The following is a 132,499-nucleotide window of genomic DNA, read 5'->3' as shown; positions in this document are numbered from 1 at the left end:
GGGGCCCAGCGGAAGAGCCCGTGCATCGCCGCGCAAGTGATCAAGATCTAACCAGGTTCCGCCAACACCTGAAGCCTTCAAGAGAATGAGCTAAAGGACTCTTTCCTTCTCCAGCAACCTGCGGATCCCCAAAGTCTGAGCAACCCAAACATCTGGCATCTCCTTAAGTTTCTTGATGGTGGCTTTCTGGGTCTCTGCAGCTGGATGACATCTCCGTCATTATTCTGGATAATTTTTTTTTTTATCCAAGCCTGTTTCTGATATCAACATATATAAATATATGAATTTGTTGATTTGGGTTAGGTTCAAATCCTGTTTCTAAGCGAGCCCTCTGGAATCCAGATTGCCCCACAAATGAAGTTTTGGCAGATGTTCAATGGGCTGCTTTGATTCTCAAAGGAAGAGAATTCTGGGAGTGGAAGTCCACCCCTCTTAAAGCAAGGGGGATTCTGGGAGTTGAAGTCCACCCATCTTAAGGAGGCTGGCTGGGGAATTCTGGGAGTGGAAGTCCATCCCTCTAAAGCAGGCTGGCTGGGGAATTCTGGGAGTGGAAGTCCACCCATCTTAAAGCAGGCTGGCTGGGGAATTCTGGGAGTTGAATCCACCCATCTTAAAGCAGGCTGGCTGGGGAATTCTGGGAGTTGAAGTCCAATTCCCACCCATCTTAAAGCAGGCTGGCGGGAATTCTGGGGGAAGTCCACCGTCATGGTGGCTGGGATTCTGGGAATGAATTCCATCCTCAAAGACTGCTGGCTGGGAAGTTAAGTCCACCCATCTTAAAACAAGCTGGCTGGGGAATTCTGGGAGTGAAGTCCACCCATCTTAAGCAGGCTGGCTGGGGAATTCTGGGAGTGGAAGTCCACCTATCTTAAAGCATGCTGGCTGGAATTCTGGGAGTGGAAGTCCACCCATCTCAAAGCAGGCTGGCTGGGAATTCTGGGAGTGGAAGTCCACCCATCTTAAAGCAGGCTGGCTGGGAATTCTGGGAGTGGAAGTCCACCCGTCTTAAAGCAGGCTGGCTGGGGAATCCTGGGAGTGGAAGTCCCTTATCTTAAACATGCTGGCTGGGGATTCTGGGAATTGAATTCCATCCCTCTTAAAGACTGCTGGCTGGGGAATTCTGGGAGTTGAAGTCCACCCATCTTAAAACAAGCTGGCTGGGAATTCTGGGAGTGGAAGTCCACCCATCTTAAAGCAGGCTGGCTGGGGAATTCTGGGAGTGGAAGTCCACCTATCTTAAAGCACGCTGGCTGGGGAATTCTGGGAGTTGAGTCCATTTATCTTAAAGCACGCTGGCTGGGAATTCTGGGAGTGGAAGTCCACCCATCTTAAAGCAGGCTGGCTGGGGAATTCTGGGAGTGGAAGTCCACCCATCTTAAAGCAGGCTGGCTGGGGAATTCTGGGAGTGGAAGTCCACTTATCTTAAAGCATGCTGGCTGGGGAATTCTGGGAGTGGAAGTCCAAACATCTTCAGATTTTCAAGATGGAGAAAACCTGCTTTAATCATGGTGCTGCAGTGATTTTCATTACATACATTTCATAAAAGTTTCCAGCCGTCCATTTGATGCAGAAAATCTAATTTCAAAGTACGCTCATAGGAGTAGGGCAAATATTTGGGGTGGGGTTTCCTCCCCCTCACGCCCCACAATTCCAAAAAGTCTAAGCAAGTCGTTGCCTTCAATAGGCAAAAAAAAAAAAAAAATAGCAGAAGGATGCTTGTGGTTAAAAATGAAGTTGGGGATGAGCTGGAATATATATTTCAATTCTTAAAACAGTTTCTCAACCTTCCTGCAATCCGGTCACCCTCAAAATTACCTGACAAAATCCCAATTTTTTGCAAAGAGTGTCATGTCATTTTTAGTAAATAAAATCCCCAGTGTTGAGTTTAGCCATGATTTTTGATCTGATCCGTTTTTAGAAACCCTGGTCAAAATCCAATTTGGTTCCCCCCGCCCCCACTCTTTATGCCTGCAAAGCTGCCTGACTCCAAATCAATTAAATAACAATTAGCAAATTGTTTGAAAGTGAACCTTAAACTTCAGGCCTGCCGGAATCCAAGACCTTTGCAAAATTCAGGGACTGCTTTATAAAATGTGGGCTGCGTGCAAAAGTGGCTTGGTTTCGATCCGGATGAAAACCTTGCTGATTTTCGCTCCTCCACCTCTGACATTTTATAATAAAAAAATTTTTTGGAGCGCAGCCCAGTAATGTTAATAAGAGATCTGGCCCTCAGCCTATCAGATAACGTGCTCCCATTTTCGGCGAGTGTGTTTATTTTCGAGGAAGAAGCATCCACGCAGTGAGAGTTTAATAGAAGCAATTAAAAAGGCGCCTTGGCGTCAGACGCAGGTTTGAAAACTCGGTGAGAAGTTTAATTCTATTTCCTTCCTGTCGTGAATAAATTCTCTCCCTTTTGGCACCTGAGTGCCAGTCCTTGCGTTGCATTTTGCAGCGTTGGGTTGAGTTGGCAACGAAGGTGGGGGTGATGAATTTGGTTTTTAGGTCGGGGTAGAAAAAGACATTTTTCTTTCCTTGGTACAGGTAGTCCTTGACTTACGACGGCAGTTGAGACCAGGATTTCTGCTGCTAAGCGAAGAGGTTGTTAAGTGAGTTGGGCCCAATTTTACGACCTTTTTTTGCCACGGCTGTTCAATGAATCCCTGTGGTTGTAAAGGGATCACCTGTTTATTAAGCAAAAGTAAGAAGGGAGGGAGAGGGCGGGGAGGAAGGAAAAGAAAGGGTGTGGGAGGGAAGGAAGGAAAATGGAGAGAAGGAAAAGACGCAGGGAAAGAAGGAAGAAAGGAAGAGGGAAAGAAGAAAAGGAAGAGAAGAAAAAGACGTAGAGAAAGAAAAGTAAAGAAAGGGAAAGAAGGAAGAAAGGAAGAGGGAAAGAAGAAAGGAAGGGAAAAGACAGAAAAGTAAAGGAAGGGAAAGAAGGAAGGAGGAGGGAAAGAAAAGGAAGAGAAGAAAAAGATTCAGAGAAAGGAAAGGGGAAAAAATGAAGGAAGAGAAGGGAAAGAAAGAAAAACGATGCTGAGAAAGCAAAGGGAAAAGGACGTCAGGAAGAGGGAAAAGGGGAAAGAAAAAGAAGAGAAAGAGGAAAAGGGAGAGAAGGAAAAGATGTAGAGAAAGAAGGAAATGACAAAAGTAAAGGGAAAGAAGAAAGGAAGAGGGAAAAGAAAGGAATAGAAGGAAAAGAGAAAGGGAAGGGAAGGAAGGAAAAGAAGGAAAAGACGCAGAGAAAGCAAAGGGAAAGAAAAGGCAGGAAAAGGGAAAAAAAGGAAGAGATGGGAAAGAAAAGAAGAAAGGAAAAGATACCGCGAAAGAAGAAAAGGGAGGAAAGGAAAAGACACAGAGAAAGAAAAGGAAGGATGAGGGAAAGAAGGAAAAGTAAAGGAAGGGAAAGAGGGAGAGAAGGAAGGAAAAATTGGAAGAGGATCAGGGTTGTGTTCCGGTTTCTGACTTTTCCAAGAAAAATAATCTCATCTCCTCCACTGGACTCCTTATGCCCCGATCCTCTGACGTTTCGTCCTCCCCCACCACCAGCCTTCGGGGCAGGCTGCCTGCTCCTCCCCACCTCTGCACCAAGAGCCAGTTGCCTTCTTTCCATGGCCGCTGCCGCTGCCTCCTGGCCCGAAGGAGCTTCCCGCCCGATGGCCGCCTGTCGAATTCCTTTCCCTCCGAGTCATCCTTCCTCCTTGGGGCCCCGAAGGCGGCTTTGTGCAATACGCGGTTTCCCCATTGCCAAAGCCCCTGCGAGCAACCGGCAACATCTGCCGAAACAGCTGCGTTTTCTCTCGGCCTCGAACTCTCCCGGGTGTGCAAACCGCCCGTAGGGGTAGTCCTGGACTTACGGTAGTTCGTTGAGTGGCCGAAGTTAACGACGGCGCTGAAAAAGTACGACTTGTGACTTATTTTTCCCACGATCGTTGGCAACATATCCCCGCTGTTCTGTGATCCAAAATACAGATCCTTGGCATCTGATTCGTATTTATGATGGGGGTCGGTGTCTCCCAGGGGTCCCGTGATCCCCTTTGGCAACCTTCTGGAGGAGCCCAAGTCAACGGCGAGGCCAGATTCACTTAACAACCGTATGAATTGACCATTGCAATGATTCACTGAACAACCGTAGCAAGAAGCCGTAAAACGGCGCAAAACTCAAGACATTACACCAATGTCTCACTTAGCAACATACATCTTGGGCTTCATTGTGGTTGTACATCGAGGAGTACCTGTATATAGAAGGTCTGGCCAACCTAGGAGAACCTGGGATTTTTTTTAAAAAAGGACATTTGATGGCTGGCCTTGACTATCCAGATTTATGACCACAATTGCGTGCAGGATTTCCAGTGGTCGCTAAGAGAGCCGCCTCTGATTTTACAACTTTGGGGCTTTGATTGTTAAAACGAATCCCTGCAGTTGTTAAGCGAGGCATGTGGTCGCTAAACGGCTTTCCCCCAACCTTGCCAAGGTTACCAAATGCCCGAATTTGGTTCATGAGAAGACGCTGAAATGTTGCGACAATCTTGGGTGTGTGATTGTGGGTCGCTTTTTTCCAGAGCTGTTTCAACTTCGGTCGTTAAATGCATCGGTTGTAAGTCGAGGACGGCCTGTAATCGAAAAAGGGGAAGGAAACACAATTTTCTGGAAACTCCCTGCACGCTGCTGAAAATAATTCATTTCTTAACGGAAGCTTTTCGAAGGGTGAAGCCGCCCCATAGATAAGCTCCTTATCTTGGATCAGGCAAACTCGTGACCGCCGAGTCAGAAATTCAGCATGGAAGGTTGTCCTGCCTTTTAGATTGGGCCCAAACCTGGCTTGTTTGATTAGCTGCCATTCAACCGACAGTGGCAACTCAAAACATGCATTCATTCAGTACAGGGAGTCCTCGACTTACAACCACAATTGGACGCCCGAAATTTCCATTCGGAAAGCGAGACAAGTGAGTTTTGCCCGGTGTTACGACCTTTCTTGCCACCGTCATTAACTGAATCATTGCAGTTAAGTCAGTCACACGGTTGTTAAGTGAATCTGGCTTCCCTAGTTGACTCTAACCGTCACAAAAAGGGACCGTATGACCCCGAGACATGGCAACTGTCATAAATAATGAGTCACTTGCCAAAATGTTCTGAATTTTGCTCACGTGGCCATTGGGGATGCTGCGACGATCGTAAGTGTGAAACGTGGTCATGAGCGTGAAAAAACGATCATGTCACTTTTTTTTAACTTCAAAAGGTCACTAAACGAATTTGTAGGCCGAAGAACCACCTGAATCAAGAGTGAGGATAGTATAGGGCAGGGGTCTCCAAATTCGACAACTTTAAGACTTGTGGACTTCAACTCCCAGAATCCTCCAGCCAGGATGCTTTCAGATGGGTGGACTTCAACTCCCAGAATCCCCCAGCCAGCATGCTTTAAGACTGGTGGACTTCAACTCCCAGAATTCCCCAGCCAGGATGCTTTAAGACTGGTGGACTTCAACTCCCAGAATCCCCCAGCCAGCATGCTTTAAGACTGGTGGACTTCAACTCCCAGAAGTCCCCAGCCAGGATGCTTTAAGACTGGTGGACTTCAACTCCCAGAATTCCCCAGCCAGGATGCTTTAAGACTGGTGGACTTCAACTCCCAGAATCCCCCAGCCAGCATGCTTTAAGACTGGTGGACTTCAACTCCCAGAATTCCCCAGCCAGCATGCTTTAAGACTGGTGGACTTCAACTCCCAGAATTCCCCAGCCAGGATGCTTTAAGACTGGTGGACTTCAACTCCCAGAATTCCCCAGCCAGGATGCTTTAAGACTGGTGGACTTCAACTCCCAGAATCCCCCAGCCAGCAGGCATTCAGATGGGCGGACTTCAACTCCCAGAATCCCCCAGCCAGCAGGCTTTCAGATGGGTGGACTTCAACTCCCAGAATCCCCCAGCCAGCAGGCTTTCAGATGGGTGGACTTCAACTCCCAGAATTCCCCAGCCAGGATGCTTTAAGACTGGTGGACTTCAACTCCCAGAATCCCCCAGCCAGCATGCCGGTAGTCGAAATCCACCCATCTTCAAGTTGCCAAGTTTGAAGAGCCCTGGTATAGACTCCCGTGCTCGAGCAGGGGGTTGGACTAGAAGATCTCCAAGGTCCCTCCCAAACCTTATTCTACGTTCTGTGTTTCTTTTCGGGATAACTGACCCTTCCGTGCACCTCAGAAGATGGAATTTCCAGGGCAAAACCTGGGTGTGAGAGTCTTTCCCGTGACAATACCCAAGGAAAAAAACCAAAGAGACAAACAGGAAGGGAGACACGCATATATTTCCTTTTCCTCTTTGAGAAAATCCACTTTTCCCCCCTGAACTCATTTGCAAGATTCCTGGATTCCCCCCTTCTTTTAGGGCTTCCATCGGTCTTTCCTCCCGTGACCCAGGGACCCTTGGCCAATGCTGCCCCCTCCCCCAGGAAGGGCTCTTTTTCCTGCCCCAAATGCCAAAATCTTGAAGTCATATCGGAGAGGCACGTCAGGAGTCAGCTGGGCCCTAATCTGCAGAGCGAAGCTCAGCCCAGCCTGAATATTTCTCCTCCTTCCTCCACCCTCGCCCAGCCCAGCCCACCCGGGACGCATCCTGGCCCAAGAGGAATTCCAAAATCAGATTTTCCTGGCTTTCCTCAGAAAGCAGGAAATAGATAACAGATCATCAGAGTTGGAAGCAGAGGTTCTGACCAGTTCTGGAGAAACAGTAGCGGAAATTTTGAGTAATTCGGAGAACCGGCCAATACCGCCTCTGACTGGAGATTTTACGGTATCCTTCCCCTGCCACACCCACCAAGCCATGTCCACAGAACCGGTAGTAAAAAAAAAATTTAAATCCCACCACTGGTTGGAAGAGACCTTGTAGGTCATCTAGTCCAACCCCCTGCCCAAGCAGGACACCCTACACCATTCCTAACAGGTGGCAGTCCAGTCTCTTCTTGAAAGCCTCCAAGGATGAAGCTCCCACAACTCTGTTCCATCAGTTGATTGTTCTCACTGTCAGAAAATTCCTCCTTATTTCCAGGTTGAATCTCTCCTTGATTTTTGTATATTTCCATCCATTATTCCTTGTCTGGCTTTGGAAAATAGCTTGACCTCCTTCCTCCTCTCTGTAGCAGCCCTTCAAATATTGGAAGATGCTCTCCTGTCTCCCGTGGTCCTTCTCTTCACTAGACTAGCCAGGCCCGGTTCCTGCAACCATTCTTCATAATGTTTTAGTCTCCAGTCCCCTCATCAACCTGGTTGCTCTTCTCTGCACTTTTTCTAGAGTCTCAACATCTCTCTCTCTCTCTCTCTCTCTCTATCTATCTATCTATCTATCTATCTATCTATCTATCTATCTATCTATCTATCTATCTATCTATCTATCTATCTATCTATCTATCTATCTATCTATCTATCTATCTATCTATCTATCTATCTATCTATCTATCTATCTATCTATCTCTACCATCCATCCCATCTATCTATCTATCTATCTATCTATCTATCTATCTATCTATCTATCTATCTATCTATCTATCTATCTATCTATCTATCTATCTATCTATCTATCTATCTATCTATCTATCCATCTATCCATCCATCCATCCATCTATCTATCTATCTATCTATCTATCTATGGCTTAAATCCTCCAGGTGCGTGCATTAGTGTGTATGGAGGTTTAAAAAAACATTAGTGGTAGCATATGATGATTTTGTTTAGTGACCATTTGAAGTTGCAATAGAAAAAGCGACGGGGCCATTTTACAGACTTACAACATTCCCCCCCCCCCCATGGTCCCAGGATGAAAAGTCTGACACTTGGCACGCATTGATGCAACATCCACCCGGGGGGGGGGGGCAGTCACATGATCAAAATTCAGCCATTTGGCTCATACTTACGATGGTTGCAGTGTCCCCCCTGCAAAAGGGGTTGTGTGATTCCATTTGGGGGCCTTCTGACGTCGGACTCGCTTAAACATTCATTTGGACAATGGCAGCAATTCACTTAACAACCGTGGACAGAAATGTCGTCAAATGGGGCAAAACTCACCAACAGAAACACTGGGTTCAAGGTGGCCATATGTTAGTACTACCTATAATATGGAAGCCATGAGCCATGGCAGGGACGTTTTTTCAGCTTCCCGGTGTAGTCCGCAGCGGGCAGTGAGATCTCCTGGTGGTCTCCTTTCCAAGGCTTGAAATTACGCTCCACCTTTGCACCAAGCTCATCTGCTAACCTAGAATAGGATCCAAAGGGCTTCTTGTCCAGAATTCCTGCTGTAATCTTCAGTCTTCACAATGTTTTTCCTTCCTAAGGGGGCCCAGCTCTGACTTTCTGACATCCTCTCTTTCAATTTTGAGAAGCTTCCTCTAATTTTCTTAATTTGTTCTCATCTCCGGCCTGTCAGAATAATCTGCAAAATCTAGAATTTGGACAGCATTCAAAGAAAGATTAGTTCCTCCCTCTCATGCTCACACACACCCACAAACACACCCACACACAAAACAGCTTCTGCAAATATATCACTTAATCGGGAAGATCAATAAGGAAATCTCTCGGCCGCCATGTTGCAGGCTCCGTGCCAACACAACACACGTTCCCACAAGGTGTTATGCTGCAGAAATCCATCTGAACTATGATGCATACCGTTGTAAAACTTTGGTCACTAAACAAGTTGGGCGTAAGTCGAGGACTACCTGCGCAGGATCCTTCCAAGTGCTTGTATCTTCTTTGTCCTCTAACCAGGGATACAGTTAGTAAAGTTCAGAAGTTTAATTTTCCTCGCTAGGCAGAGTGCAGTTCGGTTGTTAGCTAAACAACCATTGCTATGGGAAAGAAAAATATTGAAATACAAAAAGGGTGTCCAGAAAGGGAAGAACAGGGAGGGGGAAGATCGGCCACACGACAACGGAGGTTGGCCACAAATTGCAACTTGCCAACATATATATATATATTTTCTCTGAATAGGGAATGTTTAGGATTAACACCTCTAAAGAAAGTTTTTCAACTTAGCAACTTCAAACGGGGTGGACTTCAACTCCCAGAATTCCCAGATGGGATATTGAAGTCCATAAAGCATGCTGGCTGGGGGATCCTGGGAGCTGAAGTCCACCCCTCTTAAATCAACCTGGGTAGGGAATTCTGGGAGTGGAAGCCCACCCATCTTAAAGTTGCTGAGGCTGGAAACCACTGCTCTAAATGTTACTTTATGAGGCTAGAAATTCAGATTGCTTTTTATTTGCAGAGTGGGGAAAAAAATGTCATTTGCACGATGCAAAATTGGAAAGTTCCAGGATAGAGAAATCGAAAGTACCAAGCGTTCAACAGCCCCCAAGGATGAATTCCATACAAGGTTTTGCAACACAAGGCATTCTCATTGAATCTCTTCCTCTCTCTTTTTTCTCTCCCACACGTGATTTAGAGATTCCCTGATAGCTGCCTGATTCAATCCACCACTTGCAGTCTGTAATTTTAAAATTCCCCTTTATTGAGGTCAACGGGGTGGGAAAATTGTGGAGGCAAAGCAGAATCAGTTTTCCCAAGAAAAACGCTTCATTTAATTTCAACCAAGCTGGGTCAGAATACAGATAGTCCTTGATTTATTTCATTTAGTGACCCAAAGTTACGACGGCACTGAAAAAAAAGTGAGCTGTGAGCACTTTTTCACACTTTACAACCATTGTAGCATCCCAAAAGTCACGTGATCAAAATTTCAGCTGCTGGACAACTGACTCATATTTACGACGGTTGCAGTCTCCCGGGATCATGTGATCCCCTTTTGCGACCTTCTAACTAGCCAGATTCACTTAGCGACCGTGTTATTAAACTGCAGTGATTCACTTAACAACAGTGGTAAGAAAACCGGGCAAAATTCACTTAAATGTCTCACTGAGCAACATTAATGTTGGGCTCAATGTGGTCATAAGTTGAGGACTGCCCATATGACACCCGTACTGCCCTTGAGATCTCCACACTGTAAAAAATTTTTAGCTGATCCAGCAAAATCATTTCCTCAGAACAGATTTTGAATTTGTTTATTTTCCACTCCATGTCTTTAGGGATTGTTGCCTTTATTTTTATTTATTTTTCCCCCCACTGATTCTTCCAAAGTTGCAAATACCGACACATGGAAATGCGATGGAGGAAAAGGACCTTCCCAAGAATTCTGCCTGGATCCCTTAATTGCATTTTAATGATTACAACAACCTTGTGAGGATTGCCCCCCCCCCAACAGAAATTTAAATGCTAGTTCTCTCAGGCCACCCAAAGCGCAGCTTATTTTATTTTTTATTTTTTATTTGGAAATCTCACACTTTTGAACCTGGCATTTTATTTCTTCCGTAGCATTGAGGGCTTAAATGGATAATAATAGAGTGCCACTTCTCAAAACCACTTGGATGCCTGCACAAACACCTGCAAAAAAAATGGAATTTAAGAGATAAACAAAACATCAGTCCTGAAACTGCACATTTTTCCCAGTGGTTTGATTTTTTTTAACCCTAAAATCCACAGTGGGAACATTTCTTTTTGCAAAGTGGGATCGGTTTTTCAACCTGCCAAGAGTGGGAAGGGCAGTTAATAGAGCTATGGTACTTTTGAAAAGAATCCTGTTCTCTTTTTCTTGGCTCTTTTAGCCAAGAACTGATGTCTTAAGACGGAACATCAAACCATGGTTAAACCAATTTGGTGTTTCAAGGAACGTTAGAATAATAGATCTAAAATCCCTAAACTAGAAGACTTCTAGGTCCCTTCGAGATCTATAATAATAGATCTAAGATCCCCAAGAGTATCTGAATGTTGGCAAGACATTCTAGACAACTATTTGTCCATGATGATATATGGTTGTCTGTCTTGGGCAGGGGGTTGGACTAAAAGACCTCTAGGTTCCTTTGAGCTCTATAATTGTATAATTTTCTTTTCTTTTTTTTTTAAAAAAATCCTTTTAAAAAGCCCTAAACTCTAGAAGACAAACACCCTAGGCTTGGACAAGGACAGTAACTCCACAAGATGGCTAGAAAATGTTAGGCTCAGAGACTTATATACATCAGGGTTAAATCACAAACCATGGTTTATAGTTCAACTATGAAAAAGGTCATCTTTGCATCCTGTGTGCTATGAAACTCTTTTTGGGTTTAGGCACAATGTTCGGTTTGCAAAGTCTGTGTGCAGACGACACGCCCTCACCCTCGAATAAAGCACGACCCAACAACCAACCTTTGACCACGATCGAGCCAAGAAGCCACGATCGAGCCAAAGGTTTCTCGAGAAAAAAGCTTCCCCAAGGTGAAAAGCATCGGCGGGGGAGGGGCTGGGAGGCGGGGCTGGGAGGAGGAGGGGGGCGGTCCGGATTTATCGCAGCCCGCTCGGATTGGCTGGGGCACGCGGAGGGGCGGGGCCTAAGGGGTGGCGAGCGCTGGCCGGCGAGGCTTTTAAGCTTTCTGCTGGGAATTGGTCGTGGGAACGCGGTTGGGTTCGCGTGCTCCGCTTGGCTGGGTAAGTCTTTGCAAGGGAACCAATGCAAAGTTGGCCTGCACGGAAATTCGTGTTTCTTTTCCCCCTCCCCTTGACTTTATTTCTTTATTCTTTTTCTTACTTCCTCTTTCCCCCGCCCTTTGGGAAGGAGAGAAAGCGCTCTGTCCATGCTCAGAGGGGCTCTTGCTTGGCCTCCTCTGTGGGTTGATTCCCCCCTCTGGTTTTCTTTACTGACAGCCCCCAAAAAAAGCGGTTCCGCGGCTCGGATTAGGTCCGATTTGAGGTCGGGGGGGCTGGGAAGGAGAAAAAGCGCTCTGTCCATGCTCAGAAGGGTCTTGCTGGACTACCTCCGCCCCCCGGCAAATCCTGATTCTCCACTTTCGTGAGTTTGGGCGCTCCGGACAACCCTTCCCACGTTCCCGCGGGGCGTAACGTGTGAATGCGGGGGAGGAGGGAAGAAACGCGGGGTTCGTCTCCCGCTTCTTGGGAAGGGAGTGAAACCCGCCTTTTGGCTTCTGGGACGCTTCCAAAAGCGTCGAAGCGGCTCCCCCCCCCCCCCCGCCTTTAATTCAAACAATGTATTGTTGAAGAAACTTCGTGTGTGTGTGTGTGACAAACCTGGGAGCTCCCAGCTCTAACCATGATTCCAAGTTTGCTTGGGCTGTATTTTTTCGGGTTTTTATTTTCTCTCTCTCTCCATTCCTCCTCCCTTGGGCCGGCGGGCTTTCTGTTATGTTGTAATTTTTTTTATTTATTTGCGAGCAGTTTCCGCAAGTTGTTTCTTTCTTTCCAAATAACTTCAAACCTCGGCAAGCGCTCCCCAAAGGCAAACAAACACCCAGAAAACCCAACAACGAGCCCTTCTGAAGCCCAGCCCTCCCTCCCCTCCGACCCAAGCTGGCTTGATCTTGGTTCAACCCTGGCTAATTAATTGGCTTAGCGGAGAAACGATTCAAATCCCTGCCCCGATTGGCCCAGGACCTTATGCGAATAAAATCAAGTTTGCTGGGGGAAAATAGAACCGCTGGGAGTCGGTTTGTGGGGTGGGTTTGAATCCTGGCTTAAGGGGGTGGTGTGAACCCAGCCAACGTTTTGCAAATAGGTGGGGGGGGGGCGTGGCACAAACACCACCTGGGTGTCCTTAATTGGGTCCCACAGCTGTTGACAATCCAAAGTTGGGGTTGTGGATGATGGGCTGCCAGGGTCCCAGTGTTGGTCTTGGCAGGAGAGCTGTCCTTTCCAAAGGAACCCTCCCCCTCAAACCACCCTTCATAGGGCTGTGGGCGCCTGGGCAATTTTGCTCTTTCCGGGGGTAGACTGCTCCTGGACCTGGAGGTTCCATTAAGGGCTTAAAGGGCCATTTGGTTAGGCTTCTCCTGTTTCTCCCCTCCGTTCCCAAATTTGTCAACCTGGCTGGCCTCTTTTGCAAAGCCGGGTGTCTCAGTGGGTGCAAAATTGAAGAGAAAAAAAACTCTTGTGTGTGTGTAGTGTTGTGTGCGTTGTGTGTGCTGATTCAGCCTTGTCCAACCTTTGAAAAACAAACTCCCCTCTTCCAAACCTTGACCATTCTGGAAATGGATAGTTCCAGCATCCATAAAGAAGATCTGAGTGGAGAAAATATTCTAAACTAAACTATTGGGGGGTGGGTTTTTTTTCCTCCTCCCCTTCCCTTTCTTACCTACGGCTTAGCAACCACAACTGAGCTCAACATTTCCTGTGGCTAAGCGAGACATTCGCCCGGTGAGTTTTGCCCCGTTTTACGACCTTTTTCACCCCGCCGTTGTTAAGCGAATCGTTGTGGTTGATCCATTAGTATCCTAGTTGTGAAACGAATCTGTCTTCCCTGTGGACTCGGCTCGTCAGAAGGTTGCAAAAGGGGATCACGTCTCACACACACACACACGGGGCCCTGCCACTGTTGTAAACATGAGTCAGTAGCCAAGGGTCTAAAATTTGCATCCTGGAGATGTTGCAACGGTCCTTAAGCGTGAAAAACAGGTCGTAAGTCTCTTTTTGGGGTGACTTGGAACGGTCACTAAACAAACCGTTGTAAGTCGAGGACTACGCCTGCATTGCACGTTGCCCGAACCACGTTGGATATCAGAAGCGCAGAAAAGTGCTTTGACAACCCCCTTCCTCTCTTCAGCCCCCAAACCAACAGTGAGTGAGGAGCAATTATTATTATTTTTTCTTCTTTTTGGTGCAGGAAAACTCTGGAAAGCTTAACAAATGCGACAGCGTTTTTTTTTGCAGAGAGACGACAATGCTTGTGCCAAAAAAAGCAGCCAAGCAGCCGGCCCCCTAGTTTTTGGAGCCTTGATTGTTTCGCACCCCCTGCTACATTTGGGACATGCAAGCCAATCAGCAACCTGACAGCTCTGGAATTCTCCCCCCACTCCTTTTTTTTTTTTTTTGGAAGAGTGTGTGTGTGTGTGTGTGTATTTGTGTGTGTTTTGCAGATGTTGTAATGCTGAGCCTTACGCAACAAGGGTGGAGTCTCCTTAAAGCAGCCTCTGATCTGTCCAAACACGGCCAAGTCAGTCGTGTAAGACACACACACACACTCATTCTTGCTCTTGCGTGTGAGCGGCTTGACTCACATCCCAAGAACACGACGTCATGCCTAGTGGGAGGGAGGGGAAGAGAGGAGCACCCCTTCCTCGTCTCCCACCCCGCTGTGCCTTCCCCCCAACTCCATGGTTGGCGAAGCCCCCCCCTCTTCCTTTCCTTCCCATTTCATGCAGCGTGCAAAAGTTTTGTGCAAACCTCTCTTTAATCCTTTAAATGTGTCCCCGTCCTGGTTGAAGCTAGCCTGAGCTGCAATTAAGCCAGGCGTGGTGGTGGTGGTGGGGTTAAGTTGGAAGATCTTCTTAAAATGGATACGGAAATGTTGGGTGTGGGATAATTGAGGTTGGTTGTTTTATTTTATTTTTTAATTTTTGTTTTAAGAGCTGGCCTGCTGGTGGATTTGAAGAACAGCTGGGGGTGGATTCCATGCTCCGGACTTTAATAGGGATAAGATCTGAAAAAGGAAATGGGCTGGATTATCCTTACGTAGCTGCAGGGCTGTGAAACGAGGTGGTTTAAAGCCTTAACCAGGTTTAAGTTGGCTGGCATCTTTGCCATGTGGCAAGTGGGGGAGGTTGAGGATATTTTGAGGCAGTTGCCAATTTTGATGCATTTTTGGTGGTTTGGTCCTCGCCAGGAGTTTAGTTCTGCCCCTTGCACAAAATTTTGATTGTGGTTTGTTCACAACCCCGGTTGACGGCTTGGCAATCCAAGCCATTCGTGAATTCCGGCCTTGTCATTTAGAATGCAAACGTAGAAGGAAGTGGCCGAAAACGGGGATTAGAAAGCCTTTTTCGAGCTAAGGAAATATAATTAAAACCACATTTAGTTGTGATCCCGACCATGCACACAATTTGGGGGGGGGGGGAAATGTCAGATACGTAAGGTTTTTATGTTGTGTTACCGGTTTTGCTGCGGAGGTTTGTTTAAGAGACCGTGTTGTGTATATGTTTAGTATAAATAAATGTTTCCTCGTTTAGCTCAGAGGGCTCTATAAATCCGTCAGGATGGGATTAGGTTAAATTGTGGTTTTGTGTATTTGTGGGATGAGGTTTTTAAGAGCATGGCTTTAAAAAAAAAAAGCCACTTCCCACCCCAGGCCAACATCTGGCCCAAAAGTTCGTGATTGAAAGTTTCCTTGAGTGGTTGAAGGTGGTTAACTCAATTGTGCCTGATTTTACAACCTCCCCCGCCCCGAGGTTGCTAAGCAAATCCCTGCAGTTGTTAAGTGAATCAGGTGGCCATTAAGCAAATCCATCCCCCCCTCCCATTGCTTTTCGGAAGCTGGTCAGGAAGCGTAAATATGTGGCAGTTGCCAAGTCGCTGGGTTTTGATCACACGCCGGTCGTAAGTGCAAGGACTGGCTGCGAATCAGTGCCGTTGGAACTTCTAGCGGTCGCTAAACGAATAGGGGTTGTAAAGTAAGGATGGCCATTTGCAAACATCCCTGTGGTTACCGGCCCGGAATTTTTGACATTCCAAAAGCCCATTGGGTAAAACGGATTCCCTTAACAACCACTGCAAAAATGATCCACTTAATGACCGCAATGAACTTAACCATAATTCCAGGCTTCATTACAGCCGTAAGTCGAGGACTGCCTAGAATAGCAATGGAAAAAAACCCATATCTTTGCTCTCATCTGTGAGGTCGTAACCTGGGTCAGATGAGGAAGGCTGAGTTGGTTTTGCAGGGCAGCTGCTGTAAAAACGTTGGGTGTGTCTCTGAATCTCACGGAAACGGCTAGAAAGATTAACCTGGCATGTTGGTGAGGCTGGCAGGCTGCCCGGGGTTGGTTCCAGTTTGGCCCGGATTCTTTCTCGTGCTTCTTTGGAAGCAAAGCGTCTTTTGCTGCTTTAGCAAGAATAAAAAGTTTCTTCCATGGCCTCAAACCCAAGGATTGTAATCTGAATATTGGCTGCAGGGAGAAGTCAGAGAAAAAGGAAGAGAGGGAACAAGGAGAGATGGATGGAAGGAAGGCGATTGGAGAGAGGGAGGAAAGAGCAGAGGGAAGGGAAGGAATAGAAAGATGGATGGGTGGATAAGAGAAGAAGGGAGAGAAGGAAAGAAAGATAAACAGAAGGAAAAATAAAGATTTAAGGGAGAGAAGGAAGATAAAAGGAAGGAAATAATGAAGATGGATGGAAGGAAGGAAGGAAGTGAGAGGAAGGAGAGAAGAAAGGAAGATAAAAGGAAAATAGACGGATAAAAGGGAGAAGGAAGAAAAAATAACAGAAGGAAAAAGATTGAAGGGAGAGAGGGAGAGAAGGAAGGAAATGATAAGATAAAGATGGATAGAAGGTGAGAGGAAGGAAGAGAAGGAAGGAAGGAAGATTAAAGGAAAAAATAAGGAAGGAAGATGGATGACAGGAAGGAAAGGTTGGCTGGGGAATTCTGCAAATTGAAGTCCATCCATCCAAAATATGTGTCAGCCAACCAAACCTGCAGAGGTGACCAGCTGGACCCCAAGCCAAGGTGTTGCCCTTGCCAAATGCCCAAGAAATGCAGCCCTGGGTACCAGCTTCTCCAAAATAGAATAATGAGAGATTCCTCCTTTGGATGTGAGCAACAGATTATAATTTCAGCCATGGATGTTTTCAGACTCGGGTCTTGTTAGGTGAAGAAAAGGAAGCAACAGACATAAAGGAAGGCTTTAATTACATTTAATTAAAAATATTTAATTAAAGAAAGGGTTCAATTAACTATGAAAGCACAGGGGTCACTTTTCTGGGTCAATTACAGCTGGTTTTTGTATGTATCAGCACAAACATAGACACATGTATACTTAATGTGTGTGTGTGTGTGTGTGTATATATAAATAAATAAATAAATATATAAATGAAATGAAAGATATATGTGAAAGAGAAAAAGGCAAAAGAAAAACAGAAACAAAAGTAATAGAAAGAAATAACTTTTGAACTTCTTTACAGCAATTATAACTACAATTATGAGTACTTTGTACTTTATTGTTACAGCAAAACTCTTGTTTCTGAAATCCATCTGGTCGTCAAAGTCATAAGTCCATAAGGACTTTGCAGCAGTCAGCAATAACTAGGTACTTTCCTTTTTCTCCAATCACATGGACCCAATTGAACCATCTCAAAATAGAAAATGGAATTACGGAGTCAGAATCGAACTGCTGGCAGTGGGCAGTTAGTCTGTAATACTGCATTCCAATCACTGAGCAACCACAGCTCTCAGATAGATAGATAAGAGAGAGAGAGAGAGACAGACAGATAGCACTTATATCCCGCTTCACAGTGCTTTTACAGCCCCCTCTACGTGGTGTACAGTCAGCCTCTTGCCCCCAAAAATATGGCTCCTCATTTAACAAACCCAGAAAAAAAAAAAGAAAGCCAAACCGAGGGGGGCAGGGAAAAAACCAACCCCACCAGTGGACAGTTAGCCAGCAATATCGCTTATAACCCCGGGAAAGCAATACAAGGCTCCTACTTCCCCCCCCTTGCCCCCAAACAATCTGGCTCCTCATTTTACCGACCTCAGAAGGACGGAAGGCTGAGTCAACCTGGAGCCTGGTGAGATTCGAACTGCCAAACCTCTGGTCAGCCAGCAGTCAGCAGAAGTCATCTGCAGTACTGCCCTCTAACCACTGCGCCACCACGGCTCTTAGTTGTTAAGTGAATTGCTGCAGTTGTTAAATTGGAACCACTGTTGTTAACTGGATCTGGCATTGACTCTGTCGGTAGGTCGCAAAAGGGGATCACATGACCCCCCCGGGACACTGCAACCATCATAAATGTGAGTCAGTTCCCAAGTTGTCTCCGTTTTGATCACGGGGCTGCTACAACGGTTGTAAGTGTGAAAAAAAAAACAGTCCTTGGGTCACTTTTTCCAGTGCCGTTGTAACTTTGGACGGTCACTAAGTGAAGTGTCGTAAGTCGAGGACTACCTGTTCCTAGCATCCCAAGCAGACTCCTTCCAGGCTCCTTTTCAACCCGCACAACAAGCCTGCAAGGGATGTTGTGAAGGACGGTGGCTGCCCTGGGCCACCCAGGGAGCCTGAGAACTGAGTCAACCTAATGATCATTCCAGGCAAAGGAAAAACCCCGTAATTATCTCGGTTAATGGCTGGGTAGGACTTAATGCAGCTTAAATCAAGCAGGGGGGGATAAAAAGATAGGACTGGACAGGTCAGCTCAGGGTTTCACCGCCGATAATCATTGTTTTTGTGATTGCTCTTGTTTACTTTTAATTCAGAAAGTGAAAAATCCAGGTAGTCTTCAACTGAACGACCATTTCATTACCACCGCCGTTCCGAGTTGCAACGGGGCTGGGGGGAAAAAAAGGTGACTCGGGGCTGTTCCTCGCACTTGTAGCCATTACAGCATCCCAGGGTCGCGTGATTCCCCGTTGGCAACCTTCCCAGCTCTGGCTTCTGTGTGATGTCTCGTTTAATGGCCGTGGCAAAAAAATAAAGATAAAATCGGATGCAGTCGCTAAGATGGCTTCTCTCCTGAAATCAAAGATTACGCAACAGCTGGCTGCGAAGAGCTGGGTTTAAATAAATCCCTTGCTGAGGGATCTGCCCAGCCTTCAAAACGGGATCGTTTGAATTTCATGGGGGTGTTGTTTGTTTTCCCTTCAGTTCCTTGCACGTGGGTGAGACGATGGGACTCAGCTGAAATCCTGCCAGGTTCTCTTTCGTTTTGAACACGAGGACAAGCGTGGTTGATCTGCAGAAGGATCAGAATGGTGCTCAGGTGTTCCTGCTGAGCGTCACACCTGTGGATCCACGAGGCGAAGCTTCTTCAAAGCCTCCCCACCAGAAGGGCAACCTGCGGAAACCCCTCTGCGTTGAGCAGATTTGGGAAAAATTGGTCTTTCCGAGGTGAGTTTTGCCTGCATTTTAATTTTGTCTATTTATATCCCGCCTTTATTGTTTTGGCAAATGAGTCAAGGCGGCAAAACTATGCCAACGCGCCTTCCCTGTGAGGTGAGTTGGTTTCAGAGAGGTTGTCCCAAAGTCAGGCGGATGGTTTTAATGTCTACAGCAGGACTGGAACTCACCGTCGCCTTTGGGGATTGGCCCAAAGTCACACGGATGATTGCAATGTCTAAACTAGAACTCCCAGTCTCCTGGTGACTGGCCTAAGAGGTCACCCAGTTTGCTTTCATGCCTAAGGTGGGACTAGAACTCACCGTCGCCTGGGGATTGGCCCAAAGTCACGCGGATGATTTTAATGTCTAAACTAGAACTCCTAGTCTCCTGGTGACTGGCCTAAGAGGTCACCCAGTCTGCTTTCATGCCTAAGATGGGACTAGAACTCACCGTCTCCTGGTGATTCACCCAAAATCACCCATCTGGCTTTCATGCCTAAGGTGGGGCTAGAACTCACTGTCTCCTGGTTTCTAGCTTGGAGCCTTTAACCAACTCAAACATGACGGGATCCAGTTGGGACAGATACAGCTCGTCTTTGCGTTTCCAACCGCCCACTTGATTAGCTTCTGACGGTCCATCCAGACCTTTGAAATCCTCCGTTTCTTCTGTTCCCCCTTTCTAGTGTTTGGCAAGATGGCCGCCACCAAAGTGCCCATCTACCTGAAGCGAGGGAGCCGCCGAGGCAAAAAGGAGAAACTGCGCGACATTCTCTCTTCCGAGATGATCAGCCCTCCCCTGGGGGATTTCCGGCACACAATCCACATCGGTAGCCAGGGGGAGAACGACATGTTCGGAGACATCTCTTTCCTTCAAGGCAAGTTCCATCTCTTGCCCAGGTCGGAGAAGGTGGATGCCGACGGGAACCGACACTACGTGGTGCCCTTTGAGTTCGCGCGGACTTCGACGATTTCGGGCTATGAGCCGCTCTCGTTGGACATCCCTTCGCCGCTGCTCAAGAACGCCATTTCTCTACCGATCATTGGCGGCCTGCAGGCGCTGACCTTACCTTCCGCCCAGGCCCCGCCCAAGCCACCCCGCCTCCACTTGGATGACAAGGACTATGCTGCTCCGCCGACAGAGGCCCACGCTCACCCTCTGGCCACCAACGGTTGGGCTTCCGAAGCCCTTGAGGACTCCAAGGCCCCTGCCCCTCTGAACGGCTTTGTCGAGGGGGAGAAAAGAGACGAACCCTTAACTCATGCCGGGTCTCTCCTCTCCCTTCACGTAGATCTGGGACCCTCCATTTTGGATGACGTTCTGGGGGTGATGGAGAAGCACCAGACTTTGGATGCGGACGTGCAGGACTCTGGGAGACAGGCGATTCTGACATGAGGATCGTGTCTGCGAAAGGACTCCTAAAAACAAGGCCGTTTGTAGAAGAGGGTTGTTGTTGTTGTTGTTGTTGAGTGGGCTCTGTGAAGTGGAAGCTGAGGATCTGTGTGTACGTCTGAGGAAAGATGCAATTCACGAAGGGTACCCTTCCTTCCAGTCTCTCCCTTAACTAACTTTGATGCTTCGTGCGTCGCAACTCCCAATGTTGACTTTTGCACCCTGGGCACGACAACCTTCTGCTAAGCCGCTTTCTAGCCCTCCTCCAGCATAGGTGTGCTGGAGGAGGAGGAGGAGGCGCGTAAGAGATGCGGTCTGCAGTTCCACCAAACCTGGAAACATGTTCCTTCTTCATCACCGATTTATGAACGGTACCCTTGTTCTCACCTTCCCATTATCTAACTTGGATGCCTCACGCATCACAACGCCTGATGTTGATGCTTGCAAAACAACCTTCGGCTAAACTGCTTTGTTGCCTCCTCTAGCACAACTGCTGGCCTGCTTGGAAGAGGAAGAGAGGAGCATGGGAGATGTAGTCTTTAGTTCCACCCAACCTGGAAACGCGTTCCTTCTTCGTCACTGATACACTACCCAATCCGTGCATCACAAACTCCTAATTATTGACACATCCCTCTTTACCTAAAAGGAAGAAGGAGGACTGGGGAAAAACCAAAAATTGTAGCAGCCAAAAGTTGTGTTGATCGTACTTTTCTTTTGTGCAATGGGGTAGGTGGGAATTAGGTTAATGTTGGCTCAGTCGCCTTGGGTTGTTAATCGGCCTTCGAAACAGCCCTGCGAAAGAGCCGTGTGACGCAAACCAAGAATCCCTCTATGTTGCAATGCAAAAGAAAGTCAGACTCGGGCTAAATTTTGGTGGTTTTTGATAAAAGCGAAGTGTCATATCGCTCCTTGGGGTATGGAAGGCTCGGCTTTCACAATGCACAAAAGCCAAAAAAAAAATGTAGCTTGCACAATTTCTGGCTGTACGGCATCTCAGAATGCCGAACAGATGCTCCAAATTTTCCAAGCGTCCCCTGTGGCTGCCAAATAGTGATTTATTTATTTTTTATTTTCTTGACGGGAAACGTTGCGATCCCTGATAAAGCCACAATCTGCACCATATGTCTGAATTAAATGTAAGTTGAGCCAAGGCAAGTTTTTCAATTCTTTTGCTGAAATTGGGAGGTGATTTTTTTATTTTAAAGAATTGCACATCCCCAAGGTCAGAAAAACACACCACTTCTCCAGGTACGGACGAGATGACACTAAAACCGACTGGTTTTTTTTTTTGTTTTCCATTTATTTTTTCATTTCTTTATTTCCTCCCTTCCCGGAGAGCCTTGTTAAATGGTTTATCCGACATCTGCCTCCGTGTCTAGGATAACCTAGAAAGATTTGTCCAGCGTGTTTTCAAGGGAAGCACAAATAATCCTTCCTTGGACCAACAAAAGGACGCTTTGTCCCTTAGTGGGTGTCTTCGCACTCCTTTTATCCTGTCCATCTGTTGTTGTGAACGCTGTTTTTTTCCGGGAGATCACACATCTCTCTTGCATAAGGCTGCCTGTCCTTGTGAGATGCAGAGAAGGCTGTGTTGTGGGATTTGAAACCCCGTTACCTCGGGCCAAGGAAACTGTGTCTAAAAACTCGAAAATAATTCAGCAGGGCCTTTTAAATCGGACCGGCACGAGATTTATCGTGATTTTGCCTAGGTGCCTAATCCAGGCTTTCAAACATGGCTCAACAATGCAAATTTTGCTCTAAAACCCAGAAACAAAATTCTCATAATTTGGAACGGACAAACTGCTTTGTATCTGTGTTTCAAAGTTTTATTTGGGGGCAAAAAAAAAGGGAGCATTGGTGGTTTTAATGTTCCCAATTAATTTCTGGGCACCTTCTCCTGTTTTTTAGCCCCTGCTGTTGCCCTAGGGCAGCTGGTTTATTGTTCAGCTGGGGAGAAAAAAAATAAGGATAAAAAGCAGAAACCATTGCGTGTTGCCAATCGCATGTCTACAGTTTTCTCTCATTGTTTTCACAAAGTCAGACCTGGTCTCGGAGCATTGTTGGACTTTCTATTCTCACTTTCCCCCCTTTTCGAGTTAGTTTTATTTTTTAAAAATGAACAAAAGGGGAGTTTCGCACATTTGTCCTTTCCTTAAGCCGGGAGCCACGATTTAGCTTCTGCTAGAGTTTGAATTAATTTTGATTTGTTTAATGATGGATGAGCAGCAATTAATGGCAAGTGCCCTGTTTTAATTTGCAATTTGCAATGGCTGAGTTTGCACTACACAGAGCCAAAATCGGCTGCAGTTTAGTGCAGTGGGTGAAGGCAACTTTTTCTTTTCACCTTGCATAAAATAATCTTGGGGCAGAGAGTTCCACCGTTCATTTCTGGCTACCTGCAGAAATTTTTCGCTTGGCTTCCTGATTTTTCTTTCAACCGGCCCTCCCTGAATGACCAAACCAGGCAGTGGTTTTGCAATATTTTGGCTCCAGGCATTTAAGTTTACGCTTTGCATTGGGATGGTTGAATAAAATCCCTTAACCAGGGTTACTATGTGAAGCAAAATCAGCTCTTTTGGCTTAAACTTTTGTTTTTGTCGCCAATCATTTTATACTTTGCCTGCCTGATGCTTTGAGTCTCCTTTCCATATATCTGCAAAAAACCCTTCTAAATAATTAGATTATTTGACCTGCCCAGCTGAGCACTAGCTTCCGGCCCCACCAGGATGGTAAAAGGCCTCCTGGGGGTGGGGAGCTCCCTCACCTGTTGATCGATGAGCACTTTACTGCACCTGGTCACGCCCACCTTGGCAGACATTTTGTGGGAGCACCCACAGGCAAGCTTTTCAAATTATAAGCATGCCTTCTGCCAGTTCTGTTTTGAATAATTTCACTCATTTTAATTTGCACCTTAATCTTCACACCTAACATGCAGACCTGGCCAATTTGCTTCCCAACCACAAGCCAAGCTGGGTGTCGCCATGTCTCTGCCTTTCAAAATACATATATATATATATTTGCAAATCCTAGGAAAATTGTCAGGGCAGCGTTTGGTTGACGGAAAAAAACAACAGGTGTGTTAAGACGCCGAAATGGCCCCAGCAAAGAAACCGTGTCTGCCTCCCAATTTTTCCAAGAAAGAGAAGTTGCTTAAAGGCATTGCTGAGTTGGTTTGCTGAACTGTAAATTCCTCTTTTATAATATTTGCATCAGTTTACAATTTTGCAGGTTGCCGAGTATATGGTGTGCAAACTGGGCATATAAAAAGGGAGGTAATTCTGCAATTACTGTTATCCCTCATTTCTTTAGAGAGAGTCCTTTTTTCTTTTCTGCAACACATGCACAACCCTTCATTTCACGTATTTACACAACACACTAAGCCATCATATCATATTTAAAGGGTGGAAGGGGCCTTGGAAGCCATCTAGTCCAGTTTGTCTCGAAGTTGGCAACTTTCAAGCTGCATGGACTTCAATTACCAGAATTCTCCAGCTGGACTTCATCTCTCAGAGTTCCCCAGCCAGCAGAATTCTGGGAGATGAAGTCCACACATCTGAAAATGTCCAGGTTTAAGCAACACGGATCTAGCCCAACCTCTGGTTAAGGCGCAAGTGTTTGAATTTAGCATAGTCTGTGTGAACCCCAATCGTTGTAGGTTGAAAATCTTGGTTTATGGCATGGTTTTCTTTTCAATAAACAATAGTTAAATTCTGGCTTAGCTTAATGTGTACATATCTAAGTTTAGGTTCAACTTTAGGAATGTTGACTAATAGCTATAAAAAAAATGATAGCTATTGATTTATAAAACAGTTTGCCACCATTTTTAATTTGATTTATATATCCTGCCATTCTACTCCATTAAGCACTAACAGACATTGTAAAAAGTTAATAAAAGCATAAATTAAAATGTGTTAAAAGGAACTGTGCCAATGTTGGGTGTTTTTGTTTTGCAGTGATGATTTTTTGGGGTAGAACAAAGTGATTTTGGGCTGAAGGGCCCAACAGCATCTATTGCTATTCAAGTAGCTTCTTTGGTTTAAATAGAATAAGAATAGAATAGAATAGAATAGAATAGAATAGAATAGAATAGAATAGAATATGGAAGGAATGGAATAGAATAGAATAGAATAAGAGTTGGAAGGGACCTTGGAGGTCATCTAGTCCAACTCCCTGCTTACGCAGGAAACCCTGCACCACTTCAGACAAATGATTATCTAATCTCTTCTTAAAAGTTTCCAGTGTTGGAGCATTCACAGTTTCTGGAGGCAGAAAAATATATCTAAATAATTAAATAAATTTAAAATAAACAAATGAAATAAATTTATGTATAGAAAAATGTTAAAACACATTTTGACCACTCTAATCCTCACTGTTTATTAAGATAAGTGTCCAAATTTCAATCATGTGGCAATGGTTGTAAGCATGAAAAACGGTCATAGATCACTTTTTTCTGCGCCATTGTAACTTTGAACTGTCACTAAGCCGAGGACTACCTATAGATGATTTCATACAAACTTTAGAAACACCTTAGAAACAACATTTTTTCCCCCCAGGGATTTTCTAGGGAAGAAAATAACATCCTTTCAAACCAGCCCCTAATATTTATTTTCCCAAAGACAATGGCTCTTAAAAAAGTCCCTTACAAGCAAACAGAATGAATTATCAACGTAGAAAAAAAAAGGAATTTATTTCCTTTCCCCTCCTCCTCTTCTACGTATGCCAAGAAAGTGTCTTGAAGCAGCTGGTCCACGAAAACATACGATATGCACAGAATTCCTAAAGGATACCAAAGGAATGTTGATTTTAATCCAATGTATGGTCAAAAGGCAATTTCCAGAATTAAATTATGCAGCCTGTTTCCTTTCCCTGCACTTAAAACACAGGAACGTTTTAACTGCATATTTAAAGGGGTAAAAAACCTCTTCTAAATTTTAAAAAATGATGCAAATCTATACAAACCCTTTAGCGATACACGATTTGTTTATAGAGTTTTGGGGAGAAAGAAACAGTCATCTGACCAATAAAACCACCACCGAGGCCAGAATTTTCCCAGGCTCACATGATCCCCTTTTGTGACCATCTGATAAAGTCGATGGAGAAGCCCGATTCACTTAACAACCGGGTTACTGAACTGCAGCGATTCCTTTAACAGCGGTGGCAAAAAAAATGGTTGTAAAATGGGGCACTTATCAGCTGTCTGACTTGGCGAGAATAATTTTGGGCTCCATTTTTTTCTTGCAAAATTTTTTTTATTTTTCATCTTTTACATCTCTTTTAGTGAACAGTGTGATTGCAGGTTTTTACATTTCCATAAAACCGTGACCATAATTACATAGTTATTTCACATATTCAGTTTCTTATCATATTATCATTTTCCATTTTCTATAACTTTTCAAAAATATTCTTATATTTTTTGCTTTTATTTTATCCAATTTTAATTCATATAACTTATTCTATTTTTCTTTAATTATACTCATCTTTATATAATATCTTAAAATTCTTTATTTCTTATTCTATATTCACTATATTCTTATACTTTTATCTGTCATATTTGCCATTTCATCACATATTCTTATTTCATTATTCAATAAATTCCATCTTAATGTTAATAATTCCAAAGATTTCCCCCATAATTACACGTCTTGAGTGCACTACCTTTTTAATCTTACACAACCTTCAATTGACACCCCTTTAACTCATATTAAAAATTACCATAATATAATCATTTTTAATTATCACCTAAATACTACATATCACATATACATTTTGGGTAATTTTGGGCTCCATTGTTGTAAGTTGAGACTACCTGTAATAGGCACTGGGTTGGAAATCAAAAAATGAGCAATGTTAAAATATATTTTTGTTTTTTTGGCTGAAAGTTCAGTGAAATGATTTAGGGTCTCCTGCTTTGGGTAGGGGGTTGGACTAGATCAGTGATCCCCAACCTTTTGACGCCGCTGCCCGGTACCGGCATCAGCTGGGCGCCGCGCCCGGTACCAGCATCAGCTGGGCGCCGCCATCTTTTTGATGAAAAAGTGCTTCCGTGACTCACGGAGCACGTTTTCATCAAAAATGGCGCCAGCTCGTGAGCTTTCCGGTAGAAATGGCTTTCTACCGGAAAAGCTCACCGAAGCGCTAGCGCCCGCCATCTTTTGATGAAACAGTCGTGAGCTTTTCCGGTAGAAATGGCTTTCTACCCGAAAAGCTCACCGAGCGCTGACGCCGCCATCTTTTTGATGAAAACGTGCTTCCGGTGAGCTTTCTACCTGGAAAAGCTCACCGGAAGCACTTTTTCATGAAAAAGATGGCGGCGCCAGCAGCGGCCCGGTAGGAGTTGTTCCGCGGACGGTACCGTCCACGGACCGGTGGTTGGGGACCCTGGACTAGATGACCTACAAGGTCCCTTCCAATTTTGTTCATCTGTTAAAACTGTTAAAGGGTCTCGGAGACCCCCGGGCAGCCTCAAACTGCCCTTTGAGAACTGCTGACATAAATTCACACAGCTCTGCTTACCGTAATTATAGCAGGTCACTGGATTTATTTTGACAATTGCCTGCCACCTTCCGGCTCCAAACGTTCTTTCCAGCTTTAGAGGCGGAAAGTGCCACTTAAAGCAGTAAAAATGCAATTTAATCGCCTCCCTGCCTCCTGCCAAACAGCAACGGGAACAAACAGTTCAAGATGCATGGAAGTGCAATTGTCCTGGGCTAAAAAATCTGCCGGTGAGACCGATTTGGAAAAAAAGGAGGAAATACAGAGGAATTAATTGAATATGGCATTGTGCCACCATCTTGTCTGTCTCTTACAACAGTTCGTTTAGTCACCGAAGTTGCAATAGCACTGAAAAAAGTGCCTTATAGGACCAGTTTTCACACTTACGACCACTGCAGCATCCCTGTCCTGGAATACTGCTATCGTATCGCCCCAATTCTTCTCTTATAGAGTTGGACTACAACTCCCATCACTGCCAGCCATACGTAACTAGCATTGGCCTTGCTGGCGGTAGAAACCTGCGGCTTGCTTAGTGCAAATGGTGGCTACCGTGGCTATCTGTATTTTCTCTTTTAAGACTACTATAACTTTAACCAGTGGTATGTTTGATCCTAATTCTGCAACATAAGTATGTATACATGTATATTTGCATACAGGTAGTCCTTGACCTGCAATCGTTCATTTAGCGACCGTTCAAAGTTACAACGGGATTAAATAAGTGACTTGCAACAAGTCCTCATACTTATGACCATCACAGCATCCCTACAGACACGTGGTTTAAAATTCAGGCGCTTGCGTTTATTACGGTTATAGTGTCCCAGGGTCACTTGTGATCTTCCTAGCCACTTCTGAAAGGTAAAATCAATTGTGGGGGGGGAGGGAAACTGGATTCACTTAACAACTTCATGATTCGCTTAACGACTGCAGTGATTCACTTAGCAACCATGGCAAAAAAAATCATAAAATTGGGTGCAATTCACTCAACAATCTCGTTTAGCAACGGAAATTCTGGTCCCAGTTGTAGTTGTAAGCTCACAATTAAATGTAAGTAATAAATATGTTTGTTTAGAGTTACACCTATTTATAAATATGTATTTGCAAAAGAAAACCATTTGAAATTTCTAGTTATTTTTTTTCTAGGCAGATATATGTAAGGGCAGTAGAGGGCTATTTTTTATTGTTTCTCTAAATACTACAAAATATTAAATCAAAAATTTAATTCTCTATTTCCCCAAAACTTTCCACGCATGCGCCCTCGATTGCGGACGTGCCGCATGCGCAACACAGGTGAATGGAATTTTTATAGACGGCCTCCTTTGCGCCTGCGCATCCTTTGCGCCTGCCATCTCCCACCGCGGGAAGAGCGGTGCTCTTTTTTGCCTCTCTTTCCTGGAGCGTGAGGACGGGTTGGGGCCAGTACGCATGCGCCGTCTTCGAACCTGATCGGGAGGTTTCATGGAGAGCGGTCGCCGGAGTCAGCTCGAACGGGCACTCGGCGCATGCGCCCTCGCGTGCTTTGCGGCCACAGGCGGCAGAAGGGAAGATGGCGGCGGTGGTACAGAATGTGGTGAAGCTGTGAGTGGAACTGTCCCTCTTCCTCCCCCCATTTCCTCCCTTTTGATTGCAATGGTACAACCCGAACCTTAGACGAAGTGCGCGCAGGACGGTTGGTTTGGGGAAGAGTCCATTCCGCCCGCGGGGGTGTTCCTGACGGGATAATGGAAGGAGAGGGGTTAGCTATTGAATCTCTTTTTTTCTCCTCTGCTCATTGCTTAGGACTGAAGTGATATCTTTAAAAAGTGGGTTTAAAAAAGCGGACGGAGTCTGTGTGTATATGTGTGTATGTTTGTGGGGGGTCAAGAAAGCAAGTGTCCCCCACCTTAAAGTTTCAAAAGTGAAGTACGTGAGGTAAAAAAGACCGTCCGGCCACCACAAGATGCCTTTAAGATGGGGAGGAGTTTTTCAAAAGGAGGGGGGGAACCTTTAAAAAAAAACCCAATTATGAAGCTCCGAGGAGGCTCAGGTAAATTCCCCCCACAAAAAAAGGCTTGGATGACATACAGTAGATGGTGAGAGGAACTTGTGGAGGCGAGAAAAAAAATCCCCTTTATTAAATACTTATATAATGCGTTTAAGGAGTAGGTTTCTGAGAGGAAAACTGGGGGGTGCGTGGGAGGAAAAGAGAGAGAAAAAGGGGGAAATTGAGATATTAGGATTTGGGGAGCATGTTCCCCAACCTGTTATGCTGGACCATAACTCCCATCATCCTAAACCTGCCCTTGCTACCTATCTGTCTTCCTGGCAAACTTCACCAGAATAATGGGTGGAAATAATCAAATTTGGGGCCGCTTTTTGGAGAAAATAAACTCCCCCCCCCTCCCCCAAATGGTCAAAATCCTTAATGGAAACTTTTCTAGGCACCCCACAAAATCAGAAAATAAAAAGTTTTCCTGGGTTTCCCCCCCTGTTCTTTAAAGCATCTATAGTTTTAGAGGAAGACAAAGCACAGCCTTTGGAAAAGGGAGAGTCTCTTTGTATGGGTGAAAAGGAAATTTTAAAATAATTATTGGGGTTTTTAGTATAGGTAGTCCTTGACTTACGACCACAAATGGAGCCCATTGCTAAGTGAGACAGATTTTAATTGAATTTTGCCCCCTTTTATGACCTTTCTTGACACAGTCGTTAAGTGAATCACTGCAGTTGGTAATTAGTAACAGTTGTTAAGTGAATCCGGCTTCCCCATTGTCTTTGCTTGTTAGAAGGTTGCAAAAGGGGATCAAATGACTCTGGGACACTGCAACTGTCATAAATATGAATCAGTTTGCCAAGCATCTGAATTTTGACCACGTGACCATGGGGATGCTGCAACGGTTGTTAAGTGTGAAAAATGTTCATAAGTTATTTTTTTCAGGGCTGTTGTAACTTAACAATGGTCACTAAATGAATTGTTGTAAGTCGAGGGCTACCTGTAGTTGCAACTTGTACAGCCACTCAAAATAATGGTGGAAAGAGAGATGAAAGTAGCTGTCTTAAAAATAAAATGGTACAAATTTACAAGCTCATTCTTTCCATTTGAAATATCAGTTTACAGTTGATTTGGGAGAACTTCTTTCCAATGAAAAAGTGTTATGAAGTTGCAGGTTGTGTTGTGTACAGCTTTCTCAATCTCCCACATCCCTCAAATGTTCCTGACTTGATTAGGGAAAGAAAAGAGAATTACATATAATGCATTGATATTCCATCTTCAAAGACCAAATTGGATGATTGGGGTTGCTTGTATACTTTCTGTTATGAGGCAAACTATCATAACATCCCATCCACTGCTTTTTATAGGAGTTTGTTTGGAATGAGAAAGGCAGGATATAGAAAAACTCTTAACCCATGAAACAGAAAGGTAGACTGGAAATATTTGAGAAAAATAAAAACTTACCATAGAAAGATGTGTTGATTCTTTTGAAAGGATGCATTAGGTGCATTTTGGCCTTAGAAAGGAGAGAAACCAAAATTGGCAGAATCCTAGACTTAGTGAAGGTTTGGGCAGAATTGTAAAAACAGTCCTCAGGTATTTCTGAATGTTGTGAAGAATTGCAGTAGATAGAGATGGTTAAACCAGGAGCTTTGTATGTTATCCCAAATTTCTGAACAGAACCATGCTATTTATTGAGGAAATTTGGGTTCTAACTGAGGGAAGGTCATTTTTTGTGTGGTTTTTTTTTCTTTAAGCTGTTTCAGTTGATAACTGATGATCAAGATTGAATATAAAACACTGTAAACCTAGTAGGATTCTGATTTAACTACTTAATTTTCTCTCCCTCTCTTTGGTTTCCTCCCCAGACAGCGAAGTTGTAACGTTACTTTCTTTCAAGCAAGTTGCATTGTTTTCTGTAGCCTCCTTCAGCTTTTTTAGTGTGTGGCAAGGTTTAAACATTGAAATTACTATAATTATGGACTGTTCAATTAGAGAGACCTCATTGCTGCTGCACCACAGATTTTTAAAGAACAAGGGAAAAATGCAAGCTGTGTACTCTTAGATATTTCTGCATTCTTTTCTCTTAGAAGTTTCCATCATAAGCCTCTTTGCTAATGGATTTATTGAATAGAATTGGCCATTTTCTTTCTTCAGTGAATTTACTAGATTGAAAGACAGCTGTAGTATACAATACCAGCTCCACAGGTGTTTTTTTTGTTCTGAAAAAAAAAAAAGCTTAAATCCATGCTTATAATTTGAATTTCAAACCAGCCTCTCCCTATTTAATTATGACAATATCTGCAAAGGACCAGCTGTGTGAATGAAATACAATATTTGCAATCTGTCAAAAGATCTATCCTGCTAGGGGTGATTTCTTGTAATGCTTAGGAAGTGAGATCATCCATCTATAGTTTCCTGGATTAAATGGAGACAGATTCATCATCAGACTAACAATAATGTGATACACTTACAGTCAAGTATGATGAGTGAATCAAGATTTTATAGCTTCAACAATAAATCATGCTTTTAAAAAAATAGCTTTATGTTACGTACAAACTCATTCGGGGCCTCCCAAAGATGTAATTCAGGCAGGGATACACAATCAGAGTCCCTAAAGATGAATGCAGATTCTCCCAAAAGCTGGGGCTGGTTTGTACTTTTCAATGTGGAAGAAAATTACAGAAGGGCTGTGGCCAGCCATATTCAACTGAATTGTAATTATGTCGAAATGAAATCAAAATTTTTTTTTTTGCTGAATTTTACTTCCAACATGTCCCTTTATATTAAAACACCCCCCCCCCCCCAAATGCACATTCTCGTACTGCAGAAAGACATTTCATTAACAGTGTCCTTCCCAATCTTTTGTCCTAGCCTTGGTGAACAATATTACAAGGATGCAATGGAGCAATGCCACAATTACAACGCCCGGCTGTGTGCCGAAAGGAGTGTCCGATTACCATTCCTGGATTCGCAGACTGGGGTGGCGCAGAGTAACTGCTATATTTGGATGGAGAAGCGGCACAGGGGACCAGGTGGGGCATCAGGATGGCATACAAAAACCTGGGCTCTACCTGGGATATCAATTCCGTGATGTCAAGTTCAGGCAGCAGCTTCCCTGCCTCATTCAGCATGAATTAGTGCTGATGTAGATTAAAAATGCTATATTTTTAATGTAATTTATTAAATTTATATTCTGCCCATCTAGCTATCAGGCAACTCTGGGCAGCTTAATGTTTGCTGCAAAGAGAGCTGCCAGAAGTGTTCAGTACTCCAAACAGGAAGAGTTTGCCATAAAGTTTGCCTAACTTTATAAGTTTTTTACACACACACACACACACACACACATATATATATATATATGCTTTCTCCCCAATTTTATATATAAATTGACTAACTAAGCAGACTTTGATTTCCTCTTTTTCTATTGTTGGAAGGTTTGGCGTCTGGCCAGCTCTATTCTTATCCGGCTCGACGCTGGCGGAAAAAACGCCGTTCCCATCCTCCAGAGGATCCAAGTCTTTCTTTCCCTACCATTAAACCAGGTTTGCCTCGTCTGTATTGTATAAAGTTTTTAAATTTCTATCATTACAGATGGAATCATAACAAGAGTTTTCACCTGGCCGAAGTGATCGTTCAGGCGTACATTACAGAATTCGTAATTGTCCAGGCAAATTCCGGGGTAACCTGGACAGGTAGATGGGCTACCTTACACTACCTGAGAACTCTGTAGTTCTAAATCAGCCACAGAAAAGTACCTTTATATCCTGTTACTTGTATACGAATGGACCAACAGGACAGCCAGACGTTTAAAAAATGTCAGGTTGCAAGTAAGAATTCTGTGCAGATCCAACATTACAGGTGACAGAAGAGAGCATGTCATTCTTGTGTTAGGACCTAATAGATTTCTGCATTGGCCTGTGGTGCCTGTCAAACTTTTCTTAGGTCATTTGGCCAAGGTAATGGAAGTTTAGATTGAGAGGTCCTTGGTGCTCTCTGAGCTTGGTGGTTTTCTTGCAGACATTTCATGACCCAACTAGAGAATATCATCAATGCTGGGAGGGAGGGAGAGGAGGAGAGGACTATGGGGTCCTTGGTGCTCTCTGAGCTTGGTTGTTTTCTTCCAGTTGTTTTCATTACCCAAACTAGGTAACATCATGAGCTGCAAGAAAACAGCCAAGCTCAGAGAACACCAAGGACCCTTCATTTCAACCCTAAGTTACCAATATTCTCCTTTATTGGTAGTTTGGATTCTTTGTCTTAATGGCATTAAGACAATGAAATCTCTGTTTTTGGCAGACACTGAGCAGGCCCTAAAGAAAGAAGGCTTAATCTCTCAAGATGGCAGCAGTTTGGAGGCCCTCTTAAGGACAGACCCCCTTGAGAAACGCAGCTTGCCTGACCCTCGTACCGACGAAGACAGCCTCAGCGAGTTCCCCGTTGCCAATAGCCGCACCCGGAAGGTAGTGTAGAGAATGGCAGCCTGTGGTAAAATAAGACATCTTTCCTTTGAAAGATGCTCGTGTATAGAACATATTGTTCTTCTCTTTCTTTCTTTTCCTTCCTTTCTTCCTTCCTTTCCCCCTCTTTCTCTCTTTCTCTCTCTTCCCTTTCTTTTCCTTCCTTCCTCCCCTTCCCCTTCCCGCTTTCTTATCACCACCTAACTCTTACTCTGGCCAGCAAGGAAAATTAAAAGTAAAATTAAGAAGTGTAAAATACAAAGCTGCCAAGAATAAATCATTTGTATTTTATTTATTAACTTTATATGCTACCTATCTCCCTGTCAGGCGACTCTTGTCTCCCAGGCTGAGGGCTGTATAGCAGCCACTCTCTGGCCTCCTCCCCTTGAGAATAGTGACATGGATCTCCTATGGGGAGAGGGACTAGAAATGGGTCACCCCTCCCTTCCTTCCTGGGAGCTGTTGCCTGGGATCCTATAGAGAAACCAGAGCTGGTTTTTAGATTCCTTTCCCCTTGGCTCCTGCCAATCATTAAAATTCAGTGCAAAAAGATATATAGAGATAGAGTCCTTGGACGAGGATTCTCCTACTTACGACCTTGACGTATGACCGCAATTGGGCCCAAAGTTTCTGTCGTTAAGTGAATTTTGCCCCATTTTACGACCCTTTTTCCACGATTGTTAAATGAATCACTGCAGTCGTTCAGTTGTTCTCATGATTGTAAAGTGAATCTGGCTTCCCCGTTAGCTTTACTTGTCAGGTGGTTGCATAAATACGTTGTCAGTTGCCAAGCATCTGAACGTTGATCTCGTGACCATGGGGATGCTGCGACGGGGGTAAGTGTGAAAAACACGTCACAAGTCACTTTTCTCAGTGCTATTACAACTTGAGGTCTACCTGTATTTGAGCCACTAGGTGAATAAGGAAAACCACAGCGTACAAATACGCTGGTTCCATTCATATATTTGAGAGAGAGCACAAAACATTTATTAGATGATTAAAAAAAAAAACCTAGTGGTGCAATGGCAATATCCTGGATCCTATTTACGTCCTATCATTCAGGCTGTACGGGTAGTCCTCGACTTACGATCACAATTGAGCCCAACGTTTTTGTCGTTAAGTGAGATGTTTGTGAAGTGAGTTTTGCCCCATTTTACGAGCTTTCTTGCTTCGGTTCTTAAATGAATCGCTTCAATTGATAAGATAGTAACTTGGCTGTTAAGTGAATGTGGCGTCCCTATTGACTGCGCTTGTCAGAAAGTCGCAAAAGGGGATCATGAAGGGAAAAGATTTGGTTTTCTCCTTTTCCTATACTGACAGCTAAGAGACTTAAGCAAGAAATTGGGAAAAAAATCCACTTTGACATCAATAGGCATTTAATGCTGAAAATAAAAAGTCAAAGGGATAATAAAGATTTCTGGATAATTAAAAGCTTTTGAAAACAGGAAAGGAGAGAGGAAGAATAAAAGGGCAGGATCTGGAAGGGAGGAGACTGCCTGGAATTAAAAAAGAACTTACAGCAAAATCTCAATAAGACTTCCAAAAGATACATTCTAACTGAAATATTGCAACAAAAACCCCAGGAAGAGAAAGTTGAAAAAGAAATAAGATATAACTCGGGACTATCTGGATTACTTGATGATTTCTGGATTCTTGGTTATTGTTTTGAATGACTAAAATCAATCGGGTGGTTGTTTAAAACTTTTTAAAATGGCTCCACTTTTAGAAGAACTGAAAATGGAACTTAAAAAGTACAAAGAAGATGCACAAGAAGGGAGAGGTTCTTTTGGCTTCGTATTTCAGTTTTTAGAAATGGAGATTTGGAATTATGAGAAACAACAAGAAATGCCTGCAGAACAAGAAGATTGCGACAAAGAAGAAGCCATCTTTAATGAACAAGTAATCTTAGATAGGGGGGAAAAAGGAAAGGGGAGAAAGAGAATGGAAAGTTTAAGATTGGGAAAAACAACTCCAAAAAAAAAAAAATAGAGTGAAAAATAAGTATAAAATCAGAAAGCAACAGAAGAGGGAAATGCAGAAGAGAGAATTAGAACTAGAGAGACAAGGGTAAAAAGGGGAGGGAGAAGATGAGAGGGAAGAAAGAAAGGAAAAGAAGTTATAAAGGACAGAAGCAAAATATAGAGAAACAGGGCCTATTTAGAGATAATGGGTGAAAACTTAATGGAAAAAGGGATTCTGCAAAGGTACATAAGATAGTATGGTTATATTAGAAGCAGAAATAATTTTAGAAAATATGAAACAATGTATGATTAAAATGTCTGATAAAATAGCTATCGTAATTCAGTGGAATGCTTGTCAATAAATAAATGTAACAAAAGGTATATTTAATGATTTATAAAACATATGTGAAGAGAAATAAGGGAAAAATTAATTATGGAGATTATATGTGTTTTTAAGGAAGTATGATATTTAATTGAAAAGTGTTAAAGATGTTATGGTTTTAATGATTATTAATGATAGAACTGAACTGGAATGGAATGAGGGTTTATAATTACATATATTTACAATCTTTTTTTTAAAAGAATATAGTGTGTATTATAAGAATGTGCCAAGCAGAATTCAATTGGAAGTTATGTATCATGTATTATATTGAAGGTCATTAACTTAAGGTATATATTGAAGTTTAAATAAGAGTTGAATGGATGTAATTAAAAGATATAAAGGTGTCATACTCCAATTAGTAACTACAGGAGAAAATTTGTTTAATGAGAAAAGATAATATGAAATTGAAACAGAACAGACAAAAGTATAAATATAATAATTTGAATTGAGATGAGATAATCAAAATAAAATTGAGAAAATTAAAAGAGGGGAAAAACTATATAGAAAATGTAAAATAGTATAAGATATGGAATAGAATACAAAAAGGAGCATGAAATTGAGTTTTGTGTCTGTATAAAGAAGTTCAACCCGGGACCATGCTATTTTCAAAAAAGGTGTTTTACTTGTATTTTGTGTGTGAAAACTCAAATAAAACTTTATTAAAAGGGGGGGGGGGAATCATGTGACCCCAGGACACTGCAACCGTCATAAATATGAACCAGTTGTCAAGCCTCTAAACACAAATCACGTGACCATGGGGATGCTGGAAAGGTTGTAACTGAAAAATGGCCACGAGTCGCTTTTTTCAGTGCCGTTGTAACTTTGAACGGTGACTAAACAAACTGTTGTAAGTCTAGGACTACCTGTATCTGCTTTTGGATTCAGAACCTGCATTGAAAATGGTCGCTGATTGAGCAAGGATATTGTTGCTCTTAGCCTTTGTCCTGCAGAGCTGCTTGCAAACTGCACTTGCCTGGTTCTTACAACGAAGCTATCAATGCATTAACGAGAGGAGAGAGGGGTTTCTTATCAGCCAGCCTGTCACAGAACCCAACACCCGCAGAGCTGTGATTTAACGGGAATGTTCCTTTGGATGAGCCAAACGTCCGTTTCTCACAGCTTTGTGCATCCTTTTCTTTTTCTTTCAGCGAATCCTGGAACCCGATGACTTCTTGGATGATCTGGATGATGAAGACTACGAGGAAGACACCCCAAAACGACGAGGCAAAGGAAAGGCCAAGGTAGGGGGTAACATTTCGACTTCTGTGGGCTCACTGAATTTTACATAGGCTTCTGCAATGCGGAGTAAGGAGGGCCTCTGAACATTTTGGGCATAGAATAGAATAGAGTTGGACCCTTGGAGAACCTATGCCATCTCAGACAAGTGACTGTCCAGTCTCTTCTTAAAAACCTTCAGTGGTGAAGCACCCACAACTTCTGGTGGCAAGCTGTTCCACTGCTTAATTGTCCTGACTGTCAGGAAGTTTCTCTTTAATTCTGAGTTTGTTCTCTCCTTGATCAGTTTCCAAAAATTCTTTCTTATCCTGTCCTCTGGTGCTTTGGCAAATAAGTTGACCCCCTCTTCTTTGTGGCAACCCCTCAAATACTGAAATACTACTATCATGTCCCCCCTAGTCCTTCTTTTCTACAGAGTGACCAAACCCAAATCCTGCAGCCATTCTTCATATATTTTAATCTGCCTTTGATCATCTTAGTTACTCTTCTCTGAACTTTTTCCAAAGTCTCGACATCTTTTTTGTAGTATGGTGACCAAAATTGGTTGCAGTATTCCAGATGTGATCTTACTAGGGTTTTAGGAGATACCTGGTGTCCCAAAGATGCTGAGAAGGCAGGTTTTTTGAGTAGAAGCCATTAGCTTGGTGCAGGCGTTACTCTGAGCATATAAAAATCAAATTCTGAGAGTCTTGGTTAATCCAAATTATTGTTACCTGCCATCTGAAAAAATCTTAAAGTGGTTTAGAGAAATAAATAAATACTCATTTTAAGATTGTTACAAACATCTTTCACTGGGTGGCAGCCTTGGTCTACGTATTTTCTTAGTGTGATTAGCAGAACTAACCACCAACATGCAAGTAGTCCTCGCTTAATGCTAATTGGGACTGGCAACTCTGCCCTAAGTAAAGTAAAGTAAAGGAACGGACCACAAATCAGATTCAGTACAATTCAGTGGAATATGGTTCCATCTTGGATTTTACTTTTTCCTCCAAACGCAGAAAGAAAGCATACTCTTCACCCGCCTTCCATTTTTTTAAAATTTCCTTATAGGGTAAAGGAGTTGGGAGCGCTCGGAAAAAACTGGATGCTGCCATTTTGGAAGACAGGGACAAACCTTATGCATGTGACAGTGAGTACAAGCCAGTTTATAGTAAACAGCTTCTCGATTTTACTGGTGTATAAGCCAGGAATAGCTCCTGGTGTTAGGATGGGATTGCGTGCGATTGCTCTGATTGGGGTCTCTTGGGAAGATGTGCCACAGGCTGGCTACTCGTACCTCCTTTTACTTGCCCTCCCCCGTTAATCTTGCTCTGGGCTGAGAGCTGTTTGGGGTGAGCTGAAAATACATCATTTATCACACAACGTGAAGGGGAGTAACAGTTATTTATCCAAGTTCAAAAAAAAATGGCAATTTTGCCTGATGAAGAGTTTTTTTCAGTTTTGCCCGATGAGGCGTTAAGTGAGACACAGAGACATGCTGCAGCATTGGCCACTTCTCTGCTGCCTAAAATTGGCTTCCTTAAGAGAGCATCTGGGAAACAGATTCACTTGGCATTCTGAGTGGGTGGGTGGGGTCTTGGCTGTGCATCCCACCAGTGGGATTCTGGGAAAAGTTCTAACCTATTTCTTCTGGCAGATCCCGGGATTGAATTTCATGCACGCACACACACACACAGCAAAGGGAAGAGAAGCTGTCTTACTCTGGGCTTCTTTTTTGTGTTTGTTGCTAGTCTTTATTTGTATCTTATTGCACCTCACATGCAGACCCCAGAGTTATGATAGACAGTGTCTCCTTTGGCTCCACATTTCACAACTGTTTGATCTTTGGCCTGTTCCCTGCACACCGATTTGCAAAAAGAAAAAGAAAAAAAAATGCCCGTGAAACCTTGGTGATTCATGGAAAAATTGGGAGTGAAAGGCGATTGGCAAGACCTTTCCAAAGGGCAAATCATGAGTTCCTGAGATTTCTTTTCTTTCTCTCTTCCTTTACTCTCCTGTAAGAATTTTATACTGCCCCTCTTAATTTGAAATAACACCGGTGACTTTTTATTTTTCTCTCCTCCTTTTTAATCGCTCTGTATAGCTGACTTGTGTGCATGTTATGTGCGTGACCTTACAGACTGCCTTCACCTTTCTCTCATTCTCTTTCTGTGTTTCAGATAGTTACAAACAAAAGCATACCTCGAAACCTCCTGACCGAGGTATTCCATTCTTTCTGTCTTACTGTTTAATTTCCTCCTGACCTTGTTCTTCTGAAATGTTCGTTTTTAAAAAACTCTTTTCCAACCCCCCACTTTTTTTCCCCCTTTAAAAAACAAACAAACAATCTTGGGTCTTCTCCTGCAGAGTGCCAAAAAATCCCTCCCTTCCGATGATACCTACTTTGGTTTTATGTATGTGACATATTGAGGGGGGTGGATGGGTTTAGGAAACATGCATTTGTGCATGAATTGTGCGTTTGAGAAAGATACAAATTCTTTTGAAGTGTGGTGAATGTTGAATTGAGAATTCGACATTTCCGTCTAGAGGAGGACGGATTTGAGAGAGAGTCAAGCTTTGCAAAGTTGAGGCCAAAGGGGGAAAAAAATGGTTTCTGGGGAATTCTGGGAGTTGAAGTTCACAGGTCTTGAGAAACACTGTGGTGGAGCATAAACTGGCCGTGGCAAACCCCCAACGTCATTCTGACCAGCTGCATTTCCAGATCTGCTCTGCCAGATGTTGGAAGTGGCAAGAGCTTGCATTTACTTTCATCGTTGCTAGAATCTGTAAATCCTGTTTAATATACCAATTATCTTAATTGGCATTGAGAGAGAAGATTGTTGTTTCTTCCAGCCTGCTGGGCCCATGCCCCATGGAATGGGGGGTGGAGTGGGGGAGCACCTGAGTTGGGACTTTGCCTTCTCCAGCTGAGAAGATTTGTTAGCACAGGAACAGGGCAAAAGGTCTTCAGGTTTTGTAAATTCTGTTAATAATAGCCCAAAGCCTGAGTCTTCGGTCTTCATTCCCTTCATTAGGTGACCTCTGAGCTATTTGCTGGACAGTACTTTTCTCTCTCAGCAGCCCAGGTGATCCTAGATAATCTGTTGGATCTCTCGGGGCTCTCAGCAAAAACGGAGGGGCTCAATTCTGGCAGGCTGTTGGGAATACAGGTAGTCCTCAACCTACGACTACAACTGAGCCCAAAATTTATATTGCCGAGTGAGTTTTCCCCCATTTTACGTCTTTTCTCGCCACAGCTGTTAACAGTTAAGTTAATAACCAGTGAATGTGGCTCCCCCATTGACTTTGCTTGTCAGAAGGTCGCCAAAGGGGATCACGTGACCCCAGGACACTGCAACCGCCACAAATACGAACCAGTTACCAAGCGTCCAAATTTTGATCAGGTGACTGTGGGGATTCTGCAAGGGTTGTAAGTGTGAAAAACGGCCGTAAGTCACCTTCTCCAGTGCCGTTGTAACTTCGAACAGTCCCTAAATGAACTGTTGTAGGTCGAGGGCTACCCGTATAACTAGTCCTGCTGATTTTCTCCCCGACAAAGACAGTTCTAAGCCTGAATTGGTTGCTGACTAGTAGCTGCATAGAGCAGGGCCCGCTAGCTCAGGTTCCTTACATAATCAGCTGGATTTACACAATCCGTAAGAGAGCTGTGATTTTTTTTTCTCCTTGGCAAATTAGATTTCCAGTTGCTGGACAAACACACATACCCACACGCACACATTCATGTGTGTGCACACACATCATCCATACCGAAACACCCCCAAGTTGTGAGACCTACATAGCTCAAAGGATTTGGAAAGGATTTGTTCCTTTTTATCCACCACCTCCTTTCCACCAGGAGCTCTGCTGCTTCCTTCTAAATATGGTCTGTTTTCTTGTTTCTGGCCTGAGCTGTCTCCAGATTTAGGACGTATTGTTTGGTGGATTAATTTGAGCCACGGAGAAGGTGATGGATTACTTGTTCTGCTTCCCTGGCCCCTGAATATGTTCCAGGCACATTCTAAAGCTAGTTCTATCAGGTCTTCTTCCTTCCAATATTTTTCAGAGAAAGGCAGTAAGCAATGGGGAAGGTACATTTCTGTCAAGGGAAGAAAAGAGCAGCTAAAATGTAGCCCGGGCCTCTTTTCTGTAGATGGTCTCCAAACTTGGCAAGCCCACTAACACTTGTGGAGTTCAACTCCCAGAATTCCCCAGCCAGCATGGCTGCCTGGGAGTTGTAATCCGCAAGAGTTAAAATTGCCAAATTTGGAGAGCCTTGCTATAGATGGTTGTGGACTCAATGATGTTGCTAACTAACTTGGATGGCCTTGATGGTGGATGCTGAGAGCTGTAATTCAGCACTATGGGGCAGGCATATTCCTAATCTCTTAATCCCAGAATTCCATGTTTCCACTAACACCCACCTTTCCTTTTATAATCAGAGTCAAAGAGTGGTTATGTTTTATGCCATGCTTTTTTCTTACCTGAAGAGTCCATGCTGGGTACAGAAGAGTGGATTTTTTTTTCCTGTTGCTGGCATGGAAATCTCAGTTAACGCTAAAATGCACGTATAGGTTTTGCGAGCTAATTTACTAGGCCGGGCTTAATCTGACAGAAATGATGTAAATTAGAAAGCACAAGGTTGCACAGAAGTACAGGGGGTGGCTTCGTGTTCCAAGCACCACATGAGCCCAAATTTGGCATGAGGAAGAGAACAAAAAATAGAATCTGGGTAAGTTTTTTTTAAAAAACGGTGCAAGTCTTTTAATTATGAGAAGTCTAACAGGGATGTAGGCTTAATTATAATAAAGTGTAGAATAGGGATATTTATGCAAAAAGAACTTACAGGGAAGGCTGGATTTGGGAGGGGAGGTGGCAAAGTCGGGGTCATACCTGGGATTTGGGAGGAACTGCGTAAAAGGTGGAGTCTTGCGTAAACGTGATTTTTTTTTTTCAAGACACGTTATCCTGCACATGTGGAAGGGCAGAAAAACGTCTTTGCTGTCCATTGAATATCCTTAACCTTTGCTTTTTGGACATCAGATAACATCTGTAGAATTTCAGTCCTCTGTTTCATGAAAACCGGAGGATTGAATTTCACCATCCGTTTTGTCTGCATGCACTTTATGGATTGTTTGCCATGCTGGGTTGGGGTATGCGGTGTTGGTCATTCCATTACGGTGACAAATAACTATTGTGCTTGTGGCCCTGAATGAGTTGCCTTGGGATTTCGCCGAGTCCCCTAGAACAAGGTTACAGGCAGAACGTGGGTGTAGCTGAAGGAATCAGGTTCTGCTCTGTGGGAAGAGAGAATACCTCCCACCCTGCGACCAGCTCTGTGCCACTATAGGCACCCCTCCCACTTCTGTGCAAGTAGTCCTCAACTTACAACCATAATTGAGCCTGGAAGTACTGTCCCGCTAAGTCATTGCAGCCGTCATTTGAAGCATCAGGTGACTGGATTCAAAGTTATGATCCTTTGTAACAACAGTCATTAAGCAAATGCAGCAGTCGTTAAGTGAATCAATTTTCCCCAATGGGGTGGAAACCAGAAGAAAACGCTGAAAACCAGCAAAAAATAATAATTCACCATTGCACTTGCGTGACCGCAGGACGCTGCAAAAGTGGGCTGGTTGCCAAGGGCCCAAAATATAATCACGTGACTTCAGGTTGGGGTGTGCAGCTGCCATAACTCCAAAAACAGGTCATAAGTAGCTCTGGGGAGGCCTCTCATAGCTTTGAACCGTCATTAAGTGACCGGTTAGAAATTGAGGACTACCTGTTTGAGGAAGCAGGCAAAGTGCTTCGGGGTGGCTTTTGAGCGAGGACTAGCCCACTGGTGGGTTTTACTGAGGAGGGATGTGGGAGGGGGCTCTTTTACAGCCGGCGTGGCTCTCAGCGGTTTCCTTCTGGCTCTTTCCTGTTCAGTCTGCGGGAAACGCTACAAGAATCGTCCCGGCCTGAGCTACCACTACGCTCACTGTCACCTGGCGGAAGAAGAAGGGGAGGACAAGGAGGACTCTCAGCCCCCCACGCCCGTCTCACAGAGATCAGAGGAGCAGAAAAGTAGGTGGGAGGGAGCTTCTGCCCCTCCCTTTGACTTGTTTTGAGTCGGGGGTGGGGTGAGTCCCAGGGCCAGTTTTCTCTGCTCCCGTTCAGCCTGATCCCTGAGAACCGAAGGCAGAAGAACCTTTGTTTGGCCCTGCTGGTCCCTGCATAATGGAGGTCATGGAACAGTCTTGCTGTCAGGTCGCATTTGTCCACTTTGGCATTCATCGCATCCACTCTCTCCTTCCCCAACTCCTCACTGGGTCTCTTGTTTGGAATCACCTGCGGTGGCCGGAGTCTGAAAGAGCTCCAGCTCTGTTGCCCAACTCCACTGATCAGTGGGAACCTTCACGAGTGAGGGGGAGTTTCTCCCTCGCCCTTCCATTTTCAGAGAAGATCATGGTGCCTGAGGCGCCCCTCCAACAATGAGAATTGACAGGCTACCAATTACCAACCGCGGTTAGAAATGGGCTCTGCTCCAGTGGTTTTGAAACCTAAGTGGTGGCAGGAGGCAACCACACCAAGGTGACCCTCTGAGGTTAGTGGGGGGGTGGGAGAAATAACTTGGCAATGAGTATATGTGTTAGCAAACTTGCTGGGCCCAAGTTATGCTTCTGATCTCTCAGTTTTGCTGCCCAAAGTTTTCTGTGCAGGAATTTACCATTTTGGAGTGTATGTGTGTCTCGGGGTTTTTTAGCTGGGCTGCTAAACAGGACAAGCCTCTGCTGTGCTTTGAAAGACAAACCCCTTCCTCCCCACCCCATAGCCAAGAAGGGTCCCGATGGTTTGGCCCTGCCCAACAATTACTGCGACTTTTGTCTGGGAGACTCGAAGATCAACAAGAAGACAGGGCAACCCGAAGAGCTGGTTTCGTGCTCGGACTGTGGGCGATCAGGTACGCGATCTGATGGGAGCCCTCTCCCCCCCTTGGGTGTACCCCTGAGAGAAGGACTCTTTTGCCTTAGCTGCCCACCTGCCAGGTAGCTCACCCGCCTTTCCTAGGGCAAGGTGGGTACGTCTTAGTGCTGTTTGTCTCCCTCTCTCGCCTCTTTAGGGCACCCATCTTGCTTGCAGTTCACCCCAGTCATGATGGCTGCCGTGAAGACCTACCGCTGGCAGTGTATTGAATGCAAGTGCTGTAACATCTGCGGCACCTCGGAGAACGACGTGAGTGTGCTTTTCCCCTCTCCCGTCCTGCCCCGAAAGGCTGGTCTGCTTCAGATTGGAAAGGCTCTCCTTAGTCCTGCCTTCTTCTTCCTTTTGGGGACAACCCCCTCCCCGCTTCCTCTCCTTCAGGCTTGACCTCTCCCCCTGCCCACCTCTGATCCTGGATCCTTTGAAGCCTGCTTCTTGAGGTGGATCCTCTTAGAAACCAAGATTAGACCTGAGTTTGAATCACAAAACCTGGATTATATCGTTTGCACCCTGTTTCAAAATGTGTGTCCTGAATGGGGGTGGGTGTTCATACAGCCCCCTCTAATTGTTGAGAACTCATTTTTGGTGTTTTTTTTGGTTGTACGTTGAATCATAAATCGAGTGGCTAGATTCACGCTGCATCGTGCTGGGCTGCTAAAAATGAACCCAGCTTAGGATCTTGGGGGAGTGCAGCTGCGTAATTTGCTGCTAGGTGAAGAATTGTGCTGTGAATTTGGCCAGGGTCTAAGTATATCAGTTACTTGGAGCTTTTTGATTGTGGGGTGGGTGGGTGGGTGGGTGGGGACTCAAAACAGGTTCTTCCAAACTCACCTGGCCTGACCATTCTGGGGAGCCTTTCAAATATGGAGTCTTTTGCATGATGGGAAATGTCACATTTTGGGGATTCATAAAAAGAAAGGAGAGTAAAGTCCTCTAGATGTTGTTTTCTCCAGTCCAAAAGGAGGGGGAGTTGAGCAGTATTCTTCATGGTTTCTCCCTCCCCATCTTCTTCAGGACCAGCTGCTGTTCTGTGACGATTGTGACCGTGGTTATCACATGTACTGCCTCACCCCACCTATGTCAGAACCCCCAGAAGGTGAGTTCTATTCCGTTCCCCTTCTTGTGCTCCCCCACCTTTCACCTGGGCAAGGTTTTGGAGTTGTGAAGGGCTGGGCAGCCCAGAATTCTTGGGCAGCCTCCTGCCTTCCTTTTGATCTTGCTTCCTTCCTTTCCCTTGGCTGCCCTGAAATTGGTGGTCCAGCTCATCAGGAAGACCCCAGCATATGGGCCACTACTGTGGCTCATTCCCTTTTTAAAATCAAAATGCGGAAGTTACCTTGCAGGTTAGAAACCTGTTCCATTAAGGGTCTCCGTACCTGTGATGCTCCAAGATGAAATGACCAGCACCCAAATGTTACGTAACAAATAGCATTTTGAAACCTCTAAATCTTGGTTTAGACTCCAACTTACAAGATTTTTGGCCTTCTGTCATGAAACCTCATGAGGCTTCAAGCTGCCCAGGGTCATCCTATTGGAGGAATGGCAGCGTATAGATTAACATAGAATGAAAGCAGGGGAGGGAGTGTTGTGGTTAGCTGGCAGCAGGTGCAGGTGGCTGAGGAGAGCGAGGACTCAGGTGAGGGGCCAGGACCATCAGGGACTGGACTGCTGCCTTCAGAGAATGTGGGGGCTGGCAGCAGTGATGGGGAGGTTCCCGAGGAGCCTGTGCCAAGTGTGCGTGCGTGCAGGATTGATCGTAGGAGAGAGCAGTTACAGCAGCACAGGCGACTCGGGAGTAAGGCTGCAAGGTAATGGCCCCTCCCTCAAGAGGATAAAAGCCAGGTTTGGAAAAGCGTTCTTTGCAGACGGCAAAGCAGCTGAAGCTCTGAAGCTCAACTTGTGGACATCTTCATTTGTGTTTGGAGAATCTCATAAATTAGTTCTTATCTCTTGAGTTTTTGGCATCATTGACAAACAGCTAGGCAAGGCTCTTTCTTGTCGGAGCTAATTAATGGAAAGCAGCCTTCAGGACAGAATTGTTATTAAACCTTAAAAAGTGGGGGCTGCTGCCTTTGTCTGTGTTTGCTATTTGGAAACCCGGTTGGGTCAGAACAGGGAGGGAGGGAGGAATTTTAAAAAGGAAGGAAGGAATTGAAAGGAAGGAAGGAAGGAGTTTAAAAAGGAAGGAAAGAAGGAATTGAAAAAGGGAAGGAAGGAGAAGGAAGTAAGTTCAAAATTAGCATATATGTATGTGCGAATACACACGCATCCCAGGCTGCCATCTTTTTTAAAAATGCCAATCCTTCCTGTATCATGACGAGGCAAAATGGTGGCTTGTTCCCAGAGCAGGAGCTGACTCAGGGGTTTGGGAGGATCCTTTCAGCTCGTGTTGATTTCAAACCGTGCGTTCATTTTTACATCACTTGACAAGGGAACCACGAGTCACCCTCAGGGCCGTGACAGCTCCAGTTAAATTAGAGACGCAGAGGAAAGTCTCTCTCGCTCTGTGTCTCCACTCCAGCTGCAACTCGTCTTAGAGCGAGGAGGTGACTCCCAGAACCACCCTGGCTCCATCGCCTGGGCCCACAGGATGCGAGCCAATGCATCATCCTGTTTAGAAGTTCCTGGAATTAATCTTTGCACCTCCCGTTAAACATTAGTTGGGGGAGGTAACGACCTCTGCCCGAGAATTTGACCTATCGATGCCAACCTGGCAGTAATGATTTGCTCCTCTCCAGAGAGTCCCAAACCAGCTGACGTTGGACCGCTGGCCCCTATTTCCTGACAGTGAGCACAATTAATCCCTGGAAGAGCTTCCCTCTTGGAATTGTGGGCGCTCCATCCCTGGAGATTTTCAAGAAGAGACTGGGTTTGTCTGGGATGGTCCCAGGACTCCTGTCTGGGGTAGCGGGTTGGACTAGAAGACCTCCAAGGTCCCTTCCAGGCCTGGGACTCTATGATTTACCACCCATAAACTTCCCCTCTGATCTGAGAATCCTAAAAGGAATGGGAAGAAGCAAAGAAAGGGACTGAGTCACAGTCAGAGGTCGTCCTTGACTTACAACCGTTCGTTTGGTGCGCCACTCAAAGTAAACAACGGCATTGAAAATTGTGACTTTGTTCACGCGACCGTTGCAACACCCCCCGTGGTCGCATGCGTTATATTTGAACGCTTGACAACTGACTCACATTTATGACGATCACAGTGTCCCGGGGGGTCACGTGCTCCCCTTTTGCGACCTTCTGACGAACAAAAAGTCCATGGGGGGAAGCCAGATTCACTTAAGAACCACGCAACTTAACGCCTGCAGAGATTCATTTAACAACCCTGGCAAGGAAGGGGGCCAAACGGGGCCAAACCTGCTTGACAGGTTTCTTAGCAGAAATTTTGGGCTCAATTACGGCCGTCAGTCAAAGGACATCAGTTCTTGCTATCGATGGCTTGAATAACGAAAATGCTTTTCTTCCCGCAGGGAGCTGGAGCTGCCACCTCTGCCTGGATTTGCTGAAGGAGAAAGCCTCGATCTTCCAGAACCAGAACTCCTCCTGATGGCTTTTCCAGCCTTGGAAGAGAACCTTCGCTTGTCCAGTCTTTCTCTGGGGGCTTTAATCTTCCTCCTGCTGCCGCCTCCCACTTTGGGTCAGTGTCTCCCGTATTGGTTGGATCACACATCCGCACGCACACCACGCAGACACACACTCTCATACACACACACACACACACACACACCGCTGCCTCACTGTCTCTCCTTCTGTCATTCCTCCTGCCTCCTCCCTGGCAGTTGGGGCTTAAAATCCCTTGCCCGTAACTTTCACCTGAGTATTTTGAGACTCTTCTCAATAATAATAATAATAATAATCCAGCATCCATGATGGGCTGAGGAGCTCCCTGAATGCTCCTTCTTTCCTCACTAACAAGGTTTTGGACTGACACCCCAGCTTAAGGGCTCTGTATGAGCGAGACTGGAAGCAAGCAAGAAAGAAAGACAACCTATTGAATGGTTTTTACTAATGTTTTCCATCCGCTTCCCTCTGTTCAGCCCCATTGCAGTGGTCTGGGCATCCCATGACTCCAAATCTTCTAAACTCCACTTGTTCCTTCGTCCCTGTTAGAAACCTTTATCTCACTCCCTAACATGGTTCAAAAGTGGCACCACAGTAGCCTTTGAGAGGATCGTGGGTGGCATGGAAACCCAAATCAAAGGCATCTTCCAGGCTTGGTACAAGCAAGCACGACAGCAAAGTAACTCAGTTTGCCCCATTCAAAACGATCATCTCGGACTTTGCCAAATCGGGGCCATGTCTTGGATGACTTAGGAAAATCTTGCTCGGTTTAGATCCGGGGAAGAGAGCGTATCCATCACTTTCTCCTCTCCATTAACCGAATTCCTAAAGTGTGGGGCTTGGGTACCAATCCCACATGCGTCGGTCCATGGGACGGTGGACTTCAAGATGCTTTCTTCCTTGAGAGGTCCATAGGTGTGTGTCGGTGTGTGTGTGTGAGCATTTAAAGCTCCATCAGGCTTTTTAACGCACTGGTATTTATCTCTCCCTTCATTCGGGGAGTCTGCCGGGATGTATAAGTTGTATGGAAGACTTCGAGGGTGGTTGTTTTCGGAAAAGAAACTCAAGGTTGTCTAGTGTTAGGCAACTTTTGAGTGGATGCTGACCCTAAAGCAAGGGTGCCCAATCTTGGCAATTTTAAGACCTGTGGACTTCAACTCCCAGAATTCTCAGCCAGAAGTCCACAAGTTTTAGCTAGCTGGGGAATTCTGGGAATTGGAAGTCCTTAAGTCTTGGGTGGCTGGGGAACTGTGGGAATTGAAGTCCACAAGTCTTAAACGTTGTCGAGGTTGGACACCCCTCCCCTAAAGCTTTGTACTTACTCAAATAAGCTGCTTTAAAATCTATTTTGAGTCTCCATCACACCAGAGGCAGGGCCTAGAGTGAGCCATGTCCCTTCCACACGCTATTTCTTCCAACTCTACTGCTTCCTAGTCCGATGGGATTCGGGTACTGAACTTCTCTTACAGGAACAAACCCACTTTTTCTTTCAATTTTTCCCCCTCCCTCCTTGGCCCCAATTTGTGGATTTGGTCTTGCTAACACGTGATGCTTTTTTAAAAACAAACAAACAAAAAACCTTGAATCCCTGTTCCTTTTCCTCCCTCCCCTCCAGTGGCAAGGTTTTCTGCAAGATCCCACTTGCAGAAGGAGAGGCCTTTTTCTGGAATAGGGTTTTTGTGTAATATTCTACTTGTAATGTGCCTGATTTTTCTAAGATTGTCTTTAAAACCTACCTCCGACATTCCCTTTCACACGCATCCTTCCGCGTCTTCTCCAAAGGCTTCTCTTCATCCATCTTTGCCGAAAGCGAGGGGAGATTCGGGACTGCCAAAGCAAATGGGATCCTCTCTCTCTCTCTCTCTCTCTCTCTCTCTCTCTCTCTCTCTCTCCCTCCCCCTCCCTCCCTCTCCTCCCTCCCTCCCTCCCTCTCCTCTCTCTCTCTCTCTCTCTCTCCCTCCCTCTCCTCCTCTCTCTCTCTTTCCCTCCCTCCCTTTCTCTCTCTCTCCCTCCCTCTCTCTCTCTCTCTCTTTCTCTCTCTCTCTCTCTCCCTCCCTCCCTCCCTCTTTCTCTCTCTCTCTCTCTCTCTCTCTCCCTCTGGGGTCTACTCCACACACAAGTGCTGGAATTTGTTGGTGCAAGGTTGAACTTCACAGAGGCCTCTGGTGTCTTTCTCCTTGATTCCCCCTACCCTGCTTGGCAGGGAGGGGTCAGCTTTCTTGACTCGGTGCCTCGCTTTCCTTGCTGTGCTTCCAAGATGATGGGCTGTGGGGCCCAGCATGCTGGAGGACACCCGATAGTGGAAACACTAGGAAATGTCCTAGTGGGATACTTTGGGCCCATGGAGAGCCAGTGACCGCTGGAAGCTTTGTTCCAGTCATCTTCACTGCCCACTCAGTCCTTCAAGAGGGCTTGAAACTTGAAGACTAAAAGATATTCCCTTATGGTCTTGGGAACTTAGTAAGTCTCCAAGTTATGTGTAGAGAAGAGAGAACTATTTGTGCACTTACTTGGCTCTGGATTCCCTTTTAGCTGTAGTCTTTTCTTTTCTTTTTTAATCATTCTTTTCTCTCTCCATTACCCCAGGGAGATGTGGGGGCTGGCTGTCAGGCCCTTGCGCACCAAACAAACAAAGAAAGTTGTAGAAATGTTCCCTTGGGGTGGGATGCGGGGATTTACATGTCTTCATCCCACAGGCCAGGTTGTTAGGTCCTCATTCGAAACATCACACCTGTGTCTTAAAAAAAAAAAAAAAAAGCTACCCAAATAAAAAAAACCAAAATGGCTTCTTGGAACCAGTTTTATGGTAGCCTGGCTCTTTGGGCTAGGGGGATAATGTGTGAATCTGTTCAGTGCTGCAACATTGTAGGGTTTTCATGCTCAGGTTAGTTTTGTCGGTTTGCAGGGGGTGGGAGGTAGGACGGGCTGTAATACCTCATTTTTTCTTCTCTCTCTCTCGCTCTCTCGTGACGGCCACAAAATAGTTGTGCAGCTTCGTACCTCCTCTGCACTGTGTCCTGATTCCCTACTAGTAGCTGTTCTCCGTTGAGTTGGTCGCTTGGTTTTTCTCCTTCCTTTCCGAGTAATTGATCTGTGCACCCTCCGATTGCATTGGTTTGGAATTTGGGCTTTCTTTCAAAAAATAAATAAATGTGGAGGCTTTCCATACCCTCCCACTCCATCTTTTATTATTGCAGTAGAAGCTGAAATATATTTTGGCAACCTCTTTCCCCCCCATTTTATTTTAAGGCTGTAATAAGCATTAGCTAATAAATACTGCTTTTATTTACTCCCGTGGTGTCGGTCCAACAATTGGGTGTGGGTTTTAATTCTTTTCTAAGCGGTACGGTTGAGCCACATGGCAGCATTTTTGTCTCTCAAGTGCTGTCTCTTCAAAGCCAGGTTGCCTTTCCTCACAAGGGACTAGACGATTATTGTTTTTTGTCCAGTCTAGGTTTTTAAAGCTGGCCAAACCAGACAGATCCTCCCCAGCCAGGCTGGATCTCGAAGAGGGGATCGGCAAGACAAGCGTAGGGGTGGTAAGAATAATATTTAGGAGATGCATTATTCCAATATTCATTGCAAAATCTTGGGCAGTTTGATATTTTCACTTTTTAAAATGTTACAGGTAATCCTCGACTTACGACCACAATCGAGGTCAAAAATTTCTGTCAAGTGAGACATTTGTTAAGTGAGTTTTGCCCAATTTTATGGCTTTTCTTAACCCGGTTGGTTAAGTGAATCTGGCTTCCCCTTTAACTGCTTGTCATGAGGTCGCAAAAGGTGCTCACAGGACTGGGGTTCGTTCCGAATTCTAAAATCATATTTTACTGTGAATGAGTCCCAACTATGGTTATAAGTCAAGAGAGATGCCAGTATAACTCTGAAATGTCACTACATGAATGGTTGTATGTCGAGGACTACTTGCATATTAACACATCTTAGACCTGGGACTTAGTCCGGTCTTTGGCTTCCAAATATCAGAGAGGCATGACTACAATTTTCATCAATTATTCATTTATTTGGTTGATTTTTTTTTTTTAAATCTGAAAATCCCACTTCCAGCCCAAAGGCAAAAAAAACAAAAACAAAAAACCCAATTAAAGATGTCTAATAAACTTGCAATAATTTCCGATTCCTCGCTTTCCCCATCTTAGCAAATTTCACCATCCAGGGTTCTTCTCCCTTGGTCCAATTTCTGGAGCAAAACTGGTTCTTGGCTCTGAACGGTAAGGGACTGTCGCTCCGGCGTTATTCTGGAATATTGAAAAACAAGCGGAAATCGCAAGCAACGCTTTAAGTTGGATGGACTTCGATTCGGAGAGCCAGTTTGGTCTAACGGCTAAGGCACCATGCTAGAAAGCAGGAGACCATGAGTTCTAATCCTGCCTTGGGCTTGAAAGCTGGCTGGGTGACTTTGGGCCAATCACCCGGAGATTGTGAGTTTTAGTCCCACCTTAGGCATGAAAGCCAAGTGGTTGACGGGGGCCAGCTATGTTGTCCTAGCCCAACCCACCTCACAGGGTGGTGGTGGTTGGGAAAATAGGAGGAAGAAGCTGTGTTGGACGTGTTCGCTGAGTTATCCATAAAAATAATAAAGTGGGATACAAATAAGACATTAAATAACTCCCAGAATTCTCCAACCAGGGATTCTGGGAGTTGAAGTCCAAGTGGTCAAGATTAAGAAACCCTGGTCTCTCCCCATTCCTGGTCTAGCGTCTACTACCCCATTGCACCAGCCTGGCTGAGCGGGCAGAACAGGCCAGAATCAGCCAGTGAGCTTCTGTGGCTCATAGGAGGACTCGAACCTGGACCCCAGTCAAACACCTTCCCCCACCGAGCCCTATCAGCGTTATCACACTCGCTTTTCCGAGCGTGCAAGAAACTCACCTCCCTTCCACTTCATCTATAGTATCAGGAAGCGGCACGTTGAGGGTCTCGGGCAGGAAGACGGCGGCAATGCCAGAGAGGATGGGGGCCGTCCCGTAGATGAGCGACGGAAGATAGGAGCAATGTTCACCCGTCATTTTGATCATGGGCGCCACAATGCCACCCACGCGGGCCAGGGTGCTCCCGAGCCCCATCCCGGTTTGTCTGCAACGGCAAGAAAACCGCCTTTAAAGGACACAAAACCACGAACCGATGAAAGGAGAAATGAATGCCTGAATTCCACTCCTAGCCTGCCTTTTAGGAATGGCGTGTTTTGATCTTGGCTTGCTGTGGGTCTTCCCCTTCTGACTGTCCCAGCATCCCCACGGTTACGTGATCAAAGTTCAGGTACGTGTAGTCCTCGACTTAACCAGAGTTGAGCTCAAATGTTACCTTAAGCAAGACGTTGGTTAAGTTTTGCCCCATTTAATGACCTTTCTTGTCACGTTAACGGAATCACTGCAGTTGTAAAATTAATAACGTGGTTGTGAAGTGAATGTGGCTTCCCCATTGACGTTGCTTGCTAGAAGGTCGCAAAAGGGGATCACGTGACCCCAGGTCATAAGTATGAAGCAGTTGCTAAGCACCTGAATTTTGATCACGTGATTAGGTGCTGCAAAGGTGGTAACTCTGAAAAATGGTCGTAAGTCTCATTTGCAGTGCTGTTGTAACTGAGCGGTCATTAAAAGAAGTGTTGTAAGTCAAGGACTACTACGAACCAGCATGTTATTTATGATGTGTATCATGTCTTGTGATTGTCATTTGAGACTCCCAGGCGGCTTCCAACAACCAAAATCAGCGGGGCAACCCAAATTCACTTAACAACTGCATGATTTACTTTACAGTGGTGGCAAAACAAGGTCATTAAATCAGGCACAACTCCCTTAACTGTCCCGCTGAGCGATGGAAATTCTGGTCCCGACTCCGGTTACAAGTCAAGAACTATCTGTTCTCGTTCCTGGGTCTGGATTCAAATCTCACCTCCTGCCTCAAATTCACATTTTAGAGATTCCTTTTGCTAATTTCCCACTCCTGGTTCTGCACCAGGTGTGTAATAACGTGACCCAAAGAGGATCATTCGACTGTTTGGATCAAGCAACAGCAAGACATCGAAGTGTTGGTGGGGGAAAAAAAAAAACCCTGTTACGAAGTCTTGAAAACCAGACAAGGGTTCAAGCGCCTCGGAGGCATTGGGGCCACATACCTGATCACTGTGGGGTACAGTTCTCCAGTGTACAGGTACAGACAGTTGAAAGAAGATGCGAGACACCCCTTGCCAAGCACGGCCAAAAACGTCCTCAGTGTCCGTAAATCTTCAGTAAAGGGTGAAGAACGGCAGGGGAGGAAAAACAACGGCGGTGAAAACTGGAATGTTCGGACAATCCGTGCTAAAACGAATTCTCTATTGTCAAAATTCATGGGATCCTTTCCTTCCGTTGGAAGGTAGGAGCCACAATAAATCTTTAGGACAGTCATGTCCAACCTTGGCAACTTTCAGATTGGGGGGGGGGGGACTACAACTCCCAGAATTCCCCACCCAGCTAAGACTTGAGAACTTCGATTCCCAGAATTCCCAATAGCTATGCTGGCTGGGGAATTCTGGGGGTTGAAGTCCACGGGCCTTAAAGTTGCCAAAATTCGATAATCTGATTCAAGATAAGCCTTAAATCTAAATTTAACAAAATATCCACCTTGTTGAAGGTGCCTTTTTTTTTAATTTTAGCTTTTGCTAATGCCAGCCAGGTTTTGCAAAAGGGGGCGGAGCTTTAGTGGTTGCCATCTTGACTTACAAGTGCTGTTGTCACTTTGGTCACTACACGAATGGTTGTAAGTCAAGGACTACCAGTACATAAAATGCTTTATAATTGCACTGCTTATACCTGGAAATTCCAGTTCCGCTTTCTGCCATAACCCGAGAACTATCCCTATTCTTTGTTTTTGAGTTGGTGGCATTCAAGTCACATTAATTTTGGGCAGAGTGAGCTAAAGATGGCTTCCCGCGGCACCTGCAACAACTTCAGATGGTTCACCTGAGGGCACCAAGATATTGACCAGAATGGCCAGCCCGGCCAAAATGACGGACGAAGCTTGCGTGGTCCTCCTTCCGATGTAACTCATGCCGATGGCCGAGCCCAGCTTGGCAGGGATATCAATGGTACCAAAGGCCACCTGGATGAGGTAGATGCTGAAGCCGAAATGCTGGAGGTCCATCGCCAGGCCGTAGTAAGCAAAACTGGTTGCAAACCTAAAACCGGGGAAGGAATAGGTCCTCTGGGTCTGCCTGAATCTTGCAGAGGTTGACACTCAACTTTCTAGTCCACATGGTGGCTCTGAGAATGAGATTGTTAGGGAAGGGAGGGTGCCCACGGAAACATACTGTCAGGGTTCCAACAGAAGCCCTAATCAAATCATGAGCCTCGAGCCAAACTTCAAAAGAAATCCAATTATTTATTAGGAGCAACATGTTGGCAGTAATCCTAATGAAGACAGCTTTGCCACAGGTAATTTATGGTGCAACTATGCCCTGTTTCCCCCTTTCCCCCTGGGTGTGTCATAAATCACATTCTCCAACTGGAGCATCTTCATGGCCGGTGTGTCATCAATCACGTTCTCCAACTGAGGACTTTCGTGGGCTCTAGACACCATGCGCCTGCAACTGGATTGGAAACCTGGGAGACGCCTTGGTGAGGTGTGTATGGAATATACTTCTGGGTTGTTTTTTTCTTTTTGATTTCCTTGCTGCTCCTTCAGGGTTCCCCCCGCCCCACCCCACGGCAACTCAAAAGGAGGCCAGTAATGCTTTACGAGTTGACACGTACCACACGCTGGAAATGCAGCAGGAGATCCGGCGTACCGTGGGCGTCCGGGCCAAGGAGGCGAAGGTGTAGGATGACTGGGCCAAAGTCATTTCCTTCTGCATGCTGGATTTCAAGACCTAACACCCAACAACAAAGGGGACAAACGAGTGCCACAAGCGGAGACTCTCTCAAGTTTTGGAGTGTTTTCTCGCAAGGTTCTATCTCATTTGGCCCAACGGAACTGGCATTTTTGGATTTCGTTGGCAGGACCAGCCCCTGTTATCCCCTCCCACAAGGACCTTGGCTCTGGGACCAGATCCGCCAGGAGGAGTTTAGCTGGGATTCTCAAATCGGTGTCAACCCTTGTAGATCCCACCAAAGAGGAATCTTTTGGCTTTCAAAACTGAGGGATCGACTTCAGTAAACAGGCCACTCAGACTAAACCAAGAGTTTTCCAACCTTGGCAACTTTTTAAGACCTGTGGACTTCAACTCCCAGAATTCCCCAGCCAGCATCCCTAAAGATCTTGCTCTCCAAGCAACCATGAGGTCTAGAAACTTGGGTGTCGACAGGGTGGCAGATCCTGAGACTAATTATTCCCTGGTTTTAGGTTTGCAGCCGTTTTTGCTTACTACAACGTGGCCACGAACCCCCAGCATTTTGGGGGATTCTGGGAGTTGAAGTCCACAGGTCTTAAAGTCACCAAGGTTGGGCACCCCTGAACTCAACCGTCATCCCCCAACCTGGTTTCTTTCAAACCGAAGATCAGAAACCTCCCATTTCTAAAAGACTCCGTTCCCACCATCAAATCTGACGAACAAGAGCATCAACCCCACTAACCTCCATTTGATTTTGATCTACCCTTCGTACCTCGGTGCTGAGTTTCTCTCCTTCATCTTTCTTCCCGTTCAGCTGAGCCACTTTCTTCAACACGTCGACCGCCTGGTCTGCCTTGCCGGACAGCACCAGCCACCGGGCCGATTCTGCAAACCACCTGGGTGGAAAAGACCAATCAGGTGACTTCGGAAAGACTAACCTCTTCCACCAGAAACAGCACTCTTAAACTAGATCAGGGGTTCTCAAACCCCGGGCTGTGGCCCAAGCGCACATGTGTTGCCAGCATGCCATGCCTGTGGCCCAGTTCCCCTCTTCCCCTCCACCCCCTGGCTGGGCCACCAAGTCACAAAGTTGGGGACCCCCTGAACCATCCATTCAAAAATGGCACAGAACCAGGAGTGGAAAATGAGCAAAATCAATCTCCAAAATGTGAATTTGAGGCAGGGGATGAGATCTGAACCCAGGACCAGGAATAAGAAGCTATACGGGTAGTTCTCAAAACCGCTCAAAATGGCCACAGAACTGAAAAATGTGATCGGTGACCGTTTTTCACACTTAACGACCACTGCAGCATCCCCATTATCACAGGATCAAAATCCAGGCACTTGGCCACGGATTCCTATTTATGACGGTTGCCGCGGCCCATGATCCCCTTTTCCAACCTTCGGACAAGCCAAGTCAACGGGGAAGCCAGATTCGCTGTACAACCGTGTTGCTAACTTAAGAACCGCAGCGATTCACTTCGCCATCAGGTTTTTAGGAAAGGCCTCCGCGAAGATGCTCCCTGCTCACCACGAGTATATGAAGAAAATGAAGAACGGCATGGAGGCCGTGAATTGCAGCTGGCGCCAATCGGGAAGCGCATAAGCCAGACCAGGAAGGATGATTTGGCCAAAGGTGGCGGAATAACCCACCAGGGTGCCAGCAATGGTACGGATGTTGGTGGGCACCCATTCCAGGACTAATGCAAAGGAAGAAGAAAGCATGGGCATTAATCTTGTTAGCTTTACACCAGGGGTGTCCAACCTTGGCAACTTTAAGCCCGGAGGACTTCAACTCCCAGAATTCCCCAGAGGGGGATCAGGAATTCTGGGAGTTGAAGTCCTCCAGGCTTCTGGGAGTTGACCATGCCGGTGGAGAATTGGGAGTTGCCACCCTGCAAGGTTAGACACCCCAAATGCTTTACAGTTGATCCATGGTTTCTCAAGCATGGTAATTTTAAGAGGGTGGACTTCAACTCCCAGAATTACCCTAACCAGCTAGCAGGCTTCTGGGAGTTGACCATGCATACAGGTGGAGGAATTCTGGGAGTTGGAAATCCACCCCTCTTAAAGCAGGGCTCTCCAACCTTGGCAACTTTTAAGCCTGGAGGACTTCAACTCCCAGAATTCCTGAGCTAACATGACTGGAGGAGGAGGAATTCTGGGAGTTGAAGTCCTGCAGGCTTAAAAGTTGCCAAGGTTGGGGAGACCCCTGTCTTAAAGCATGCTGGCTGGGGGATTCTGGGAGTTGAAGTCCTTTTGAAGGTGCCTGCTTTACCCATCGCAACTGATTTCCATCTTAACTTCCAATCCAATGCTCCTCTCCTCCAACATTAAACCTCTTCTCTGTTCAGACAGTAGCAAGCAATAATACGTTGCTCCATATCATGGGGGTGGAAAAGACTTTTGAAAAGTTATTTCTGAATAACGCAAAGTGGCCAGGGAGTGTTCAACAGCACCACATGGCCTCCTTTTCCCCAACTTCAATTGGCAATGCAAGATGCCATAAGGTTCTGCTTGCATCGTTTTCCTCCCTGTGTCCGAGGGGCCGTGATGTTTCTCTCCCGCTCCCCTCCAATTATTCCTGCATTCTCCGCAAATCATATGACCTGTTTCTTCCCAGTGGGCCTTAATCGAATTAAGGCTCAGGTATGGCAAACCGCAGAGATAAATATTTGGACAGGTCTGCAGCACGCTGAGGACAAAACATTGCTCAGAGAGTCAGGAATGCACAAAAGTGCAAGGCTGCAAAATAACCTCGCTAAATAAAATTTGCTCCCAACAGCAGTCTTGTCAGGCCCAAATCCAACTGGTGGGGCTTTGCAACATCCAGATTTCTTGCACTGGGGGAAAAAAGCTACCCTGTCAGTTCTGAGAATCAAGAACCGGCTGAATGGAGTAGAAAGTGTGTTTAGACTTGCACTGAAATATCACTTCCCTCACTTTACACACACAAAAGGGAGGATTTAGGGCAGTGCTGCTCTCAACCTTGGCAACTATGAGGCATGTGGACTTCCAGCTCCCAGAATTCCACAGTCAGCATGCTTTGAGATCTGTGGACTTCAACTCCCAGCATGCCAGTTGGGAAATTCTGGGAAAATCTGTTTTAAAAGTTAACGTTAAGATACGTGGACTTCAACTCCCAGAATTTCCCAGCCAGCACTCTGGGGAGTTGAAATCTACACATTTCAAAACTTGCTGGCTGGGGAATTCTGGGAGTTGAAGTCCCATGTATGGCTGGCTGGGAAATTCTGGGAACTGGAATCCACCCATCTTAAAAAAAGTGATTGAGAAGCCATAGTTTAAAGAACCGGCTGCAAAGTGGAAGCTTTAAAAGTGGCCTTTAAAACTCTGGAATCCTGTAAATATTTTGTTTTTCCCATCCCTCCCACCTCTCCTCCCCCCTTGAGCTGGTTTTGTTTAACATGTTTAACAAAGATGGAAGGGGCCCTGTAGGTCATCTAGTCCAACCCCCCCCAAGTTTGACCAACTTCCTCCCGTCTTACCTAAAGACATGCAGTTGAGGACAATGCCAGAGAGCGCCATGCCAACCAGGAACCGGAAGGCACAGTAGGCTGCGTAGTTGGGGGCAAAAGCCGTGCACACCCCCGAGACAGCCAGCTGGAGGTAGGACCACGTTATGATCGCTTTGCGGCCGAACCTGCGGCACAGAATTCTGCATCAATCCATGGGAACAATTCTCCATTCTTCAGAGGTTACAGTCATAAATAAGTATATTGATATTATTAGCAGGATTCGTAGCCCTCGGCTGACCACCATTTGTTGAGCGACCATTCAAAGTTAGGATGGCACCGAAAAAAGTGACTTGGGACCTGGTCCTCGCACTTATGACCGTTGTGGCATCCCACAATGTGGTCTTATGATCAAGGCACTGGGCACAATGGGTGTGTGTTTACGATGGTTGCAGTGGCCCAGAGTAACATGGTCACCATTTCTGACCCTCCCAGTAAGCTTCCAACAAGCTACGGCCATGGGGGAAGCCTGAATTTGCTTAACAACCCTGTGATTCGCTTTAATAACTGCAGGGGTTTGCTTAACAAGTGTGGCGGAAAAGCTCATGAAGTTGGGAATGGCTCAGTTAAATAACCACCTTTATTATCGGTGGAAATTCTTGTCCCAATCATGTTAGTCAAGGTCTACCTATACATCCCCTGCCCTTTGTCCAACACAATGAGGATTAGTTTCTTAATTAGAACCTGGAAAGTAGGCCTCCCTTTCCTTTTTTTTCTTTTTTCCTTTCTCTTTTCCTTTCCTTTCCTTTTCTTCTTTCCCTTTTCTCTTTTCCCTTTCTCTTTGTCTTCTTTTTCCCTTTCCCTTTCCCTTACTCCTTCTCTCTCTTTTTTTTGGAGAGGCCACAGGGAGAGGGCTGAGGGGGAAGACTTCCACAAACTTAGAGAGGCAGGATTGGTGGTAGAAGTGGGATATTAATCCATCCCTGTTGCATCCCCCAGTTTCCAGCTATGTTCACCCCAAAGCATGGCTCTGCTTGTGAACACCCACCTGTCTGCTAAGCTCCCGAGTATAAGAGCACCAGCAAGAACTCCTCCCATGTAAATGGACTGGGCCATCTGTCTCCGTGTCTTCCGGTTGCAAACCAGGTCCCACTGGTGGAAGGGAAAAAAGTTAGAGGAGGCTAGAGAGACGGGGGCCCAGAAATGCCTGCGAGAATGCTTCATTTCCTTAGACTCCCAATCACACAACACAGCAGACCCAGAGTCAAAAATCTCCCTTTAGCCACCAAATCTCCCTTGAGTGTTTCTTTGGGCAAGTTTCTCCCTCTCTCCTCCCAACCTCCCTCGCAGGGTTGTTGTTCCAGGGAAAACTGGAAGGAGGGAACTCTTGAGCTCAAGGCAGGATATCAATCGGGGGGGTCTCCAAATTTGGCGACTTGTGGACTTCCACCCCCAGAATTCCCCAGCCAGCTCTGTGGTCATTCTAGATCTGAGGTCTCCAAACTTGTGGACTTCAACTCCCAGAGTCCTTCGGCCTGTTGTAAGTCAAGGACTACGTGTAATTCATTCAGGGCTGAATCTAAGCCCTTTCTGGATTAATCGGTGGAGTCTCTCTCTTCTCTTCTAACCTCATTCCAGGAACTCTGGAAGTCCCCAAGTCTTAAAAGTCACCAAGGTTTTGGAGACCCCCTGATCTAGCACACCAATAAAATCAAGATCGCCTCAGGGGCATTAACTTGTGTGAATGACCGATGTCTTTGATTTGCAGGCAGCCCACGGTCACTTTGGAAAGAGAGACACAGGGGCGTCACATAAATTTAATAAATATATTTCAAACTGGTGTTTTTCCAACAATTGCATGTATCCAAAGTAGAAACCATAGGGGGAAGAACGGCTACAAAAAGATAAAACTTATTTAAACAGTAAGAAGGGGGGGGCAACAAAGATCAGAAGGTAGGAGCGGGAAAACTTCATTGAACAGAATAACAGAAGGGACCTCAGAGGTCATCTAGTCTAACCCCTTACTCAGGCAGCAAACCCTATGCCATTTCAGACAAATGGTTGTCCAGTTTCTTCTTAAAAGCCAGCTATGTTGGAGCAGCCACAAGTTCTGGAGGCAAATCATTCCAGGGCTGAATATTTTATTCAGGGTTAAATCTAAACCTCATCTGGATTAGCTGGTGGAATCTCTCCTCTTCCTCCTTCACATGACCTTCTAACCTCACTCCTTGCATCCTAGTTAACTATGTTAGATGAACTCTACTCCATCTTATTTAGCTGAGGCTGAATGCCTATTAAAAACAGGCTCATTAATATTTTTTTGTAAAAAAAGAACAGGATAGGTAGGTAATACCATTGCTCCCTAGTCAATTGGAGCGATTAGGGGAAAAATTGCATAAAGTCCCTGATTCTTAAAATAAATAAATAGATTCATCTATACATGACAAGATAATTTCAGCTGGAAGTTTTTAAGAAGTGATTGGATGGCCCCTTGTCCAGAATGGTACAGAATCTCTTGCTGGAGCCGGGGTTTTCAACTCTTTCATTCTTTGTTCTGTATACTTAGCACGGAGAAAAAAAATAAGGACATTTCTGCCAGAATCTTGCTTTTTCCAGTCCTAGTCTCAACATGTTGATTTTCTCTTTCCCTGCCCCCACCCCCACAAAAATTGAGGTCACCTCCACCTGTGGAAGCTTCCTTTGCATCCATGGGGGGGTGGGAAACATTTTGGAGACCCCTGGCAACCCATCAACTCTTAAAAGAAGGTTCAAAAAAGCAAACTTATTTTCAAGAATGTAATCTGTCCCCTTCCAAAATTTAGCTACCCACCAAGATGTGTCGCATGGCTGATAGCTCAACGCTTTGGAGCCTGGCTTTTTGCAGGGGTTCAAAATTGGACTTACATAAGCCTTAGCAGAATCCAGATCCAGTCGCCATTCCCTCCCCCTCCCCCCCCTCCACCTCTGCCCTCTCACCTCCATAATGATGGTGTTAGTGAAGATGCTTCGGTCATAAACCCATCCGTCCTTGCACGGTTCGGTCGCAGTGCCTGTGCCGTTGCCCCCAACTTCGGCGCTGGCATTCAGCGGAGGCCACTCAGTGGCCACAAAGCGGAGGCATTTCTCGGGTTGCCCGCTGGCATCTTTGGGAATTCCCCAGAGATCTTCCTCACCAGTTGGCATTTGAGTCCAGTTGGTAGGGGCATCAGTGCCGTTGTACGCTAGCCTGACCCGGCAATGGTGATCGGGTATCCCGGCTGAGAAATTCTGGAGCAGGTTATGGCTGGCTGTTAATAAAATCGGGGTCACCAACAAAGTGACTTGGAGGATCTGGAAGCGGCCCATGCCGCCGATCTGATCCAGGAGCTCAGCGAATGTCATGGCGGAAACGGAGCCTTTTGGAAAGCCAGAATGAGGATTTCCAGTTAGGAATTCACCGGCGTTCCGGGCCAGATTCTCTGGAAATCATGCCAGCCCCATCCAGCCTTTCTCTGGCACTGGAGAAAAAAGCAACAACAACAACAACTTTCCTCTTCTGAATTCAGGCTCAGCATCTTGAAAAAGTTATTCCCAGGCTCGCTTGGCGGCCAGTGAAAACATTGCTGGAGGGGACCAGGCGGGCGGAGGGATTAAAAGCACACCGAGGCCATGGTGGCGACCTGGGGTTGCAAAGTTGGAGCCGGGCACCCCCGGCCAAGGCGGACTTCGTCCTTCCTCTCTTAAAAACCATCTGTGGTGGTGGGAGGTTTTTGAGGATGCTTCGGTGTGAACTGTGATCTTGGGGGTGCTTGCAAAAGATTGTTGCAGGGGGCCCCTGTTTTCTCTCCTGGGGTGGGATTACGCAAGACCTAATCGCTGGGTTCAAGGTCCCAAGGTTTTTGGAAGGATTAGCCGGGGAGGCAAGGAACGGAGCGGAAAATACAGCCATTCATGAAAATGGGAGCAGGACGTGGCGTGTGTGTGTGTGTGTGTGTGTGTGTGTGTGTGTGTGTATGGGGGGGGATAAATATTAGGCAGGAGGGGTGTGAGAACAGAATGAAAAGCTGGCAAGGCTGCCTTGGCTAAGAGAAATGTGATTCCCCCCCCTTTTTTTTGTGGGACTTGTCCTGAATTCACACACTTCCTCGCAAAGAAGGAATCCAAGCAGTTGTCAACAAGCGATGAAGAAGAAAGACAATTTCTTTTCATTAAATTATTTCTCCTGCTCAATGATTCTTGACTCTTGACGAATGTATCTTTTCTTTTATGTACACTGAGAGCATTTGCACCAAGACAAATTCCTGGTGTGTCCAATCACACTTGGCCAATAAAGAATTCTCTTCTCTTCTCTTCTCTTCTCTTCTCTTCTCTTCTCTTCTCTTCTCTTCTCTTCTCTCTCTCCTCTCCTCTCCTCTCCTCTCCTCCTCTCCTCTCCTCTCCTCTCCTCTCCTCTCTCTATTCCTTATTCTAGTCTATTCTTTATTCTAGTTTATTCTAGTCTATTCTTTATTCTAGTTTATTCTAGTCTATTCTTTATTCTAGTTTATTCTATTCTATTCTTATTCTATTCCATATTTTCTATTCTATTCTATTCTATTCCATATTTTCTATTCTATTCTATTCTATTCTATTCCTTAGTCTATTCTATTCTATTCCTTATTCTATTCTATTCTATTCTATTATATTATATTCTATTCAGTGGAGGAGGGGACTATTAAAACTGCAAAAAAAAAAAATTGGGCTGGTTCTAGGGATGGGGTAAAGGGGAAGGAAACTCCCCTTCAGCCCCTGAAAGGAAACAGAGATTTTCAAAATTAGATTTTGGTCGTTAGATATTACAGCTCTTTTTTTTTTGGTGGAGGGGGGGCTGTTTTTTAAGCTGGCTCTTCTTGCTCAAACTGGTTTCTGTAGTTAGTGAACAATTAACAAGTTGCGTGGACAGACAGCCCTGAGTTATCCTGGTTAAACAATTTCCTAAGAAGGCATCATCGGATTCCCCCCCCCCCCCAAGCTTATCTGCCTGATAGGGGCTACAAAGATAATATGCGATATTCTTTATTTGTTGTTGTTTCTTGGGGAAGAGATAGGGTGGGATGGCTGGATTTCACAGCTGTTGGATCAACTCTCCAAGCCAGGAAGTGTTCTGAATCAAATTGGCAAGGCAAGGTCAGTCCTTGAATTGAAGGCAGTTCAATAGAGCCAGTTTGAGGATTTTTTTCCTTGTTGTTGTTGTTATGTGCAACACACACACACACACGCTAACTAGATGGCCAAGAGAAACCAGCAATTAAAATCAGTTTTTGTCTCCTTTGCGGAGCCCTGAATGGGCTGCCTTGAGAACTAAAGTCGAACAAAAGGGAACAATTTCCTGGCAGCAATTACAACAATGAATCAGTGGAACTGCTTACCACCAGAAGTTGTGGGTGATTCATCACTGGAGGTTTTTAAGAAGAGAGTGGACAGCCGTTTGTCTGAAATGGGAGAGGGTCTCCTGCTGAAGCAGGGGGGGTGTACTGGATGACCTCCAAGGTCCCTTCCAACTGTGTTGTTCTGTTAAACCTTTCTTTTTTTTTTGCTGAAAAACTTTAGCTGCATCAGCCGATGAATAAAGCTTCAAGGAAGTTTCATGCTTTGCAAAAAAAATAATCCACTTTTTATTTTCCCCATCATGGCTGGCTGGGGAATTCTGGGAGTTAAAGTCCATATAACTCAAAAGTTGCCAACTTTCAATACATCTCTAGCCTTTTCCCTACCGGCCACAGAGAAAGAAATAGGTGTGATTTGTTGCTTGCAGCCATGTTCTCTCTCCTTGCCACGCCTTGCCACTGAGTCCTACAATGGCTAGACTGACACCTTCTCTCGACATCTTGTTCCCTCCAAGATCGTTTTCTTGGAGGACTGAGTAGAAGAAATGGGGCATTTCTGTTTTTTGGTGTTTCCATGACATGGATGGAAACTGAAGCTCTTTGGAATTAGCCGTCGGGATCAATTACAGTAATGCTTTTTTTAATGGGTTGGACTAGAAGACCTCTGAGGTCCCTTCCAATGCTGTTATTTTGATTTTTCTGTTGAGGAAGAGTAGTTTAAAAGTCTAGTAGATTAAAAGACTGGGATATCTATTTGCAAATCAGAATAACCCAACACATTAACCTCCCCCTTTTTCCACTGACCTCGCTAAATATGGCATGGCAACTCAGTCCTTTATAATTAGTTTATTAGATAATAGGAACAGCTAATTGTTCCTTTTCTAATAGGCCTAGTAAAATTGAATGTAACATATTTGCACACATGGAGTCTTTTCCCCGAGATATCCCTCGATTTGGGTTTTTATTGCAAAGGCTGGCCCATTATTCAGCCTTGCAGATTGTGAACTTTGCACAGGTTGCTATATTTCGGTTAGATAACTACTTCCCAAGTTTTAACTGCCTTTCTTTCTTTCCCCAAAAGTTTTGCTCTGATTTATCTTTCCAAAGGAAACTTGTAAAAAGACTTGAGTTCATACAGTTGGGACTTACAACCTTGACTTAAAACCACCGTTGGGAGCAGAATTTCCACGGTTGAGCAAGGGGCGTTTTTTATGTGAGTTGTGACTGATTTTCCGTTTGTTTTTTTTAAATCATGGTCGTTAAACCAAATCACATCATGCAATTGTTAAGTGAACCTGGCTCCCTTCCCCATTGATTTGGATTGTTAGAGGCCTGCTGGAATGGTCGCAAATGAGGAGCAGCTGTCATAAATACATGTAGATTGCCAAGTACATGAATTTTTTGATCACGTGACTGTGGAGAGGCTGCAAGTCGTAAGTATGAGAAGCAATTGGATGGAAGTCTCTTTTTTTTAGTGTCATTATAAACTTCAAACAGTTGTTTAATGAATGACCGTAGGTCAAGGATTATCTGCACATGTCAATCCAGTAGAATTGGAGGTTGTCATCTCAAGATGTTGTGAGAAACAAACGGTCACTTTAAACTGAATCGTTGTCTATTTTGGGGGCATTGTGTATTACAGAACCCAATCACTTGGGTATTTTCAAATTAAAGGGTTTTTTTCGTTTCAATGTTTAATTTGGATTTATAGGTGCCATTTCCCAGCTAACTATAATTATACTGTCAGTGAGACCCAGTTTAGTCTACTAGTTAAGGCACCAGTCTAGAAACCAGGAGACAGTGAATTCTAGTCCTGCCTTAGGCATGAAAGCCGGCTGGGTAACTTTGGGCAAATCAACAGGAGACGGTGAATTCTAGGCATGGAAACTGAATGAGTGACTTCGGGCCAATCACCAGGAGGCTGGGAGTTCTAGTCCTGCCTTCGGTACAAAAGCCAGTTTGATAATTTAGGGCCAATCACCAGGAGGTGGTGAGTTCTAATCCCGCCTTAGGCATGAAAGCCATCTGGGTGACTTTGGGCCAGTCCCTCTCTCTCTGAGCCTAACCCACCTCACTGGGTTGTTGTTGTTGTGGGGAAAACAGGAGGAGAAAGCTGTGTTGGATATGCTGGCCACTTTGAGTTCTTTGTAAAAACAATGCAGGCAACAAACAAACAAACAAACAAACTTTTCTTTTTCTACTTTCGGCCTCCCCAGCAAGGAAGAGGAACCAATTGATGATATTAAAAATCCGATCAGTTGCAGACAGATTTCAAAACCCATCTCTGGGTTAATCTTGGTTGTTCACCCTTATTTGGAATTTTCTAGTTAGGAAATGCCTCCACTTGGATATGCTGTAAGAAAGCAAGATGATGTTTTGTTGTTTTTAAAAGGAGCTATTACTGAGTTTAATAACATTATCATAATGCATTGGAAATCGTGATGGCTCCTTTGGGGATGTCAGAGCAAGCTTCCGTTTTAACTCCTTCTGTGTTTCGCAGGTTTTCTGGTAGCCTGGGATCTTTTTCTGTCTCTTTGATTTCTGTCATATCCAGCAGAACTGCGCCTGGATGACAAACCTGGTCTTTTCTGCCGTTTTCTCGCTTTTCTCCCTCCGTGTTCCTAAGACAGGACAATTTTAAAAGAGGAAGAAGAATTTAAAGGCGGCGGGGGGGGCAGTTTAAGGCATCCACTTGGCAAAGTAACACAAAATATTGAAAGGTAGTTTGTTGCAGTGGTCAAGACACTAGGCTGGAAACCAGAAGACTGTGAGTTCTAGTGCTGCCTTAGACATAAATACTGACTGGGTGACTTTAGGCCAATCACCAGGAGATGGGGAGTTCTAGTTTAACCTTAGGCATGAAAGCCAGCTGGGTGACTTAGGGCCAATCACCAGGATGTGATGAGTTCTAGTCCCACCTTAGGCAGGGTAGCTTTGGGCCAATCACCAGGAGCCAGGGAGTTCTAGTCCCGCTTTAGGCATGAAAGCCAGCTATGTCAGGGGTCTCCAACCTTGACAACTTTTAAGCCTGGCAGACTTCAACTCCCAGAGTTCCCCAGCCAACTTTGCTGGCTAGGGAATTCTGGGAGTTGAAGTCCACCAGGCTTAAAGTTGCCAAGGTTGGAGACCCCTGAGCTATGTGACTTTGGGCCAATCACCAGGAGATGGCGAGTTAAAGTCTTGCCTTAGGCACAAGGCCAGCTGGGTGACCCTGGGCCAGTCACTTGCTGTCAGCCCTAGGAAGGAGGCGATGGCAAACCACTTTTTGAAAACTCTCACCAAGAAACATTGAACTAAATCAAGGCCCAACGTTGATGGATCCTGGCTTATTAATTCAAAAACGCGCCTTTTGATTCGCTTGATGTCAACTGTCTCCTAAAACAGATCCTTCCCATTTCCCCTCCCCTCCCACCACCCTAATCTAGAAAGAATTTTCAAGAGGCAATTAAGCACCCAACAAACAAGGACCAGCGAGTCCCTATTACAACTGACCTGGTCTCCACGTCTTCTATGGTATCTGGTAGCGGCACATTTAAAGTCTCGGGCAGGAAACAGGCAGCCATCCCAGAGATGATGGGGGCCGTGGCATAGATGACAAGGGGAAGGGATGGAAGATACTCGCCGGTCATCCTCACCAGAGGGGCCACAATCCCTCCGACACGGGCCATGGTGTTTCCAAAGCCCATTCCGGTTTGCCTGATACGCAACAGAGGGAAGGATTCAGTTTTTCTTAGGCTCATCATTCACCCGGGTAGGGGCAACTCAGTTCCCTGGGTGTGGTCGATCTACAACTCCCAATATCCCTTGCACCTGGCCTGGGCACTTGGGAGTTATAGCACACAGTTAGCCCTAGGCTTACAGCCACAATGGAGAGTTGGAAAAATTCGTTGTTAAGCGGTACGGTCGTTAAGCGACCCACACATGACCTTCCTTGCAGCATCCCCATGGTCACATGATTTACGTTCGGACTGCTTGACAACCGACTCGCGCTTATGACGGTTGCGGTGTCCAGGAGTCACCGTGATCACCTTTTGTGAGTTTCGGACAAGCCAAGTTAACGGGAAAGCTCGATTCACTTAACAACCATGTTAGTAATTTAACAGCTGCAGGGATTCACTGAACAGAGTGGCGCAGTGGCCTAGAGGCGGAGCTCTCGCCTCACAATCAGGAGGCTGCGAGTTCAATCCTAGGTAGAGGCAGATATTTCTCCCTCTGGGCACAAGGAGATTATATCTGCCGAACGAAACTCCTCATTGGCAACAGGAAAGGCATCCGGCCATTAAACACTCTGGTAGCTCCATTCATTTGCCCAGACTCCACCCCGCAAGGGATGATGGGGTCATTAAATGAGGATGATGTGTGATTCACTTACCCAATGTGGCAAGAAAAGTTGTGCAAAATGGCGCAAAAACTCCCTTAATAAATGTCTCACTGAACAACATAAATTTTGGGCTCAACGGTGGTCATAAGCGGAGGACTTCCTGTATTCTGAGATTTCCCTCTCTTTAATTCCATGATTATGCTGCAACAAAAGTCATCCTCCCATGTTTTCACAGGCAAATAGACCTTGGTGGGCTGTTTTTAACATTATCCCAGAATATTGCTGAGTGGTACCTGATCACTGTAGGGTAGAGTTCTCCGGTGTATAAGAAGACACAGTTGAAAGATGCGCCTAGACATCCTTTCCCAAAGACAGCAAAGACGGTCCTCAGAATCTGCATATCTAGAGAAGATCAGAAAACCACTGGGTGTTGCTGTGACGTGACTTTGGTTTATTGGCGAAGGTGCCGGATCAGAAACTGGGAGGAGGCGAGTTCTAGTTCAGCACCCTAGTTATATTACTTAGTAGTTATATTACTTTGGAAAGTCCTATGGGTGAATCGGCGCATCCCATACAGCCAGAATATGTCTTCTTGATTTGGACACACATCCAGAAAAATATCATGCTGAATTTTAATCCTAGGTTAGCTGCCCAGAGTTACCGTCGCAACTACTTAACAGTTGAACAATAAACATTGGCTAAAATAAACCAGTGGTTTGAAAGAAATGCAGAATAACATCAGGTGTCCAACCTTGGTAACTTCAAAATTTGTGGATTCTGGGAGTTGAAGTTCACAAGTCTTAAAGTTGCCAAGGTTGGACACCCCTGATATTAACGGCTTTCAGGTTTTGGTTGTGCAAATGCATAAACAGACACTAGATGGCACCAAAACCCAGTTTTTCTCTGTCCCTTAGCTGCCCTCTGCTGGCCTTCAAGGGTGTTGCAAGCTTTCATATTTTTGCCAGAATTATCTTGTGATTTCAGGCTAAGAAGCTGTGTGTGAATCGCGCTGGGATATTTGCCGCAATAATTCCAGGCCATTTGCAGCCTTCAATGTTTGATTGATTCAGAAATAGTGATTAGAACTAAGCGCATATTATCAAAACCTCGCCAGGCAAGTACAGGCCGGCGACTCCTCCGCCTGTCCTACCTTACAGGGTTGTTGTGAAGATAAAACTCAACTGCAACATAATTTTGCTTTGCGGAAATAAAATTATTGGTCGGTCCGTTCCTGGAAACTTACCATGGGACACAAAGATGTTTCCCCCGATGGACAGCCCAGCTAAGATGAGGCTCAACGCCTGAGCGATCCGACGGCCGGAATAGGAGATCACAAGGAAAGCCACCAACTTTGCAGGAATGTCTACCGCACCGAATATCACCTGGATAAGGTAGACGCTGACGCCAAAATTCTGCAGGTCCATCGCCAGACCATAATAGGCAAAGCTGGTGGAGAACCTGGAGCGGCCAATGGATTAATGAAATTAAAATGCCTCTGGTGCTGATTAGTCCTGCTTTAGGCACGAAAGCCGGCTGGGTGACTTTGAACCGAGCACTAGGAGTTTGTGAATTCTAGTCCTGCCTTAGGGTTGAAAGCCAACTGGGTGACTTTGGGCTGAGCCCTAGGAGATTGTGAGTTCTAGTCCTGCCTAGGGATGAAAGCCAACTGATGACTTTGAGTTGAGCCCTAGGAGATTGTAAGTTCTAGTTCTGCCTAGAGATGAAAGCCACTGGGTGACTTTGGGCTGAGCCCTAGGAGATTGTAAGTTCTAGTCCTGCCTAGGGATGAAAGCCAACCGATGACTTTGAACTGAGCCCTAGGAGATTGTGAGTTCTAGTCCTGCCTAGAGATGAAAGCCACTTGATGACTTTGAACTGAGCACTAGGAGATGGTGAGTTCTAGTTGTGCCTTAGGCATGAAAGCCAGCTGGATGACTTTGGGCCAGCTTTTCCAGTCCAACCCACCTCACTGGGTTGTTGTTGTGGGGAAAATATTTCTCCTCTTCTCCTGAAATTGAAGCAAAGAGATCCAGCTTTTGAAATTCCCTGTAGGAAAGGAACTCTGTGAAAATTCTTACAGGCTGTCCTCGACTTACAAACTTTCCATTTATGGACCCCTTCAAAATCACAACAGCGCTGAAAAAAGTAGCTCGCAACCCATTCTCATCCTTATGACCTCGTGGGAATCAAAAAAGTTCGGGTCTTTTGGCAACCAGCACGAATGTACGACGATTGCAGCGTCCTGGAGTCACCGCCATCTGCAACCTTCCCAGCAAGCCCGGGGGAAGCCAGATTCACTTAATGACCATGTAATTCACTTAACAACGGTGGCGATTCACTTAACAACCAGGGCAAAAAAAAAAAAGTAAAATTGGGCTTAACACCTGCCTTGCTTAGCCACAGATATTCTGATCCCAATTGCAGTCCGTAAGTTGAGGACTATCAATATTCACAAAGCAAAGTGAAATTAAAACCTTTGTTTTGCTTTTGCCCTATTTCTCTTTTGGGGGGCATCTTCCTTCCTTCCGCTTGGCTTACCAGACGAAGCAAAGGCACACGGTGATTCGGCGCAGAGATGCCGTGCACACCAAATCAGCCACCGGGAACTTGGCGTTGTTTGAGGAATTATCCGTCTGGAGATTAGCTTTCAAAACCTGGGAAAAAACAGGCCAAAAAAAGAGAAAAGGCTGTTTTGAGCAGGGCAAAGATTCTTTGCCGGAATTTGCAAAGATTAAACAGTCGGTGGGCTAATTTTGATATAGGCTGCCTACTGCCGGGTGCTTGGAACTTCTGGCACGGAGAAAAGTGCAGCATTTCATAGCACAGATGCCTGTGTAACTCCTAATGCAGTGCTTCATCTAATGGGGAATTTCTTTTCTAGAACTGAAATGGAAGGGGGAGGGAAGGGAAGGGGAGGGAAGGGGAGGGGAGGAAAGGAAGGAAAGGAAGGAAGGGGAGGGGAGGAAAGGAAGGAAAGGAAGAAAGGAAGGAAGGGGAGGGGAGGAAAGGAAGGGAAGAAGGGGAGGAAGGAAGGGAAGGGAAGGGGAGGAAAAGGAAGGGAGGGAAGAGAGGAAAGGAAGGGAAGGGAGGAAAGGAAGGGAAGGAAGGAAGGGAAGGGAAGGAAGAGCAGAAGGGAAGGAAGGAAGGGAAGGAAGGGAAGGGAATGAAGGGAAGGGGGAAAGGAAGAGCGGAAAGGAAGGGGAGGAAGGAAGGAAAGGAAGGGAAGGAAGGAAGGGAAGGGAAGGGGAGGAAAAGGAAGGGAGGGAAGGGAGGAAAGGAAGGGAAGGGAGGAAAGGAAGGGAAGGAAGGAAGGGGAGGGGAGGAAAGGAAGGGAAGGAAGGGAAGTGGGGAAAGGAAGAGCGGAAAGGAAGGGGAGGAAGGAAGGAAAGGAAGGGAAGGAAGGAAGGGAAGGGAAGGGGAGGAAAAGGAAGGGAGGGAAGGGAGGAAAGGAAGGGAAGGGGAGGAAAGGAAGGGAGGAAAGGAAGGGAAGGAAGGAAGGGGAGGGGAGGGGAGGAAAAGGAAGGGAGGGAAGGGAGGAAAGGAAGGGAAGGGGAGGAAAGGAAGGGAGGAAAGGAAGGGAAGGAAAGAAGGGGAGGGGAGGAAAGGAAGGGAAGGGGGAAGGAAGAGCGGAAAGGAAGGGGAGGAAGGAAGGGAAGGGAAGGGGAGGAAAAGGAAGGGAGGGAAGGAGGAAAGGAAGGGAAGGGGAGGAAAGGAAGGGAGGAAAGGAAGGGAAGGAAGGAAGGGGAGGGGAGGGAGGAAAAGGAAGGGAGGGAAGGGAGGAAAGGAAGGGAAGGGGAGGAAAGGAAGGGAGGAAAGGAAGGGAAGGAAGGAAGGGGAGGGGAGGGGAGGAAAAGGAAGGGAGGGAAGGGAGGAAAGGAAGGGAAGGGGAGGAAAGGAAGGGAGGAAAGGAAGGGAAGGAAAGAAGGGGAGGGGAGGAAAGGAAGGGAAGGGGGAAGGAAGAGCGGAAAGGAAGGGAAGGAAGGAAGGGAAGGGAAGGGGAGGAAAAGGAAGGGAGGGAAGGGAGGAAAGGAAGGGAAGGGGAGGAAAGGAAGGGAGGAAAGGAAGGGAAGGAAGGAAGGGAGGGGAGGGGAGGAAAAGGAAGGGAGGGAAGGGAGGAAAGGAAGGGAAGGGGAGGAAAGGAAGGGAGGAAAGGAAGGGAAGGAAAGAAGGGGAGGGGAGGAAAGGAAGGGAAGGGGGAAGGAAGAGCGGAAAGGAAGGGGAGGAAGGAAGGAAAAGGAAGGGAGGAAAGAAAGGGAGGGAGGGAGAGACAGACAGACAGACAGTTTGGTCTAGTGGTGAAGGCAACAGGTAGAAACCAGAGAATTCCAGTCCCGTTTTAGGCATGAAAGCCATCTGGGTGACTATGGGCCGGTCCCTCTCTCTCTCTCTCGGCCCAGTCCACTTCACAGGGTTGTTGTTGTGAGGCAAATAACAGAAGGAAGGAGTATTGGATATGTTCATCACCTTGAGTTATTTGTAAAAAAATATTAAAGGTGGAAATTTGAGAATGAGAGGGAAGGAAGGGAGTAAGAATGGGAGGGAAGGGAGTAAAGGAGGGAGAGAGGAAGGGAAGGGAAAAGAAAGGAAAAGAAAGGAAGAAAGGAAAGGGAAGGACCATATGAAGAAAGGGAGGGAAGGAGGAAAAGAGAGGAGGGAGGGAAGAAAGAAGGAAGGAGCAAGGGAGGGGGGAAGAAAAGAGAGAAAGAAGGAAGGAAAGAAGGGAGGGAGGAAGAAAAGTCGATGAATGAAGGAAAGAAAGAAGGGAGGGAGGGAGGGAGGAAGAAAAGACAGAATGAATGAAGGAAAGTAAGAAGGAAGGCAGGGAGGAAGGAAGGAAGGAAAAATGGAAGGAAGGAAGGAAGGAAGGAAGGAAGGAAGGAAGGAAGGAAGGAAGGAAGGAAGGAAGGAAGGAATGGCATTCCCCTCCTGCTTGCCAAGAAAACAACGCAGCCACGTTGCTTTCCGGATTTCATACCTCAAGGCTGAGCTTGTCCTGGCAATCCTTTTTCCCGTTCATCTGAGCAACTTTCTGCAGCTCTTTCAGCGCCTGGTCAAGTTTGCCCACCGTGGCATACCAGCGGGCAGACTCTCTGAACCACCTGCACGAGAGAGAAATGGAAGGGCAGCAGAGACAGATGAGCTCGGCCGAAACAGGCCACAGGTTGGAAGCAGGCATATGGGATGAAGAGAAGCATTGGCATTCAGGTAGTCCTCGACTTACGACCACAGTGCCAATCCCTCTCGCTGAGCGAGGCAGTCGCCACGGGAAATTTTTGTCCCCGTTTTACACCCCTTTCTTGCCACTGTCATTAAGTGAATCACTGCGGCTCTTAAATCAATGACACGGTCGTTAAGTGAATCGGGCTTCCCCATTGACGCGGCTGGTCAGAAGGCTGCCAAGCCGTCATAAACATGAGTCAGTGGCCAGGCGCCTGACGGGGGACACACTGCAGCCAGTATGGAAAACATAAGTCGCTTTTTTTCAGCGCCGTTTCACTTCGAACCGTCTCTAAACGAGTGGTTGTATGTGGAGGACTACGTGCCTATGTGCCTTCGGAGCCCTCTTGGTTCGCCCTCCGCAAACCAGCCCCGGTTTCTCAGGTGGGAAAAATTAATTTCCCACTTTTGCCGTGCAGCGTCTCCGTTTGCAAAGGATGGCAAAGCCACCTACCAGCCGTAGAGGAACATGGCAAAGTAGGGGAGAGACACGGCCAACTGGAGCCAACGCCAATCCCGGATGGCGTACGCCACGCCCGCAAGGATGAACTGTCCAACGCTGTAGCTGTACCCGGTCACCATGCTGACCGTGGCTCGAGAATGCATCGGCGTCCACTCCACAGCTGGAAAAGGAACATGATTTCAGGACAGATGGAGCCTACTTTGGATACCTTAAAGGTCTGAGACCCAACTCTCCGGAGATGGTTCTGACGGTGGGGAAGTTGGAGGCAGATTAGATTGGAGAAAATGGGTCTATATCAGAGTTTCTCAGACTTGGCGACTTTGAGATATGTAGACTTCAACTCCCAAAATTCCCCAGCAATTTCTTGTTGTTTTTTTTTAAGATGGGTGGATTTCAACTCCCAGAATTCCCCAGCCAGCATGATTTAAAATGGGTGGACTTCAACTCCCAGAATTCCCTAGCCAGCATGCTTTAAGAGGGGAGGACTTCAACTCCCAGAATTCCCTAGCCAGCATGCTTTAAGAGGGGAGGACTTCAACTCCCAGAATTCCCTAGCCAGCATGCTTTAAGCTGGATGGATTTCAACTCCCAGAATTCCCCAGCCAGCATGCTTTAAGAGGGGAGGACTTCAACTCCCAGAATTCCCTAGCCAGCATGCTTTAAGCTGGATGGATTTCAACTCCCAGAATTCCCTACAAAGCATGCTTTAAGCTGGATGGATTTCAACTCCCAGAATTCCCCAGCCAGCATGCTTTAAGCTGGATGGACTTCAACTCCCAGAATTCCCCCGCCAGCCTGCTTTAAGAGGGGTGGGCTTCCATTCCCAGAATTCCCTAGCCAGCATGCTTTAAGCTGGATGGACTTCAACTCCCAGAATTCCCCAGCCAGCATGCTTTAAGAGGGGAGGACTTCAACTCCCAGAATTCCCCCGCCATTTTTCAGGAGGCATCAGTGGGAGGGAACTTACACAAAGACACGCAGTTGAGGCCAACTCCGGAAACAGCCATGCCAGTTAGGAAGCGCAAGACACAATAAGCGCTGAAGCTGGGGACGAACGCCGTGCAGGATCCGGACACCGCCATCTGGAAACACGACCAGAGAAGCAAAGCCTTCCGCCCAAATCTACAAGAAGGAAAAATAAATATGTGTGTTTGTGGCATCTCATGCAGGGAGTTTGTGTGTGTGTGTGGCCCGAGGAAGAATAGAAGGGAGACAGATGACCAGAAGAAAGTACAGATAGTCCTCACCTTACGACCATTAATTTAGTGACCATTCAAATGCCATCTCAATGGCGTTGAAAAAAGTGATATAGGACTTGACCTCGTACTTAGGACCAAATGGTCACCTGATCAAAATTTGGATGCTTGGCAACTGACTCATATTTATGTCCTGGGGTCATGTGATCCCCTTTTGAGACCGTCAGACAAGCAAACTCAACGCGGGAAACCAGATTCACTTAACAACCGTGTGACTAATTTAATAATTGCTGTGATTCACTTAACCACGGTGGCGAGAAAGGTCGTAAAATGGAGCAAAACTCACTTAACAACTGTCTTCCTTAGCAATGGAAATTGTAGGCTCTAGGGCGGTCGTCAATCAAGGACTATCTGTGCGGAGTTAGCTCCCTTCAAGACTCAGGATACTTTAAACCCTAATTTTTATTGAAAGTTTAAAAACACAAAGCTAAAACATAAACACGGACTAGGAAAAACATATAAAGGAAAAGTGCAAGAATAGCTGAATATATCTATCTATCTATCTATCTATCTATCTATCTATCTATCTATCTATCTATCTATCTATCATCTATCATCTATCTACCTATCCACCTACATACCTATCTACCCTATTTATCTATCTATCTATCTATCTATCTATCTATCTATCTATCTATCTATCTATCTATCTATCTATCTATCTATCTATCTATCTATCTATCTATCTATCTATCTATCTATCTATCTATCTATCTATCTATCTATCTATCTATCTATCTATCTATCTATCTATCATCTATCTACCTATCCACCTACGTACCTATCTACCCTATCTATCTATCTATCTACTCCATCTACCTACTCTATCTACCTATCTATCTATCTATCTATCTATCTATCTATCTATCTATCTATCTATCTACCTACCTACCTACCTACCTACCTACCTACCTACTCTACCTATCTATCTATCTATCTATCTATCTATCTATCTATCTATCTATCTATCTATCTACTCCATCTACCTACTCCGTCTGTCTGTCTGTCTGTCTGTCTGTCTATCTATCTATCTATCTATCTATCTATCTATCTATCTATCTATCTATCTATCTATCTATCTATCTACCTATCCACCTACGTACCTATCTACCCTATCTATCTATCTATCTATCTATCTATCTACCCTATCTATCTACCTACCCTATTTATCTATCTATCTATCTATCTATCTATCTATCTATCTATCTATCATCTATCATCTATCTACCTATCCACCTACATACCTATCTACCCTATTTATCTATTTATCTATCTATCTATCTATCTATCTATCTATCTATCTATCTATCTATCTATCTATCTATCTATCTATCTACCTATCTATCTATCTATCTATCTATCTACTCTATCTATCTATCTATCTATCTATCTATCTATCATCTATCTATCTATCTATCTATCATCTATCTACCTATCCACCTACGTACCTATCTACCCTATCTATCTATCTATCTACTCCATCTACCTACTCTATCTACCTATCTATCTATCTATCTATCTATCTATCTATCTATCTATCTATCTATCTATCTACCTACCTACCTACCTACCTACCTACCTACCTACCTACTCTATCTATCTATCTATCTATCTATCTATCTATCTATCTATCTATCTATCTATCTATCTACTCCATCTACCTACTCCGTCTGTCTGTCTGTCTGTCTGTCTATCTATCTATCTATCTATCTATCTATCTATCTATCTATCTATCTATCTATCTATCTATCTATCTATCTATCTATCTATCTATCTATCTACCTATCCACCTACGTACCTATCTACCCTATCTATCTATCTATCTATCTATCTATCTATCTATCTATCTATCTATCTATCTATCTATCTATCTATCTATCTATCTATCTATCTACCCTATCTATCTACCTACCCTATTTATCTATCTATCTATCTATCTATCTATCTATCTATCTATCTATCTATCTATCTATCTATCTATCTATCTATCTTATAACTCCCTCATCATTTTGTCCCCAAAACAGGTTTGCTTTAAAAAGTTACTTTCAACAAGAAATCACTGTGGCATTTAGACTGTGAATCAATGTTTGATGGATCTGTTGTGACCTCTACCAACCTTCCAATGATGGTTAAAAGAAGCTGGTTTCTTTTCAAAATGGAAAAAAAATATATCTTCTTCTTACTTGTCAGAGAGGCCCCCGAAGATGATGCCACCCACCAGCACACCGGCCATGTAGATAGACTGAGCCAGCTGCTGGAGGCTCCGGAAATTGCACACCAAGTCCCACTGCAGGGGGATAAGAATATCAGAATCCACAGCGCGGATGGACGTTGACACACACACACACACACACACACACACACACACACACACACGCAACTGACCTGAGAGAGAAGGGCTATAAGGGCCTGTGAAGCTTAGAAGAACATCATTACCAAGACACAAGAACGTAGAAAAGACAGAAGAACAGGCTTGCGGGGGACCTTGGAGGTCATCTAGTCCAACCCCTCATCGAGCAGGCCTCCTTATAAATGAAGTCCTCAACTTAAAACCTTTTTCTGTTTGCTGACTGTTTGAAGTTACCACATTACTGCAAAAAAGTGACTTCTGGCTATTTTGGACATTCCCAACCATTGCAGCATCCCCACCGTCACGGGATCAAAGTTCAAATGCTCGGCAACTGACTCGTATTGATGATGGTTGCAGTGCCCTGGGGGGCGGTGTTCACATGACCACCATTTGCAATCTTCCGGGCAGCAACGTCCACGGAGAAAGCCAGATTCGCTTCCCAACTGGGTTACTAACTTCATAGCGGCAAAGATTCCCTTCACAGCTGTGGTGAGAAAGGGGGTCAAAGGGGGCGAAACTCACTTAACGACTCTCTTGCTCAGCCATGGGAAATGTGGGGCTCAACTGTGGTCGTAAGTCGAGGACTACCTGTATTCTCGGAATCACTGGAAGTTTTCAAAAATAGACCAAATAACCATTTGACTGGGATGGGATTAAGTCTCCTGCTTTGAGCAGGGGGTTGGAATAGAAGACCCCTGAGGTCCCCCCCAGTCCTATGTTCTATGATGCTCAGCACCACACCTGGGAGAGATGGGACTTGGAGTCAGTCTGTCTGTCTGTCTGCCTACCTACCTACCTACCTACCTACCTACCTACCCATCTATCTAGGTACAGATCTATCTATCTATCTATCTATCTATCTATCTATCTATCTATCTATCTATCTATCTATCTATCTATCTATCTATCTATCTATCTAGATACAGATCTATCTACTTACCTACCTACCCATCTATTTAGATACAGATCTATCTAGATACAAATCTATCTATCTATCTAGATATAGATCTATCTACTTACCTACCCATCTATCTAGATACAGATCTATCTATCTAGATACAGATCTATCCATCCATCCATCCATCCATCCATCCATCCATCTATCTTTCTCTCTAGATACAAATCTATCTATCTGTCTATCTAGATACAGATCTATCTACCTACCTACCTACCCATCTATCTAGATACAGATCTATCTATCTAGATAGAGATCTATCTACCTACCTACCCATCTATCTAGATACAGATCTATCTAGATACAGATCCATCCATCCATCCATCCATCCATCCATCCATCCATCCATCCATCCATCCATCCATCCATCCATCCATCCATCCATCCATCCATCTATCTATCTATCTATCTATCTATCTATCTATCTATCTATCTATCTATCTATCTATCTATCTATCTATCCATCTATCTACAGATCTACCTCTCTAGATACAAATCTATCTATCTATCTATCTATCTATCTATCTATCTATCTATCTATCTATCTATCTATCTATCTATCTATCTATCTAGATACAGATCTATCTCTCCAGCCCAGCTGGAGGACCCCAAGAAGGAACCTAGAAATCTTCCACCAGGTCGGTATAAATGAGCATCCTTCTTACCTCGGTTACAATGGTGGATGTGAAGACCGACCCTTCATAGGTCCACCCATCCAGACACGGTTCCTGCTCGGCCTCCGTTGGCTCCCGTCCCGTTGAATTAAACTCCAACAGCTGCCATTGGGGGGTGACAAAACGCCAACACTTTTCTGGCCTCCAGGCCCCATCCTGCGGTACGAACACCCTCAAGAGCGCCTGACAATCTCGATTTCCCGTGGCGTTCCCATTGGCGCACGCCTTGTTCAAGGCGACTCGGCAGTGATGCTCGGGAACCGCAGCGGTAAAATTCTGCAACAGGTTGTGAGCTGCCATCAGGAGCATCGGGAAGCACAACAGGGCCACGTTGAGCCCTTGAAAGCGTCCCATGCCCCCTACTTGATCCAGGAGTTCGGCGAACGCCATGGCGGGCTTTGGTGGTGCGTGGCACGTCGTAGAGGTGCCGAGCTCGGGGGAAATGCCGCACCGATGATGGAGGAGGGACTCTGTTGAAAGCCAAAGTTGGCTTTACCGATGGGGAGATGCCCGTCTTAGCTACTTTGCAGGACTGGAACGAAGACAGAGCGAAGAGAGGACGTGGCGGAGGTTACGCAATGCCAACTGGACTCCTGGCATGCCCATGTGCTCCAGCATTGAAATGCGAACCAGGTCACGGGAGAAAACTCCTCATGGGTCCTGCTGATGGGCAAACAGGATTCAGCAGCTGCCCACTGTGCGTTGTACTTTTGTCATCCTGGGGTGTGTTTTGATTTCACTCCCAATTCTTTCCTGCACCTTTTTAGGAACGAAACGGGGGCAGCTGAGGTGCAGGCATTTGCGTCGTGAGGTTAACTTTGTGGTGGTTTTTTAGGATTGTTTTTGATCAGGGTCAGCTCCCTGCCGAATTAAGCTAGCTTAGCTGCTTTTCTTGGGTTGGGAGGGATGAAAAGAAGGAGAACCAGGAGTTATTTCTTGGGAATGTAGGTAAGATAGCAACGGCGGGGTCAGTCCGGGCCAAGTCGAAGAAAATAAGAATTTTTCTTCTTCTTCTTCTAAGTCGTTGGCATTCAGGGCTCAGAGCCAGCTGCCCAAGAAAGCAAATACACATATTTCTCTCCTTAGGCCCGACATTTCCATTGTTCAGCAAATTCGATGAGTTTTGTCCCATTTTGGCCACAAGTTGTTAAGCAAAATGCAGCTGTTGTTAAGTGAACGATGCGGCCATTAAGCAAATGCAGTGGAGAAGTTTGTGGGTTGTGTTGTAGAAAAACTAACTCTTGACTTCTTCTGGGAAGCAAGCCCTGCCATTAAGCTAGAACATGGCTTATGGGTTGGGCTGAATGTGTTAGGAGAACTCAGTCAATATGGGTTTGCTAGGGATGTAGTCTGGCTTTATTGAATTGTGGGAATCCTCTGTTTGAGGTCTTGGAAAGGCTGAGGATTCAAAAGCGATTGGACTAGATGACCTACAAGGTCCCTTCCAACTCTGCTAATCTGTAATAGGTCCAGAAAGATTCTCCAAACGGAATCTTTGAGGAAAAACAATTGGATTTGGCTAGGAATCAGAAGACTCTGAGTTTTAGTCTCACCTTAGGTATGAAATCCGGCTGGGTGACTTTAGACCAATCACCAGGTGACTGTGAGTTCTAGTCCTACCTCAGGCATGAAAGCCAGCTGGGTGACTTTAGACCAATCACCAGATGACTGTGAGTTCTAGTCCTAACTTAGGCATGAAAGCTAGCTGGGTGATTCTGGGCAAATCACCAGGAGACAGTGAGTTCTAGTCCTGACTGAGGCACAAAAGCCAACTGGATGACTTTTGGCCAATCACTCAATCCAGTCCATGCACATTGCGGGAAAATAGGAAGAGGAAGGAATATTATGTATGTTCATCTCCTTGAGTTATTTACAAAAATGATATAGGTAGGATATGAATGAATGAATGAATGAATGAATGAATGAATGAATGAATGAATGAAGTTTGATATAAACCACTTTGGGGCAGGCTTTGTTTTAAAAGCCCGATCAATTTGAACCTAAGACAATGACAGCCAGTTCAGCCATTCAGTTCCATGCAAAAATGCCACCTTCTGAATCAAAACAACGATTGCAATTGAGCTGACAATTAGAAGTGGCACAGGGGGGCTGATCTCTCCCTCCCCCCATTAAAATGGCTTAACAAGGTCTTGGCAAGCTTAGTTTAACAGAGATTAGAATCAACATTTCCCAAACTATAATTCGCTGTTATATAACTCTCTTGTTTGGGCAGTGAGAGCCAATACTCAGTCTGTGGCCGCCCCAGTTAAAAAGAAAAATCTTTAAAAAAATAATAATAATCTCCCTTGTAACTTGGAATTGTTAAATCGGCTGTTCCTGGAATCGCCACTCACAACAGCAAAGGCAAGGGCAGAACCGCAGATCTGGGAGAGACCTTTGGAGGTCTTCTAGTCCAACCCCTCACTCGAGCAAGGGACTTTATACCATCCTGGTCAAATGGTTGTCCAGTATACTTCTGAAAACCTCCAGTGTTGAAGCACCCACAGTGCCTGGAGGCAAACTGTCCCATGAAGAATTGTTGGAACGTGAACGATGTCCATGAATGATGAATTGTTCTGTCAGGAAATGTCTCCTTAATTCTAGGTTGGCTCTCTCTTGGACAAGTTTCCATCCATTATTTCTCAGGGGCTTTAGAGAGTAAGTCTTACTTCGACAGCCCCTTAGATATTGGAACACTGCTATCATGTCCCCCCTTGCTTCTCCCCTGGATTAGTTTCCATCCATTCTCCTTTCAGGTGCTTTGGAGAATAGACTGACCCCCCCTCTTCTTTGGGGTGGCAGCCCCTCAAATATTGGCAGACTGCTATCATGTCATCCCTAGTCCTTCTTTTCTCTGGACTAGACGTATCAAATTCCTGCAACCATCCCTGATATATTTTAGCCTCCTAATCCTCTTTGTTGCTCATCTCTGCATTTTTTCTAGTGTCTCAACATCTTTTTTTATATTGTGGCGACCCAAACTAGATGCAGTATTCAAAGTGTGGCTGTACTAAGGCTTTGTAAAGCGATATTAAGATCCCATTCACGTGATCTTGATTCTGTCCCTCTGTTTATGCAGCAACCTAGGATTGCACTGGCTTTTTTGGCTGCGGCTGCATACTGTTGGCTCATATCAAGATCCCCCTCACAGTTACAAACTATTAAGCTCATTGGTTGGTTCTCTCTTTAATGATCTTCCACCCATTACTTCTTATCCTGCCGTCCCATGCTATGAAAAACAGGTCAACCCCTTCTTCTCTGAGACGGCCCCTCAAATATTAGAAGACTGCTATCATATCTAGTTTTTCTTTTCATTAACTAGACATACCCAATTCTTGCAACTATTCTTCATATGTTTTAGCCTCCAGTCCCCTAATCATCTTTGTTGCTGCCATGCCCCTGTCAGAATCTGGACTGGAGGAGGAAGATGAACAGCTGACAGGGAGTGGGAGTGTGGTTCCGTTGGCTGTGGAGGAAACTGGGGAAGGGCAAAGTCTGGCTGGGAAGAGCAGGGAGAAGGTAGAACAAGGGAGAGGGAATTCAGAGGAAGACCCAGGCCCACCCTCCTCTTCATCCTAGGGCACGCAGGGAGGAACGGAGAAGGGAGCAATGTGGGTTGCGTGGCTTACAGGGGAAGAAAGGGCCCTGATTCCCTTCATTAGCCACATCTGGGAAGGGAGCTTAAAAGAGATGCATGCCGAGTGTGGTAGCTGCTGGGAGCAAACTGAGTTTATCTTGTGTTGACTTTAGTTATCTGTGTTCCTGGAATCTTCCCAACCGGGTTCATGTCTGGAATTCCTTCTCCTGCCTTGCTGGACCAATTACCTCATTTGCCTTGATTGGACTTATAGTTCCAGTTTTTGTTGACCATGTTTTGGACTTGATTTTCTACAGCCAAAGGCTGTTCCTGGGAGAGTTTTTCTCCAGCCCAGAAGGTAACCAGGACATTGGGGGCAAAGTTGGGGCTAATAAAGGGACTCCTACTGATTATCTGACTCTGTGGCCTTTGTGCCACACCCCTTTGGGTCATCACAGTTGCCCTTCACTGCACTCTTTCTAGAGTCTCAACATATTTTTTACACCATGGCATCCAAAACAAACCAAACAAACAATATCTGGGACCATTTCAAACAGAAGAGGAGAGGCTCAGTTTTTAGCAAAGAATGTGAGAACATCTGGAGTCTTGTACACGTTGAGGATTAGTAAATTTATTAAGGCATCCTGTGCCTGAAATGTCAGTCAATGTTCACAAATACAGACACACAAAATTGTAAACATGGTGCCCGTTGACAGAATATAAGTGCCAAAACAAACCCAAAACCCAGTACAGACTATTGCTTTCCTATATATGCAAAATTCAAAAGCAGAATATAAGTGCGAACTATAAAATAAAATACAGGCTGCGGTTGTTCTGTATATGGAAAGTTCAAAAGTAGGTATCACAAATGCTGGGCCCATTGTTGGCAGGTTCCCTAACTGTGTTTTTGCTGTTCTTTTTTTTTAAATAGACAATGTTTATTATGCTTTTAAAGAGAAGGTTAGCGATTACAAAAGGATATAAAATAAGGAAGAAAAATAGAAAAGAAAGAAAGAGGAAAAGACAAAAGTGTGAAAAGGGGGAAAAAAGGGAAACGAAAAATAGAAAAGAAAAAAGAGAGAGAGAAACCTGAGAGTGCAAGAAAGAAAAACAGAAAAAAAAATCAAAAAGAAAACTGAAACTGCAAAAAAAGGAAAAACAGTAAAAACTACACAGAGAAGAAAGAACTCGAGGAAACTGAAATCGTAAAAAAGGAAGAGAAAAATAGAAGATAAATTAAAAAAGTTATAAATATTCTTCACAGCAGTTCCAATGTTCTCCGTAGCAGTTATAAATACAGTTATAAATGGACCTCTCTAAAGTCACGTCTTGATTTTCTTCTTTCTATAATCTATCCTATCTAATCATCAAAGCCCATAAATCACACATTCATTTATTTTTTCCATTTTTACACAACCCCCCCCCCCACAAAATCCTCCCTAAGAGGTTTCCAGTCATCAATTGTGCATTGTTGATCTAACCCATGCCTTGTTTTTAGGCCAACCCAGTTGATTGGATTCACACAAACCCTGGACCAGGTCAGTTAAAAAACGACCCATCTCCTTCAATGCTCGAAGTGCTAGTTGAACAAACCTTGTTCATCTGCTTCAATTTGGAGATTAACCTGTCCCGTTTGGTCCTTTTACGATTCACTGGATTGTGTGAATCCGTAACCGAGTGTACTCCGTGAACTCAGCCGTTTTGTAATGCTGGCTGGGACACACGGAAAGAGTGAGGGAGGAAGTGACTCTCTTTGTAATAGAAGCGACGTAAACTTGACCAGCAAAATTTGCTCGCCTGGGACAACAACTAGGTTTACATATTATCCTCTTGGATGCGTGTGAACCTGATCCTTGCTGTGCCACAAACCAAGTTATATCATCGGTGAAGTCATATCGCAGCACGTCTGCCCGATTGCTGCATCTGCAGAATCTTCAAATTTTCACCTTTTTATAAAAAAATATATGGATTACAGGTCTCACCTTACAGGCATATAAGACCCGGATATAATTCAAGTCTCGTTTAAATGGAGGGAAAAAAATGATTTAAAAAAAAAAGACTTCCTTTATAATCAGCATAGCCATAGTTTTCTCCTCCGGTGTGCAAATATTGTGTTTCTAAGCCATGTTTGGACTTTCTACAAGGTCATTCACAAGTTTCACGTCCAACCGATCTCATTCGGAGTTTTTTTTCGGATGAGGTCTCGTTGGCAACCCATTTGAGATGTCCCAGAAAAAGAGGATTTAGTTCTGGTGATAGGGAACAGGATGCTAAGATGACGGTGGAAGGCGAGGAGGCTCTGATATTGGCCCCTTAGCGTCCATCTTTGATGTGCTCAGATTTGTCTGAAGTCAGGAGAACCTTCAGTTGAAGTTCGTCTTCTTCATCAGGCTTTGATCTTGAGAAGAAAAGGTTGGAGAGAAATAATTTGTAGAAGGAGAAACCGTCAAAGACGACAGGAGCTAACGCAACGTTCCTCAACCTAGATGATCTACAAGGTCCCTTCCAACTCTGTTCATCTATGTCAAGGGTTCTTCAAACTTGGCAAGTTTAAGACTTGTGGACTTCCAACTCCCAGAATTCCTGAGCTAACATGACTGGAGGAGGAGGAATTCTGGGAGTTCAAGTCCATAAAGCTTAAAGCTGTCAAGTTTGAAGACCCCTGAATGTTATCTAATTCTAACCTTTCCCACTTGAAAATGTGTGGGCTTCAACTCCCAGAATTCCCCCAGCCTGCTATGCGATGTGATGCGATGCTATGCTGGCTCGGAAATTCTGGGAGCTGAAGTCCACACATCTTCAAGTGGCTAAGGTGGAAAAACTCACTATCTTCAACTAGGAAGCAGCTAGGCTGAAGCTTACATTGAAAATCACTGACCGCCTTTGGCTACTGAATTAGATCAATGATATCTCCCTGTTATGGGGCTGAGGACCAATACATCTGGATTGGAGAACACACATCTGGATGGAGAAGATTCCTTAGGTCCCTATTCACCTGCTAGATGTTTCGAGGAAGCCAAACAGGCCCGCCACAAATACAGTAATTCTGTACTAATGTTCCCAGAAATAGATTTAGAGATAGAGGAGCGAAGTAAGGGAAGGAAGGAAGGAAGGAGGGAAGAAATTAAGGGGGGGAAGGAGGAAGGAAGGAAGGAAGGAGAGATTGGGAGGGAGGGAGGACTAAGGAAAGGAAGGAATGGGAGGGAGGAAGAGTTAAGGGAAGGAAGGAAGGAAGGAAGGAAGGAGAGAATGGGAAAGAGGAAGGACTAAGGGAGGGAAGGAAGGAAGGAGAGAATCAGGGAGAGAGGGAAGGACTCTAGGCAGGGATGGTTCACCAATTCCACAGATGTTTTGCTGCTTGAGGGCCCCCCCCCTCCAAAATTCAACACCCCAACGGTTAAAAACCGGCGGCCTTAACATTTTGCAACAGGGAAGACCTGAAAACTCTGGTGTAGATCACAGTGTCCCCTTTCTCTGGTTTCAAAAACAAGGAGAACCTCTCATATCAGCCCCTAAAAAAACATTTTCCATCTCTTTTCCGAGATGGAAAAAGAACCCCCCCACCCCTGCACAGCCTCCATCCCTGATGTGACCACCACCCATTTCCTCTCTCCCCCAAAGGCACCCCCTCCCTACCTGGGGAGCCCCAACCCCTTTCTTTCCCCTACTCCCCCCCAGTTGGAGAAGCGTGTTCGGGACCCACCGTCTTTCAACTTGTTCGATCGTCTCGGGCAACGGCGCGTTCCGTGTCTCTGGGAGGAAGCAGGTGAGGATGCCAGACAGGATGGGGGCCGCGCCGTAGATGATCAGGGGCAGCGGTGGGAAAAAGTCCCCGCTCATCCTCACCAAGGGGGCTGCCATGCTCCCGATCCGAGCCATGGTTCCCCCCAGACCCATTCCAGATTGCCTGTTAAGGAGAAAGGATGCATTAATGGCAATAGCACTTAGACTTCTATACCGCTTCATTGTGCTTTCCATCTCTCTCTAAGCGGTTTACAGAGTCAGTGTAGGTAGGTAGGTAGGTAGGAAGGAAGGAAGGAAGGAAGGAAGGAAGGAAGGAAGGAAGGAAGGAAGGAAGAAAGATAGGGCAATAGCAATAGCACTTAGACTTATATACCGCTTCATTGTGCTTTCCATCCCTCTCTAAGTGGTTTACAGAGTCAGTATAGGAAGGAAGGAAGGAAGGAAGGAAGGAAGGAAGGAAGGAAGGAAGGAAGGAAGGAAGGAAGGAAGGAAGGAAGGAAGGAAGAAAGACAGGGCAATAGCAATAGCACTTACTTATATGCTGCTTCATTGTGCTTTCCATCCTCTCTAAGTGGTTTACAGAGTCAGTATAGGAAGGAAGGAAGGAAGGAAGGAAGGAAGGAAGGAAGGAAGGAAGGAAGGAAGGAAGGAAGGAAGGAAGGAAGGAAGGAAGGAAGGAAGGAAGGAAGATAGGGCAATAGCAATAGCACTTAGACTTATATACTGCTTCATTGTGCTTTCCATCTCTCTCTAAGCAGTTTACAGAGTCAGTGTATGAAGGAAGGAAGGAAGGAAGGAAGGAAGGAAGGAAGGAAGGAAGGAAGGAAGGAAGGAAGGAAGGAAGGAAGGAAGGAAGGAGGGAAGACAGGGCAATAGCAATAGCACTTAGACTTATATACCGCTTCATTGTGCTTTCCACCCCTCTCTAAACGGTTTACAGAGTCAGCCTATTGCCCCCAACAATCTGGGTCCTCATTTTAACCACCTCGGAAGGACGGAAGGCTGAGTCAAACCTTGAGTTAACCTTTGTTCCCCCTTTGAATCAGGGTTAACTTGCTCTTTCCAGCCCCTTTGGGGGGAATCAGGTGCAGCCAGCTCAAAAGAGTGGCCCATCAAAGCTTGCATCCTGCTTTTTGGTCCTTGAAGGCCATCTAGTCCAACCCACCTGCTCAAACAGGAGATTTCAGACAAATGGTTATCCAATCTCTTCTTAAAAAACCTCCAGTGTTGGAGAACCCACAACTTCTGGGGGCAAGCAGTTCCACGGGTTAATCATTCCCACCGTCAGGAAATTCCTCCTTAGTTCCAGGTTGCCTTCTCTCCTTGATATATTCCCATCGCTTGTTTCTTGTCCTGCCTCCTGGGGCTTTGGAAAAAAAGGTTGATGCCGCTGGCTTTACTCACCTGATTATGGTTGGGAAAAGCTCTCCAGAAAAGATGTAGGCACAATTGAAAGAAGCAGCCAAAGATCCCTTGCCAACCACGGCAAAAATCATCCTCAGGGTGCTCAAATCTAAGGAGACAAGAAACTCACAATCAGGCACAGAATTTCTACTTGGGTTTCAGGAAAGAACGATATTTTTTTTTTTTTTTTTGCACGAGAAGAAAGTGAGCTGGTGGGAAAGTGCTTTTTCGAAAATCCCACTAAGTCTACCTCAAAAATGAGAAAATTGGCTTTGGAAATTGTAAATGCCTTCATTTTGATAGCCTCTAGCTTGGAAAATTAGAATAGAATAGAGCTGGAAGGGACCTTGGGAGGTCTTCTAGCCCAGCCCCCTGCTCAACCTATCTCAGACAATAAGTCCAGTCTCTTCTTAAAAACCTCCAGTGCCCACGATTTCTGGTGGCAAGTTGTTCCACTGGTTAATTGTCCTCACTGTCAGGAAATGTATAATTAATTCCAGGTTGCTTCTCTCCTTGATTAGTTTCCATCCATTGTTTCTTGTCCTGCTTTCAGGTGCTTTGGAGAATAATTTGACCCCCTCTTCTTTGTGGCAGCCCCTCAAATACTAGAATACTGCTCTCATGTCACCCCTAATTTCTTCTTTTCTTCAGACTAGCCAAACCCAAAAATCCTGCAACTATTCTTCCTATGTTTTAGTCTCCATCATCTTAGTTGCTCTTCTCTGAACGTTTTTTTCCAAGGTCTCGACATCTTTTTTGCAGTATGGTAACCAAAATTGGTTGTCAGGTATTCCAAGTGTGGTCTTACTACAGTTTTATAAAGCCATACTAATACTTCACCTGATCTTGATTCTATGCCTCTGTTTGTCAAATTCTTTTGAACAACCTGAATTAAATAAGGCTCCTGCCCTTGACTGGTATTTGAATTATTATTGGTGTTAGAACACAGAACATAGAAATAGAGTTGGAAGGGGACCTTGGAGGTCATCTAGTCCAACCCCCAGTCTCTTCTTAAAAGCCTCCAGCGATGAAGTCCCGACAATTTCTGGAGGCAAGTTGTTCCATTGGCTGATTGCACTCAATGTGAGGAATTTTTCTCCCTTAAAATGGGTTGAAATTAACGCAGGTGGTCCTCGACTTACGACCACAACTGAGCCCAGGATTTATGGCGCAAAGTGAGGCGTTTGGTCCCATGTGGTGACTTTTTTTCTCACCGCGTTTGTTAAAGGGAATATCACTGCAGTTGTGACATTAGTCCCCCGGTTATGAAGCCAGTCTGTTTTACTCCTGGTGGTATCCTTACCTTGCGGCACAAAGATGTTGGCTAAGATGCACACGCCAGCCATGATCAGCGAGAGGGCTTGGGAGAACCGTCGGCCCACGTACATGATGGTGATCACCGAGATGAACTTGGAAGGGATGTCGACGACGCCAAACACCAGCTGGGCCAGGTAGATGTTGAAATTGAAATTCTGCAGGTCCATGGCCAGCCCATAATAAGCGAAGCTGGTGGCAAACCTAGAAGGGGAGGAGAGAATTGGAAAACTTGACACCCTCCCCCTCAAAACAGCCATTATTTTTCTTGGGGGTGGGGGGGGGGAAATCTGGATCCCTTTGTCCCTAGGGATCAGAGGATCATAGAGTGGGGAGGGTTCTCAGAGGTCTTCTAGTCCAACCCTTGCTCAAGGCAGGAGACCTTAAACCATCCCAGTCAAATGGCTTTCCGGTCTACTTTTGAAAACCTCCAGTGATAGAGAATCCAAAACTTCTGGAGGCAAGTTGCTCCACTAATTACCGGTAATTGTTCTCCCTGTCAGGGAATTTCTCCTTAATTCTAGGTTGGATCTCTCCTTGATGAGCTTCCATCCGTTGCTTCTTGCCCTGCCCTCAGGTGCTTTGGGGAATAGGTTGACCCCACTCCCCTGTGGGATGGCCCTTCAAATATTGGAAGAGTGCTATCGTGTCATTCCCAGTACTTCTCTTCATTAAACTAGACATCTAATTCAATTCCATGCTTATCTAAGGAAGGTAATTCAACCCTTTGCTAAGCAGGAGATCCGATACCGTTTTGGATAAATGGCAGTCCAGTCTCTTCTTGAAAGCCTCCAGGGATGAAGCTCCCACAACTTCCAAAGGGAACTTCTGTTCCATGGGTTGATTGTTCTCCCTGTTCGGAAATTCCTCCTCATTTCCAGGCTGAATCTCTCCTTGATCAGTTTCCATCCATTCTTCCTTGTCTGGCCTTCGGGGGCTTTAGAAAATAGCTTGACCCCCTTCCTCCTCTCTGGGGCAGCCCCTCAAATATTGGAAGATGCTCTCCTGTCTCCCCTGGTCCTTCTCTTCCCTAGACTAGCCAGGCCCAGTTCCTGCAACCGTTCTTCATAATGTTTTAGTCCCCTAATCATCTTAGTCGTTCTTCTCTGCACTCTTTCTAGAGCCTTAACATATTTTTTATAGTGTGGTGACCAAAACTGGATGCAGTATTCTGGGGCAGCCCCTCAAATATTGGAACACTGCCATCATGTCTCCACTGGTCTTTCTCTTTATTAAATAAACTAGACATATACCCAATTCCAGCAATCCATTCTGTGTATGTTTTAGTCTCCAGTCCTCTAATCATCTTCGTGGTTGTTCCAAACGTGCTTCTCCAACTTGGACTTTGGAAAAACCAAGTCCAGGTTGCCTTTTGAAAAAAAAAAGCTTCTTTGGGATCAACCCTGACCTTGGATGACTGAGAATCTCCATGAACATCTTAGTTGTTCTTCTTTTAGGGACTCAGCCTCTTTTGGGGTACCTTGTGACCAGAGCTGGACGGAGGACTTGCAAAGTAGAATAACCTGGTTTGATGGAAAAGAAACCGCCGTTCTGGGAAAAAAAGCAAGGAGCAGGGAAGAAAAAAAACGACTCTTACCAGAAGAAGCTGACGCCAAAGGAAATTTTACGCATGCCTGGCGTGCGCACCAGGTCGGCCATACTGTGTCTGGATTTGATGGGAGAACCCTCTGCCTGCATGCTGCCTCTCAAAACCTGGGGAGGAGGAGGAGGAGAAGAGAAATCAGTGCAAGGCTTTGTCCACTCCCTGAATGAGTAAAGTAAACTGGGGGAAAAAAATTGGGATTCTTGGAATGAGAACTGGCCAATTGCTCGGAAAGAACTGCTAACGTATCATAACGCTTTGTCCTTTGCTTCTAGAAGATTGGGACCTCCGGGTCGGCTGCTGGGGACAGCAGGGCTCAGAGAGCCCCAACTGGACTTCTCAGAAAGACAAGACAAGCAGCAAGGAAAGCTCCTAATAGCCTTCTGGGCGTCCAGCCAAGAGCATTTCACACCTTGTAAAAGTGTTGCAAGCTAGATAAACAATCCACTCAGCACTTGCAAGGGAGAGCCATTGAGAAAATCAGATCACATAAGCTACTAGCCTCCGAGGGGATTAATTCCCCAATAATAAGAATCACATAACTCACCGGAAACTCCAAGTTCCCTCTCACAGTCACTGCTACTAAGCCTGGCTTCACCCAGTCTTTTATTGAAGTATTCAATTAAATACATGAAATAATAAAGTACTTTTGGGTATATATATCTTTTTTTAGATAATTAGGGCAAAGAAGTGATGCCGAGTTGGCCACACCCACCCAGCCAATCATTAGGGCGGAGAGCCCCTTGCTAAAAAATTTGAAGCCCACCCCTGGAAACCTTCCTCCGAGTTGCAAGACAGCTGATAGAATCATAGAATAAGGAGGCTGGAAGTGACCCTGGAGGTCTTTCAGTCCAACCTCATGCCCAATGGAGGGGTCCTTATACCATCCTGGACAGATTTACAGGTCATCCTTGACCACTCAAAGTTTACTACGGCCCTTTAAAAAGGACTGACGACCGTTTTTCACACTTACAACCCTTGCAATGTCTCTCCCTGGTCATGTGATTAAAATTCAGACGCTGGGCAATGGACTCATATTTACGACGGTTGCAGGGTTCGCATGATCCCCTTTTGCGACCTTCTGACAAGCAAATTCAATGGGGAAGGCAGATTCACTTTAAAACTGTGTGACTAACTTCCCACCCGCAGGGATTCACTTAATACCTGTGGCAAGAACGTCATAAAGTGGGGTAAAACTCACTGAGCAACCGTCTCACTTAGCAGCAGAAATATTGGGCTCCCTTGTGGACATAAGTCAAGGACTAGGTGTATTCCTTCATTCATTCATTTATTAAATTTATTTTCCACCTGTCTTACAGCCAAATGAGGCTCTGGCTGGCTTACAGCATTGAAACATCAAAACCTTAACAGATACATATTTCTAAAAACAAATAAAATGAAGATCACGATCCAAATAAAATCATATTTAAAAGATTGGGGAAGGGGAGAACAGGATGCATGGGGGAAGAAGGTGGGATGGCCTCTTTCGGTTTGCCCAGTTTCAAAAGAAATTCCCAGCCTGGAGGCTGTCAGATTTGAGAGTGCAAAAGCTTTGCACACCAGCCCTGGAAAAAGCAGAATCTATCGCTAAGAGCATCCAGAATCCCCTTTTCACATCTCTGCCCTTCTCGATTCTGCATTGTTGGGCCAGCTCCCACTAAAAAATTCATCACACCCCAGCCTTGGAAAATGAGGAATATCCCAGTTTTTATTGCATTTTGCAAAAAAGAAAAAAAAGGGGGGGGAGCGGGGGTGGATTCCAGGTGGAATAACAGGGCCTCGTACCTCCACACTGAGTTTATTCCCTTCTTCCTTCTTCCCGTTAATCCAGGCAGCTTTTTTCAGCCCCTGCGTTGCCTTCTCGTGGTTCCCCGAAATGGCCAGCCACCGGGCGGATTCGACGAAAAACCTGCAAGTCAAGAAGTTAATTTTGCAGCTCTCGGATAGCCCTGAGACCTAGTGGTTAGAGCTGGGCCTCGGAAAAGGGGATGGGAATTTAAGAGTGAAAGGAGGAATCGGATGGAAGGCAGAGAATTGTGTGTGTGTGTGTGTGTGTGTGTGTATACATACACACAGAGCAGGAGGGAGAAAAAGAGAGAAAGAGAGAGAGAGATGTGGACAGTATAATATACAAGATAAAACATTCAATTTAGATAAAAAACCAGAATTAAACCACCATAATATGGAGGTATAGAATTCGCAATGGAATAGATGTTATAATTCAGTATCTACTGAAGCTAACCATCTCATTATTTACTTCTGGCCTGGCTGTGGTGGGATCCTCCGATAAAATAAAATTTAAAAAATTATAAAACAAGAATAGAATAAAGCAGGAAAAAAAACAAAAACCTCCTGCCCATTCCTAAAAATGAAAACTATTCCAGCGAGGAGAAAATAGAAGGCGTTTTTTGACTCTGCCAACCTAATAGATTTAACCGAGTCGGGAGGGATCTTGTAGGTCATCTAGTCCAACCCCCTCCAAAGCAGCATTTCTGACAAATGGCAGCCCAGTCTCTTCTTGAAAGCTTCCAGGGATGAAGCTCCCACAACTTTCAAAGGCAACTTCTGTTCCATTGAATATAGAATACCAGAGTTGGAAGGGGCCTTGTAGGTCATCTAGTCCAACCCCCTCCAAAGCAGGAGACCCTACACCATTTCTGACAGAATGGCAGTCCAGTCTCTTCTTTGAAAGCTTCCAGTGTCACCTACCAGGAGTAGAGGAAGAAGATGAAGAAAGGGAGGGAGACAGCCAGCTGCAGCCAGCGCCAGTCGCGGATGAGATACGCCACGCCAGCCAGGATGAACTGCCCAGTTGTGTAGCTGTAACCATTGGTCGTGCCAACGATGGCCCGGTATTTGCTGGGAATCCACTCCATGCCTATAAAGAAAAAAGACACAACGTAAAATACTGCAGGGTCGTCCTCGGTTTATGACAACATTTCCGTTGCTAAGCGAGACAGTTGCGATGGGAGCTTTGCCTTCATTTTACGAACATCCTTGCCACAGTTGTTAAGTGCAGTCGTTAAGTTAGTCACATGGTTATTAAGTGAACCGGGCTTCCCCATTGACATTGCTCGTCAGACAATCATTTTGGGCTCAATTGTGGCCATACATTGAGGACTACCTGTAATCCTTATATCCAATACTCTTTCTGTGTGTGTGTGTGTGTGTGTGTGTGTGTGTATACTGATGATGGCAGATGAGATTCTGTTTATGTGTAATGTTAATGTCTTAGTTATTTATATCTATGATATTAAAAGCACAACTATAATGATGTGGGAAAATACCCGAACCAAGCTGAATACCATACATATATATGTATACGTATACCTTTACATATAGTTTAGTTTACCTTTATTTTTTTATTGTCCTTGTACCTCGTACAATGAAATCAAACACCAACTTCAGTGTACATCTTGACCATGAAGACAGCCACACATCCTTCACCCTCCACATTGAATTGAAATCCCCTGATATTGCATTCATATTGCACTATACAGTAAAATTTAATAGAGTTACTGTCCTGGGATAGAAGCTGTTTTTCAGCCTATTTGTCCTTGTTTTTATGATTATCCTGTACCGTCTGCCAGGTGGTAATAGTTCAGAAAAAGTGTTCCCAGGATGAGATGGATCTTTGAGGATGTTTTGAGCTTTCTTAAGGCAGCGGGAGCTATGAAGCTCTTCCAAAGAGGGGAGAGGGCAACCCGTGATCCTCTGGGCAATGACATTCACCCTCTGGAGTGCTGTCCTATCTGCCCCTGTGCAATTGGCAAACCCTACAGAGATGCAGTGAGTTAAGATACTCTCTCTGGTGCAGCGGTAGAAGGTCACCAGCAGTTTTCCATTCAGTTGTTGTTTTCTGAGAAGCCTCAGGTAGTATAATCTCTGCTGGGCCCTATTGACCATATACATACACACACACACACTCACACACACACACACACACATATATTCCCGCCCCCAAAAAAAAAATTGAGGAAGGGAAAAAAGGAAAAGCACATTTTGCAGAACAGAGCAAAGGAATTGGGAGCTTTGACCGGTGGGGAAGAGAGAAACGCTGGAGACTCACAGAGAGAAACTGAATTGAGGGAAATGCCGGACATCGCCATGCCACACAGGAAACGGAGGATGCAATAGATGGTGAAGTTGGGCGCAAAGGCCGTGCCAGCTCCGGCCACCCCCATCTGCAGATAGCACCAAACGATCAGGGATTTCCTGCCAAACCTGTAAGAAACAGACATTATAGTCACGTTTCGAACCGGGTATTTTTGCTTTTACAACCTGAGAAACTAGGGAGGGTCTCCTGTGAGCCTCTCGCCCTGCCTGTTATACAGCTGAGGGCTGTGCTGTCTCTTATCTGACAGGGTCTCTTTGCTCCGTCTCCCAAGGTCTTTCCCCCCATATCCTTGCACACACTCTGAACTCTTTCTCTAGATCTAGATTTTCTCCCCACTCCCTTTACAGCCTGAGAAACTAGGGAGGGTCCCATCCAACCTCTTTTTACATCCATTATGCAGCCGAGGGCTATGCTCTCTCTTATCTGCCTTTCTGCCAAGGTCTTCCCCACATACCATACCCACCATCTCCTTGACTGACTGAGAAACTAGGGAGAGTCTGTTCTGAGCCTCTTGTCCTACCAGTTGAGCGTTATACTGCCTCTTATCTGACCATTCCTGGGCAGTATCTCTTTGCTTCCTCTCCCAAGGTGTTCCCCATATATCGTTGCACAGTCTAATAAGGTTGAACTCTTTCCGTAGATCTCGATTCTCCTCCCCATCCCTTTACAGCCTGAGAAACTAGGGAGGGTCCCTTCTGAACCTCTTGCCCTGTCTGTTACATAGCTGAGACCTATGCTCTCTTTTCTGACCATTACTGGACAGGTCTCTTCACTCCAACTCCCAAGGTCTTCTCACATACCATTACACATACTTGCTCACATTCTTGTCCATAGATCTATATTCTCCCCCCCACTTTACAGCCTGAGAAACTAGGGAGGGTCCCTTCTGAACCTCTTTCTGCATCCATTACGCCCGCTGAGGGCTCAGCTGCCTTTTATCTCACCGTTCCCTTGGCAGCATCTCTCTGCCTGTCTCCCGAGGCCTTCCCCACACACCATTACACCCACTCCTAATCCAAAACTCTAACCCCCTACACCACGCTGCCTCTCACTGCTCACCTGTCCGAGAGATTTCCGATTAGGAGCGATCCAATCAAGACGCCAGCCATGTAAAGAGATTGAGCCATTTGTCTCAGGGACCGAGATTCGCACACTAGATTCCACTGGAAAATAGTTTTGGGAAGAGAGAACCAAAACCATTGAGAATTTTTGCAGATCTCAAGTCCCCCCCTGATCATGCATTGTTGGCTGGGGGATTCTGGGAGTTGAAATTTACCCCTCTTAAAGCATGCTGGATGGGGAATTCTGGGAGTAGAAGTCCACCCCACTTAAAGCATGCTGGCTGGGGGATTCTGGGAGCTGACGCCCACCCATCTTAAAGTTGCTAAACACTACTCTAAGATATTTAAACTTTTCTCATCCCTTTCAAACCAAAAAATGGTTTCTTTCTCACCTCACTGACAATCGTGTTGCTGAACAAGCTCCGGTCGTAAGTCCATCCATCTTCACAGGCTTCGGTGTCAAATACCGTCTCGTTGCTAAGAGTCGCATTCGGGTCCAGGAACCGCCACTGCGGGGCCGTGAAACGCCGGCATTGCTCAGGCCGTCGGTTCGCGTCCATCGGGACGGAGATCCTGAGGAACTGATGGGCTCCCAAATTTCCCATGGTACCATTTCCTTGACGAGTGGCGTTGGACGCGATGCGGATTTGGCAGTGATGCTGCGGGATGCCGGCTGTGAAGTTTTGCAGGAGGTTATGACTGGCCAGCATCATCAGTGGGATGGCTAGGAAGGAAACCATCATCCTTTGGAAGCGGCCCATTCCTCCGACATTGTCCAAAATATCAGCAAACGTCATGGCGTCGCAGAGAGATGAGACGGCGGAGTCGGTTTCTGGAAATTGATAATCTTACAGCTGGCAAAGCAGTGGAGAGCTCCCTGGGGCCAGTCAAATCTGCAATTGGGCAACCTCGATTCTGCAGCTTTTCTGCTGTTTCCCCAACCAGTATCCTTTTGGCCCTATGCTTTGGGGTGAGGCCCATCCGGCTTTATATAAAACTTCAGCCGGGCTAGTTAAAATGTTACTGCGAGGGAAATTTCCTCCGCAGCGGTATGGATAGCCAGAGAGGTTACGAATGGAATAAGAAACTAGTGAACTGGAAAATGAACTTAATATTGCGTCATTGGGCAGAGATAAACAAGATGGCAGAGTGACTTGAGAGCCACTGAAAATTGGCTGTATTTTTCCTCAGAGAAACCCCCCCAATGGGGCAGCTTTCTATATCTCCCCTCCACCAAGAAATGTGCCAGATCTTATTTTGCGGAAGAAACAGGCCGATTTCAGCTCCTTGCGGGGAAATCTAGGTGCTTCTGTGGAAAAGTGGCCATGTCATATAGAGCATTAAAAATCTCAATTTTTTTTAATTTCAACTCTTGTAAAATGAGGTTGGACTATTCGTCCATAACCCATGCCCTCCTAGGGTGTATATGTTCTTTTTGGGGGGCAATTTTTGTTAAACATGATTGTTTAAATAAGTGTTTCTCAAACTTGGTAACTTTAAGATAGGTGGACTTCAGCTCCCAAAATTGCACTCATTTTAAAGCATGCTAGCTAGGGGAATTTTATTTATTTATTTATTTATTTATTTATTTATTTATTTATTTATTTATTTATTTGATTTGCCAATTGTTTACAAGATAATAAATATAAGAGTATACATAGTTGTGAATACATGAAATGGGTACATATATGCAAAATAAAAGAATAGGAGAAACAATAGGACAGGGACGGTAGGCACGTTGGTGCGCTTATGCACGCCCTACAGACCTCTTAGGAAAGGGGTGAGGTCAATAGTAGACAGTCTAAGGTTAAAGTTTTTGGGGTTTGGGGAAGAAACTACAGAGTCAGGTAGAGTATTCCAGACATTGACCACTCTATTGCTGAAGTCGTATTTCCTGCAATCAAGTTTGGTGCGGTTTACTTTGAGTTTGTATCTATTGTGTGCTCTTGTGTTGTTATGGTTGAAGCTGAAGTATTCACTGACAGGTAGGACATTGCAATGTATGATTTTATATGCCATGCTTAAGTCAGACCGAAGACGGCGTAATTCAAGGTTTTCTAGTTCTAGAATTTCAAGTCTGGTGGCATAAGGTATTCTACAGCGAGTAGAGGAGGAGAACTCTTCTTGTGAAATATTTCTGGACTTTCTCAATTGTGCTAATATCAGATACGTAATGTGGATTCTGGGAGTTGAAATCCAGACACCTTAAAACATACTGACTGGGGAATTCTGGGTGTTCCCTGACTCTCCTCTGCTCCCCCCCTCCATTTTTTAATCAATTATATTGCCCACCATGTTGGGGAAAAGATGATCTTTTAATTTCAAAAGTTCTTAGTCAATTTCACCGTTAAGGCCTCTGGTTTAATTTTCCACCTTTGTGCAAGCAACACTTCAGAGTATCATCCGTATAAATTGATTTCACTGCAGATTTGAAACCTGGTAGATTTGGCAATTTTTTTCCAGTGAAGTGAAGCAAAGCAAGGTAATAAAACGAGAGACAGGGAGGGAGAAAATAGATGAGAGAGGGAGGGAGAGTGGGGGAAGGAGAGCAAGTGGGGTGGAAGAGAGGGAATAGGCAGGCAGGCAGGCAGATAGATGTGGATGGATGGATGGATAGCTAGATAAGATAGACAGAATATAGATGATGCAGAGAGAGACAGAGATAAGACAGACAGACAGACAGGATAGACAGGATAGACAGAATATAGATGATGCAGAGAGAGACAGAGATAAGACAGACAGACAGACAGGATAGACAGGATAGACAGAATATAGATGATAGAGAGACAGAGTCTGAGATATGATAGGTAGGTAGTTAGATACTTAGGTAGATAGATAGATAGATAGATAGATAGATAGATAGATAGATAGATAGATAGTAGATAGATAGATAGATAGATAGATAGATAGATAGATAGATAGATAGATAGATAGATAGATACAGATAGACAGATAGAATATAGATGATACAGAGAGAGACAGATCAGATAGACAGATAGACAGACAGACAGGATAGACAGAATATAGATGATAGAGAGACAGAGTCTGAGATAAGATAGGTAGGTAGGTAGATAGATATGATAGACAGATAAATATAGATGATACAGAGAGAGACACAGATAAGATAGATAGGCAGGCAGGCAGGATAAACAGAATATAGATGATAGAGAGATAGAGTCCGAGATAAGATAGGTAGGTAGGTAAGAAGATAGATAAATAGATAGATAGATAAGAGATATGATAGACAGATAGAATATAGATGATACAGAGAGAGAGAGAGATAAGATAGATAGGCAGGCAGGCAGGATAGACAGAATATAGATGATAGAGAGACAGAGATAAGATAGGTAGGTAGGTAGATAAATAGATAGATAAGAGAGATGATAGAGGGATGATAGATAAGCTAGATAATAGAGAAGTAGATAAGATAGATGATAGACAGATGATAGATATAAGATGATAGAAGTAGATGAAAGATATAAATATATAAAATAGATGATAGATGAACATAGATGAGAGAGAGAGAGAGAGAACTGAGAACTGAGAAAGAGATCAGTTGTAAATGTGAGGATCTGTTGTCAGTCACTTTTTTCACTGCCGTTGTAACTTTGAACAATTACTAAATGAATGGTTGTAAGTCGAGAGCGACCTATAACGTGGCTAATCATAATTCTGGACTCTTTTCAGAAAACCTAGCTTCCTGGTGGGAAAGCCCTGGCCTGCTATTCTGACCCTGACTGTCGCACACTTCCCTTCCCACCTCAGCCGCCTTTTGGTTTTCTAACTACTGAAACTGCACGACGTTTTTATAGGCCAAGAGCCCGACCAGCCCAGGGCTGTGGTGGGCTGTGGTGTTTCCAGCTCGACTTGCCCTCCAGTTACAAGCCACCATCCATCCTTCATAGGTGAACCCAGCCCCTAACCTGCTCCGGAGGGCACCTGTGAAAATTTGGGTGGGATCCCAAATTGCCCCAGAATTGGTTGATTATTTGCTTTCTCCGGTCATCGCGTGCAAAGGTCCGGTGCCCTTCTTGGTAAGGTGGCACCGCTGGCAACCGACGGTCGGAAAAGCAGAGCAAGAGGCCCAGGGAGCAGCGGTGACCAAGCGCAGTGAGGCGTCACCCAGCTGGCTTCATCTCAACCGGTCAAGGGGAACGAACGGCAGGCTCTGAGGTTCATCGGTTTAGGACAGGGAGGAAAATTAAGAATCAGCCGTTTCTCCTCCAAATTGGAAGACGCCAGGGAGAAAGCAAGAAACGCCAGGGAGAAAGCAAGAAACGCCAGGGAGAAAGCAAGAAACGCCAGGGAGAAAGCAAGAAATGCCAGGGAGAAAGCAAGAAACGCCAGGGAGAAAGCAAGAAACTCATCCAATGTTAAGGTGGGAAACCAGAGTTATGCAGCTAGTCCTTGACTTACGACCAAATATTGAGCCCAATATTTCTGTTGGCAAGCGAGCCAATTATTAAGTGAGTTTTGCCCCATGTGGCTTAACACCTGCCTCGCCACAGTTGTTAAGCACAGTCTCTGCAGTTTTTAAGTTAAGGAACCTGGTAGTTAAGTGAACCGGGCTCCATCAGAAGGTCGCAGAAGGGGATCACGTGACTCCTGGACACTGCAACCGTCATAAATATGAGTCACTTTTTTCCCAGTGCTGGTGTAATTTTGAATGGCCACTAAATGAACCGTCGTGAGTCAAGGACTACCCTGTACGCTCATTTTAAACTTGGTTGCAGAAGGAATCCATTTTCTGGATCTGCACCAGCTAGTTGAACCCTGCCCCCACCTCCCAATTATCTAAAGGTGTTGGACGACACAGCACGACACCCCGTCACTAAGCCAAGTTCAAAATGAACCTCAGTTCAGTGGTGCCAATGCTGCGCCACGCTGTTCCGCTGACCTGGTTAAACGGGTGTGAAAACCCAGGGGTGGCCTGCTAGAAAATTAACCCAGATTGCAGAAATCATTCAAAGCCTATTGTGAATATGTAAATTGAGAGGCGGGGCTTCCATTCTACTTGTTGGCAAGGTGGGATTAAAATTTTTTTTTACTACTGGTTCCGTGAGCGTAGCTTGGTGGGCGTGGCAGGGGAAGGATATACTGCAAAATCCCCATTCCCTCCCTACCCCACTAGCCTGCTTTCCAGCTCCGTTCTCCTGTGCAGGGCAACCAAAGAAGACCCAGCCAATCAGCTGAGACTCGGGAGGCGGAGAATAGATGGGGGCGGGGCCAGTCAGAGGTGGTATTGGCCGGTTCTTCGAACTATTCAAATCTTCCGCTACTGGTTCTCCAGAACTGGTCAGAACCTGCTGAATACCACCTCTGGGTGGGAGGGGCATATTTCCAAAATCTTGGAGAAGACTCTCGTTTCTGCTTGGATTACTAATACCTTTGCTGCAATAGCTCTGTTCAGATAGACCTCGGGTTACAACCATTCATTTAGTAACTGAACTTACAACGGCACTGAAAAAAGTGATTCGTGACCATTTTTCACACTTACAACCGTTACAGCATGAGAGGAATTAGCTGGCATTTTTGAAACCCAATCCCCAATCCTCAGTTTAGCAATTGGCAGAATCCAGAAATGGACCAATCCATTAGAACCAGATTCACAGAGTTGGAAGGGACCTTGTAGGTCATCTAGTCCAACCCCATGGCCAAGCAGAAGACCCTATGCCATTTCTGACAGATGGCAGTCCAGTCTCTTCTTGAAAGCCTCCAGGGATGAAGCTCCCACAACTTCCAAAGGCAACTTCTGTTCCATGGGTTAATTGTTCTCATTGTCAGAAAATTTCTCCTTATTTCTAGGTTGAATCTCTTCTTGACCAGTTTCCATCCATTGTTCCTTGTCTGGCCTTCGGGTGCCTTGGAAAATAGCCTGACCCCCTTCCTCCTCTCTGGGGCAGCCCCTCAAATATTGGAAGATGCTCTCATGTCTCCCCTGGTCCTTCTCTTCCCTAGACTAGCCAGGCCCAGTTCCTGCAACTGTCCATTGTATGTTTTAACCCCAGTCCCTTAATCATCCTGGTTGTTCTTCTCTGCACTTTTTCTAGAGTCTCAATATCTTTTCTATAGTGTGGTGACCAAAACTGGATGCAGGACTCTAGGTGTGGCCTTACTAAGGCTTTATAGAGTGGTATTAGTACCTCCCTTGATCTTGATTATATCCCAATAGTCTGTTTTATCCAGACTAGGTTTATTTGCATTTAACCAGGTTATACAGATTATTATATAGGTTATATAAAGCCTTGGTGGCGCAGTGGTTAGAGTGCAGTAGTGCAAGCTACTTCTGCTGACTGCCGGCTGCCTGCAATTTGGCAGATCGACTCTCATGAGGCTCAAGGTTGACTCAGCCTTCCATCCTTCCGAGGTGGGTAAAATGAGGACCCAGATTGTTGGGGACAAGAGGCTGACTCTGTAAACCGCTTAGTGAGGGCTGGAAAGCATTATAAAGTGATATATAAATCTAAGTGCTATTGCTATTATGGACTGGACGGTTTGTGGATTGATGCAATCAGTTAAAATTTAAATTGGCCCGCTTCATCAAGTTTGCACCCAGCATTTAATTGATCTGATGGAGCATTTTGGGTGAAACCAGAATGGCAGATAGAGAAAATGAAAGTGGATATATCAATAGTTCAATCTCTGGACTTTAATTCATTTTATAGAGAGGAGTTGGGCCCCTGAATGTTTCATCCAGGGTAGATACCTTGAGCTGGGTTTCTAGCAGGACTACCAGATTCTGTAACAGCTTTGTTCCCAAAGCCATCCTTCTGGTAAATTCGCAAGATTCGTTTTTCTCACCGTGTATATGCATACATCCAAACTAGACTGTGTTGTTTCTCTGGGTCAGATATGTGTGTGTATGTGGGTATAAATAATTTTTTGTCATGTTTATGTAGTATATATTGGAGGTGTCGACCCTTTGAGAGCTGTATGCAGTGAAATCTCATTTTAATGTATGCTAATTAGTGTACATTTAAAGTGACAATAGTTATTATTCTATTGTATACTACACTACACTACACTACTCTACTCTACTCTACTCTACTCTACTCTACTCTACTGTAATTCTATTCTGTTCTTATTCCATATTCTGTTCTTATTCCTATTCTATTCTCATTCCATATTCTGTTCTATTCCTAATTCCTATTCCTATTGTATTCTATTCCTGTTCTGTACCGTTCTATTCTACTTTCTCTTCTATATTCTCCTCTACATCTATTCTATTCTATTCTATTCTATTCTATTCTATTCTATTCTATTCTATTCTATTCTATTCTATTCTATTCTATTCTATTCTATTGCATAGAACAGCCTATACTTATGCCCATTGTAATGAAACCTAGGCTGTACCTACATAGTTGCAATAAACAAACAAACTATAATGTGAGTTTTTAGGGGCTAAGTTAGATTGATTTAGGGCAGTGTTGCTCAAACATGGTAATTTTAAGCTGGGTGGACTTCACCTCCCAGAATTCCACAGCCAGCTTGGTTTAATTTTGAGAGTTATACTCCAACACATATAATCTTAAAGAATGCGGGCTGAGGAATTCTGGGAGTTGTAGTCCATCCATCTTAACGTTACCAAGGTTCAGAAACATTGATCCAGTGAAAGCCAAAATGTATTTTTCTGGTGTCTCACTGCTGCCACCTGACGACCATCTTTTATATTATCAGCTCAGGACTTCAACAGGCTTAGATCTAGTTTGGGTGGCACATTAAACTATATAATAGACATGCCAAATTTTGCTTGCACCAATGTATTAGGAGGATGTGGCCATGCTTTGCAAACAAGTGGATTCAACTTTTTTTTAAAAAGAAATCAGACAGAATGAATGTACAGACAGTAGAATATTTTCCAAATAGCTTCTATTTTTTCCCCTGTAAATCCAGAATATTATTGGTCTGCTTCATCTCCGTGCTTGCTTCCACCTCTGCAGCTCAGGAGGGCATATTATTCCAAAGTGTGACACTGTTCTTGTTTTTCACAGATCTTCCTGCAAAGGTAGATCCTGAATACGACGTTTTTTCTCTCCTTAAGGACTGATTTTCTGGCTTTTGGGCTTGGTGGAGAGCAAGAGGCTCTCTGTTTGCTGGAAATCCAGCTTCTGGCTCTTATTCCGTGACCTGTTCAGAGGGAAAAATGCCATTAAGTGTTGGTGGGTTTGCAAAGGGGCTTCACCAGCTCAGATGATGAACAAGCAGTTAGGTCAGCTGTGTTACTGAAACTTAACTGGTTTTGGGTGAGATTTGAAATTTGTATCCTTCACTTTTTAAATTGTTACTATTGTGCCCTGTTGGGTCATTGCTTCAGAGGTAGTTCCTAAACAGAATGAACTAGATGGGCAAAAAAAAAGCAAAAAAAAAAGCAGTGGGAGTAAGAGAGATTTTTGGCTTCCTGCTGGCTTCCCCATTGAATTTCCTCGTGGGAATCTGGCAGAGAATATTGGAAAAATTCCTTCCTTCCTTCCTTCCTTCCTTCCTTCCTTCCTTCCTTCCTTCCTTCCTTCCTTCCTTCCTTTCTCCCTCCCTCCCCTCCCCTTCCCTTCCTCTTTCTTCCTTTCTTTACCTTTCTTTTCCTTTCCTCCCCTTCCTCCTTTCCTTCCTTCCTCCCTTCCCTTCCCCCATCCTTCCTGATCTCCCTCCCCTCCTCCTCCTTTCCTTCTCAGCAGACAGGTAAGTGGCTGCTGTTGAGTAAGAAGAGGAAGCAAGGGATTGCTAAACTGACTGGGAAACTGTCACAGAACAATTAGGATTGCTCTGTGGCAATGCGGCAAGCAGTCATTAGCTCTGAAGCGACCAGAACTTTCCCCAAATTTTCATTCCTTCAAGGCTTATGGGTCCTGGCTTTTGGATGGTTTCTGTAAGTTAACCTATTTGAAATAACCTTGGTTCAAAAACCGTGGCCCTATCATGCCCCAATCAACGGTCATGGCAATGAGAGTTTTAATAGGATATAGATGATTATGATTATGATTATGATTATGATTGTGATTGTGATTGTGATTGTGATTGTGATTGTGATTATGATTATGATTATGATTATTTTAAATCCTTCAATCCGTCAGTTGGCTTTCTTGCTACAGACGAAGAATCAGCATGGAAAGAGAAGGCCTTTTAGGGTCTGGGACCACCGTTTTTCCTCACCTGTTCTCCACCTGCTCTATCGTTTCTGGCAAGGGGATGTTGCGAGTTTCTGGCAAAAAGGTTGCCACAATTCCAGCTATGATGGGAGCTGCACCGTAGATAAGATTGGGCAGGAACGGGACATATTCTCCTGTCATCTTCACCACCGGAGCCACAATGCCTCCCAGGCGAGCCATGGTATTGCCGAGACCCATCCCGGTTTGCCTGCACAGACAGACACCCCCCCCCACACACACACACACAAGCAAAAGGGATTGGTCATGCTGCTTGACCTCATGGAGGTACTTGGCCCAATATAAACCCCCTGTGTTTGTTTTTTTCAACAGCCCCCTCCCCCACAAGCAGCTAACTCGCACCCACTTTTCCTTCCTTTCCTTCCATCGGAGGAGCCCAAATTATCTTTTCACAGTCCCCTGCCCTGCGGTTCCCCCCTGGTTTGCTCTCTCACCGAAGTACCGTCGGATAAAGTTCTCCAGTGTACAAGTAGATGCAGTTGAACGAGGTGCCTAAGCAGCCCTTCCCGAAAACGGCCACGGTCGTCCGAAGGGTTTGCATATCTGGGAGAAATGGAGAGGTACGTGGTGAAGACCGCACTCTCTGGTGGTGTTGGTGGTGTTGGACTAGATGACCTCCAAGGTCCCTCCCGACCCTGTAATCCTGTTAATTAATCAGGGGGGTGGCTTACCTTCAGGAAATTGTGGGTGCTCCATCGCTGGAAGTCTTCAAGAAGACCCTGGGCAGCCATTTGTCCAGAATGGTAGAGGGGTTAGAGGTTGGACTAGATGACCTCCGAGGTCTCATCCAACCCTGTTATCATATGTTGTATAGTGGGGGAATAACATTCCCGATTTTGATAGAGTTGACAAGCTATCTCCAGAACGTTGCTGGAACCACAGCCTAGTTTAAGTAACGGGATCCAATTGCCGTCACCGACGCAGAGACGCTGTCTGTGGTTCTGAATCAACTCGATCCATCCAATCCAGTTTCCAGATGGAAGACTTGGTCCTGTTATTTGCTATCATTTGTATGCCCCTTTAATCTAAAGGATCCTCTCTAAAGTATTCTTTTTCAAACTGGGCATCTTTATGAAGAATGGACTTCAACTCCCAGAATCCCTCAGCCAGCAGGCTTGAAGATAGTTGGACTTCATCTCCCAGAGTTCCCCAGCCAGAATAATTTAAGATGGGTGGACTTCAACTTCCAGTGTGCAGGCTGGGGAATTCTGGGAGTTGAAGTCCACCCCCTGCCGTCCCCAAAACTTCTAAAGCTGAAACCTAAAGCAGATAACAGATAATCAGAGTTGGAAGGGACCTTGTAGGTCATCTAGTCCAACCCCCCCCACCCACCCAAGTGGGAGACCCTACACCATTTCTGACAAATGGCAGCCCAATCTCTTCTTGAAAGTCTGAAATGATTACTCTCCCACAGCTGTTCCGTGGGTTGATTGTTCTCCCTGTCAGAAAGTTTCTCCTTATTTCCAAGTTGAATCTCTCCTTGATCAGTTCCCATCCATCGTTCCTTGTCTGGCCTTTGGGTGCCTTGGAAAATAGCTTGACCCCCTTCCTCCTCTCTGGGGCAGCCCCTCAAATATTGGAAGGCTGCTCTCCTGTCTCCCGTGGTCCTTCCCTTCCCTAGACTAGCCAAGCCCAGTTCCTGCAACCGTTCTTCCTACGTTTCAGCCTCCAGTCTCCTCATCATCCTGGTTGCTCTTCTCTGCACTCTTTCTAGCTTTCTCTCATGGGGAAGAAAACCAGAAACCTTGTAGAAGCTTCCCCACAACCTTTGAGTTCCAGTATTGCGCTACTCCAGACCCAAAGTCTTTCTCACCTTGAGGGATGAAGATGTTGGCCAAGATGCTTAAGCCAGCCAGGATGAGAGTAACGGCTTGGGTGAACCGGCGGCCGATGTAGCTGATTGTGAAGACGGAAAGAAACTTCGCCGGGAAGTCAACAGCTCCAAAAAAGAGTTGGATCAGGTAGATGTTGCCCCCGAAATTCTGCAAGTCCATCACCAGCCCATAATAAGCAAAACTGGTGGAGAACCTTGGGAAGGGGACCAAAGGAGAAAATAAACGAATAAGTGATAAAACGATAAAATATGAATAGAATAGAATAGAACATATAAAGTAATGAAATAAATAAAACAACAAATACAGTAAAACAAAACAGAATAGAATAATAAAATGAAATGATAAAATGTGAAAACTGAAATAAACTAACATAAAAATAATAAATAAAATAAAACTAATAAATCAAAATAAAATAGAACGATAAAACGAAATAATAAAATGCAATGAATAAAATAAAATGTAAGATAAAGCATAAAATGAAATAATAACACAGAATAGAACAGAACATATAAAATCATGAAATAAATAAAATAAATACATTAAAACATAGAATAGAATAATAAAGTGAAATGATAAAATATGAAAACTGAAATAAACTGACATAAAAATAATAAATAAAATAAAACTAATAAAATAACATAGATACGTTAAAATAAAATAGAACGCTAAGATAAATAATAAAATAAAATATAATGAATAAAATGTAAAATATAAAACATAAAATGAAATAATAAAATTAATAAAGTAACAAATAAATTGAAATAAAATAGAACAATAAAAAATAAAATAAAACTAATAAAATAAAATAGAATGATAAAATAAAATAATAAAATATGAATAAAATAAAATGTAAAGTAAGAAATGAAATATAAAATGAAATAATAAAAAATAAAATGAAACTAATAAAATAAAATAATAAAGTAAAATGTAAAATGAGAAATAAAATATAAAATGAAATAATAAAAATAAAATAAAATAAAATAAGATATGAATAAAATAAAATGTAAAATGAGAAATAAAATATAAAATGAAAAAAAACTAATAAAATAATAAGATATGAATAAAATAAAATGTAAAATAAGAAATAAAATATAAAATGAAATAATAAAAATAATAAAATAAAATGTGAAATAAAATAAAATAATAAAATAATAAAATAAAATAAAATAAATAAAATAAAATAAAATAAAAAAATAAAATAAAAAATAAAATAAAATAAAATAAAATAAAATAAAATAAAATAAAATAAAAAAATAAAATAAAATAATAAATAAAATAAAATAAAATAAAATAAAATAAAATAAAATAAAATAAAATAAAATAAAATAAAATAAAATAAAATAAATAAAATAAAATAATAAAATAAAATAAAATAAAATAAAATAAAATAAAATAAAATAAAATAAAATAAAATAAAATAAAATAAAATAAATAAAATAAAATAAAATAAAATAAAATAAAATAAAATAAAAAATAAAATAATAAAATAAAATAATAAAATAAAATAAAATAAAATAAAATAAAATAAAATAAAATAAAAACATTAAATTAAATTTTAAATGAAATGAAACTTAAGTTAAAAGCCAGTCCAAGCAGAGTGGACGGAGAGAGTTTTTCTTTCCAGAGTTTTTCACCAGACAAAGCAGACGCAGAGAGAAATGCGGCGCATGGTCGGCGTCCGGACCAGGTCGAGCAGCGAAGTCTTGGAGGTCATGGAGGCCAATTCCTCCTTCATCTTGGATCTGAGGAACTGGAGAGTGGGGGACACATTGCAAGGACTGCTTGAGTTTTTCAATCTGGGAGCTTTTTAATGGTGTGCAAAGGCAAGCCTGGTCCGAGCCACAAGCAGTCCTCGACTTATGAGACTTCACTTTAGCGACTGTTCAAAGTTACAATGGACATTCCCCCCCCTCCCCAAAATGACCTACCACTCAGCTTTGAAGCTTGGATATTGCCCCCAGGCCCTTGGGGGTCACGTGACCACATTTTGGCCCCTCAACAATCGGCTGGGATTTATGGCCATTTGCAACACTTTGCACTCAAATGACTGTGACTTATGGCCGTTTTTTGGCTTTTCTGGAAAAAAAAAACTGGCCCAGAGAAAACAATGGATTCACTTAACAATTGCCAGTTTCGCTTAATGACTATCTGGAAAAAGGTTGTAAAATTGGATCTAGTCGGGCGGTGAGCTGCTTTACAAAAAGTCACAACTTATGACCGTAATTGCCAGCCTCGATTGCAGTCATAACTCGAAGACTGCCTGTATTGTAAAACCCCACGTACAGCTAGCCTTCCACTTACGACCATTTCATGACGGTCTGAAATCACTTGCGGCTGATTCTCGTACTTACGACCATGGCAAGACACCCCAAAAGTCGTATGATCAAAACGAGGCACAATTATGCATATAAACAGAAATAATCTTGACATCTTTTGGGTCTTCACCTCCACATTTAGCTTTCCAGCAGCTTCCTCTTTCCTGTTCATTTTGGCCGCCTTCTTCAGCTCCGTCACGGCCCGTTCGAGCTTCCCGGCTGTTATCAGCCAGCGAGCCGATTCAGAAAGCCACCTGTGGGTGGATGAAGGATGGAGAAAAGGAAAAGACACCACAAGGAGAGCCACGCCGAGGCTTATCAACTATTCCCCAGTTAATGCTATGGCTTCCAGCTCGGCAAAAGAGCTGGTCGTTGAAAATATGTCATTGTGCCTTTGGTTTTCTCACTGAGGACTAGTGCATTGCCATGGGTCTTAACGAAGGCTAAAATTGGGGACAGGATATGGGAAAGACGGCTGTCTCCCGGTTCCCTTAATTTACCCCCCCATGTCCTATTTACCAAGAATAACAGAAGAACAGGAAATAAGGCAGAGAGACCACCAGCTGTAAGTGGTGCCAATCTCGGAAAGTATATGCCAGGCCGGCCAGGATAAGCTGCCCAGTGGTGTACGCACAGCCATTGATGGTCCCCAGCACTGGCCGTGTCTTGGTGGGCGTCCACTCCACACCTGTTGGGAAGAACAGAACCAGCATTCGAAGGCTATCAAGCTTGCCCAGGTGAAGGGGGAAAAAAACAACAACTCAGATTGGCAAGTAGAAACCATTAGGGCTGCCAAGGGGTAAATTTAACAAGAAAGCAAACCACGCTCCAGAAATAACAGAGTAACGGTGACTTGAAGGCCTACTCTCTATGGAGATCCTCTGTCACGGTTGTCCCAAAGCAGTGGTGGTATTTTACCGGTTCATCCCGGTTTGGCCGAGCCGGTAGCGGCGATGAGCAGCGGAGAATGAACCCGTTTTCTCCGCCGTTCTCTGCTGTTGGGCCCACCTGCCCGCCTGGGCTCCCATATTCCCCTTTATCCTCTGTGCCGCGCGGCAGCTGCCGAAGCAACCGGGAGAGTGCAGGCTTGCAGGGGGTGAGTTGGAACGCCTCTGCGCCTGCACAAAGCGTACATTTGGCGCACGCACGCCAAGTAGGTGCACATGCGCAAAGCACGCCCACCAAGCCATGCCCACCGAACCGGTGGTAAAACTTTCTTGAATCCCACCACGGTCCCAAAGGTGTTTTTTTTTTTCAAGAGGCAACTGGACGTTCTTGTTTTTTTCTTTGAAGACATTTCGCTTCTTGTCCAAGAAGCTTCTTCAGCTCTGACTGGATGGTGGAGGATGGAAGGATTTATCTTCCTTGCAGACTGCTGGTCATTTGCATCCTTTTTAGAGGATCCTTGAGGCCACTTGGAGGTTTATTTTTGGCCTTAGAATCACCTTAGTGGTGCAAATGGGATCTGGAGACTTCTTGGAACTGTTGACTGTGTTGTACACTGGAGATGGATGATGCCATATCCCTCCCCCTCAGTGGAAAGAGGGCTGTTCAATTTGGACATGGATGGCCTCTTTGACCCCTCTTTCAAACCTGCGGTCCTCTCTGTCCAAAATGGGGACTTAGCTGTCTTCAAAAGAGCGGCCTTTGTCTTTTAAATGCAGATGAAACTCATCCTGATGGGTTTGTTCTCCTATGTTGTGGCCATGCGTTTGTGAAGTGGTTGTTTTGTTTCCCCAATGTACAGATCTGCATGTGGCTCACTGCATTGTATTGCATATACCACGTTGCTCATTTTGTGTCTGGTTGTTTTATCCTTGGGGTGGACACGCTTCTGCCTTTTAGTGTATTCTTGGGTTTGAGGTGGGCACGTGTGTTGTGTTGGCAAAGGTGGCCTCAACGACTCTCTACAAAGGATGCAAAGGACCAGCTGCCTTGCAAGGAGTATAAATCCTTCCGTTCCCCACCATCCAGTCAGAACTGAAGAAGCTTCTCGGAGGAGAAGCGAAACGTCTTCAAAAGAAAAAAAAATAAGAAAGTCCAGTTGCCTCCTGAAAAAAAAAAAGAACCTTTGAAGGCCTACTATTCCTGCCCGTGGAGGTTCCATTTACGGCTCGCAAATCGGTCAACGCTGGGGAAGACAGATCACGTGGCAATGGTTAGGATCCCAGGGACTCACACAGAGAGACGCCGTTGAGCACGATGCCCGAGAAAGCCATCCCGGTGAGAAAGCGGAGGAAGCAGTAAACGCTGAAATTGGGAGAAAACGCCGTCGCTGTGCCGGTTGTGGCCAGCTGCAGGTAACACCACAAGAGGATTGGCTGGCGCCCGAATCTGCAAGGGGGCAGAAAAAGAAGTAAGGTTAGAACAGAGGTGGAGAATGAAGAGAATATTAGGACGAAAGGATGGAGCTGAAATTCTGCCTCATTTTCATCCCGTCGTGCACGAGAACATTGACTTTGCCAGCTTTGGAAGCCATATTGAAAGCAGATGCTCCCACGCTGCCAAATTTTGAGCCTGGGAAAGTGGGAGGGGGGAAATTTCTTGGAGTGTATGTAGTTAGACATAACAACATTCTTTTTCTAATTCAAGGTCATGTTATTTTGTGCATAAAGTGAGGGGAAGTCTCAAGTTGGGATGGGTGGTGTGATGACCCAGGGTGGGATACAAAACAAACACAGTCACAGGAAACAGGCGAAGCCCCTTTTATTTTTTCACTTTGCTTCCAAGCTCCGAATATTCTTGATGGAAGACAAAAATCTCCCACACAAACGATTACAAGAAGAAGGGAAAAAGCAACACAAACCGGGCAAGATAAGGGCTGGAGGACGTCCACAGATAACACACACTGGGAAAGACGCCAAATTCAGAGAGGAACCATAAACTAGAGATATTTCCAAGCTTTGTTTCCAGCACTGGCCCATACGCATGTCCGTCCTCTTATCCAGTTGTCACAGCTGCAGCCCATGAAGAGATCAAGGCCCTCTCCTCCCCAGTAGACCACGTGTCTCCCTTATCCTCTCCTCCCTGCGTGCCCTAGGATGAAGAAGGGATGGGCCTGGGTCCTCCTCTGACTGCCCAGCCGGCCTCTGCCCTTCCCCAGCCTCCTCCCCAGCCTCCGGAGCCACACTTCCACTCCTTTTTGGCTGTTCCTCCTCTCCCTCGGAGTCAGTCTCCACCAGGGGCATGACAGATGGTGATTGGGGCATGGGATGCAATCATGATGGGTGCAGGAGATGGATTTTGTAGTTTTTTACTTATTGCAAGGAAGCCCGGAACTTTCAGATTCGGGATTCCCCAGTTGTGCCAGTTTACTATCCAAAATAAAATGAAATTTTTGAGAAGATGCCTGTCTCGGAGTTATTGGTTGGGGTGGAGGTTTGCTGGAACGCTGACAGACTTCTGAAGTTTGTTAGAACGGGAAAGAGGGAAAAAAAACGTTTCATTCTGATTTAGTAAGGGCACAAATGACCCTTTCTTTGTACAGGCAATCCGCAACGTACAACCACAACCGTACCCAAAATTTCTGTTGTTAAGCGAAACATTTGCCAGGTGAGTTTTGCCCCGTTTTACGACTTCTCTTGCCACGGTTGTTAAACGAACCACTGCGGTTGCACAAGTCGGTCGCCCGGTTGTTAAGTGAATCCGGCTTCCCCGTGGACTTTGCTCGTCAGGAGGTTGCAAAAGGACATCACATGACCTTGGGACACTGCGACCGTCATAAATGCGAATCGGTGGCCAAAACATCCGAATTTTGATCGCACGATCGTAGGGATGCTGAGACGGTCGTAACTGTGAAAAGCGGTCATAAGTCACCTTTTTCAGTGCTGTTGTAACTTTGAACGGTCACTAAATGAACTGTTGTAAGTTGAGGACCACCTGTATACCCCAACCGTCATGCTTCCAATGGGAAACTCAGCGTTCAAACCTCAATTTAAATTGGAAAGAAATTTTCGAGCTTGTTGCAACAAAGCAGAAAAACTTTGAAAAAAACCTCTTTGGCAGCCAGAGGAATTTCAGTGGAAGTTGGAAAGTAATACAGGGGGTCCTCGACTTACAACACTTTAGTGACCGTTCAAAGTCACAACATCCCTGAATAAAGGGACTTATGACCGTTTTCACACTTACGACCCTGATCAAAATTCAGACTCTCGGCAACTGGCATGTACTCATGACAGTTGCGGAGTCCCGAGGTCACACACAATCCCCTTTTGCGACCTTCTGACGAGCAAAATCAGGGCGATTCACTTAACGACCGTGCTACTAACTTAACAACTGCGGAGATTCCCTTAACGGCTGTGGCAAGCCAGGTCGTTAAAATGGTGAATATTTCACTTGACCAATGTCTCGCTTATAGCAACGGAAAAATTTAGGCTCAACTGCGGTCGTTGGTCAAGGACGACCTGTAGTACAAAACGGGCCAGTTTCTGTGAGACGTTTCAGTGATTTATTTCTATTAACCCAGTGTGACCTTTATCCCGTTTACCGAGTTTAGCATTTAGCATTTGGAACCTGGTCTTCTAAATTAGGAGTAAATATTAATAGAAATATTTTACAGAGTCATTCAATAAGACACCACTGTACAGAACTGGGTGGGTCAGAGAGAAGCTAAATTATCCGGTTAATTATCCCCTTAGTGTCTTACAACATTAGTGTAAGACAGAGGTCTCCAAACCTGGCAACATTTAAGAGTTGTGGACTTCAGCTCCCAGAATTCCCCAGGCAGGATGGCCGGCTAGGGAATTCCAGGAGTTGAAGTCCACAAGCCTTAAAGTTGACAAGTTTGGGGACCCCTGGTGTAATACTACTCTATAAGGCCTTGTGTTAAGGCCACACTTGGAATATCGCATCCACTTTTGGTTGCCACAATATAAAAAAGATGTTTTGAGACTCTGCAAAGAGTGCAGACAAGAGCAACCAAGAGGATTAAGGGACCGGAGGCTAAAACATACAAAAGAACGGTTGCAGGAACTGGGTATGTCTCGTCTAATGAAAAGAAGGACATGGGGGGACATGATAGCAGTCTTCCAATATTTGAGGGGCTGCCCCAAAGAAGAGGGAGTCAAGCTATTCTCCAAAGCACCAGAAGGCAAAACAAGAAGCCATGGATGGAAACTAAGCAAGGAGAGAAGAAACCTAGAACTAAGGAGGAATTTCCTGACTGTGAGAAGAATTAACCAGTGGAACGACTTCCCTCCAGAAGTTGTAAATGCTCCAATACTGGAAGCTTTTAAAAAGAGATTGGACAACCATTTGTCTGAAGTGGGATAGGTTTTCCTGCCTAAGCAGAGGGTTGGACTAAAACACCTCCAAGGTCCCTTCCAACTCCGTTATTTTATTCTATTGATTGGTACTTTTATCCTACAAATACTGAGGACAATTAACCAGTAGAACAGCTTGCCACTAGAAGTTGTGGGTGCTCCATCACTGGAGGTTCTCAAAAAGAGACTGGACAATGACTTGTCTGAAATGATCTAGGGTCACCTGCTTAAGCAGGGGGTTGGACTAGATGACCTCCAAAGTCCCTTCCAACTCTGTTATTCTATCCTGTGTCTGCATTGCACCAAGAATATTGGTGCACACTAAATGCATTTGGGAAAGAAAACCCTAGCACTTTGTACATGCCCGGAGGCATTACTCAGTTGCAAAGATATCCAGTTCATTATCCCCTTAGCATCTTACAACATTAATAGCTATTTTTAATTCCTGGATCCACACCACACCAAGAATATTGCTGCATTTTCTTTTTTGCCTTTTTTAAATTAATTTTTTGCATTAATGAATGCCAATTAATTTGGCATTCATTGGTGCAATTAAATGCATCTAACAAAGAAAAGCCCTAACATTCTGCACACACTCAGAGACATTCCTATGTTGCAGAGTTGAGTCGAGCTACAGCAGTTTCCCCCTTTACAACATGTTTAACTTGGGTATCGTCCCTCACCTGTCCGAGAGGCCTCCGAATAAGATCCCGCCAATTAAAACTCCAGCCATGTAAATCGACTGCGCCATTTGCTTTAGTGTCCGGGAGGAACAAACCAGATTCCACTGCCAAAATATTTGGGGTCATGCAGAAGGAAAAAGAGAAAATAAATATACATATATATACATACATACATACATACATACATACATACATACATACATACATACATACATACATACATTTTAAAAACATCTCTTTTGGTGAACAATGTGGTTCCAGGTTTTTACATTTCAATACAAACATGACCTTAGTTACATATTTATCTTTCATGTTCAATTTCATATCATATCATTACATTTCCCATCTTCCTGTAAATTTTCTCAGATATTCTTATATTCATCACACTTATTTTATCCATTTTCAATTCATATCTTAGCTTATTTCATTATTCTTCATGTATTCTCATGTCTTATTTTATAATATTATCTAAAATTCTTATTTTGTTTCAATATTCATTATACTTTTATCAGTCACATTTGCAATTTTATCACATACTTTTATTTCATTGTCCAATAAGTTTCATCTTAATCCTAGTAGTTCAAAAATTACCCCCTTTAATTATCAATTTAAAATATATATTTTAAAGCCATTATTTCCCCACCACCACCAAAAATAGGTTTTTGTCTTCACAGTAGAGATAGGAGGAAAGTCTCATTTCCTAGGAATCGTGCACACACTATGGATCTTTCATCACTCCACGGAGTGTCCCACTCTTAATTTAAAATTAGGGTGCTGTGTTTCTTGCACAGGGTTTGCAAATTTGCAAAGCCACAACCCCCCAAAACAATAAATGCATTTGTGGGCAAGCCCTTATAAAAATTAAAATAAAATCAACCTCCCTGGCCTTAGGGTTGGGCGAGAAATAAATCTATCCCTTTTTTTTAGCAACTTGTTCTAAACTATGGAAGAAGAATCGGTGCACTTACAGTAAGTTAGTAACACAGCAGTTAAGTGAATCAATGAGTTAAGTTAGTAACATGGTTGTACAGTGAATCTGACTTCCTCGTTGGCTTTGCTTATCAGAAGGTCGCAAAAGGGGATCATGTGACCCAGGGACCCTGCAACTGTCATAAGTACATGCCAGTTGCCAAGCGTGTGAATTTTGATTGCGTGTCCGTAGGGATGCTGTAACGGTTATGTGAAAAATGGACATAAGTGCCTGTTGTAACTTTGAACTCAATGAACAGTTGTAAGTCGAGGACTACCTACGGTGTCTGGGGGAGTCTTAGCCTCCTGATTTGAGAACCTGGATGTGCCCAACCTGATCGCCTCTGAATCCAGACAATCTTTGATCTCACCTCTGTCACAATGGTCTGTTGGAAGGTGCTTCGGTTGTACACCCATCCATCTCTACACGGTTCGGTTTCCATCTGGGTTTCGTTCTCTGCGGTGCCGTTCGAATGCCACCACTGCTTCTGGCGGAAACGGTGGCACTCTGCCGGCTTTCGGTTCTCGTCCATGGGGAGGGACACCCCAAGGAGAGCCTCATCTTCGGAAGTCCAGTTCCTGGGAACAGCGTCGCGGCTGGGCGCGCAGTGATGATCCGGCGTCCCCGCGGTAAAATTCTGCAGTATCATATGACAAGCCATCATAAGCACCGGAATGGAGACGAGGGTCACATAGACAATTTGGAAGCGTCCCATGCTGCCAACATGTTCTAAGACCTCTGTGAAGCCCATGATGGGCAGCTGGAAGGACCAAAATTGGAGAAACCTGTGTGAGAAGGTGGAGGGAAAGGATGTAGCACTTGCTGGACCTCTTCCTGGTAGATGTCTATCAAACTTTGCATGAGCACTGTTTTTTTTTAGGAAGGACCTTAAACCATTTTCTCCAAAGGCACTTCAGCTGGTTTCTTCAAGGGACCTTCAACCAGATCTCTAAAGGACCTTTAACCAGTTTCTCCAAAGAATCTTAAACTAGATCTTCAAAGGACCTTCAACCAATTTCTTCAAAAGACTTTCAACCAGTTTCTCCAAAGGATCTTAAACTAGATCTTCAAAGGACCTTCAACCAGTTTCTCCAAAGGATCTTAAACTAGATCTCCAAAAGACTTTTAACCAAAGGACCTTCAGCCAGTTTCTCCTCATCCAGAAAAGCAGGATCTCTTTTCTTAGAAGCCACAAAGATGAAGGATACGGTTTTGGACTCCTCTTCTGGAATCAAGGAATAAATATACCGCCTCCCCTAATCTGGGTGGGACCGGACATTCTCCATCCAGCAAAAACTGTCTTCTTTCTTTCCTAAAAAAAAACACCTCTTTTGGAGGTGGAAAAACCGTGATCTTCCAAGAAATTGAACCAGGACAGAGGCAAGTTCTAGTTGAGCTCCAGGTTAAAGTGTGACAGCACAACAGGGGTGGAAGTGTGAAAAAGGACACAGAGGTAGCAAACTCTTGGTGTGACTTTTCAGCCCACAGAGCAATTTCACGCCATAGAGCAACCTCTTGATCCCACAGCCGGGTGTATCATTCACATGGCACGTGTTAGAGATTAACTGCCCTTGGAGAAGATCCAAGGTCTTTTGGTGGTCATGGAGAACTTGGCCAGCAACGAGGAGGAAGCCGCAGAGATGTCTCCTGGCCACCACGATTGATCTTCAAGATTTTACAAGAAAATGTATGAGGGAAGACACTTCAACAAACGTGTCTTGTTGACCTTCCAACCATCTGGAGATGAAGAACATTTTCATGAGGTCACCCCCATCTCTGGTCTCCACTGTCGTAAAGCAGGGGGTCTCCAAAACTTGGCAACTTTAAGACTCGCGGACTTCTACTCCCAGGATTCCTCTTCCAATTCTCCTTCCTTCCTCCCTTTCTCCCTCCCTCCCCCTTTCCTTTCCCTCCCCATTCCAATTCCTTCCTTCATACCTTCCACCCTCCTTCCCTTCCTCCTTTTCTTCCTCCTTTCCAACCTCCCTCCCTTTTATTTTACCTTATTTTTCACAGTTCTGAACCACCCAGTTCCTTTCCTTTTCCTTCCTTCCTTCCTTCCTTCCTTCCTTCCTTCCTTCCTTCCTTCCTTCCTTTCCATCCTTCCTCTCTCTCTTCCCTCCTTCCTCCCTTTTTCCCTTCCTTCTTTCCTTCCTTCCTTTTCCTCCCTCCTTCCTTCCTTCCTTCTTTCATTCCTCCCTCCATCAATTCCTTCCTTCCTTCCTTCCTTCCTTCCTTCCTCCCTTCCTTCCTTCCTTCCTTCCTTCCTTCCTTCCTTCCTTCCTTCCTTCCTTCCTTCCTTCCTTCTTCCTCCTCCTCCTCACCTCTCCATCTTTCCTCCCTCCCCTTCCCCTTCTCTTTCTTGTCCTTGGAGGGGTGGACTTAACATCTGGTTGTCTTTTGCAAAATGTACAATGGGACTTTGTTCCTCTCTTCTTTCTTTTTGGCTTGAAATAAAATTTCATCGCAACTGTGTTGGTGCACAAGGAAGTGGGGGTAGCCTTCAAGAGCCAGACGTAGCCATCATTCTTGGTCAGATTTTCTCAGAGGTTGGGGCATGTACACCTCACCCTTAACCTGGTTATCAAACACCTCCATGTTTTACCACCCTCCAAACCACCCTCTAATTGGAATTGATGGCTTTATAGTACACTACACGCTGCCCCCTGGCCCACAACGACACTTTTTTTTCCCTGTTCAACACCCCTGATCGCAACCACACCAGCGTGATTTGAACAATGGACTTTATTCCCCTCGTTTTTCCAACCCAGACAAAAGAACAACTTATTAACTTTCCTGCTTGCCAAAAGAGACAGAAAATTTCCGTGAGGACAAATGGCCTTCTTGGTATATCCAAGCCATTGGCTGCCATCTTGAAAATCGCTCCTCCCCTTTGCAGCCTAGAAGCCATGATTGCAAACTAGTAAAAGATGTAGGTTTATTCCGTGGTTGGCATTGCCAGATAGGGCCCATAAAACTGGTGCTGAACAATTAACTATCATTTGCTGTCTGAAAGCATTTGTGTTTTGTGCAAAAGCTAAGCAGCGCTAAACTTGCTTAATTCATGGGTGGGTGACCACGAAGGACCCATCTGAGAAGTTGTTTTAAAAAAAGAAAGAAAGAAAGAAATCCAGGAAGACAATTAGCCAAAGTACCCCCCCCCCCCCCAAAAAAATACCTCCGTAAAATGATCAGAATTTGCTCTCCAGTGCAAACTTCAAAATTGCAAAAAAAATAAACCACTTTATTACAAGCAGGTAAACAAGATCAGGAAAAACTTCTACATCCGTGATTTGAGAAAATCCCAGTTAGAAGAAGAAGAAGAAGAAGAAGAAGAAGAAGAAGAAGAAGAAGAAGAAGAAGAAGAAGAAGAAGAAGAAGAAGAAGAAGAAGAAGAAGAAGAAGAAGAAGAAGAAGAAGAAGAAGAAGAAGAAGAAGAAGAAGAAGAAGAAGAAGAAGAAGAAGAAGAAGAAGAAGAAGAAGAAGAAGAAGAAGAAGAAGAAGAAGAAGAAGAAGAAGAAGAAGAAGAAGAAGAAGAAGAAGGTAAAATTGGCAGAAAATAATATTGTGGTTTGGAGCTCTTGTCTAAAGGAAGGAATCCCTGACAATCCAAGAGTTTGTTTTTGGAAATACACTCTGCACATGTTCAGAAGACCCTTCCCATATTTATTATTACAGTAATGAGTCCCTCCATTGAGGCTGGCGTAGCTCAGCGACCACCCATCCTTGATTTGGGGGGTCCAGTAAAATACAAGAAAAAGAGAAAAAAGAACGAAAACAAGGTTCCTTTTTTTAAAAAATGAAAATACATGTCCAGAAGCGCACGTTCAAAAATGAGCTCTTAAGAACTTTATTTCCAGAATCAAATTGTCAGCAAGTCTCTTTGAACAAAACTTTTTCCTGCTTCTGAAGCAGGATTTTCTCCTGGACAATCTTTTCCTCGTTCTTCTTGTTCGTCTTTTTGGATCTGAGGTTTAAAGGGAAGAATAAATAGTAGGTCAGCTGGAAACCATCTCCATCATGTCATGCAATCAACACTGAATAATTAAACTGGATTGACTTCAACTCCCAGAATTCCCTAGCCAACATAGGTGGTGGACTCAATTCATAGAATTCCTTCAGAATTCCCTAGCCAACATAGGTGGACAATTCCCAGAACTCTCCAGCCAGCATAGATGGACTTCAACTCCCAGAATTCCCCATTCAGCATAGATGGACTTCAACTCCCAGAATTCCCTAGCCAACATAGGTGGACAATTCCCAGAACTCTCCAGCCAGCATAGATGGACTTCAACTCCCAGAATTCCCTATTCAACATGGTGGACAATAGAACTCTGGACTTCAACTCCCAGAATTCCCCATTCAGCATAGATGGACTTCAACTCCCAGAATTCCCCATTCAGCATAGATGGTCTTCAACTCCCAGAATTCCCTAGCCAACATAGGTGGACTCAATTCATAGAATTCCCCAACCAGCATGGATGAACTTCAACTCCCAGAATTCCTCAGCCAGCATTTGTGGACTCAATTCCCAGAATTCCCCAGGCAAGAACTTCCTTTATTTTAACATATCTTAGTCTTTATCTTCTTACTTAACAGTTTCATTCATTCATTCATTCATTCATTCATTCATTCGATTTATGTGCCATCCATCTAGTCAAGAGGCAATTAAAAGTGATATCAATAAAAACAATTTGCAAAGCTCCGCTGGGCCCAGATTACCAAACGTGACCCCAACGCTCGCCACTCACCTATTCTCAACGTCTTCGATCGTATCCGGCAACGGGACGTTCAAAGTTTCCGGCAGAAGACAAGCGATAATTCCGGCCGTGATGGGGAACGCCCCGTACACAATGGGCGGAAGGAAGGAGTAATAATCCTCTAATATCTTGGTCAGTGGGGAGACCATGCCCCCTACGCGGGCCATCGTGCTGCCGAAACCCAGCCCCGTCTGCCTGGGGAGGGCAAAGGAAAAGGTTGCAAAGGGTCAGTGAGATTGGGGCGGAGGGTAGGGGTCCAGGGACCTGAGACCCCTTCCCCTCCCCAGAATTAGCTTGCAATGCTGCATTCTGAGCACCACGCCACCCCTGTTCTCAATGGTTGTAAGTCAAGGAGAAGGAGAAGGAGAAGGAGAAGGAGAAGGAGAAGGAGAAGAAGAAGAAGAAGAAGAAGAAGAAGAAGAAGAAGAAGAAGAAGAAGAAGAAGAAGAAGAAGAAGAAGAAGAAGAAGAAGAAGAAGAAGAAGAAGAAGAAGAAGAAGAAGAAGAAGAAGAAGAAGAAGAAGAAGAAGAAGAAGAAGAAGAACCTCTCCATTTGCAATTTGAGAGTACAATATCTACGAATATACACAAAAAATACATCCAACACTGACTGTAATGCTGTAGTTGGAGACTTGGGGGATTGAACCCAGAATCCTTGGGGGGGGGGGAATTCTGCCCCAGAGTTACTGTTCCAAAAGTAACCAGAGGGGGCTTTAAACTAAACTCTCCTCACCTGACAGGGGTTGGGTAGAGTTCGGTTGTGTAGAGGAAGACGCAGTTGAAAGCCGCCGAGAGGCACCCTTTGCCGATGACAGCCAGCACCGTCCGTAGCGTCTGCATTTCTGGAGGAAGAAAAGGAAGAGAATCTGTAATGTAACTCCAGGAAGTCCTCAACTTACAACAATTCATTTAGTGACCGTTCAAAGGGACAACAGCGCCGGCAAAAAAAGTGACAGGATCCCTTTTCACACTTTTGACCGTGGCAGCCTCCCCAAGGTCACACGACTTTTACAAACGTTATGTGGCTAAGCAAGACAGTTGTGAAGAGCAAGCCATGCCCGGTTTTAGCCCCACCTCTCTGGGGTATTTTAGTCGATTTTCTTGTACATTTGAAGAGGATGGACTAAATGATCTTTGTGTTCCTTTTAATGACACAGCTCTGAGATTAAATATCAATACCAAAGCATTACAGTCAGTGTTGGATGTATTTTTTTGTATATTCGTAGATATTGTACTCTCAAATTGCAATGGAGACGTATTGTACTCTCAAATTGCTTTGGTGGAGAGGTTGCTTTGTCTTGACATTCTTCTTCTTCTTCTTCTTCTTCTTCTTCTTCTTCTTCTTCTTCTTCTTCTTCTTCTTCTTCTTCTTCTTCTTCTTCTTCTTCTTCTTCTTCTTCTTCTTCTTCTTCTTCTATGGAATCCTTGGAGCAATGTTTCTCAATCTTGGCAACTTTAAGAGGGGCAGACTTCAAAACCATGATGGCTGGGGCATTCTGGGAGCTGAAGTCCATCCATCTTAAAACATGCTGGCTGGGGCATTCTGGAAGCTGAAGTCCACCCATCTTAAAACATGCTGGCTGGGGCATTCTGGGAGCTGAAGTCCACCTATCTTAAAGTTGCCAAGGGTAAGAAACACTGGTTTAAAATATACAATTCTGATTTCTGGATGGGACACCCCTGACTAAACATGCTACAATTCGGCTTTCTCAGCGGAGAAACTCATCCTGGTCTGGTCCAAGTCCTCGGGACAGGTTGCTGGTCCTTCTGCTGAGGAAGACACCTGAGGCAGCCTCCTCAGGTGTCTTCCTACGAAGGAAAGCAACACACACAACAGGCAGACCAGCCGGTGTACCTACCCAAGGGCACAAATACGTTGGTGATGATGATGGCGCCGGCAGTCACCAGGAAGGCAGTGAGGCTGACCCTCCGTCCAATGTAGCTCATGGTGATCGTGACGATCAATTTGGCGGGAAAATCCACCGCTCCGAAGATCACCTGGATGAGGTAGATGCTGACCCCAAAATTTTGGAGGTCCATGACCAGCCCATAGTAGGAAAAGCTGACAGAGAACCTGAAGTACACAAAACCACAATTGTTCTGGGTTGTTGTTGTTTCCTAGAGCGCTGACGATTTTGTGGTATAAATACCATTGTCAGTCAAGAGACTGACTTCCTCACCAAACCACAGAAAACAAATGGGAAGATATCCACCTCAAAAGAGGGAGATTGATTGATTCATTTGTTTTTCATGTTTCTGGCCCTCACCACCTCTTCTGACAGATAGCCCTCGAGTTATGACCCTAATGCAGCCAAAGATCGGGTCATTCACACAACCAACTCAATTTAACTATGATTTTTTTTATTTGCAGCGGTCGCTAAGTGAATGTAGGTATGTAGGTATAAGTAGGAATGGTGTGGTTCTTGAGGGAATCTTGCCAAGGTTGCCAATTATAGTAGACATTTTAATGTTTTTTAATCGTTTTAATGATTTTTAAAAAATTATTTTTATTGATTTGAAATTCTTGTAAGATTTCCATTGTAATATATGTTGTTGAGCTGTGAGAGTCATTTGCAGAGATGGGCAGTGAAAGAATGAAAAGAAAGAGGAGAAGAAAAGGAAAGAAAGAAAGGGGGGAGGAAAAAAGAGAAAGAGGAAGAGAGAAGAAAGAGAAAGAAAGAGTGAGAAAGAAAGGAAAGAAAAAAGAAAAAGAAAAAAGAAACAAAGAGAGAGAGAAAGAAAGAATGAAAAGAATGAAGAGAGAAGAAAGAGAGAGAGAGAAGGAAAGGAAAGGAAAAAAGAGAAAGAAAGAAATGAAGAGAGAGAGAAGAAAGAGAAAAAGAATGAAAAGAAGGAAGAGAGAAGAAAGAGAGAGAGAGAAAGAAAAATGAAAAGAATGAAGAGAGAAGAAAGAGAGAGAGAGAAGGAAAGGAAAAAGAGAAAGAAAGAAATGAAGAGAGAGAGAGAAGAAAGAGAAAAAGAACAAAAAGAAGGAAGAGAGAAGAAAGAGAGAGAGAGAGAGAAAGAATGGAAAGAATGAGGAGAGAAGAAAGAGAGAGAGAGAAGGAAAGGAAAGGAAAAAAAGAAAGAAAGAAATGAAGAGAGAGAGAGAAGAAAGAGAAAAAGAACAAAAAGAAGGAAGAGAGAAGAAAGAGAGAGAGAGAAAGGAAAGAAAAAAAAAAGAAAAAGAAAGAAACGAAGAGAGAGAGAAAGAGCGAAAAAGAAAGAACAAAAAGAAGAAAGAGAAAGAAAGAAAGGAAGGAAGGAAGGAAGGAAGGAAGGAAGGAAGGAAGGAAGGAAGAAAGAAAGAAAGAAAGAAAGAAAGAAAGAAAGAAAGAAAGAAAGAAAGAAAGAAAGAAAGAAAGAAAGAAAGAAAGATTAAATTCATTGCTCACTACGATGTGGACACTCGCAAAAGAAAGCAATTCATCCTTGAAAAAGCTTAAAGCAGCTGCCCCAGAAAGTAGTTTTATTCCTACTTTTGACTGTGGGTCGAAGGGGGGGGTGGGATTTTCAAATATAGAGCATACCCCTCCCTCTTTCTGTTCCTGGAAAACTGACCAACAGGAAATGGTTTCTCAAAGGACGCCATCCTTCAGGTTGACGCTCTTACCACAACATGGAGAGGCAGAAGAAAATGCGACGGATGGTCGGGGTGCGCACCAGGTCAGAGATGGTGTACCTGGATTTGCACGAAGACAATTCCTTCTCCATGCTGGAAAGCAGAACCTACCAGGAGGAAGAAAAAATGCGGGTGAAAAAGTATAAGAGGAGCAGAAACTTATGGCGAATGAAGGAGAATATAGGAGGATGTTGCAGGGTCCAATCTGCTTCCGTCATTGGGACCAGAGTTTTAATCTTCTGAATTTCGGACTTGTGCTGGCACTCATTCTCAAGGAACTTCTCGGTAGCAGTGTGTGTGTTTTGGGCTATTCTGTGTGCAATATTTGCACTTGTCTGTTGTGTATAGTTTTTCAGGTGTTGGTTTGGGTGTGGATGGCTGGGCTATTAAGCTGTTAGTTGTTGTTTCTTTGTGCTCAGTTCCTAAATACTTTTTTTTGGGGGGGGGGTGTAAATTTTTTTATTTTTAACAACAAACATAAACAAACACAAAAGCACAAAACACAAAATAAAATCTTCTTTCCATTATACAGTGTGTCGGTTGGTACATATCTCTTGTGCACAATATCAACAGTCATTCCCTCCTTAATTTTATGTTCAAGTTCATAATGTATAAAACTACTATCCGCATAATATCATACTATTATCAAATCGTTGTTAGACTGTAATTACAGATTCTCATCATCCTTTTCAAGCAAATCTCAACTTTCACAAAACCTAGTTCATATTGTCATTCACTTCACAATAATTGATTATAACCTATCAATTACATTGTATTATCTTTACTGTTATGTTGTATTTATAATATATTTTATTTCTCTATTTTCTTATCTAGCCATTGATAAACTAAATTCCAATTTTTTTCTTCTTGCTCTCTGATAGCAAATGTCAATCTACTCATTTCTGCACATTCAGTTCCTAAGTATTCGATGAGCTGCTGATAAATCAGCGCTCATGTTGATTGACAAGGGGCCAATTTCCCAGGCTTCAATCACTTCCCTGGATGTTTTTGTCCCTGTTCTGCCAACAATCTTAGTAGCTACGAAATTGAATATACGTTATATATTTGAATATATCCTTGTTTATTGCAGTGTGAGGCTACCAATGAATTCGGGTCCTCTCGTTCTGATCTCTCGCTTATCACTTCGATAAGGGAATACAAAGTTGGGATACAACGTGGATTGATTTGACTAAGGTAAAAATATGCGTGTTACTATTTCTGGATGCTCTTAAAGGATTTTTGCTGATTGGGACTGAGTAGTGAGATTTTTACAATTAGTTTACTGATAAGAAATGAGATAGGAGAAAACACTGAAATACTAGAAAAGGTGTGAAGTGACATAATTGTTGATAGTTGCTGTCATTTATATATTTTAAAATTTTTTTTACTTCTTTTTAACTGTCTTTTGGTTTGTTCCTTTTTTTACAGTTTATATTTTTCCAAGTTTGCATTAATTTCTTCTCTTTGTACTTATAAACTTTAATACAAACCTTTATTTTTTAAAAAAAGAGAGTGGAATAAACACAAAATACCTTGGTATTCCTCTCCGAGGTAGATATTTGATACGGTGATTGATTGATTGATTACATTGCCATTGAGTCATTGTCAACTTATTGACTACATAGATATAAACTTCAATTCCCAAAATTCCCTAGCCAGTGTTTTTTAAGATGGCCAGTGTTCTTCAACTCCCAGAATTCTCTAGCTTGTATGCTTTAATATGTATGGGCTTCAACTCCGTGATGACTGGGATAATTCTGGGAATTTAAGTCCCCAATCTCAAAATGGCCGAGATTAAGAAACACTAGAGTCATGAAAAGGAAACATTCAAGGAGTTACAAGAAAAAAAGGGGGAGAATTATACCTTAAGCCCTAGAAAACAGGATAGTGTTAAGAAGAGGCTCAGATTAGCTTCTCCCTAACTCAGTGTGGTATAAGAGGGCAGGGAGAAAAATAATCAGGTCTACATGATTGTGTGAATGCAGCCTACCACAATAATTTAGTTTAGTTTAGTTTAGTTTTCTTATGGAATCTTTCCTAATCTTGATCCTCTCTGAGCTTGGTGTGGTTTTTTTCAGACATTTCATTACCAAGCTAGGTAACATCATCAGTGCTAGCGGGGAGTGGGGTTTGCTCTTATCACTTTTTAGCACTGATAAAGTAACGTAGTTGGGTAATGAAACATCTGCAAGACAGAGAGCATCAAGAATCATTTCAACCCTGAATGACAGATATGCTTCTTTATTTTTTCCTAATCTGAACAACCTCCAAGATTTGGCATTTTTTTCCCCAATGGCTTGGTGAGTTTTCCCCTCCTCGTTTCCTCCATACCTCCGTGGTGATTCTTGCACCCGCTTCCTCCTTTTTGTTGATCCTGGCCACTCTCTGGAGAACATCAACCGCCTTACTGGTCTGGCCGGACTGGATCAGCCAGCGAGCCGATTCAGCATACCACCTGCAAGATAGAAATCCAAGTGGCCATGAGTTCCACAGGTTTATCAAGTCTACCTGCCAAAACCCTAGGCCCGTGATGGTGAACCTATGGCATGCATGCCACAGGTGCCACGCAGAGCCATTTTTGCAGGCACGTGAGCCCCAGCCAAACTTACCTGCACGGTGCATGCGCGAACCTCCCGGCTGATTTTCGGCCCATTTGAGGCCATTTTTGCCCTCCTGGAGGTTCGAGGGAAGCCTCTGCAGCCTCGGGAGGCCGAAAAATGGGCCCGTTTCGGCACTTCCCGTATTTCCAGAAGGTTTTTCAGCCTCCCAAGGCTACAAAGGCTTCCCTCGAGCGTCCAGGAGGGTGAAAACGGCCTCAAAAGGGCCAAAAATCAGTTGGGAGGTGCGCGCATGCACAATGCAGGTAAAGGGGCGGGGCAGGGGTGTTGTGCGCGCATGTGCAGGGGGGGCGGGGCATGTTGCATTGTGGGTGCTGGCATGCACACGCGTTCGGCACACCACAACAAAAAGATCCGCCATCACTGCTCTAGGCAGTCTTAACAGCCACACCCCTGAGCCTAAAATTTAGGTTGCTAAGCAAGACGGTTGTTAAATGACTATCCCCCTTTGGCGCCTTTCCTTGCCACCGTTGTTAAGCGAATCCCTGCAGTTGTTTTAAGATAGTCACACGGTTGTTAAGTGAATCTGGCTTCCCCCATTGACTTCGCTTGTCGGAAGGTCGCAGAAGAGGATCGTGTGACCTCCGCAACTGTCATAATATAATAATAATACATAATACATAATAATACATAATGCAGCTCATCAGTCTGGAACCCACATGACGTATCTGATATTAACACAGTTGAGAAAGTCCAGAAATATTTCACAAGAAGAGTTCTCCACTCCTCTACTCGTTGCAGAAGACCTTATGCCACCAGACTTGAAATTCTAGACCTAGAAAATCTTGAATTACGCCGCCTTCGGTCTGATCTAAGTATGGTATATAAATCATACATTGCAATGTCCTGTCAATGAATACTTCAGCTTCAATCATAACAACACAAGAGCACACAATAGATACAAACTCAAGGTTAACCGCATCAAACTTGATTGCAGGAAATACAACAACTTCAGCAACAGAGTGGTCAATGTCTGGAATACTCTACCTGACTCTGTGGTTTCTTCCCCGAACCCCAAAAACTTTAACCTTAGACTGTCTACTATTGACCTCACCCCTTTCCTACGAGGTCTGTAGGGGGCGTGCATAAGCGCACCAACGTGCCTACCCTCCCTGTCCTATTGTTTCTTTTATTTTTCTTATATGTACCCATTTCATGTATTCATAACTATGTATATACTTATACCTATTCTCTTGTAAACGATTGACAAATCAAAATAAATAAAATAAATAAAAAATAAAAAGTACCTGCCAATTGCCAAGCATTTGAATTTGGATCACCTGACCACAAGGATCGTTGCAACAGTGTGGAATAAGCATAAGAGAATAAACAGAATTGGAAGGGACCTTGTAGGTCATCTAGTCCAACCCCTCGTCTCGCTTAGCAACAGAAATTTTTGGGCTCAGTTGTGGTTGTAAGTCGAGGACCTCCTCTATTGTTTCAGATACAGCGCACCCCACAGGGGACCCTGCATTGATGTGTCGTACTGTGGACAACCTTGTGTTAGCCAAGATGTGACACTTCTGGAAAGGAGACCACCTGGAGATAACTCCCTCTGAAAAACGGTCACTTTTTTCAGTGCCACTGTAACTTGGAACGGTCACTAAACGAACTACTGTAAGTCGAGGACTCTCTGTGCTCTTCTGCGCAGAACCACAACTCCCTTTTTCTCCTCTTTTGCTTGTCGCCAACGCCTTTTCCTCTTCTGAAACTTCAGCCCTCTGGGAAAGGAGGGAGGGTGTCGCAGATCACATCCCCCATCATCCCCCACACGTACCAGGAATAAAGCAGGAAGGCCAGATAAGGAGCCGAAACGGCCACCTGCAACCAACGCCAGTCCCGGATGGAGTAGGCCAAGCCCGCGAGGAGGATTTGCCCCACAGTATAAGACAACCCAGTGAGGGCAATGGTGATGGTACGGTACTGGGTGGGGATCCATTCCACAGCTGGAAAAAGAAGAAGGAATCCGTTTTGAGAAACCAGTTCTGCACCAGTTCTAGCGGAAGAGGGTCAAGGGTCAAGCCAACTCCCTGCAAGAAAACTCACGGTGGCCAATTCAACTTAATGCGAGACCCTTTCCTTTCTTAATAGTGTTAGTAATATTAACTTATAAAGAATGGAATGGAATGGAATGGAATGGAATGGAATGGAATAGAATAGAATAGAATAGAATAGAATAGAATAGAATAGAATAAGAGTGGAGTGGAATGGAATGGAATGGAATAGAATAGAATAGAATAGAATAGAATAGAATAGAATAGAATAGAATAGAATAGAATAGAATGGAATGGAATGGAATGGAATGGAATAGAATGGAATAGAATAGAATAGAATAGAATAGAATAGAATAGAATAGAGAGTGGAATGGAATGGAATGGAATGGAATAGAATGGAATAGAATAGAATAGAATAGAGAGTGGAATGGAATGGAATGGAATGGAATAGAATGGAATAGAATAGAATAGAATAGAATAGAATAGAATAGAATAGAATAGAATAGAATAGAATAGAATAGAATAGGAAAGAATAGAATAGAATAGAATAGAATAGAATAGAATAGAATAGAATAGAGAGTGGAATGGAATGGAATGGAATGGAATGGAATGGAATAGAATAGAATAGAATAGAATAGAATAGAATAGAATAGAATAGAATAGAATAGAGAGTGGAATGGAATGGAATGGAATGGAATGGAATGGAATGGAATGGAATGGAATGGAATAGAATAGAATAGAATAGAATAGAATAGAGAGTGGAATGGAATGGAATGGAATGGAATAGAATGGAATAGAATAGAATAGAATAGAATAGAATAGAATAGAATAGAATAGAATAGAATAGAATAGAATAGAGAGTGGAATGGAATGGAATGGAATGGAATGGAATAGAATAGAATAGAATAGAATAGAATAGAATTAGAATTAGAATAGAATAGAATAGAATAGAATAGAACAGAACAAAGAAAGAATTGAATAGAGTAGAATTAGAATAAAATAAAGAATAGAATAGAATAGAATAGAGAGTGGAATGGAATGGAATGGAATGGAATAGAATAGAATAGAATAGAATAGAATAGAATAGAATAGAGAGTGGAATGGAATGGAATGGAATGGAATGGAATGGAATGGAATGGAATGGAATAGAATAGAATAGAATAGAATAGAATAGAATAGAATAGAGAGTGGAATGGAATGGAATGGAATGGAATAGAATAGAATAGAATAGAATAGAATAGAATAGAGAGTGGAATGGAATGGAATGGAATGGAATGGAATGGAATGGAATGGAATAGAATAGAATAGAATAGAATAGAATAGAATAGAATAGAATAGAGAGTGGAATGGAATGGAATGGAATGGAATGGAATGGAATGGAATAGAATAGAATAGAATAGAATAGAATAGAATAGAATAGAATGGAATAGAATAGAATAGAGAGTGGAATGGAATGGAATGGAATGGAATGGAATAGAATAGAATAGAATAGAGAGTGGAATGGAATGGAATGGAATGGAATAGAATGGAATAGAATAGAATAGAATAGAATAGGAAAGAATAGAATAGAATAGAATAGAATAGAATAGAATAGAATAGAATAGAATAGAATAGAATAGAGAGTGGAATGGAATGGAATGGAATGGAATAGAATAGAATAGAATAGAATAGAATAGAATAGAATAGAATAGAATAGAATAGAATAGAATAGAATAGAGAGTGGAATGGAATGGAATGGAATGGAATGGAATGGAATGGAATGGAATGGAATAGAATAGAATAGAATAGAATAGAATAGAATAGAGAGTGGAATGGAATGGAATGGAATAGAATGGAATAGAATAGAATAGAATAGAATAGAATAGAATAGAATAGAATAGAATAGAATAGAATAGAGAGTGGAATGGAATGGAATGGAATGGAATGGAATGGAATAGAATAGAATAGAATAGAATTAGAATTAGAATAGAATAGAATAGAATAGAATAGAATAGAACAGAACAAAGAAAGAATTGAATAGAGTAGAATTAGAATAAAATAAAGAATAGAATAGAATAGAATAGAATAGAATAGAATAGAATAGAGAGTGGAATGGAATGGAATGGAATGGAATGGAATGGAATAGAATAGAATAGAATAGAATAGAATAGAATAGAATAGAATAGAATAGAGAGTGGAATGGAATGGAATGGAATGGAATAGAATAGAATAGAATAGAATAGAATTAGAATTAGAATAGAATAGAATAGAATAGAATAGAATAGAATAGAATAGAATAGAATAGAACAGAACAAAGAAAGAATTGAATAGAGTAGAATTAGAATAAAATAAAGAATAGAATAGAATAGAATAGAACAGGAGAATGGAATGGAATAGAGTAGAATAAAATAGAATAAAATATAGTAGAGTAGAGTAGAACAGAACAGAACGGAGTTGGAAGGGACCTTGGAGGTCTTCTAGAGAATGGAATGGAATATACTGTAGAATAGAAGATGAGAAGAGTTGAGTTGGAAAAGACCTTGGAGGTCACCTAGTCCAACCCCTCCCCCACCCAAGTAGATCCTACATAATTTCTGACAGATGGCAATCCAGTCTCTTCTTGAAAGCTTCCAGGGATGAAGCTTTGACAATTTCCAAAGGCAACTTCTGTTCCATTGGTTGATTGTTCTCGCTGTCAGAAAATTCCTCCTTATTTCCAGGTTGAATCTCTCCTGGATGAGTTTCCATCCATTGTTCCTTGTCTGGCCTTCGGGAGCTTTAGAAAATAGCTTGACCCCTTCCTCCTCTCTGGGGCAGCCCCTCAACTACTGGAAGACTGCTCTCCTGTCCCCCCTGGTCCTTCTCTTCCCTAGACTAGCCAAGCCCAGTTCCTCCAACTGTTCTTCATATTTTTTCATAAGAGGAAAAGAAACAGTCTAGACCACGGTCAGATCAAAGATCTCTCAGCCCTAGTTTGAATTTCTAACTTGGTTTCTAACTTGGAAATCCTTGTTGGGGGAGCCCGGTGATCCACCCAGCAGGCCAAGAGGTCAATTAGTTTTGACCTTGTCTCAAGCCCACCCACCCACCCCGAGATCCTCTAGAGAAGGTTGAACCTCTTACTCAAACAGGCAATGCTGAGACCAAATCCTGAAAGCGCCATGCCGGTCAGGAAGCGGAAGAAACAATAGGAGGCGTAATTGGGCGAGAAAGCGGCGCAGGTTCCCGTCACGGCCATTTGGAAAAAGGACCAGATTACGAGTGCTCGGCGGCCAAATCTGCAGGAGGAACAAAGAGACCATCATCCACTGCCCTGATGCTGATAAGAAAATGGGAGT

General features: G+C 44.3%; 8 protein-coding genes across 13 annotated transcripts in view; 3 read left to right on the top strand and 5 right to left on the bottom strand.

Moving 5' to 3' along the window:
• POLA2 (DNA polymerase alpha 2, accessory subunit) overlaps positions 1 to 293 on the top strand; it is a 25,437-nt gene extending 25,144 nt beyond the window's left edge. For both annotated transcript variants that reach the window (XM_087943627.1, XM_087943628.1), the window contains exon 18: positions 1 to 293. This exon is cut by the window's left edge and continues 96 nt beyond it. In XM_087943627.1, the coding sequence (XP_087799753.1) occupies positions 1 to 51 (51 nt within the window). In that variant the 3' untranslated portion in view covers positions 52 to 293.
• Positions 294 to 11,416: 11,123 nt separating this feature from the next.
• CDC42EP2 (CDC42 effector protein 2) lies at positions 11,417 to 24,186 on the top strand. The gene is made up of 3 exons (XM_026690251.2): positions 11,417 to 11,491; positions 18,643 to 18,885; positions 19,559 to 24,186. The coding sequence occupies exon 3, from the start codon at positions 19,570 to 19,572 to the stop codon at positions 20,266 to 20,268; it is 699 nt and encodes a 232-aa protein (XP_026546036.1). The 5' UTR covers positions 11,417 to 11,491; positions 18,643 to 18,885; positions 19,559 to 19,569; the 3' UTR covers positions 20,269 to 24,186.
• Positions 24,187 to 28,156: 3,970 nt separating this feature from the next.
• Positions 28,157 to 47,700, top strand: DPF2 (double PHD fingers 2). Of its 5 annotated transcripts, none has more exons than XM_026690250.2 (12): positions 28,157 to 28,332; positions 31,598 to 31,758; positions 32,161 to 32,268; positions 33,023 to 33,186; positions 36,675 to 36,767; positions 37,813 to 37,891; positions 38,922 to 38,963; positions 42,667 to 42,804; positions 43,553 to 43,681; positions 43,841 to 43,953; positions 44,716 to 44,797; positions 47,175 to 47,700. In XM_026690250.2, exons 1-12 carry the CDS (start codon positions 28,301 to 28,303, stop codon positions 47,249 to 47,251), a joined length of 1,218 nt encoding a protein of 405 aa, XP_026546035.1. In that variant the 5' UTR covers positions 28,157 to 28,300; the 3' UTR covers positions 47,252 to 47,700. The 5 variants fall into 5 exon arrangements, with proteins under 5 accessions (XP_026546035.1, XP_026546030.1, XP_087799687.1 ...); XM_087943560.1 differs by having other exon boundaries at positions 28,284 to 28,489; XM_026690245.2 differs by lacking the exon at positions 38,922 to 38,963.
• Positions 47,701 to 51,265: 3,565 nt separating this feature from the next.
• LOC113427718 (solute carrier family 22 member 6-A-like) lies at positions 51,266 to 62,300 on the bottom strand. The gene is made up of 10 exons (XM_026690243.2): positions 61,540 to 62,300; positions 59,612 to 59,715; positions 58,597 to 58,751; positions 56,622 to 56,790; positions 55,863 to 55,986; positions 55,014 to 55,129; positions 54,225 to 54,439; positions 53,399 to 53,507; positions 52,156 to 52,359; positions 51,266 to 51,521 (listed from the first exon to the last, which is right to left on the bottom strand). The coding sequence occupies exons 1-10, from the start codon at positions 61,942 to 61,944 to the stop codon at positions 51,419 to 51,421; spliced, it is 1,704 nt and encodes a 567-aa protein (XP_026546028.1). The 5' UTR covers positions 61,945 to 62,300; the 3' UTR covers positions 51,266 to 51,418.
• A 4,027-nt stretch (positions 62,301 to 66,327) lies between these two features.
• Positions 66,328 to 79,665, bottom strand: LOC113427717 (solute carrier family 22 member 6-A-like). The gene is made up of 10 exons (XM_087943712.1): positions 79,136 to 79,665; positions 77,349 to 77,452; positions 74,877 to 75,031; positions 73,901 to 74,069; positions 73,205 to 73,328; positions 70,768 to 70,883; positions 69,473 to 69,687; positions 68,523 to 68,631; positions 67,401 to 67,604; positions 66,328 to 66,529 (listed from the first exon to the last, which is right to left on the bottom strand). Exons 1-10 carry the CDS (start codon positions 79,532 to 79,534, stop codon positions 66,328 to 66,330), a joined length of 1,797 nt encoding a protein of 598 aa, XP_087799838.1. The 5' UTR covers positions 79,535 to 79,665.
• A 5,333-nt stretch (positions 79,666 to 84,998) lies between these two features.
• LOC113428445 (solute carrier family 22 member 6-A-like) lies at positions 84,999 to 96,761 on the bottom strand. The gene is made up of 10 exons (XM_087943108.1): positions 96,357 to 96,761; positions 95,963 to 96,066; positions 94,856 to 95,010; positions 93,496 to 93,664; positions 92,572 to 92,695; positions 90,781 to 90,896; positions 89,173 to 89,387; positions 87,870 to 87,978; positions 86,425 to 86,628; positions 84,999 to 85,119 (listed from the first exon to the last, which is right to left on the bottom strand). The coding sequence occupies exons 1-10, from the start codon at positions 96,759 to 96,761 to the stop codon at positions 85,035 to 85,037; spliced, it is 1,686 nt and encodes a 561-aa protein (XP_087799234.1). The 3' UTR covers positions 84,999 to 85,034.
• An 8,346-nt stretch (positions 96,762 to 105,107) lies between these two features.
• LOC113428444 (solute carrier family 22 member 6-A-like) lies at positions 105,108 to 116,940 on the bottom strand. Its single transcript, XM_026691000.1, has 9 exons — positions 116,560 to 116,940; positions 115,220 to 115,323; positions 111,455 to 111,609; positions 109,795 to 109,963; positions 109,406 to 109,529; positions 108,595 to 108,710; positions 106,939 to 107,153; positions 105,560 to 105,668; positions 105,108 to 105,315 (listed from the first exon to the last, which is right to left on the bottom strand). Exons 1-9 carry the CDS (start codon positions 116,938 to 116,940, stop codon positions 105,108 to 105,110), a joined length of 1,581 nt encoding a protein of 526 aa, XP_026546785.1.
• Positions 116,941 to 119,987: 3,047 nt separating this feature from the next.
• The window catches only part of LOC113427793 (solute carrier family 22 member 6-A-like), a 19,865-nt gene continuing 7,353 nt past the window's right edge, over positions 119,988 to 132,499 (bottom strand). The window contains exons 3-10 of the mRNA XM_087943789.1: positions 132,285 to 132,439; positions 128,966 to 129,134; positions 126,902 to 127,025; positions 124,562 to 124,677; positions 122,808 to 123,022; positions 121,682 to 121,790; positions 120,941 to 121,144; positions 119,988 to 120,156 (exon numbers count right to left, since the gene is read on the bottom strand). Coding sequence (XP_087799915.1) covers positions 120,060 to 120,156; positions 120,941 to 121,144; positions 121,682 to 121,790; positions 122,808 to 123,022; positions 124,562 to 124,677; positions 126,902 to 127,025; positions 128,966 to 129,134; positions 132,285 to 132,439 — 1,189 coding nt within the window. The 3' untranslated portion in view covers positions 119,988 to 120,059. The remainder of the gene's footprint in view (positions 120,157 to 120,940; positions 121,145 to 121,681; positions 121,791 to 122,807; positions 123,023 to 124,561; positions 124,678 to 126,901; positions 127,026 to 128,965; positions 129,135 to 132,284; positions 132,440 to 132,499) is intronic.

This window comes from Notechis scutatus, chromosome 14 (assembly GCF_049901735.1).
Source record: "Notechis scutatus isolate UNSWTSFEM ecotype Mainland chromosome 14, rNotScu1.2, whole genome shotgun sequence".
NCBI classification, from domain to species: domain Eukaryota; kingdom Metazoa; phylum Chordata; class Lepidosauria; order Squamata; family Elapidae; genus Notechis; species Notechis scutatus.
Note: the sequence above shows the minus strand (reverse complement) of the source record. Positions and strands in the feature narration are given on the sequence as shown.

Bases quoted from the DNA above. Each gene is read 5' to 3' on its own strand.
- LOC113427717 (XM_087943712.1), bottom strand. From the start codon at position 79,534: ATGGCGTTCGCCGAACTCCTGGATCAAGTAGGGGGCATGGGACGCTTT. The intron at 70,884-73,204 runs GTATGAAATCCG...GTTTTTTCCCAG, and splicing joins AGGACAAGCTCAGCCTTGAG to GTTTTGAAAGCTAATCTCCA. The intron at 68,632-69,472 runs GTAAGTTTCCAG...GATCTTCTCTAG, and splicing joins AAACATCTTTGTGTCCCATG to ATATGCAGATTCTGAGGACC.
- CDC42EP2 (XM_026690251.2), top strand. From the start codon at position 19,570: ATGGCCGCCACCAAAGTGCCCATCTACCTGAAGCGAGGGAGCCGCCGA.
- LOC113428445 (XM_087943108.1), bottom strand. From the start codon at position 96,761: ATGACGTTTGCTGATATTTTGGACAATGTCGGAGGAATGGGCCGCTTC. The intron at 95,011-95,962 runs GTGAGCAGTGAG...TGTTTCTTACAG, and splicing joins ATCGGAAATCTCTCGGACAG to GTTTGGCAGGAAATCCCTGA. The intron at 89,388-90,780 runs GTAAGAGTCGTT...CTCCCCTTCTAG, and splicing joins TTTGGCGTCAGCTTCTTCTG to GTTTGCCACCAGCTTCGCTT.
- DPF2 (XM_026690250.2), top strand. From the start codon at position 28,301: ATGGCGGCGGTGGTACAGAATGTGGTGAAGCT. The intron at 28,333-31,597 runs GTGAGTGGAACT...CTTTTGTCCTAG, and splicing joins GTACAGAATGTGGTGAAGCT to CCTTGGTGAACAATATTACA. The intron at 42,805-43,552 runs GTAGGTGGGAGG...CCCACCCCATAG, and splicing joins GAGATCAGAGGAGCAGAAAA to CCAAGAAGGGTCCCGATGGT.
- LOC113427718 (XM_026690243.2), bottom strand. From the start codon at position 61,944: ATGACATTCGCTGAGCTCCTGGATCAGATCGGCGGCATGGGCCGCTTC. The intron at 58,752-59,611 runs GTGGGTGTTCAC...TCTGTGCCGCAG, and splicing joins CTCGGGAGCTTAGCAGACAG to GTTCGGCCGCAAAGCGATCA. The intron at 52,360-53,398 runs GTATGTGGCCCC...TTGCCGTTGCAG, and splicing joins CTGTACCCCACAGTGATCAG to ACAAACCGGGATGGGGCTCG.
- LOC113428444 (XM_026691000.1), bottom strand. From the start codon at position 116,940: ATGGGCTTCACAGAGGTCTTAGAACATGTTGGCAGCATGGGACGCTTC. The intron at 109,530-109,794 runs GTAAATAGGACA...ATCCACCCACAG, and splicing joins CTGTTCTTCTGTTATTCTTG to GTGGCTTTCTGAATCGGCTC. The intron at 105,316-105,559 runs GTGAGAGAGCAA...CTGTCTGTGCAG, and splicing joins CTTTATCCGACGGTACTTCG to GCAAACCGGGATGGGTCTCG.